Here is a 128,107-nt window from a genome sequence, read left to right on the forward strand (position 1 = left end):
GACGAAGCTCACGCAGGCGAATCAATGAGTAATGCGCTCAAGGACTGTATGGCCAAGAGGAATAACTATTCTTATTGTTCTAATCTGGCTTCTCTACCTGATGGGCCTTCATAATCTCTTGGTACTGAAGAGTTAGACCAATTTAAGTTGCCCAGAATTAGCATCTCTTCCGGAAGGAGTTCAACACAGGAAGATGCTTCATAATCTCACATCCCATATGTTTATATTAGAGTATAAGTACTTCGAAATAGAAAAGGCACTGCAGCCACATCCTCAAGTTCATATGTAAATAATATGTTTATATTAAGTTATTTCTCGCTTTTTCCTTGATGAAACTCCAAATTAACTTTTAGTCCTACTTGTTTTCGCTGTTAATGGCAATGACAATGATAATCATTAATTAGTTGCTGGAGATAACTTTAGATAATATGAATCCTGCATGAAATTAGTGGAATTAGGCTCTTTGGAAAAAATTGTTATGGAAAGTCAGAACCACAAAATCTCTCCTGCAAATGTCTCTCGGTCCTGTTCTTATCGTCAAAAAATTTAAGATAACTTTGGAAGCAAACCATTACTTAAAAAGCATTTAGTGAAACAGATTCTCAGCCCCAAATTCTGTTCTTAAAATTTGGAAATCATCTATCTTTTTATGTTTCTCAAGCTTCAAAGCAGTTCCGTTTTATATGGTGAGTCAGCTCTTACGTCGCAGCAAAAAGCAGAGCTGTGGGATGACGTAGTGACTAGCCCTCATTAAAGACAAATAATGGGTTTTGAGAGTTAAATGAGTGAGGGGAGATGGAAGGAAAACATCAATCAAAATAATGGTCAAACGGTCAAACGATGTTAGAACAACGTTTAGTATGCCACGTCAACTTTCTGTCACTTTGGTTAACGTTGAGTGATAGATTTGTTAAAAATCGATAACATTAATAACTAATTAATTATTTATCAAACTTCAAAGAGAAAAGTAAAAAAATTATCCAAGCATTAGCAACCATGGTTTTCAGAACCGGACCGGTTATACTATCGGTTCACTGGTTCAATCGGTTGAACCGGTCCGACCGGTCGAAAGAACCGGACGACGCCATAATTATTTAAAAAATTAAATAAAAATACCAAAAATATTTAATAAAAAATAATTTTGTATATCACAAGTCATATTCAAAGCAAGTCATAACATATATAAGTTAAAAACCATAAAATCAAGTGAAACAAAATGATTCAAATTAACTATAACATAATATTTAAGGTAAAACATATTAAATAATAAATATAATTATATAACTATAATTAAAAAAATAAATTTGAGACTAAAAAAATCATAACAAAATGATATTATTTGGTTTAATTTTAAAAAAAAATAATCTCACATTGCTAAAAAACATAGAAGAACATCCCAAAAGTCTAAAGAGTAAAAATATGAGAACAAAACAATCCCACATGGCTAAGAAACATAGAAGAGCATCTCAACTAACTTCTATAAATAATAGAGTAATTTGACATTAAAAATCATGAGCCTTTTGGTGAGCATAGAGTGAACTATTCTTTCACTTCAATCAATCTCAAATTTTAGGCTTCAATCGAGCTTCTAATTTTTTTTTTAGTTCAAGCCTTTTCGAGTTCAAGTTTCAATATTATATTTCGAGTTCGTGTTGAACTTGATAATTTTTAGTTCGTGAGTTTGAGTCGAGTTGAACTTACTTTTAAAGTTTGAGTCGAACTCAGCAATACTCGAGTTCGACTTGGCTCGTTTAACAAACGACGTCGTTTGGTTTAATTTTTAAAAAAAAAACAAAATTGGCGGTTTTTCCCGGTTTTTTTCCGGTTTTCAGCCAGTCCGGTTCGAACGGTTCAACGTTCTGGCCGGTTCACTAGTAGCGGTTCAACCGGTTTAGTTTGAACCGGGATAGGCAACAGTTTCCAGTTAAACCGGCCGGTCCGATCCGGTTTTCAAAACAATGTTAGCAACTATTTATGTAGTTTACCCCATATAGTAATGATTTCTTAAAATATTAAAATTCAAACTTGTTGTGTGATGTTTTTCTCTTTGCAAAATGATATGAATTCATATAAAAGAATCATGCGTAAGGAAGCATTATTATATTCTGGTTAAATATCTTCCTAATCCTAGTTAAAAAAACATAATACATATAATAATATCAAAAGAGAACAAACACAAACATATCAATCAAAAACCATTACCCAAATAATCAGAACAACATTGTATTAATCAATTAATAGATCAGATACCGATAGTTATAAAAAAATCCCTACTCATGTGTTATTCAAGATAGTTGAGTATTGCACTGTATTAGTAGTTCAATTAATTAATGTGTCGACTCATTAATTTAAAGGTAAAGTATAGTAATGGTCACTGAATATTTTTGAAGTTTGTATTTAGGTCCCAACTTTTAAAACTTACAATACAGCCCCCCAACATTTAATCCGTTTGCAATATGGTCCCGTCATTAAACCACCGTTAGAAGAAGATGACATGGCAGTTAGATACCGTTTGCAAACGGTATTGTCCTAAACCCTTTATCTTTAGCAGATGAATACGGAGATCGTTGCGACGAGCAGATGAATTTCATAAAGAATTTCAAAGGCCATGCCCAGATACTTGAAAAGGGAGGTTACACTTTGTTCACACCACATTACCTAACTTGGTATTGTCCTAAACCCTTTATCTTTAGCAGTCAGTGCAAGTCCCAGTGTATAAACCATGGAAGATACTGTGCTCCCGATCCGGAACATGATTTCAGAGAGGGTTATCAAGGAAATGATGTGGTGTTTGAGAACTTGAGACAACTTTGTGTGCACAGAGTTGCCAATGAGAGCAAAAGGCCCTGGATTTGGTGGGATTATGTGACAGATTTCCATATCAGGTGTTCGATGAAGGTGAAGAGAAATAGCAAAGAGTGTGCTGAGTGTCATGAGTTCTCTTGGTAAGTGTTCTTTTCTTCTGGATTTTTGTGTATCTTCCAGTGTTCTCGCTTGATCGGGTTCGTATGCTTAACCAGATTTGCCTATTGAGAAAATCAAAAAGTGCATGGGTGATCCCGAAGCTGACGTCGAAAACGAATTCTTGAAACAGGAGCAAAAACTTCGGGTACACCTTTTTCTTCGCCCATATTAAGAACAAATTTAATATCTTAAGATTAATGATCTTAACTAGATGCAAATGTCAACTTTCATATTTTGCTACAATCTATGGCACTTAGGTTGGCCAAGGTTCTCGTGGTGACGTTAGCATTTTGCCAACATTGGTTATCAATAATGTTCAATATCGAGGTTCGTTACATATCATGTCGGTGGACGAGACAGTAACATTCCTATTGAATTATATAAATGATGCTGAAGTTCTTGTTTTGCCTGCTATGAAGGGAAACTGGATAGAAGTGCAGTGCTGAAGGCCATCTGTGTTGGATTTAAGGAGACTACGAAACCTTCGTTTGTTTAAGTGCAGGTAGATTCGATCCGCTTACATTCTAAATTCGGTTTACACTCTTATTTAATATTGACTTCATGTTATTTTAATAGATGTTGAAACTAATGAGTGCCTTGAAAGAAATGGTGGATGTTGGCATGATAAACGAGCCAATATAACAGCATACAGGGTAAAGTATAGAAAGTTTACATGGTTCGATGTTGCAATCGAATATGCGAGAGTTTACCTCCACAAATCCTACTAATGAAAAGGGATGTTGAATTTGTTCAGGACACATTTAGGGGAAGAGTATGCGAATGCCCCATTGTGAAGGGCGTGCAGTATAGAGGAGATAGTTCCATATCTTGTGAAGGTGCAGCTTTTTTCCCTTATTTAAATTAGATTGAACATGGGCAATGTATTCATCGATTTCCACTTGTCATTTATCATCCATTTACAGCCTTTGGACCTGCGAGATGTACGATAAACAATGGAGGTTGCTGGTCCGAAACAAAAGATGGATTAATTTTCTCGGCTTGCGCATTCAGTGATTTGTTCCTCATTCTGTCATTTCTCCAATAGTTTTCTGTTATTCTGCAAATTTACCCTAATTTTCATACCTGCAAAATGTATCTAACTGCCATGTCATCTTCTTCTAACGTGGTTTAACGGCATGGATCATATTGCAAACGGATTAAATGTTAGGGGATTGTATTGCAAGTTTTAAAAGTTGGGGACCTAAATGCAAGCTTCAGAAATGTTGAGTGACCATTACTATACTTTACCCTTAATTTAATTCACTCGTTGTGATATATAAAATGTCTAAGTTTTGAATTTCTTTGCCCTAGTTACTCTTTGCAATGTTTTTTTTAATCTTTGTTAGTTAATCATAACATAATTTTAGCTTTAATCATCGGTCATCGATATTTAATCTTCCTTAATTTTTTTATATCTCATATTTGATTTTCTCTTATTTTTTTAGTTTCTAATAATTTTGTCTTTATTTTATGTTTTTTTCTATCTATATGGCATGTTTTGTCTGTCTTGTGACATATTTTTTCTTTTTTTTATCGATCGTTTAATTATTTTCATCGTTTAATTTTCTCAAGGTTAAATTTTTCGTCGTCTCGATTGATCAAGATTTGGATATCGGTAGTTTGATTGTGTGCTTGAATAAAAATATACATTACTTTTTCGGTTAAGCTGTGAGGAACAAGGATTAACGCTATCTTTATTTTCTAACAGATACAATATGAAAGCTTGGGGATAGCATGAGGGAGGTATAATTATCTTCCGGAAATTACTACTCAAAGGTATATTCTTAGTATATATATAAATATATATATATATATTTATTTATAAAATAGTTTTACACAATGTAATTTGATATATATATATATATATTAAGCATAGTTATGCAGTGACTCGAGTATTACTTGAATTCCATGTTGTGGTTGAAGGCCGATAAGGATTACTGGTTTGTGTACATAGGCAGGGGAGAGAGTGATGGTGTAGCGTTGTAGAATCATTGATAGAGCAATCTTGGCTTCCGTGTTTGCAAAGGCCATTCCGACACACGATCGAGGTCCCAATCCGAACGGAAAATATGCAGCCGCGTTATAATTGGTCGCTTTGGCGACTCCATCCGCAAATCTCTGCGGTTTAAAAAGATGCACATCGGCTCCCCACAGTTGAGGGTCACGGTGAAGTGCAATATTCTGAACCGATACATTCATATTAGGGGGTAAGACTAGGTTTCCCAACTGAACTTCTTTTCCGACTTGTCTCGGCAGACCACTCGATGGACCGTACAATCTTAGAGTTTCGTTGATGATCATGCTCATCTGTTTTCGGGATCGAAACATGTCAGATTACATTGCAGAAGTAAACTCAAATGGTTGAATAGTTTTACTTACAGTTTTGAGTTTGGGAATGCCTTCAAGATGTGGATTTTGGTCACCAAATATTTCAATAACCTCTCTTCTTGCTTTCTCTTGCCAATCTCTATGGATTGATAAAAGCAAGACAGTCCATCCAAGCAAGGAATTTACAGTCTCTTGTCCAGCAAGGTAGAATGTTTTGCACTCGCCTACCAAATCCTGCAATAGAAGTCTTTTTCCCTTGTCCGAATCATGATAAGCCTTTACAAGTAATCCTAGAAAATCGTCCCCGAAGCAGTCGGATTCTCCGGACACGACCTTGTCTTCTCTTTTCTTAACAATCTCCATCACACGAACTTGTATTCCTTTTTCAAGTTCTTCTGCCTCCACCATATCAGTAGATTTCCATAACTTGCTGCACAAGCAAACCAAGGTCAGCTATGGACAAGGAGAAAACTGAATCAGTCCGGATCGGAAGTACAAAATTTGCATTGGTTGAGCAACATATACATACCTGATGAACGGAATCCTGGTGGCGAAAATATTTCGGATCACAATTATCGACAACTTGCTCAACATGTTAAATATCTTCTCCCCTTCCAAGTAACTGCTACCAAAAGCTGTTCTTGATATCACTTCTGATGTCAATAATCTAAACTCTTGGTACACGTCCATCTCTTTACCTTCCTGCCCTTTCCACCTTGCTAGCATTGTTTCAACGCCGGCAATCATTGCTTGATTCATGTCCTGCCACAACAAAACACAAGATTAGTCCATCAGTCTCGAGCTACGTTGCTCAAACTCTTCATTTTTCACATACGAATACGGTGATACAACACGTTACCTTTAAGCTTTCGCCGTGAAAAACGCGATTCGCCAGCTTCCGTTGCTTCACCCATTTTTCGCCCTCGACCATCACAAGCCCAGTCCCCAGTAGCTTGTTGCCCAAGTCTGTAGGCTTCCTTTTCAGAAACGCTTTCCCACTATTTATCAACACCTCTTTGACCAGTTCAGGTTCTGAGATAACAAGCTCAGCTTCAGCACCGTTCCAATAAAGAAAATTCCTCCCTAATCACATAAAAACAACAAAATGAACGATCTCTACAAAAGAATTTCGAGTCAAATCGAGTTTACGAAATCACAAGCGAAAACCGAAAACGCACGTATCCATGCTCTTACCATACATCTGTAGCCATGAGTAAAGATGTGGCTGCAGCATGGGAAATATATCATCAGTCAAGCCCATAGGTTTGGTTGAAGCTTCCATCTTCATCTGGGTAATTTGCTTGTTGTTGCCATGGATGAATCTGTAAGGAGGTCCTTTGATTCCCTGTGATTTCATCATACGCTGTATACGTAGAGGTTTCCATAAGTAATCATAAAAGAACTTAATTAAACTTACGAGGAACAAACAACACGAGACAACAATTACAAGCTTCATCAAACCACTCATCTGCCTTCTCTTAATTCTGAATTCAGATATGTTTCTTTAGTATTTTTACTTGTGTTATATACATATACACACACATATATACATAGATAGAGAGAGAAAGAGAGAGAAAGAGAGAGAGAGAGAGAGAGAGAGAGACGTATAATACTTTGAAGCTTTTTATATTTTTACTTGTAATTTGAGAGGATACTCCCATTATTCAATCGTGCCGGCCATACTTTTAAGATTTTTTTGTTTGTTTTGAAATGGATATAAATATAACTACAATTATAATTTGAGATATATAAGTAGAAAAATATTCATAATCAACATAGTAAATGCAGTTAAATACAAACAGGTCATTTAATTAAAATATTACTACAAACAAATCACTTCGTCATTAAGGGTCTGTTTGTTTGACTATAATTGATTTTCTGGAAATTGAATTCTGGAAAATGAATTATTAGAATTTGAATTCTGAAAAAATGAATTATATTTCTGGAACACATTTTACGATGTTTGGAAGATGTTTAAACTTTTTTTTCTCACTATTGATGAGTTTAAAAAAAATATTTATTACAAATATTAAATGCAATAAATAATATTATTTATCATAAAACTTAATATTATTATTTTTAAAATATTAAAATAATTTATTTATTATTTATTATTTATTATTATTTTTAGAATTTTATTAATAAAAATATTAATATTGGTATATTTTATTGAAATAAAAATAATATAAATTATATTAATTATTTATTAAAGTAATAGTATTATATTATATTTTAAAAATATTAATTAGTATATTTTAAATATATTTATTTAAATATTATTAGATTATTATATTAATATTAAATATATAAATAATATTATTCATTATTAATAATTTAATAATATTATTTCTATAAAATTAATAAATAATATAAATTTTATTAATAATATATTATATTATTATAATATAATTGATTATTTTATTATAATATTAAAAATATAATATAATATTATTAGAAATATTAATAAATATATTTTAAATATTTTAATAATTAATATTTTGATTAAAATGATATTAAAATATTTTATTAATAATAAATTCATAAAATAAAATTATTTTGAGTATTTATGCTTTGAAGTGAAAAGTTCGGAAAATGACTTACAGAAAATCAGACCGTAAGTCATTTTCCAGAAAACACAAAGGAAATTCTGTTGACCACGAAAATGTTTTACGTTGACCAACCAGTTTTCCTCCAACCAAACACTGGAAAACATTTTTCGGAAAACGAATTACGTAAAACAAACACGGAAAACATTTTCCGAAAAACGAATTACGTGAAATAAACACGGGATTTTGAGGGAAAACCAATTCCGTAATTGGTTTCCCCCAAACAAACAGGCCCTAAATAACATGGCTGATATAACAACAATTTAGTCTTTAAAACTTATACAATTTATTAATTTAGTCTAAATACGAAATAATTCAATACATTTAAACCTTTATATTTAAAAATATATTATTTTAATCTTTGTTCTTCTCTCACAAATGTTACATTACTTCCTTAGTGTTATAATAATTTATCATTAACTTGTTGTTACTTTATGGTAGAATAAAGTTATCTGATTATTGTTTTGATTCGATGGATTCACTTGATTTGATAATATTATAAAAAAACTAAATTGTTGAAAATTTTGAATTCGATGATTAAATTTAGTTAAATGTTTTGAACTAGGAAAAATTGATAGAATATATAAGTTTTGAATTAAAAATGTTATTATATTGGGCAACATGGACGAGCATGATCTTATGTTAGGGGGCGAACTTTTAAATTTCACAAATGGGAGAAAATAGATTATTAATAGAAAATTGAATAAAAATCTAAAATATATGATAATTTAAATTTTACAGGGACGATTACCCCAGCCACTCCCTTCAATCCCTCCCTATCACTGTGCATTAGACGCTCATTTCAATTTTATTGACAAAATTATATGTTTATAATAATATTTTAATTAAGTGACTCGTTTATAATTTTTAAAAAAACGGGACCTATTTATTGTCAAACTCATAATTAAATGGCCTTAGGTGAAGTTTACCTTAAAATCATTAAATTTACACACACATGCTTCACCCATCAATAATTTTCTTTAATTAACCCTTATTTTCTCGGTAAACGAATCCTAACCAATGAAAGTTAGTTTCAAAGTTTAATATAAATGTATAATATGGTTTGCACACATCAATTTTAAAATTAAAAGGAATGTTATTTTTTTTAATTTAAAGTTCGAATAATGCATCATAAGATATATTTTAACAATGAATTAATTTTTTTAAACATATAGTACATCTATATATATATATATATTAGAAAATCTCTTTGATTTACACTAAAAATTATATGGTAAAATATTCATTTAATATCTAAACTATTAATTTTGGTATGTTTTGATATTTAAATTTTCAATTTTTAAAAAAAATACTGACGTTTAGTTTTTATTTCATTTTAGTACCCATTATTAAAAACTTAACGGCATAACTAATGTGTCACCACTTATTAGTTGAATAAAATTAAATTAAAAAATGTCACACCAGCTCAATCGTTAAGTTTTAACGGCGTGATACTAAAATGAAACAAAGACAGAACGTTAGGATTGATTTTAAAAGAAATTGAGAGCTAAATTACTAAAACGGATCAAAATGGATAGTTTAACTATTAAATACGTAGTTTACCCAAAATTATATTTTAATTCAATCAAGCATCAACACATTATCAATTGCCTCACATTTTCTTTATTTAATAAAATTCCCTGTTGGTTTTCGTTTGGCATTATTTATCTTTTATCCTACAAAAATGTATATATTCAATTTAAAGTTATTAATGCAAAAAAAATATTTGCCGAAAGGCAAAACAATTGTCAAGGATGATGATGCTGAACTTTGTCCATATCAATCCGTTTTCGCTTTAACATCCTTTTCATGAAAACAACTTAAAACATATATATCTCGAATATCTTTTACAAGTGGAATTATGTTACAACGAGTTTTAAATAATATACGAAACTTTTAGAAGAAAGTCTCGATAGAGTCTCCAAGTTATTAAAATCTATGATGGGGATGGGTTTAAGCGGGTGACGATAGTCTATCTTCTAAAAATTTTAAATTTTTATATATTTTTTATTTTTATTAAAAATCTATTTTCACACTCCTTAAAATTTGATAAATTTATCTCCTCTTTAAATTTTATAAGTTTACTCCCCATAACATAAAATTATATATTAATTCCTGTAAATATCATTCTTATTAGACTTTAAAAAAATATTTTGTTTGAAATGAACATTTGACAAAATATAATCTTTATCAATCGCTTTATTTATGTTTGCTAAATAAACTCTTTTAACTTCTGTTTTGAAAATCGGACCGGACCGGTCGGTTCAACCAAAAATTATTGTTTAGTCCGATTTAATCTAAATCGGTTGAACCGTTATTAGTGAACCGATCAGAACCGTTGAACCGTTCGAACCGGACCGACTGAAAACCGGGATGTTTGTTTGTTTTTTTTTTAAAAAAGTTAAACCAAACAACATCGTTTGTTAAACGAGCCAAATCGAACTCGAGTATTGCTAAGCTCGACTCGAACTTGAAAACTTTAAAAGTAAGCTCAACTCAACTCAACTCAAACTCACAAGCTAAAAATTATCAAGTTCAACTCAAACTCGAAATATAATATTGAAACTTGAACTCAAAAAGGCTTGAACTCAAAAAAAAAAATTAAAAGCTCGATTGAAGCCTAAAATTCGAGCTTGATTGAAGTGAAAGAATATATAATTTTGTTATGATTTTTTTAACCCCAAATTTATTTTTTAATTATAGTTATATAATTATATTTATTATTTAATATGTTTTACCTTAAATATTATGTTGTAGTTAATTTGAATCATTTTGTTTCACTTGATTTTATGATTTTTAACTTATATATGTTATGACTTGCTTTGAATATGACTTGTAATATAAAAAATTATTTTTTATTAAATATTTTTGGTATTTTTATTTAATTTTTTAAATAATTATAACGTCGTCCGTTCTTCCGACCGATTAAACTGATTCGACGGTTGAACCAGTGAACCGATAGTATGACCGATTCGTTAACCGATCCGATTCTGAAAACCATGCTTTTAACAGACAAAAAAACCATGTTGCGAAGACCAAACATAAACCCTCTTGAAATTACTGTTGACACCGAGTGTTTTTAAATTAAATTAACGTTATTAATATTTATTTTATTATTCTTATTTTTCAGAATACAACATATAAGCCCAGCAGGCCCAACAGCACCTAAATCGGTCCATTACAAGAAAGCCCAACAACAGGCCCACAACCTAAATCAACTTTGGCTAACCTAATTTTAAAGTTAGTCACCTGCTCCGCCGCCACTCACGGGGGAGAGCCATTCTTGTCGTCGTCGCTTTTGTTGTTTGCTCTAACCACGCCGATCTAGCCAACAACCGACAAAAATCAAGAAAACAATAAACAATCATGAAAAAAATCCAAATCCACCAAACCGAATCTAGAAAATAAAATAAACGATCTAATCTCAAAAAATCTGGGATTTCCCAATCCCCACTGTGAAATCATCATCATCTCTGTCAACCCTCACCAAAACACACACAACTTTTTTTATATAACATGCAATCAACCAAAAATGGAGGGGGATCCAGACTCGAAAAAAGAAAGGGATTAGAAGGAGCAGATAAAAAAATTAGTAAAGAAGAAACGAAAAAAAGGGAAACACAAATGGAAAAAATACAACCAGAAAAAGAAAGGAGGAGAAAGGGAGAGAAGATAGTTATCTTCGTTTGCTCGTCATCAGAAAAGAGAAAGGTCGTTGGAAACCGTAAAAGCCGAAGACTTCTTTGTATATATACGTCAATCTAACCACTTTGGAGTTAATCGGGGTTCGGATCCAAACTTAACGTGAAGAAACATGTAGATTAGTTGTCATCTTGTCCTCCTCCGTCGCCAGCGAGCGACGATCGACGTCGATCAATGACGATCGTCACGATTGATTCTCATCGGAGTCGGAAAAATAGGGGAGACATGTGAGGCTTTGGGAGAAATTCTCTCAACTTTTTTTAGTTGCCAAGAGCCAAATGAAAAGGGTATTTATTAAACACCCAAAACGACACAGTTTGAAGTCTCCTTAACCCTCGTATTTTGATGTTTCAAGGAAAATCTCACGTGTGATCCTCCCAAATTTCAATGAATGCATTTTGGTCATGTTTTTTTTATAAATTCATTCTATTTGAGCTCATAACTTTGCAATTAATTCATTCTCGTCCTATTATCATGCTTATTCAGTTCTTGCACATATATTTGTTTGCACTTAGCATTGTTATTTGTTGGTTAATTCATTTTAATCCATTAAGACATACATGTACGAATTATATAATATGTTATGTATTTTAATTTATACCATACATGTTAATATTGAATGGGTGCCTTGTTTTATTATTATTATTATTAACATATATATATTTATTAAATATTTTTTATCTATGTTTACGATTGTTCTTAGTTTTAGATTTCTATATATAATTAGTCATTATGTTTTTTATTGTTTTATTTAGTCATATATATGTATTTATGTAATATATTATACTATATATGAGCGTGTGTGGTACGCCCCATATTTTATTTACATTTTCATTTTGAATATGTATTATATTTATCCAAATTTCTTAATCTTTATTTATATTTGCATGTAAATTTTACTCTTGTTTCATTTATATATTCCTTCTATTTTAATTGTTCTTTTGTTCATTCGTTATAAGTTATAAAATGCATGCATATCAATATATTTTAAACATATTTTATTCAAAGATTTTCAAGGTCACTCGTTATAAAATGTGCGTGAAAAGTACCACTTATCAGAAGTAGTATAATTCAAGACGACATTCAAACGAAAAGTGAATTTGAAATAAATAAATAAATTTTAATATAAAGGATCATATTTTAATTTTTGAATGAACTTGCAAATTCCACTGTAACGATGACATATAAGAGATTATGTATTAATTTTGGGCATTGTGGGGGTACTTACCCTTTCTCACGTGTAATCGACTCTCGAACCCTTTAAAATAAATCTTTGAAAAACGTAGACCAATTTTTGTCTTCTTAAATGATTTTCTTAAAATTATTTTAAAAAGATGTTTTTAGATATTCGACTATTTAACCAAAAGGTTGATGACAACTTCAAATTAAATAAAAACCCGAAATTTTCAAAACAAAGTCATAATTATTTTTAAATTCATTTTTTTTAAAATGGTTATGACAACTTGGCGACTACGTTGGGGACTAGTTAGAGAGTTAGGTCATTAATCGCTTATATGTTGTCATAGTTGTGGAAATTATAAGTTCGAGTCTTTAATTAGCTTATGATCCTTTATTTAATATTGATTAATTTATTTTGGATTATTTATCAATAATTTTACTAATGTTTATCTCTTTGTTTTCAGATTCATCGAATATTATTCAAAATACTTATGTTTATCGTTTTATTAGGTCAAAGGTTTGTAAGTTCCTCCTCACAGGCATCATGTGCACTGGCATGACATAGGCTCTATACTCAAGCTTCCTAATAGGTAGGAGTGAACGCTATACTTTCGCGGTGAATTTATTCCCTGTATGAACTATAGTAATTAACCTCTAGGATACACACCTTATACCTTCGTGGGAATTTACTTTCTCTTATGGTTACAGGGAAATGGATCCTCTCGAATTGAACTCATTATGTTTGAAGCTTGTAATGGGTGAGGATCGAGGGTTTGACAGCCCAAAGGGACACTGACATCAAGGACAATCCGAGGACCCTTTCCCATAGAGCTGAAACCATGCATATAGTGAATCATAAATGCTCACCTCAAAGCCATGTCGAACCTCTGTCCGTCAATAGATACCCTAATAGGTGTACACAAAGAAGGAGCGTACCCTAACCCTTTCTCATTACTTTAAAGTGGTAGAATAAATTTATTTTTTTTCTAAAAAAAACATGTGAACTAGATATCATGCGCTTATGTTTTATTTACTCAAATAAATGCATGGGGGTAGAAAGCATGTCCAAGTAGGATTGCTATCTAATAAAGAACATGTTGTGTAATACCCCTAAATTTGACCAGTGACTAAAATGTAAGTTTTGGAAGTTTAGTGGCTAAAGTATAAACTTTAAAAAGTGTAGTACACAAAATTTGCAATTTTTAAAAGTTATATATTTTAGCCTGTAAATGAATAGTTTGGATTAAAACAGAGATTTTAGTGGGAATCATATTTTTTTTTGTACGGGAATTGTGTTAAAGCTATAAAGCAGTAAAATTCGGTATTGAAATCGAATATTTGGATCGAACCGAAATTTTACGAAAATTTGAAGATGTTAGAAAATGGTTGAAATATTATTTTCATATTTCATATCAGAGAAAATGGCTCAGAACATTGCAATTTTTCAGATTTGACTGTAAATGAATAGTTTGGATTAAAACAGAGATTTTAGTGGGAATCATATTTTTTTTTGTACGGGAATTGTGTTAAAGCTATAAAGCAGTAAAATTCGGTATTGAAATCGAATATTTGGATCGAACCGAAATTTTACGAAAATTTGAAGGATGTTAGAAAATGGTTGAAAATATTATTTTCATATTTCATATCAGAGAAAATTGGCTCAGAACATTGCAATTTTTCAGATTTGACTGAACAGTAGAATTTTAGTAACTAAAATGCAAATTTTGAAAATTGCATCGCCAAATTCGAAATTCAAAGCCAAGTTGATTCATCTTTGACCAATGAATATTTTAATGGAAGATAATACAATGACATTTGGTAATTTTCAAGATTTATTAAGGGTATTTTTTAGATTTTTCATTAATTGAATATTAAATTCAATTAATTAGAAACTGCCAAGTGTCTTATCTATTAAATACTATAAAACTCAAGAGAATCATCACATTTTCAACTTCTTCCTTCATTTGGTCGTAAGTTCAAGTCCTAAAAAGGTAAGATTTTTATTTTTGATTTTTGAAGCAATATACTTAATTTTTGGATTTAGCAATTAGATAGATAATTAATCTACATGAAATTCTCTATCATTTGGTATCAATATTTCAAGGTGAAGATGATTATGTGATGAGATTTTATGATTTGGGGTTATGAAGAGTTAAGTGGTTTTAAAGAATTGGTTGTAAGAATTGATGAAGAATCCAAGGATAAAGTTGATGAAAACAATTTAAATTTTGAATCTGGCAGTGAGTTTGAAAATTCACCAAAAATTCTATAAAACTTATTTGGAGGGAATTTTTATATATTGTGTTATTATATCAATCTAGGTTTGTTTAAAACAAACGGGGATCAATTTCAAGGTATATACAAAAAGATATGAATTTTTAACCGAGGAAATGTCAAAAAAACGGGCAGCAGATTCTGCACAAAACAGATTCTGTTGGTCAACTTTGAAAATTCACCATAAATTGTACATAATGAATTAGAATGAGTTATTTATATGGATAGATTCGTATTCGAGTATAGTTTTTAACGAAAGAAACGAAATTAAACTCCAGTGTGTATATCAATACATAATACTGATTATTTAAAGGTAGTGCAAGTTGTCTGAATATGGAAATTTTGGAATTTAAGTTGAAATGGATTAGAAGATGTAAAGTAATGTTTAAATCTTGAGTATATTTTTGGATGCTTGGAATTTAAGTTAAATGGAAAGATACCATTTTGGATAAATTGGAAATGTTGAGAAGAATTCTAAAAGAATTCATTTTAATGGTTAGATGGTGGAATTCGAAAGGTTCCAAAACTTTGGGGACTTGTTTGCAAGTTCTTAAATGAAGAAGTATTATTTGAGTAAATTATTGAATACTGGAAAATTTATTAGTATTCTAAAATTTGAATTAAATATTGAGTTGAGGTTGAATTTCAAATTTATAAAGTTAAGTGTTGAAAATCGAAAGTTTAGGAAAGTTTGGGTTAAAATTTATAATGTTTTGAATATTGAAGAATTGATTTGGGTATTTTATTCAAGTGCTGGAATTTTAGTAAGTAATGTACAATTATCATAATGGTGAAGGACCATTATGAATTAAAGGAAAAGTTGAGTTGAATTCTAGAAAGAATTTAAAATATGTGGTTTGATTTTATAATTGGTAAAAGTTGAAGAATCATGTTGGGAATAATTATTTATAGAATTGAATAAGTGTTTCGATAAGTTTGAAGTTATAATGGAGTTATGAGTTTGGTTGATATCGATTTAGTTATCGATTTTATTTTATAGATTTTCAAATGTTAAAATGAGCTTATATTAGTACGATACTAATATGTAGTTCGAACAATTTTTGTGTTATAATTTGGTATTGTCAGACTACATTAAATCTAACAATTCGAACGATTCGAAAGGAAATGACAAAGCTCGTTACTAGGATTATTATATACAAGTTCTGTAGTGAGGCAAAGGTGAGTGTAGTTATTTATTTAATTATTTTGATCGAGGACGACTTGCGATAAGTTAACCTCATTCCAATTTACAGTATGATTTATAAAGTTTATAAAGAATATTTTTATAATATTCTATATCAATTTTATGAATGATTTAGGATATGAACTACCCAAGCATGATATTTTTATGATGAATTCATTATGATACATCATCCAATTGTGTGTTATAGTGAGAACTGTTGGCACACATGACATGCCATTAGTTGAGTATTGCAGCTTTGGTACATTCGTGTATCAATGTTATCATATCAGCTTTGGTACATTCGTGTATCAATGTCCAGCACCGTTGGTGCTTATTCAGGTTATGATGGCACTTAAGTGCATCATATCTCAGTATCGGTTACGATTTGCACCGTGTTGTGCATAGTTCACACCTTACTCACGTATCTTATGTTCTCATAAATATGTATTGGGCTATGGAAATGAATATGCAAGATGAGAATGATTTCCAGTTGACAGAAAGAATGATATGTTTTATTTTATCAGATATGATTTATCAGAATTTTCATGAGTTCATGATTTCAAAAGAAATTTCAGGTCTCAGTGAAGAAATCGACTTGGAAAAGTTGGTTTGTCAGTTTAATGTTTTAATTCAAATTATTTTATTTATGTTATGATATTTTCAGATTTTTCTCACCTTAGATTATTACTGTCTCACTAAGTTATACGTAGTGCGTGATGATTTTCATGTGTAGGGTCTGATTGAGATACATACGTTTTATGAGGAGCCTTTCAAGCATCATGTGCAGATCATCTATAATACCAGTATCAGTAGGACATCATTGAAGTTTCTTTTGACTAGTAGTCGCATGTATAATTATGTCAGTAGTTTCTATTTATCGTGTTTATTTTAAATAATTTGTAATAGTAAACTAGAACTATATTAGTTATTTTACTTAGATTAATTTTATCAGTATTTATGCATGAAAAGAATATGTTATGTTATTATGTTTTTAAAAGATTTCACGAAAAGACATGTTTTAGTAAAATTTATGATTAACAAATGAATTTATTTTCATGTAACAAAGAAACAATTTTTTTATGCCAATTCAGTTCAGTAAATGTTTTTAAGTTGATGTGACATCTTTAACTCGTATATCGAGACGTATTCGAGTTAAGGGAGTTACATATTGGGTAGATACCATGATGGATTAGGTGTTTTATTTATCTTTAAATAACATTTTTATCTTCATCAATTATCTTATTTGTACCAACTTCTTTCTTCTTATTTTTTTTTACTTTTTGTTATTTTTCAACTCTTAGCATTGCATTAACAAGACATAATGTAATAATGTTGATCGATAGTTAAATATCTACGTGAAAATTTTTTGTAAGTAGAGAAAAAGTTTTCAATCAAGTAGTTGCATACACGGATATGTATCGATGGCTAAAGGAAGCCCAAAGAAAATGAATATGAAGCTTACTTGAAGATCATACATCAAATTGACTGCTAGAAAGACATCCAAAATTTGAGAGATGATCCGTTGACCAAAGCAATTGTGCAACCACAGAGTATTACCTACAATCATTTCACCTTTAATCATCAAGTTGTGACACTCGACTCCAGCACTGTAGGGGCATCAATCGAGTTAGATCATAAAATAATTAAGGGGCATAGTTTTTAAGGCCAAACTTCAAGAAGAAGCATTGACCCACTTCAGACCCCGTGTCCAAGTGAAGGCTTGTCTGCCAAATGGACTATCTTGTAGTGTGAAGACTTTTATCTCTAATGAAAATTAGTCTATGATATTCATTGGTCGGATCAACACCTTTTGCATTTACAATTGTATCTTTACATTCCACATTACATTTATTTAAGAATTTTTTACATAAATCATTATGGGACACTCAAAATGAAAGGTCCATAAAATTTATCGATTTAAGGGCATGGACATTAGACGAATGATAGGGCATTCTGATGTGAATCAAGAAGAGGATGTTGCATCTGCCATGAAGGTTTGTTGCACTTACATTAAGAGCATTGTTTTATTTGAACTTGTTTTTGTTATTTCTTTAATATCTACTTAAATATTTGTAAAAAATTTTGATGATTGAACTTATGCCATTTTCTAAGGTTATGAACAATGAAATAAGTTCTAATTTTGTAGTTCTTTCAATATCATTTGAATTAATTATTCTTTTAATTTTTCAAAAAATATATATCTTTAGAAATTGACAATATTAGACCTTTCTTGTCCCATCTTAAGCCAAAAATACAATCACACAATTCTTTAGCCTAAATAATTCATGGTCATTACCAAAAACCAAAATTTTACATTACCTCTCTTTGAGGCACCAAAATTCATACCTTTGTCTCTTTGAGGTAATAAAGTCACACCCTCATATTCTCAGACACAAAACTCCCATTTGTTTACACTACAATAAAACCTAAAGGCATTGGGTACAAGATGTTCACTTGCACGAGAATTGTTCTGCATAGGAAACAAGTTAGAGCATCCCGAAACAACTTTATGAAGATAAGCCTGAACAATTGGGGCATGCTAGAAGCAAGAATAATAAGAAATAAAGGAAATTTATTCGAAATAATTCTATCGTGCATTGTTTCCATACAAATAAATGTTAATCTTGAATTTCTATCCCCCTGGGGATACCTATTCTACAAGGACTTTCGTGTATGAAATGATGAACGGCTTTATTTCAATATCCATTCACAAAAGGAGAAAATATATATTTCCCCATTTGATCTTGGATTGTTTTTCTTCTATTCAACCCTAACCAAGGATCACCCTCCATATTGGGGGTAGAGTAAATGACATATGCTTGTATAAGTGAAGATCATCAATCCAGTTTTTTTACAGAGACAAGGCCTTATGGTATAAAGTGAGAAATAATAAGGTATTGCAAGGTGGACCAAATACAAAGTGCTTGAAGATCATATCAAGTCGAGAACAAAAAAAAGATATTTGAATATAAGAAATAATTTATGCTCAAATAGAAGTGTGGAGTTCTTCAAATAAAGAGGACAAGAAGGTGCTCAAAGCCATAAAAGTCCTAAACTCATCAAATAAAGAGGACAATAAGCGTATGTAAAGTGTCTATCAAATCAAATGACTCATCGAACCTCTAACTATAAGGTTGATCAAGTAAAAATGGTTAAAAGATCTTGAATCAATTCATAAGAAAATCATGGAACACCAAAGGTATAGAAAATGGAAATAAACACTATAGTGAAAACCTATAAATGGGCAATCTAGAGAGATCTAGAAAAATAAAAGACATATTGTATAACACCCATAGCACGTAAACATTTAAAAATATGAGCCATGGATGTTACATCAAATTGACTAACATTCACTATTCACATTTGCTTAAAAATTTATTTCTTTTGAAACATTCTTATCTTCAACTTTTAAAATTATTTATTACTACTAGACTTTCGTACCATTTACAAACATAATATTATATATATTTTTTATGCATATCAAATATTGATAAACTAAACTAGTTAAATTAAACAGTCCTAATTTACTATTACAAATCATTTAGTCATAACTGATAAAGCAAACTGATAACATAATTATACATGCCACTACTATTCAAAAGAAACATCAATGATATCTTATTGATATTGATATTATAGATGATTTGCACACAATGCTTGGGAGGCTCCTCACCAAACGTTTGTATCTCAATCAGACCCTACGAAAGAAAATCATCACGCGCTAAGTATAACTTTAGTGAATGCAGTAATACTAAATGTGAGAATAAATAAATAAAGTTTTGAAATATAAAAAATTATAATAGACAGAACTTTCAGAATGTTCAAACCAGATATCTCAAGCTGTTTCTTTATCAGAAACCTGAAAATAATCATCTTATGATTTTTTTACAAAATAATAATAAATCACACCAGAAAGAATAATCAATCAACATTCCTTTATAGTTAGACATTTTTCAGAACTTTCATATTTCATTTTTATAAGCCAAAGTGTATTTAAGAGAATATAAGGTACATGAGTCAGACGAGTGTGCGCAATATATCTCAATATTATCATTAGAATTGGAACATATAAGCACACACAGTGCTATCAGAAATCACAATATGCACACAAAGCGCAATCACATCGAAATATATATACTAGTGTACACTCTGATACACCACAATATATCATAATCAGAATATAATCACTCTACCTCATGGCATGCCAATTGTACCTTTAACTCTCAATATAACATACAGTGTGCTTTCAATTCATTTCGTAATCATTTGATAAAAATTATATCATAATCAGAAATATATTTAAATCACATTCGTAAAACATGACATGGGCAGTTCATACCCAAAGTCATTCATAAAAACTTATTAAAACATTACGGATATAATTCCATAATCAAGACATAATTCATATCTTTAAAATAAACAAAGTGAGGTTAACTTATCGTAAGTCGTCTTCGATAAAAATAATTAAATAAATAAATTGTACTCACCTTTGCCTCACTACAGAACTTGTATACAATAATCCTAGTTACGAGCTTTGTCCTTTACTTTCAGATCGTTCGGATTGCTAGATTTATTGTAGTATTACAATAGCAAATAATATCACAAAATGTTCGAACTACGTATTAGTATCGTACTAACATAAACTTATTTTAACATTCGAAAATCTATAAAATAAAAATCGAGATTAAATCGATATCAAACTAAATCATATTTCCATTATAATCTTCAACTTCTCAAAATACTCTTCTAAATCCATGAATATTTATGTTCATCCTTAACCTTTCATATTTTGCTAATTTAAACAAATAAGCCACAAATTGTAATTTCTTTTTAGAATTCACCTCAACCTTTCCATTTAATTCATAATGGTCATTCACCATTACAATCATTGCACATTAATTACTAAAATTCAAGCACTTTAATAAAATACCCAAATCAATACTTCAACATTCATAACATTATAATTTCAACCTAAACTTTCCTTAACTTTCGATTTTCAATCACCTAACTCCATAAATTTGTAATTCAACCCCAACTCAATGTTTAATTCAAAATTCAGCATACTAATAAATTTTTCATTACCAATTTTGCAATTTGGTTCCAAACAACTTTCCAACTTAATTTCCAGCATTACAAATATCAAAAATCAACATTGAACCCTTCAAATATTATATTCTTACAGTAATATCCCACAATTCCAAGAACTTGTAAACTAGCCCTTTTTCACTTTCAAGGTTCCAAATTGATCTCCAAATCACATACAATACTTCTAATATCATTTCTAATCCATAGGATTTTTTTCAACATTTCCCCATCCCCATTTTCTTCCCGATGGATGAATGCTTCATGTTACCTAGGGGGACTTTTTGTTCAATTTCAAGCATGAATTCAACCTTCTATGATCAAATTCATATATTTCCAATCATCACAACATCAAATTGAATCAAAATCCCATCATTCTTTGCAAATCCTAATATGACCAAATCTTATATATGCATGTACAATTAATTTTAATAATTGTACATGCTTTAGAAATAATACTAACACCAAAAACATAAAAATCATTCATCAATTCTTTAAAATCACTAAAATCTTCATAACCCTAATCCTCAAATCTCATCACACAATCATCTTCACCATGAAATATTTATATCAATTGATAGAGTATTTCATGTAGATTAATTCTCTATCTAATAGCTTAATCCAAAAACTAATCATATAACTTGAAAAATAAAAATAAAAATCTTACCTATTTTTGCAAGGGAGTTTCGGACAAGGTGAAGAACAAGATAAAAATGGCTTATTCTCTTGATTATAAACATGGCATTTATCTAATTAATTGAATTTAAAATTTAATTAATGAGAAATTACAAAAATATTATTAATGAATCTTGAAAATTATCAAATGTCATTGTATTATATTCCAATAAAATATTACTTGGTCAAAGATGAACCAATTTGACTTTGACTTAATAATTTGGCCATGCAATTTTTGAAAATTACATTTTAGTCACTAAAATTCTATTGTTCGGTCAAATCGAAAAAATTACATTGTTCTAAGCCAAATTTCTCTGATCTAAGATATGAAAAATAATATTTCCAACCATTTTCTAACATCCTTCAAATTTTCATAAAATTTTGATTATCCGATTTTAATACCGAACTTCATCGCTTTATAGCTTTTAACACAAATCTCATACCGAAAAGCTGATTCCCACAAAAATTCTTGTTTTAAGCCAAAATTTTCATTTACTGGCTAAAATATATAAATTTTAAAAATTAAAATTCCAATCCCTAAACTTTTCAATGTTCATACATTAGCCACTAAACTTTCAAAACTTATATTTTAGTTACTAGACAAAATTTGGGGAATTACATATTGCAATAAAATTTCTATCAAGTCTAGAATGAGTGCATTAGAATGAATTGATCCTTGTTTCCATCACCCTTAAACACTTGTTTGAGCATATTTATCTATTTCTTTCATACCCATGAACTATGTCCTACATTATGTGCCTAAAAAAGTCCCTTCTAATCATACATGGATCTCTAAGAATGAGAGACTATCTCATGATTTCATTTTGTCTCTCAAGATTAATATTTTATTTGAAAAAAGATTTTCTAAAATCTTTAACGCATGACAAGGTAAAATAACAAAAGGCGGGTTCAAGACGTAAAATTTCAAGTAACTTCTTGAAACCAAAGGAGGAATCGAGTTGAAAACCAAAAAAGGTGACTCGAATATGCAAATTGTATAGCTATTGCATATGACGCTATCTTAAATCTCTTGATAAAGCACCATACAACTCGAGTGTGCTCACAAGAGCTGAGAACCGGTGAACAACTTTAGAAGATGAGCATAATATCTACTCCAACAAATCAACGAACACCATAGAATAAAAAATGTTAGATCTTGACCAAGAAGCCAACCTAAAATAACATCACATTCCCCAAATTAACCTAAATCTCAAAGTTAGCATTAATCTTGACACTTGTCAATAAATCATAACTCTGAAAAGTTAAAAGAGTGATTGATTCTCAAAATACTCAATGAACCATTGTTTTATAATTTGTCTTAATTGTAAACTCAAATTAAGGAATATTTTCCAAAACACATCAAACTTTTTCAAAATTATTTTATCAAACATTTTTCAAAATTATTTCATCAATGTGTTTTCAAAATTAAAGCATTATTCAAAATTGTTTCATAAAACATTTTCAAAACTTTTTCATCAAACTTTTTCACCTTTTGAAAAATAGAAAGAAGGAAAAAATATTTTCAAACAAGACAATCTCTCTAGAATAGATCTTGGTAATTGCCACATTTCACCCAAACATAGAAGCTCATTCTCAGAATTGGGACAAAAAAAAGATAAAATTTCAGGGCAAAATTTGTTGGGGCAAAGAAGAACAAATTGACCCAAGTCAAGAATTACAAGAGATACCCTATGTGTGATCTAAATCAATCAAATCCGTTCAAGAAGATTCAATCTTCATAAAAAGTCCAGTTCTTCAATTAAGTCAGAAAAGATAAATCAAATGTTAAGCAGATTGGTTACCGTGGTTAAACACCAAGTAGTACAAGGACTTGGCCACCAAAGTTAAATAGTATAGAGGCCAGGGCCACCAAAGGATACAATAGAGAAAATTTCATCTACTATGACTGAAGATTGTTCACCAAAAGCGGTGAAGTCTTAGTTCCCAAATCAAATTATGCTAAACTACATCAAATATTTATCAAAATTACATTAGATCATTTTTAGGACATATCACATATAAAACATATAAAATCATAGCATATGACCTTTTCAAACATGACATGGGAATCAACCTCGGTAGTGGATCAATCATGACTAGACCTCCTCAAAGCGAAGGAGCAATGCCATCATCAAAGTAAAAGCGACCAAATATCTTCAACGCAAAGGAGAACTATCGTTTCTAAAATCAAATTATTTTCAGGCAATCAGACTTCCTCAACGCAAATGAACAATTTCATATACAATTATTCAAATACAACTAGATGTCCTCAACGTGAAGGATCAATTTTGCCCACTGACTAGACCTCCTCAACGCGAAGTAGCAATGCCATCATCAAATTTGACATCTAGAAAATCACCCAAAGTGACCAGATCTTCTTATCATGTAGGAGTAGTGTCGTTTCTAAAATCAAATTATCTTCAGGCAGTCAGACTTCCTCAAGGAGAAGGAATAATGTTGTCTTCAGATACACTGGCATTCAAATGCGACTAGATGTTCTCAACACGAAGGAACAATGTCGTCAACAAACCCGACGTCCTCAAGCGAATGATCGAACCAGCAAACAATGATTAGACTTCCTCAACACGAAGAAACAAATCGTTGGTCTCCCTTGAGATCGTTTCTCTTGCAGAAAAATTGCATCTTGCTTATCACGAGTTTCCCTTGAAACACAACAAATTTTGCCTCACTCGAGGTAGTTTTCTCTCAAAAGGAAAAACTCTATCTTACAAGAGATAATTTCTTTTCAAACCAACTTTGTCTTACTCGAGACAGTTTCCTTTGGAACTTAAAGCATCACCATCATTTCTCTTGAAATAAATTTTTCCTTGCTTAAAATTTCTTTCTCTTGATAGAACAACTTATGATATTACAAATTTCAACCCTTTTGAAATTGTTTCCCCTGAAACAAAACTTTGAAAAAAACTCTCTTGAGATATAGATCATTTTCAGTCTCCTGTGAGACAACATTAAATTTCAAAACAAAAGATGGAACCGGACAAAAACTCATTATCTTTTTATCTTTTCCCTATTCTTGTTAACACAAGAATGGGCAAAGAAAGACAGTTGTAGACACTCGTTTTTGTTCGAGTGTTTTTAAATTAAATTAACGTTATTAATATTTATTTTATTATTTATTATTCCTTTTTTTACATATTACAACATACAAGCCCAGCATACCCAATCGCATCTAAATAGGCCCATTACAAGAAAGCCCAACAATAGGCCAACAACCTAAACCAACTTTGGCTAACCTTAATTTTAAGGTAGCCACCTACGCCACCGCTACCCATCGCCACTCTCATAGTCATTTTTTCTTTTTTCTCCGGTCATGCCTATCTAGCCAACAACCAAAAAAATAAAGAAAATAGTAAAAAATCAAGAAAAGAAACCAAAACAAATCCAAATCCACCAAACTAGATCTAGAAAACCCAATAAAATAAATGATCTAATCCCAGGAAATCTAGGATTTCCCCATCCCCACTATGAAATCATCATCTCTGCCAACTCTCATCAAAACACACAACCTTTTTCTCATATAAAATGCAATCAACCAAAAAGGGAGGGGTTCCAAACTCGAAAAAGAAAGGGATTCGAAGAAGGAGATAACAAATCAACGAAAAAGAAACGAAAAAAGGGAAACACGAACAAAAAAACGAACAGAAAAAGAAATTAGGAGAAATGGAGAGAAGATACTTATCTTCGTTTTCTCTTCGCCGGAAAAGAGAAAGGTCACCGAAAACCATAGAAGTCGAAGACTTCTTTGTAGATCTACGATGATCTAGCCATTTTGGAATTAATCGGGGGCTGAACCCATACTTAGGGTGAAGAAACATGTTGATCGATTGTCATCTTATCCTCCTCCTTTGTCACCGGTGAGCGGTGATCAACGTCAATCAGTGGTGGTCGTCACTGTTGATCCTCATCGGAGTCACGACAATAGGGGAGATCATGAGGCTTTGGGAAAAATTCTCTCAACTTTTTAGTAGCCAAGAAACAATTGAATTTTTAGGGTTTCTTAAGTCATAACCAATAATTATGAAACCCAAAATGACGTCGTTTTAAGTTTATTTAACTCACGTGTTTTGATGTTTCGGGAAAAATCTCTCGTGTGATCCTCCCAAAGTTTTAATTGAATACATTTTGGTCCTTTTTTATATATAAATTCCATATTATTTCATGCTCATAACTTTGCAATTAATTCATTCTCATCCTATTATCATGCTTATTCAGTTCTTGAATATATTTGTTTGCACTTAACATTGTTATTTGTTGGTTAATTCATTTTAATCCATTAAGACATACATATACGAATTATATAATATGTTATGTATTTTAATTTATATCATACATTTTAATATTAAATGGGTACCTTATTTTATTATTATTATTTTACCCACGTGTATTAACATATATATGTTTATTAAATATTTTTTATCCTTGTTTACGATTGTTCTTAGTTTTACATTTCTATATATAATTAGTCCTTATATTTTTTATTGTTTTATTTTAATCATATATATGTATTTATGTAATATAGTATACTATATATATACCATATTTTATTTACATTTTTATTTTGAATATGTATTATATTTATCCAACATTCCTTAATCCTCATTAATTTATATTTGCATGTATATTTTTTCATTTATTTATTCCTTCTATTTTATTTGTTCTTTTGTTCATTCGTTTTAAGTTATAAAATACATGCATGTCAATATATTTTAAACATATTTTATTCAAAAAATTGTAAGAACACTAGTTGTAGAATGGACGTTAAAAGTATATGTGATTTAAGATGACATTCAAACGAAAAGTAAACTTGAAATAAATTAATCAATTTTAATATGAAGGATCATATTTTAATTTTTGATTCGAACTTGCAAATTCCAGTGTAACGACGACACATAAGTGATTAGGTACCAATTTTGGGTGTTGTGGAGGTGTTTACCCTTCCTCACGCGTAATCGAATCTCGAACCCTTTAAAGTAAATCTTTGAAAAATGTTGACTAGTTTTTGTCTTATTAAATTATTTTTCTTAAAATTGTTTTACAAATGTGTTTTTAGGTATTCGATCTACCTAATTCAAAATTCGATGGCAACTCCAAATTCAAACTAAATTTTAAAAATTAAGTAAAACCTCAAAATTTTTAAAATAAAATCATAATTATTTTTAAATGTAATTTTAAAAAAATGATTATGACAATTACTTTTTTATCCTTGTAACGAGAGAATTTGTATCTTTTGATCTCTAACTTATGATTGAACACTATTTAAGCATGATAAGAACACTTAATAGATGAAGCTGATATTACATGAAGTTTAAGGTTTTTTCAGAGATTTTTAATACTTTTGATTATCTTCTATTGGAAAATTCGAGCATCTTTAACTATCATTAACGATAAGTACCGTTAAGTACTATTAATTTAATTTATAAAAAGTTAACATTATAAAAGAATCAACTTATAATTTAAAATTAGTTAAAATTTTAAAAGTAAATTATTTAACACTATAAGAGCAGTTAGGTCTTTCCATAAGCCTCTACTCAAGCACTCGAGGAAGAAAGCTGATAGACGTCAAAAAATTGAAGCAGGTGTGCTAACCGCCACTTCTTAATTCCATACTCTCAAAGATGGAGTGAAGCTTGCATTCAAAGCTCTTTCTTTTTATTTCCATCGACCATCCCCTTCTCGTAACATGGCGAATAAACTGATTAGTAAATCTGCTTTCTTACTTCTACTCCGATAATACGAATAGTAAGAATGAAAGTCTCATCCGATTTCTTTCTATACAATTTGAATGAATGAGATTCCATGGGGTTGTAGGAAATCGATTGCCGGCTCGTGTTAGTGAACCTATAAAGAACTTTTTTTTATTGCCCTCAGGAATTACTGAAAGACTGGCCTACGACCCCTCACAAAAAAAGGGTCTCCGCTTAAAGGAAATAAGTCTTTGGGCGTACTTTGTTTGACGAGGCTCTTCAAAACCTTCTTTCTATTCTATAGAAGTGCCAATAATATAAAATCTTACTATTAAAATAGAGAGAGGAGCACGTAGTTTCAAAGAATTAAATTAAGAGAATCATCTATCTATGCCTTACGAACGTCAACCACCTCTTTAAGGTCTTCAGTAGTTAGGGGGCGCGGAACCACTGTTCTCTCCTCTTAGCGAGTCTGGCACCCACTCCTCTTATTGGCTGGGGATGTACACAGCAAAATGGACCCTTTACAGAAGCCATGACCCAATGCCCAAGGACGAAAGGGAGAATGTAAAAGAGAACCACTCAGCCCAAAGGGAAGAAGACTAAAGACAACCAAAATGGGAGCGGAGAAGATTGAAGCCAACCTCGGTAAAAAGAAGAAGAAAGCGGCGAACTCCAGAGAGAGGGTAAGGGCAGAGAAGTAAACCATCCGGAGGGAGAAAAAAGAGGAATAAATAGGATTAATTACATTATTTTTCATAATTTTTAACCAATTTATTTTATTTGTTCCAATTTTTGTTAAAAATTATAGAAAATAATATAAGTAACATTTTATTTTAAATAATTTATCTATAAATTTTTAACTAATTTATAATTATACATTGAATCTTTTAGAACTTTAAATTTTTATAAATTAAATTAATTGTGCTCAAAGGTGCTCGTCGAGCATGACAGACTCATCCGTCTTCCACCTCCATACAAATCAATATAATTTATCTTTATTTTATATTGATTGATTATTTGTTAACGTTAATAGGGTGAGCATTCGATCGAGTCGAGTAAAAAAATTCGAGTTGACGAGTCTTATTTTACAACTTGGACTTGGTTTGAAATTTTTTGAGACGAGTCGATTTGTTGAGTTCCTATTTAAATTTCATTGTAAATATTTATAATATTATAATATTATTTGATTCCAATTTAAGTTACTTTCTATAACCATATATACAATACAAATATATTGCTTCATATTTCATATGTGATATACATATATCATACAAAGTCCAAGGACTCGAGTCAAACTTGAAAATAAATCCACAAGTTACTAAAAAATTCGAGTTATTCGAGTTGCATTTTACAACTCGATTTGATTTTAAAATTTTTCGAGTCGAATTTATGAAATTGCTATTCAAACTTAATTTGAGTCGAGTTTTTCGAGAAAAAAATTCGATTTTTCGGATCGAGTCGAGTTTTGCTCACCCTAAACGTTCTATTAAAATCTATAATTATTGGTATATATTCTCAACCTATATTGTTATTATAAAATATGATACAAAATTAAATGACTAATTATGTTATACAAATTATAAAGTATTAGAAGTATTATGAAAATAAAAGTGTAAATAAAGTTATATATAAAAGTTTTGGTCCCAAGAAATATATCATCTTATATTCAACAATATATCTTCTTAGAATATCTCAACGTACGAGGCAATCTTCAAGATCTCATTATTCTAGGTAATTTTCTTGGAAGATCTTAACCTGCAAGGTAATTTTCAAGATCTCAATATTCTAGGTTATCTTCAACAATGAATTCAGATACGATTCCATAAATATAATACTTTATTCTTAATGATTCGATATGATTAAATCCTAATTTAATTAAGTTTTGATTCTGACAGCTAACTCTTGCATGAGGTATGGAACCTTTATCCATTATTAGTGATGATAAGTGGAAGTCATAGTGACGATTATATTGTGAGGTCTATAGTCTTAACCTCAGTCTTTAGTTGCTCATGATTGAAGGAAGGTTTAATTAAGATAATGAAGATCATCAATTGAACTATATCCTTATCACGACCTTAATATTGATAATCGAGAATTGAAGTCGTTCCGACCGATATAAATGTAAAAACGAATGATCGTGTCTAAGGTTAAATGATTAGTACATTGGGGGAGAAAAGTAAGGTTCACTAACCAGTGCTTTTGGAGAGGCATGCTTGGCCCAAGCCAACGGTAGTGGTGGCAATGCTCAGATTCGAACCCGAGTACGTTGTAGTAGGGTTTTTTTAGTAGTATGAGGTAGTTAAAAATATAGTATTTACATAAAATATTTTTTAATTATTGACAACGTACACACCCTATCGATGAAGTTGCTCGAATCCGTAATTATATTAGGATTTTGAATGCTAGTTATATATCCTCTTTTAAAAAGTGAATACATGAACCAAGGATTATGCGTTGAATTCTTAGTGGCTATGTATATATTAAGCATCGTTATGCAGTGACTCGAGTATTACTTGAATTCCATGTTGTGGTCGAATTGTGATAGTGAGTACTGGTTTGTGGACATAGCCAGGGGAGAGAATCATGCTGTAGCGTTGTAGTATCATGGATAGAGCAATCTTGGCTTCTGTTGTTGCAAAGGCCATACCGGCACAAGAACGAGGCCCCAATCCGAACGGAAAAAACGCAGCCGCGTTATAATTCGTTGCTTTGGCGACTCCATCCGCAAATCTCTCCGGTTTAAAAAGATGCACATCGGCTCCCCACAGTTGAGGGTCATGGTGAAGTACATTCAGAACCGATACCTTCATATTAGCAGGTAAGAGCAGATTTCCCAGCTGAACTTCTCTTGCAGCTTCTCTCGGCAGACCATTCAACGGACCGTACAATCTTAGAGTTTCGTTGATGATCATGCTCATCTGTTTGCAGAATTGAAACATGTTAAATTACATCACAAGAAACATGTCAAATGGTTAGATAGTTTACTTACAGTTTTCAGTTTGTGAATGCCTTCATGATGTGGATTTTGGTTACCGAATATCTCAATAACCTCTCTTCTTGCTTTCTCCTGCCAATCCCTATGGATTGATAAAAGCAAGACGGCCCATCCAAGCAAAGAATTAACAGTTTCTTGTCCAGCAAGGTAGAATGTTTTGCACTCATCTACCAAATCCTGCAATAGAAGTCTTTTTCCCTCGTCCGAATCATGATAAGCCTTTATAAGTAATCCCAGGAAATCGTCTCCGAAGCTTTCGGCTTCTCCGTTCACGACCTTGTCTTCTCTTTTCTTAACAATCTCCATCACACAATCTTGTATTCCTTTTTCAAGTTCTTCTGCCTCTTTCAAATCAGCAGATTTCCATAACTTGCTGCACAAGCAAACCAAGGTCAGCTATGTCCAAGGAGAAAACTGAATCAATCCGGATGAAAAGTCCAAAATTTTCATTGATTAAGCATAGAGGCAACAACCTTGAAAACATTTCGGATCACGATCATCGACAACTTGTTCAACATGTTAAATATCTTCTCCCCTTCCAAGTAACTGCTACCAAAAGCTGTTCTTGATATCACTTCTGAAGTCAATAATTTAAACTCTTGGTACATTTCCATCTCTTTACCCTCTTGTCCTTTCCACCTTGCTACCATTGTTTCAACGCTGGCGATCATTGCTTGATTCATGTTCTGCTCAAACAAAACATGAAGATTAGTCCATTAGTCCCGAGCTACGTTGCTCGAACTCTTCATTTTTCACATACGGCTACGGGGATATGATTCATTACCTTTAAGCTTTCACCATGAAAAACGTGATTCGCCAGCTTACGTTGCTTCACCCATTTTTCTCCCTCGACTGTCACAAGTCCGGTCCCCAGTAGCTTGTTGCCCAAGTCTGTAGGCTTCCTTTTCAGAAACGCTTTTCCACTATTAATCAACACCTCTTTGACCAGTTCAGGTTCTGAGATAACAAGCTCAGCTTCAGCACCGTTCCAATAAAGATAATTCTTCCCTGATCATATAAAAAAAACAAAAGCGCCGATCTTTAGGTACGAATTTCGAATCGAGTTTACGAAATCACTTCGGAAAACTGAAAATGAACGTATCCATGCTCTTACCATACGTGTTGAGCCATGTGTAAATATGTGGCTGCAGCCTGGGAAATATATCATGAGTCAATACCATAGGTTTGGTTGAAGCTTCCATCTTCATCCGGGTAATTTGCTTGTTGTTGCCATGGATGAATCTGTAAGGCGGTCCTCTGATTCCCTGAGAATTCATCATTTTCTGTATACGGAGAGGTTTCCATAAATAATCGTAAAGGATCTTTATTAAACTTATGAGGAACAAACAACACGGGACAACAATTCCAAACTTCATCAAACCATTCATCTTCCCTCTCTTAATTCTAAATTCAGATCACGAATTTAAATAGCGGACCATTATCAGAATAGCGGCTACCATATAATGATAGTGGTGTCGTCCGCAATTATTATTATACCGCAATCACGATAAAAGTAATACAACCGACCGCAACCGTTATTTAAATCCATGATTCAATTGTTTCTTTTATATTTTGACACATAAAATATAGTTTTTCTTTATTTATATGTATATGATAATCTTGCTAAAATAATATCATTTTCCAAACTTTCTTAGGATACTATTTTAGTAAATAATATTGTTTGGGTGCCAGTAAAAAAAGGGTTAGAATGTTTTAATAAAACTGTCGATAATTTTCTTTATTAAGCCTTAATTTTCTCGGTAAACGAATCCTAACCAATGAAAGTTAGTTTCAAAGTTGTAATATAATATGGTTCGAAAATCCCTTCGATTTACACTAAAAAAATGATATTTTGTTAAATCAAGTATATCACCAAATAACTAATTTACCTTTTATTTAAATTTTTTCTTTATTTAAAAAATCCTTACTTAATCAAAAAAAAAAATCCTTTGCTTGTTTTCGTTTAACGGTATATATTTTTATCCTATAAAAATGTATATATTCAATTTCAAGTTATTAATGCATATATATATATATATATTCTAAAGCAAAACTGTTCTGTAGCGGCGTTTAAAGTAAACGCCACAAAATTTAAACATCTAGTGGCGTTTACAATCTAAAAGCCACAAAATGAAACTTTAGCGGCGTTTCTTTAACAAACGCCTCAATAGAATAGAATAGTAATTTAGCGGCGTGCTTAGCACAGACGCTGCAATAGGGTTAGTTTATAGTGGTGTTTTTTTAACGAACGCCGCTATAAATACTACTTTAGCGGCATTTTTAGACAAACGTCACAATAAGGTTCATCAATAGTAGCGTTTACTATAAAAACGCCTCAAAAACATGTCATAGTGGCTTTTTTATGTAAATGCGCGATAGAGTAGCACTATAGAGGCGTTTTCATAAAACCATTGATATTAAAATCCGAAATATTAAACATTATATTCTGTATAATTTTACATAAAACCATTGATATTAAAATCCTCAGGAATTTCAAATTTAAATAAGTCATCGAAGCTTTCTATTTCTTCATCAGTAGTGTATGTGTTCGTGTACGTAGATGATGAATACAAAGATGCTGGACTTGATGTGGGTGTCGACCTCACAGAATCAAAGCTATAACTCTGATTGGCATCCATTGACTGTAAGTTTGGAGTTTATGATTGAGCGAGAACCGTTGAATTTGGTCGTCCGACAAATGCATTGGTTAAAGTCGAAGATGTCCAATTTTCTTGGAAATTTGTGTAGCCGAAGTTGGTCATGTTGGAAGAAGACCCTTCTTGCATGAATCCTGTTTGGTTTATCATCGAAGTACAAGGAACGGGAAATGTGGTCCGGAGCTGAATTTGATTGAGATATTGCAGCACTAATTCTGAGTTTTCTTGCTTCAAAGGCAGGAGCGTGTTAACTAAGATTAGCAACTGAGGATTTAGGAGAGTTTGTGCAGCTAACAAGTTGGATGCATTAACATCAGGTTGTTGAGATTCTATATTAAAAAGGAAGTTTTTAATTAAAGGAATGCAATAAAGTATAACTAAATGATTGACGATAACTAAAATGAGGATAGGAGACATATAGTTTTCCCCCCCTTAAATATACAAAATGTGTCCAATCTATGTCATTTTTTCCAATTTAGTGTCTAACGTTTTTTTCGTTCTAGTTTGGTGCCTAGTGCTTTTTCTGTTACTCAAAATTGGTCCAATCGTGACAAGCCATTAAGTTTGGTCGTTAACCCATTAAAAATGCCAGCCCACATTTTTAAGGGTAAAATATATAAATAATCCTCAAACTTTTAGGATCCTGCATTTTGGTCATCCCATTAAACTTCTTCTGTCGTCATTTCTCGGTGGTGGCATGCACCGCCACCACCAAAACGTTCCCCACCATTCCCCTACCCAAACCCCTCTGATTATTCACCGTAAACCGCCGCCGACACTTCGTGGGTTACCCTTTAAAGCTCCTTCAAAAACCTAAAAAGCCACCATTGATATTCTTTACGATTTCGGTCACCGTATGCGTATGTAGGTCACACCGTCCCCACCAATATAACTGTCGTCCGCCCGCGACCAAAACCCAACCACCCTCACACCATGAATCATCGCTGCTATCCCCAAAGAACGACTTAAATCTTCGTCGAAAAACACTAAACACTGTCACTGTTTTCGTTATTTTCGCGATGATCCCGAGCTCCATTCGCCTCACCGCCACTTGGTTCCCTGCTTTGTTCCAACCAAAACCCATCCATCCCTCTCGTCGTCGTTTCCTTCGTCCGCCATCGGGGTAAGCTCCGGTTACTTTATATTTAATTTTCAAGGTGAGCAAAATACAATGTCTTAAAAGTTTGGGGATTAATTATATATATTTACCCTAAAAAATAAGTCAGCTGACATTTTTAATTGGTTAACGGTCAAACTTAACGGCCCGTCACGACTGGACCCATTTTGAGTAACGGAATGAAACATTAGGCACTAAACTAAAAAAACAGGCATAGATTAGACACCTTTTGTATATTTAAGCCTTTTTATTTTTTAATTGTCAACTCATACTTTCGTTAATGGGTAAACAGAATTTAACGGTCAAGTGATTTAAATTGTACTAACCGATAACATAAAGGATCAAGTGTACTTAATTAAAAAAATTCGGCGATCAAAATCTTTCATACCAAATATTAAAAGGAATATTGACATAGTTTACCCTAAACAATAAATCTATTTTTATATGTATTTTAAAAGATATAAATTTTTTAGTGATAGAATGTCAAAAAAAAAACTAGATACTAGAATTTTTATAAAATAATTCTACCAATGACTTTAAAAAATTACTTAAAGTTCCATAGCAAAAATAAGAAGTGGACTTTATATACTTATAATTAGACAGATCTCTAATTATGTTATTTGTATGCAGTAAACCATGTGCCTGATTGATGATTATGGTATGTCACTTTAGGTCTCATTCGTAGTGTACCCAGTGCTTTGTTTACAGATATTTAGAAGTGATTATATGTTCTATGATTTGAAAATTATCAGAGGTATATTTTGACCTGTATAGTATAAGGTGAGTGTAACGTAAGAAAAGAGACAATGATGAATTGTATTTTAAAGTTTAAAATTTTATGAATTTTTTTTTAGTTAAGATTAAAATTTTAAAATTTGAAAAATATAAGATTAAAAATGATCAAATAAGAATACAGTAGTTAAATTCGTCAATTTATGCATCATAGAGGGACTAAAAGAATAATTTGACAAAAAAATGTTTCTTTTAGATTTGGTCCACTGGGAGTTGACATTTCTGTAAATCCCATCGGCTTCCCAAGCTCTCTTTTATCGTGTAAAAATGGCGGCTTGTCTTGTTGTGGCAAACTCATCGTTCTCCTCTCCTCGTCCAGTCAAACCCATAGCCAAAAAACATCATCTTCAACTCATCTCCAGTCTCTCCCTTTTCCACCTCAAACCCAGAAAACCCATCAATTCAACATCCCTTAAACCCCATTCAGATTCCTTTAGAATTCGATTTCTCTCCAAAGCTTCCCTTGGGGAAACCGATTCTTCCTCAGAAGATCCCCTTCCTTTGGTGGGTGAGGACTCTGCAGCCTTCGATTTGGGGACCCAAAGCATCGTTTCTTGGATTTATTTCACTCTTGTTCTGGGAATTGTTCTTTTCATCCTCGATGTTGTCTGGATTGATAACTCCACTGGCTATGGAAAAGCTTTTATTGATGCTGTTTCAACCCTCTCTGACAGCCATGAGGTTAGCTTTCGAAAATCTGTAATTTGATCATATTGTTTATGCTGATATTTGAGTTCAATTCATACTTATTGCTTGGATTTTTCTCTTAATACACCATGCCTATTAGCAATTTTAGATGCCTGCCACAATTTGGCGATGAATTAAATATAAAAAAATTAAGATGCATTGAGGGTTTATGTACAAAAATTGTTCTCTTAGACAATTGGTGCTGAATTGAAGATACAAAAATTGTTCTCCTTCAGAGGAATGTTTATAGATTTTCTTAATTTATGTACCAAAATTTAACTTTTTTTTCTAGTGATCAAATGATTTTTGACTTGCATTAAATCTTCCCTGTTGGTTTATAGGATGCATTCGACAAACTAATTTCGACTCATGAGTGATCGGCTGCATGTTCTTTAAAAATTATCGAAGCTCTGTTCCATTTTGATAACTGATGCCTTGCACTGATTTTGATATTAGCTTTTGTTGTCATGTTTTCCTTTTACAAGAGATTTACTCATTTTACTGTGGAATTAACATTTTTTACCTCAGTGTGTACTCGGAATGATGAGCTCCACAAGTGACGGAAGTTATATGCTATTAACTATTAATGGCTTCTTGCTTTGTCGGTGTTATTTGTGTTATTTTCTGTAATAGGGCTTTGATAATAAGAATTTGATTCTCAAATCCTTATTTGGCAGTCGTAATGTTGGCTCTCATTCTCATATTTGCCACTGTCCATAGTGGCTTGGCTAGCTTTCGGGACACGGGTGAGAAGCTCTTGGGAAAACGTCCATACCGTGTTCTATTTGCTGGTGTATCCCTTCCGTTGGTTGTTAGCACAGTCGTGAGTTCCAAATTTCTTATGTAAACAAAGGAACGCTTGTTTAAAGTTGATTTTCATCGTCTTGCAGCTTTGGTTTGTAATTCTTGGCCTCTTGAGGGCATAGTGGAGTTCGTTCCGACTGTTGATTTTTTTTTTTGGGATTTCATTGCAGGTGTACTTCATCAACCACAGGTATGATGGGTTGCAGTTATGGCAACTTCAAAATGCCCCTGGAGTCCATCAGCTTGTATGGCTCTTGAATTTTGTTTCCTTCATTTTCCTGTATCCTTCTACCTTTAATCTATTAGAGGTAGCAGCCGTCGACAAGCCAGAAATGCATCTGTGGGAAACCGGCATCATGAGAATCACCCGTCATCCACAGGTTCACCACTATTATCTTGGCATTATATTGTTTCTTTACAGTTTTCCGTTATCTTGGCGAACACTTTCCGTTCCTTCTCCGATGTTTTCAAATTATCCGCTTTGTAATTCCCTCTTATCTTTTCAGATGGTAGGGCAGGTAATCTGGTGCTTGGCACACACACTTTGGATTGGAAACTCTGTAGCGGTTGCAGCCTCCATTGGTTTGATCGGACATCATTTATTTGGTGCTTGGAATGGTGATAGGAGACTAGCTGTGCGACATGGGGAGGCTTTTGAAGTCGTAAAAAAGCGCACAAGCATCATCCCATTTGCGGCTATCCTCGATGGCCGCCAAAAATTGCCGAAAGATTACTACAAAGAATTCATTCGATTACCCTATTTGGCCATCACGGCATTGACACTAGGTGCATATTTTCTGCATCCAGTAATGCAGGCAGCCAGTTTCCGGCTCCATTGGTAGTTCGAACGATACCGTTGGATCATGAAAATTGTATATAAAGACAGACGGAACTCACACGGAGGTCAAGATCATAGTTACACTGGCAAAAAAAACATGTATTTTTTGTTGTATTTTACAAATCTATAAATGATCTGCAGCTGTTGTTTCATGAGCAAACCCTAAATCCTTATATTAGAACATCATCACAATATGTTTCCTGCGTGTACTTTCATATAGTTTCTCATTTTCTTTCCTAAGCTAAACCTTGCTAAAATGGCTCGTGGGAGTCAACCACCCCGCATCGCCGCTGATCGGACTGTTTTCTACACCGAAGTTCAAAATATCTTCACTTTCTCGACACAAATTTGATTTGAACCTCACTGTTGTCTTGTCTGGCAAAACCGGAAGTGCCGCTTCGCCTCTGAGAACTATGGCAGCTTCTCTCACTGTGGGTCGTTTTTCATGGTTGGGATGAACGCAACAAAGTCCTACAACGAGCACCCTCTCCATCTCCGAGACGTTATACCTCCCCGAAAGTATCCAATCAGCCGCCTCGAGTAGTTTCCTTTGCAACCATAGGTCCCAAACCCAGTACTCAAGCACCATTTTGTTATCATCCATGGGCCATTTTCCGGTGGCCACCTCGAGCGCCACCACGCCGAAGCTGTAAACATCGGTTTTCACAGTCGGAACACCGCAATAAACATACTCAGGAGCGAGATATCCGATAGTTCCGGCCGGTATTGTAGCTTCTCTCGAACCACAATTGTGTTCGTAGACTTCGGCTAAACCGAAATCCCCGAGCTTGGCATTGAATTCATCATCAAGAATTATGTGCAGGGTTTCATATCTCTATGAATAACCCGAGCTTGGCATTGAATTCATCATCAAGAATTATGTGCAGGGTTTCATATCTCTATGAATAATCTGTCTCTGACATTCCTCATGCAAAAACGAAAGAGCCGAAGCAACACCAAGAACTACCTTTAATCTTAAGCTCCATGAAAGGAAGGTTGAAGAATCTGGGTTTCTATGGAGGAGTCTGTCAAGGCTTCCATTGGCCAAAAACTCATACACCAACACCAACTCATTCCCCTCACAACACCACCCTTGAAGCTGAACCAAATTCATGTGCTTCAAGCAACCGGCCAGAGCGGCAAACTCTGTCGTAAACGGATTATTCGCGAATGATTTCTGATTCGACTGATCGAACCACTTCACCGCGATGGCTCCACCGGAAGCGACGGACCCTTTATAAACAACTGCAGAAGCACCTTCACCAACAATTCTGTTCCTATGAAACCCCAGTGTAACTGACTTGATCTCTGCAAGTGACCATCTTGTTGGAACATTATTAGTCATTTCAACTATAGCTTCTTCTCTTCTTCTTCAACACTCCTCTCCTTCCTCATCACGACGAAACAAATGACCGGAACCGCTATTATAACCACGACGGAAGCCACTAAAGATCCCAATAGAATCCACATGTTCCCAATCTTGAGACTGGTTTTATGAGTATCATTAATGGTAGAAGAATCCTCTGGAAAACACATGAAACAATAGCCTAATTCAATGGAAGTGGTGAATGTTTCGAACTGCCAATGATCGACAATGTGCATCGACGAACCGAGTCCATTCGAAGCCCAGAAACCGACGTGCATGTATTCCTTGAACTGGTTCGCAAGGTCGATTTGTGAAACAAGAAGACTGGCTGGCTTAATCGATGAATAACTAAGCCATATCTGAACCAACTTGGTCGAATCACCATACTCAATCCAAGCTGTAATCTTTTTCCCACTTTTGAGATCAAACCCTTTGGACAAAACATCAAGCACCGAGTTAACATCAACACCGACATGATTGCCATTGATGTCACCGAGTGAAGGGTTGAAACTCGTGTCGAACTCAACGGCAAAGAAAGAAAAGAAGAATCTTGGGAGTTGAAGTCATCGTCGAGCTGTGGGAGTCCCATGTAGCCATTGAAGAAGCTGAAAGAATCGTGCCTGGAGGATAGGAAGAAAACGACGCCGTCGCCGAAAGGACAGATGGGGTTAGGGATGACGGAGAAAGAGAAGACGGAAGTGAAAGAAGCGTTGTCGTGGAGGAAACGGACGGGGTAAACGTAGAGGGCTCTTCCGATGTGGGACGGTGAAGAAGAAGAGTGGCAGGTGGTTTCTTGAGTGAGACAAATGCCGTCGGTGCCGAAGAAAGCGTCGTAGTAGAAGGTGATGTTGTTATTGGGTGGCGATACGGGGAAAGAATTCAAGAGGGAAAAGAGATCGAGGCAGAAGAGGAACAAACATGGAAGTTGCTGCATTGTTTGATCTCTGGTGGTCATTTGTTGAGATAAACAGAGGATTTACTTTGGAATAAAGTAGTGAAGAAAACAGAAAATCTTGCTTGTTTCATCTTCCATGTTTTTTGTTGGATGAAACGAAGTAGTTAAATGACCCGATTGAAACGTCGACCCTCGGGTCCTCATTCGGCCAACAGTAAAATGTAAAAGGATTACTTAAAAAAGGATAAATTACACATTTAGTACCTAAACTATCATCTTTCTGTAGATTTAGTCACCTGAACCAAAGAATTATCAGAGAGAGTTCAATGAATATATATACGTGTGTGCACTGACCGATTGTCCATCTATTCGAACAGACCCTTTGAGACTCTCACAGTCAATGGACGCCTACAAAGAGAACTCTCAGGGCATTTCTTAAGAATATTGATTTTAGTCTATTTGGTTTCTATATTCGTTGATTAGATGTTAGAGATTTTGTGAAGGATCTTAGCTTTAACGCGGTGTTTCAGTTTTAGGCAAAGGGTCTACACAGTATTTCGATTTTGCTGTCATTGGAAATGGAGTTGCAGGGCTTTGTTACGCTCATGAAGTTGTGAAAAAATAAATTGTGGGGCGAAAGAAACCGAAACATAATTTCTAGAACAGTTGAGTGATTAGAAATATAATTTATCCTTATGTTTTTCTTGGGTTAAGGGTTTCAGACAAATAAGATAACATTTCAACCTTTCAAAGGACAACACATCCCATAAAATATTTTAACATGTAACTCGGTACAAAGTGTATAATTTAGGAGACAATGGTGTATTGTATTAAAAAATAAAGGTTAAAAGAGACATAATCACCAAACTAGTCCATAATGTTTGCTTAAATGATCATTTAACTCTTATTATTTTTTAAAGTATTTTAGTCTTGATATTTAATTTTTAGTCAAGTAACTCCTATTGAATGAAAATTTGATTATTATTTATTATTGATGTGAAATTTCCACATATACCTAATTAATGATGTTACGTCATTAATTTAGATGATATGATATATATTATGTCATAAATTTGAACAATATAACAACTGTTATATCATTAATTTAAGAGGCATAATGTATATCACTCCAATAATTTTGAATGATACAATATATGATATGTTATTATATTGACGTGATATACATTATCTCATCATCAGAATTTTACTAAGGTTGAGGATCAAAGGATTTTCCAATGAATTTCTCATGTTTCTTTCAACAAAATTGCAATAATGTATTTCCTAAAGCAGAAAGCCCAGAATTCTTTGAATCTTGTTTAACTAACAGGGCCTAATATGGGTAGTTTTGGTTTCATAACAGCCCAAGCTCAAATCTTTACACACACCTCTTACAGCTTTAACCAAACCCCTGCACATCATTTTCACTATTCCTTCCCCTTCTCTTTGCATTATCACCACAATCTTCGTCACCCCATTCCCTTTCACCACCGCTTTTGATGTGATCCCAATCAGCCTTAACTTTTTTTTTATCTAATTAAATCCTTGAAGTTCACCAAGACTGATTCAATTGAAGTTCACCAAGACTGATTCAAAGGAAGTTCTACCTTACTTCATCCTATACCTACTCATTTATACACTACATTTTATCATATGTTTGTATTTACCTCTTAAGATATACTTATCATATGATATCATTTATTACATGAATTTGCATGAGTTTTATTAGTTGCATTACATTCATTGCATTTAATAAGTATGTTGTTTATTAAAGCATTCATTACATTTAAGTATGTATTTCATTTAGGGAAGTAGTTCATTTATGCATCTAGTCATTTAATAAACTACTTCATTCATGCATTTAGTTCATTAATAAAGTTTGTTCATTAATCAAACTAGTGCATTAATCAAATTAACTCTTAATTGTTTCATGCATATTTTTAATTAAATATTGAATAAAGTTCACATTTGTGTTTAGGTGCATGAGAGAAGTTGAACGCTTTCATCAGATGCAAGAATATCAGTCAGAGTGTATTCCAACTTTGGATACAATACAGACGTGTTTGGGTCCATAAATCAATTGGACATTATTCCTCTATCTCTTACCTTTCCAACGCCTTTTGAATCACCTCAATTCGATATCGGGAGCTTGAGATATGATCGATTTATTGAAGACAGTGCAAGCTGGAATTTTTTAATGGGAATTTTATGCATGATGATTTGTATGAGTTTGAGCCAATAGAGAGTCTTTTCAACTTCAGCCAAGTGACAAGCCATTAAAAGACTCTTAATTCACACATTCAATGCATTCAAAACTGATTGTTATCATCTAAATTCAAGAGTTGTTCATATTTTTCAAAGAAACATGCAATGAAGGCTAATTTAATTCACTTATTAAGACAACTTTCAGCATAGAATAGCAAGAGTCTTCTATCCTTGGAAATTAAGGTCAAATTCAGCTTCAAATTGTCTAGATTCATCACGAAATAATCTAGAATATTCAGACAACCTTGAAGATAAGAAGACAAAGCATTCAAGTGCATTTTATTGTTAAATTGACAATAATGTTTTCATCTTTTGAGTCTTTTCATATGATGCTTAGAAATTCTATAAATAAGTACATTTGGTATCATTTGTAAAGACATTTGAATATATAAAACATCTTCGAGAGGTTGCTATCATTATTGTTCTCTTGTAGAATTTTATTGCTTCAAGATAATCTTGTAGTCTTCATTCATTCCATTTTGTTATAGCGTTGGTTCATAGCTCATCTATAGTTATTGGGTCACGTTCCATATCATTTTCAATCTTTAATCAAAGCACTGCGAAGTTCTTAGTAGAATCATAATCGGGCACTTATATATGACTCGGAATACATAATTGAGATCATATCAACTTCCTTCACTCTCTCCTCTTTTTGCAAGTAGCACCCGCTCCACAGCACCACCATTGCATCCTCGTCGCCTGTTTGACACCTCCAACAGCTTCTCCACCACTGTCGCCGCGCATTTCGTATTCGAGCTTATCGTCGACATGCCTTCGCTGCTACTGCTGAGCGTTGCTAACAGCTTCAATGACTTTTCGATCATCGACGAGTTCAATAGGATCTCTATGATGCCATTTTCAATGAGGCGGGACTTGATGGAACGAGTTATTGAAACGGTGGTTAGAATGGAGGTAACGGCATCGTTTAGTGACCGGTCATTGTTTGTTTGGAGGAGGTGTAGGAGGACGGGTATAAGATCTTGTGAGTAGGAGATTCTGCGTTTGGATTCTGAGTCGAGTCTAGTGAGTCAAGGACTCGGACTGATTTGACCTTGGAGTAGGGGCTTCCGTTTCGGAGAACGAAAACGATCTTCGATAAGAAATTTCTTTCCTGATTGCTTTTCAAAATTAATTTGTTTAACCGTTCTTTAACTCCGTTTTCGCTCAAATTCAAATTCAAAATCCCAACCGCCATTTCCAAAGCTTTGATTTCCACAAATTTCCTTCTCAATACTCCGGCGACCACCTCAACAAAACCGTCGAATCTAACCACAAATCTTCGGTTCTCTTCACAATGGCACGCGAATTCGACAACTTTAGACAATGATTCGACGCAGCACTGGCTCTCAATCTTCTCCTTCAATAGCTTAGCTCGAACCTCGGAGATCGCCGGAAGCAGCCGCGGAGAGTTAGCACCTGGCCGGAGAGTAGAAGATTGGATCCAGAGATTGATTATACGACGGAGAGTGAGGTTAGGGATGAAATCCTTGGATGGAAGAACCTGCATGGTGGCGGAACACGTGTCGTGACCGGATTCGAGCCATTGTTGGATGCTGGAACGGTCGTAGGTAACACCAGTACAGAGGCTAACCGGAGATTTCATCACGTCCAATGATATTGGACACCGGAAAACACTCGGTACGGTTATGTACAGTTCCTCTTTCACCACTTTTTTTTTTTTGTTAATTTAAAAATTAAAACCTTCGTTTTTGCAGAGAGAGGGAGAGAGAGAAGCTTTTGCTTGGCTCTGAATACACGAGAAGGTTTATTTTTATATGGATAGAGAGGAGTCAAAGTGTATGTGAAGTGGTTCTAAAAGAGGGTTCTAAAAGGCTTGGTTTGAGAAACCTGATCCTTGGATGCTAAATGATTGTGGACATTTTTAACGGAGAAGGAATGGATGATTTTCCATAATTTAATCTGGTTAACGACTGTTTAGAAATCATAAATGAATGATGGGTGTTTGAAATACGACATACTTTGCGAGAAGGAAATAAATGCGTTGATAAACTGGTGAACCTTGCGCTCATTCAAGAGGAAGATTCCTCCCTTTTACAATCTCCTCCAATTGAAATCAAAGCGATGTTGGGAGCTGACAAGAACGGAGCGAGCGAGTTAAGATTTTAGTTCTATATTTTCCATGTGTACCAAAAAAAAATCAAATGCTTGAGGCTTTTTTCAATTTTTTCAATTTTTTACTCAAAATATTAAATTATAATTATTTTAATTTGTTAACTTAATATAGAAATAAGTATCCAAACTATTCTTTTTAACTGTCTAAATTTATTTTAGTCAATTTAAATGTATGATGTTATAAATATTATCACTTTAAATGTCTAATCGTAATAATCATTAAAAAATTTCTTTAAATGTCATGTGTTATATTTATATAATTTTAAAATTTTATTTTTGAAAAAAAGTTAAAAATTATAATAAAAAAACTCATTTTTTAATTAAAAAAACTTAAAATCTTTAATTTCAAATTCTATTTCCTGTCGTCAATCATTTCTTATTATCTTTGATCACCGTCTCTGTTCTCACCCGCTCACTGATGGGACATCGTATTTGTTTTCACCGTGAACCCCTAAATTTTAACCTTAAAGGGCCGTTTGGTTCACGACATAAGATATTACTAGGGAATGGAATCCTCATTCCCCGTTTGGTTGGCTGGCAATCTTATTCTCGATAATCTTTTATTACCAACATTGGATTTTTTGGGTATATTATCAGGAATGTGATTACCCCATTCCTTTAGGTATTGTTGGATTACCGGCGTTTTGGACTAAATGCCATTAATTTTTTTTTTCAAAATTATCCTTCTTCTGTCGTTGAATAATAAAAATTCTACGAAGGTTAAATTACAAATTTATCCTTAAATTGTTTTAGATTTACAAAAAAAAAGTTCATAATTATAATTTTATATGAAGTTCAGGAGTTAAAATAAAATTTTACCCTTTCATTAAACATATTTATCTTTTCAATTTTGTAAAAATAATTATATAAATTTTATGAATTTAAAATTTTTAAAGAAAATATATAAATTAATTATAGTAATATTATAGTAGAATTCAACTTGTTAAAAAAAAATATATAATAAGGACAATTTGGTAAAATATATATTCTAATAATCTTTTATTCTTTTAACCAAACACGATAATCTTACATTCCTACTAAACCAACCAAACATAAAATACAATATTCACAGTAATCCTATTCCCTGGTAATCTTACATTCCCACTGGTAATCTTACATTCCGTGAACCAAACGTACCCTAAATTTAATGTTTGGAGATTTAGATTTATTCATACTACGGGAGGAAAAGGGAGTGAATTTTCTTTCACTACATCACGGGGGGAGTGAATTTTTATTCCTGCAACAGGTTTGAATGGTGAAATTAGAGCACTTGCCAGATTAATTGGTTGATGGGCTATGAGCTCTTAGACAAAAAATAAATTCATTTTTAAAATTGTATAAAAGTTTAAATCTATCTTCTAAACTATTGTTGCATTACAATTGATTTGTTTTGGAGTGAATTTCCGTTCACTGAAGAAGGGGATGGGATTTTTTTAATAATATTTTTATTTTTTAAAAAAAATTAAAAAATGTATCGTATAATGAATTTTTAACGTCCATTACGATTCAGACAACTAAAATGATAACGCTTGTAATGTCAGACATCTAGACTAACCAAAAAGTTTAGGAACTTAATTAAAGAAATAATATAAATTGAGTATTTATTTTTTATATTAAGTCTAAATTTGATAATGAAAGTAGGTAAGAGCAAAACGCTGTGACTTTTTGCTCCAAAAACAACATTTCTACCTCAACAATAATGCAAATTTGCTTCAAATAAAATGCACATTCCATTCCATTGTTTGTCTATCCAACCCTATCGACTACAATAATAATCAGGCTCATCAAATATGATACGAATTGGCTGCTCCCCTGACCGGGTAGGACACGGCACCCGGTCCGGTCAATGCTCCCTTTTGGGTGCAAGACCCAGTCAAATCCAATCACATGTCACTGTGTCTTTTCCACGTCCACTCGGCTCACCATTTTCTACCTAATAATAATAGCTTTCAACGTTTGTTTTACGTACAATGCAAGGACCAATAAATGAATTTAACCAAAGATTAGTAGTCTACTATCAACGAGCTAATTGTCCAAATCATTTCTCGTAAGATGGAATGAATTTTCAATTTTAAGTGTATTTTTTCGAGTAACCCTGCCTGAGTCTAATTCAAAAGAGAAGTGGGGCAGGAAATGTTGAAATTAGAATTCAAAGGGATGGAGAAAGCAATGAACAAAACCTTTCTCGCCAGAGGGATTTTATATATACTGCAATACACCATATCTGTGAAAGACAAGGAGAGAATTAAGTGCAATAAAAATAAATTATAGATGGGGCAGTCAAAATATGTAAACAAAAAAAGGGGGAAAAAAAGAGAGGGGGTTTCCACGCTCCTCATAGCCTAATCAGTGACACAAAATGAAGCTGAAACCTTTCGTTACACTTGAGCCGTGGGTGAGAGAGCTCCTTCCGACCTGCGGGCAGTTTGCCCAGATATGGATGCTTTGTCTGATATAACGTTGTATCGCTCGTATACCTTCTCCCGGTTTTCCGACCACCAAGTTTCTGCTTGGTGCTCTCTGAATCTTCTCCGGCTGCATATATGAACATTTCTTAACACCCTAGATCCATAAAATGATTTAAGATGACTGAGGTAAAACCTACATTTCATTCTAATGTTTAAATCAACAAATCATTAGTTTTCGCTTCATCTCTTCTTTTTAATTTCTTTAAATTTTTCTGTTGTTAATGTTGTATTTTGACACAAGTGTTGATAAAAGAAAATTCTAGAAATGCACCTGAAGCGCACTCGTTTGATATCCCTAGTTCCATCCCGCAGCGCTACAAGAGTTATGTAGACTCCAGGCTCATACTGTTCAATCCACTCAGCCTCCACTTGATTGCCACTAGCAACCAATGCAGAAGTTCTAGGTTTCATTCCATTTTCGCCATCTCCAAAAGAACTAGATTCCCTTTCATCGACAGCTGCTGTCACACTACCATTACCTCCCAGTAAACCCCCACTACCATTGAGCAGTCTTGCCACAGAATGTTCATCTCCACCGTTGGTTCCAGTTGGTTCCCTATGTAATTGGCCAGGGATCTTAGTGCCACCAATTGTGGTAGAATCAAGTGCAGTAGGGGAAGCAAGGAAAGAGCCACCGATTGAATCAGATCTTAAATGTCCCTCTCCATTTGCATTTGGATGGTGAACACCATTGGCCTCCAAGCCATTTGGCAAGTATGCTGGTTTGATGTTCTCTGTGTCATAAACTCCAGGTGGCAACCTTTCAGCCATATCCTTAAGCTGAGAAGCAGTATAGAAACAAATTGCAATAAGAATTACGATAGGCAAATTGGCAAGGCAAGAAATAGGCTAGGATCGCAAAGTAGCACCAAGTCTCATAATGAGGATGCAAAGGATTTTATAATCACTGAAATAAAATGTTTTAACACATAAGATAACAAAAAGAATCAATGAATTGTTTTGAGAAGCTAATCTTGTTGGAAAACCATTATGCGTATCATGATGATGTTAACATTGCTTTGTAAGTTAATAAAAACAGATTTCCACAAAAGAGAGTTCAATTAAACAATAGCGAGAACAATAAAGCTGAAGATAACCTGAGCTGTCAGTGACTTTATAACTTCTTTTGCAGCTCTAGATTTTGCCGACTCCTCTGCAGCCAGTGTCATAGCTTCCTGGGTTTTCTTTGTTGTTTTTTTAATCTCCATTTCCTGGAGTTCACATCTCTTTCTTAGGGTCTCAACCTGTAATAGATCCACAATCATCAGATTTACATGGATTCAGTAACCACAAGGCCCATCCACAGAATACAATATTGAAAGCACCAACGGCATTCCTACCTGTGAGCGCAACTTAAGCACTTCTTGGTTCAAAAGTTCATTTGTTTTTTTCAAACTATCAGCGATGCTTTTGGAGAACGAAAGTCCAGATGTTGTAGGAACTGGGGTCACGGAACGAGGAGGGCTAGGTCTCCTTGAGAAAGGTGAAACAGATCTGGAACTTACTCCAGATCCTGCAAGAATCGGTTTAGGCAGTGTCCTTCGCGAATCTGCAGCATTAAACAAAACAACATCTTTCAACTGTAACAAAGAAGGTGCTTGAGTGGATCGAACCAAGGAGAATGTTTCGGATTTTTTTCCTTGTTTGGCTGCTTTGCTATCTAACTGCTTAATCAAGTCCATGTTAGAAGGAGTTGCAGATTTGGATAATCTTATTTCAGCCTTATCCAACCGGTCCTTGTTCTCTCCAGAAAGGCGAGGTCCGGAATTCTTCCTGCTATTACTACCTTCTGAAACCTTGTTCAGCTTGGCAAAACAGGAATCACAAACACGATAAGGTTTCCCAGGATTAGGAGCCAAAGCTGCTCCTGGTGCTTTTTTTGAACTGCAGGAATGGCAATGCACAAGTCCGCAATTGTAGCAATTATGCCTTTTCCTGGTGAATCCAAAAGCCTGTCTGCAAGCTGAGCATTGAGATTGGTCAGCACCAGATACCCATTTATGGAGACATATTGCAGCACTGTAGTTTGAACCACAAGCAATAAATTTCACATGTCTATCCTTCAAACCTTCAACCAGAGTAGGAGTTTTTCGATCTTCAACATCTCCATGGCCCAACCTACCATTAGCTCCTTTTCCCCATGTATAGACTTCGTTCCTGGATGTTAAAACTGCTACATGATATGCACCACAGGCAATTTCTTCAGTACATTCCCCTGAAAGCTTGTCTTCTACCAAAAATGGTATTTTCCCATCAGCATAGGGATTCCCAAGTTGACCATACACAGTACTCCCCATTGTAAAAACATGTCCTGATGTGGTCAAACCAACTGTTAAGCTATGCCCACAAGCAACTTTGTGAAAATTGTAATCAATTAGTGCAGGCACGCATGTGGGCTTAAGCCGAGGTTCCTTGTCTCCATGTCCAAGACGATTTTTGTCCCCATCCCCCCACGTGAATAATTTTCCTGATGAAACACTAGCACTAGACTGGGAGACAATAACCTCAACAACGGCAGCAGTATGCCACACTCCACATGCCACAGCAATTGTTCTCAATCCTGACAAAGACTCTACTTCTCTTGGATATGGAACACTTTCTCTGTCACCATGACCCAAGACACCAAATGTACCATCCCCGAAAGTAAACAGCTGTCCTGTTGATGTTATCAAAGCTGTATGCCATGGACCACAAGTTACTGAAGCAACTTGAAGTCCCTCGAGAGGACCTGAAATTCTCTTTGGTATCCAATGGCTGACATCGGTGCCATGACCAAGAAGCCCAGCATTGTGAGTTCCATCTCCCCATGTATAAAGTTCCCCAGCCATTGTAACAGCACAAGTATGAAATTCACCACAGGCAACAAAATCAACACTAGTGACAGCCAGTGATTCAACAAGACGAGGTTGAAAAACATCCATCCCAATACCATGGCCAAGTCGTCCACCAGATTCTTCACCCCATGTTAAAACTTCACCTTGCCTTGTAACTAGGGCAGCATGTTTGACACCACAGGCTACATGATGTACATCTAAAACTACATTATACTCTAAAGGCTTGGGAAGAAGTATATCCGCTCTCATGCTCAAATAATTGGCATTCTTATCAGCTACAACCTTCACAGCATTTTCACAGATAACCTCACCCCATATATACACATCCCCTAAAGCATCATAATCATCCGGTGCAGAACCATGACTAGAGGTACTTGGGGCACTAGAAACACTAACACGAAAAGCATATGAACTAGATCCTTTTACATCCATATTTGTGCCTTCTGATGCTGCATGTGACCTTTCAGAATGAAAAGAATTTGCAGGCTGTAAACTCTTAGGTGAAGTGTTTGGATTAAAACTGACAAAAACTTCAGGGGTGTTAATATCTCGAGTAGCACTAACAGAACTATCACTTGCACTATTTGATGTCAAATCTCTGCCATCCTGAAACCAGCAGGATAAACATTTATGGTAAACACAATTGATTAACTGTAGCTATAACAGTAATAAATTAAAAAGAAAAACACTAAGCACAAATCTTTACGCCTATAAATGAAAGAATTTCCATAACTAAAGGAATAAACCAGTGAAACCTCAAATACAAAGTTAACCACCTATATTTGTCAAACAACCAAGTAATGGTGTCTACATAATTGTTCATCAAAAGCTGGAAAGATAGTTTTGGTCTTGATTCAGTAACCAATAATTCAAGGGCAAAACTTTATCACATTTTGAAAACGTACAAACAGTAGTCATTATATAAAGCACTTCATGAAACAGAAAATACACAAAAACGACTGGTGGAAAGAAGTCGAATGGAGATGGAATTACATCAAGGTAAAGGCCTCCATCATTCCAGCCATCAATTTTGGAGCGTCCACCCTGACCAGAGGATATTAATGCTTTGAGGCCTGCAATCCACACCTCTACCTCAACTTTGTCCTTGCAAATCTAGAAGCCAACCAAACATCAAATCAAAAGCAGACTAACATAAGAGGATAAAATATCAATAATAGTTGATCATCTATCTACAAACAGAATATCAAAGTCCCATTACAAACCAGATCAAGTGACCTTTTCCCGTTGTTGAATATAAGAGAAAAGGATAAATAATCTTTCTCAGGCCGGAGATATCGTTGGAAAACAGCCTGATAGAGCATTAACAACAAAATTTTAGTATAAATTCAAAAGAAAAAAGCATAACAGAAAGAAACTAGATTCTGTGACAAAAAAAGGTTAAAATTAGAGAATCTACATCTACACTAATACTAAAGTCCCTGACTGAGTTGGTCTCCTGATTTGACCAGACACCAACTCAATCATGAACACTATTTAAATACTTAATTAATACAACTTACAACAGCATCAAGTTCATTTCAGCACTTTGATATTTCAAAGAAAAACTACTCACTTCTCCTTCACAAACTACAAACTTATTTCTTTTTATAAAAGATTTCACATTTTTCGCTTCCACCCAGATAATGGATATGCACGTTTCTAATCATATAATAAATATATAATGTGACAAGAGAACCATAGAGATCTTACAGTTCTTTGCCCGGGAATGATTTTAGAGACTAAGGATAACTTTAAACTTCTTTCACCACTACTTGAAATCCAGATTAATGATGTTTCATCCTGCAATTTAAACAGAAGAAAACAGCTGGTAAGTGCAAAAAATTGATACTTAGATAAAACAAAAAGTGTTAAAAAAGGGTCTAAAAAAATTATGTAAGACAGACCATGAAAGATTGAAATCATATGAAACTTCAGTAGCATGAAAGATTGAAATCATATGAAACTTCAGTAGTTCTCTGAGTCAATGTTACTTCCACATAATGAGAGCTAATGAACTGTAATGCATGGTTTTCTAAAAAGTCCTTCCACTAGTATTCGTGTACATTTCAACTTAACACCATCTAACGAAGGCATAACAGAGTAACATTCACACAAGAAAAGAATGTAACAGAGGTTCCAAAAGTTGGAACCAATCTTACATTAGAAAGTCTAAATGGACAAAACTTAGGCTTTCCCTTGCGTCCGTATTTCAGAAGCTGAGCACCCTTCTTCAAAGCTATTAATGCCTACATAAGGTAAAAAAGATTAGCTGCAAAAGGATAAAAACATCAAGAAAGTAATTTAATGATCAAGAAACATCAGGCTGTCACTTAAAAACTATAAGCTGATAAATGTGAAACATCAGGCAGCACAATTAAACATCACTCGTTCCTCTTCTGACTAATACATGTTTAAATGTTAAATATTCATAAACATCACCCTATTTTTAGCCGGATTAATATATTAGTCAATGTATCATTTGCACAAGGTAAGCATATCGGCATGGCCATCAGATTTGGAGAACTATTGGAACTATATGCCTTCAAGTCGATTTTTAAACTTGCTGCCTGATAAAGCATGAAACTTCCTAATTCATTAACCAAAGTTGACAACCAATTTTGCTCGGAAATTTCTAATAAGAAATAACATAAAAATTCAACATTTTCAAACGGTTTTCCAGATTCTCCTAAATTTAGATACAAAAAAAAAAGCATTCTTCCAAGCTATGCGAAGTCTCCGAAAATCTAGAAAGAACCAAATCTTACACTTGGCGACTCCATAAAATAGCAGAAAAATCCAAAATTTCCACCAAATTACCCTTCGTTTCTTCCAATGATCAGAAATTTTGAGGGGAAAATCGGAAGTGAAACAAAGTTAACAACGAAATTGAGAAAAAAAAAAGTATAAACAAAATCTTAAAGTTCAACTATAAAACAAAGAAAAGTAGAAAGGAAAAAGAGGAAGACCTGGTCGATGTCACGTTGGGCATTACCGTAGCTAACAAGATCTGCCATTCCATGTGAGGAAATAACCAAAACGCCACCGCCCTCTACGATCGCTCTCCGGAGCTCCGTTCCTCATCTGCAGCTACCACCTCTCCTCCGTTCTCTTCACTTCTCTCCTCGTTCCCCCCGACGCTTACCATCCAAAAGAAAAACAAGTTTCAACTCTCCATTCCCAAACAGCTAACGAAAACCATAAACAAATTCCTTCAGCAGATCTAACGCGATCTCCACTCCCTCAAAACCGGAATCCCAGCATTCACCTCTTCAAAAAAAATCACCAACGACTGAGTCCGCCCCTCAACCTGGACTGACGGCGCCAAAAACGACTCAAAGGTCAAATCAAAGCGGTGCTGCGGCGGCGACAGGCGGTGAGTTCCGATAAAAGAAGAAGTTAACGGTGGGGAAAAAAGAAGGAAACGAAAGGAAATCGTCGGGAGGGGAAAAATCTGGGGTTTTGTGTTGTTTTCGGTTTGCTTAATAAAAAATAAATTAAAAAAACAAAAGGGGAAGAGTCAAAGAAGGAAAAAGTAAGCAGGAAATCGCCCGAGCCGCGAGAGGTTGAAAAAGAAAATTAAAAGACATTTCCAATGCACATTTGCTTCCTTTTTCTTCTCTCAATATTATTTTTTTATTTACCTTTTTTATAATCATACTTAATTATTTTCTATACTTTTACCAATCAAACTTATGCTCATTTATTGTTCATATATCTTAATAATTCCATTTATATTTTAATTTTAAAAATATGTAGTCACATGTTTTCACTCGAAAGAAAAACAGGAAACGTAGTGTTTGGAGCCACGTCGTTGGGGGTGTTTTCGGTAATTCAAATTCGATGATGCATTCAAATGACGTAAAAGACCTTACAGCCGTAAGTACGTGGCGAGCGAGGAGTGTGTAAATGAACCTTTACGGCAGGAGGTGAGCAGATTTTTTATAAAGAAAATAAAATATCTGACATAAATACTGATAAAATAATTAAATAGTTAATGCAATTTAACATATTTTTAGTTTTTTATTATTTAATTTAATTTTAAAAAATAAAAGTCAAGAGGCAAAAAAAAAACTTAAAGATGACTCTTTAAAAAGTTTTAGGTTAAAAAATGTTATTAGACAAAAAAAAATTGCATGGATGGATATGTAATGTTTTTTTTAATAATTTTTAAATATAATTTTAATCATGGTTTTTAAAATCGGACCGATCAGTGAATCGGTTGTGCTATCGGTTTACTGGTTTAATCGATTGAACCGGTCAGGCCGATCGTAAGAATCGGACGACGTCATAATTATTAAAAAAATTAAATAAAAAATCAAAAAAATTAGGTTGAACCGATTCACGGTCTGGTTCGAGCGGTTCAAAGCCGGTTCGAACAGTTTCTTACGATTCACTAGAACCGATTGAACCGGATAGAATGGACCGGACAAGGCAGCGGATCCCGATTGAACCGATCGGTCCGATCCAATTTTCAAAACAGTGATTTTAATCCTATTTGGAGAGGATGAGGAATGCGAGCCTTTATAAGAAAAAACGAAAATGCTCCTATTGAGTCTATAATTCATGACCTAAAAAATATCGGATAACTAAGATAATAGTTTGAAACCAGATATATTTTCTTATATGCAACATTATTATATGATTTCATGTATCATATTTTTAATATCACTAGGGACAAGCACAAGATAAGGGCCGATTAAAACAATCAAAATATATAAACCAAATAAATCAAAGTATTTTTTAACTAAAATCAAAATAATCGAATTAAAATGCCTCACATCAATAATCAGTTGGTATAGTAGGATGAACATTATATTTTTTAAGAAAGGTTAGAAATTCAAATCTTAACGATTATGAATGTAACATGAGTTAGAATGATCACTCAAAATAAACATCTACAAAACTCGATCTAAATTAATCGATCAATATATTAACACCAATAATTAATTAAAAAAATCCTCACTCACAAAATGAATTTCATCATTTAAAGTCCTATTCAATGCAACACTTGTCATTAAACCTTTCAAATGAAAATTATTATTGTTCAGCTTAATCACTCAAATATCTTCTATAAATTTTAGGATTAAACACATTATTCTCTCCATAATTCAATGTAATATCATTCATAAACTAATTTATTAGATCATTTATATTTATCCCTTTGAAGGATTTATATACAATTTTTGATAGAAGCACAAATAAATTGATATAAACTAAATATTAAATATAAAAATGTATTTGAATCGATCGATATGTAGAAATCTTTAAATCTTTTTTTTTTGTTTTGATCTTCCAAAAAAGATATATATTATCTTGTCGTAAAATTCTCTGATAGGAGTGGAAATAAATACAAGTTAACCTATTTTTTAAGAGCCGCTATCTCTTTATATAGATGAGCATTCAATTAGTTTTTAGATATTTATAATTATGTATCTCATCAAATTGTAAACACAACTTATGGTATTTACATTTTATTACCATCGTACTTCATACTTATGACACGTGTAACATAATTGATCACTTAATTTTTTGTCGTATTTTATAATGCCATTATACATATATGTCCACAATTATAAATTGTAACCCAATAATCTCTCACGTGTTTCTTAATAAATATACAATCCTATGAGGTTAAAATTTACTATTATATAATAAGTATTCTATAACAATATCGTCCATCAATTATATACATATAGGATAACACAAAAATTATTGAGATCAAACTTTTACCATAATTAGAGTGCAAATATATCAAAAGTTTATTTCTATGAAAATAATCATAAAAATCTTTAATTGAAATAATCGAAATTTGTGTTTATAACATACGAGTATTTTAAAATTATAAACTCCTGCTAAAACTAAATATCATTAAAATATTACACCACACAAGTAGTGTGCTAATGAAAAATATAGGGCGATAGTCCCTTAGAACACAATGAAAAATAAACTTATTTAAATTTTATTTCTTTTTTTTACGGTTGTAATTAATTTTAAATTAGTTAAATTATACTGTAAATAATATTAAAATTATAAGAACAAACAATTTTTTAGAAGATTGGATCTTATATATCTTAAGTCTTAAAGTAATATTAAACGTATCTATAATATACTCCCTCACATTTCCTTGACTCTTATGTTTCATAGACATCAATGAATTTAGCCGGTGATGGGTTCAAAAATACTTTTTAGGATGAACACACATATACTAACAACACAATTTTTTGTATAACGTGAACACAAATAAAATTTTAGGATAGACATAATAAATAAAATAAATTTCTAACTGAAGAAATTTTGAATCTCAGGGTGGACAAATAATATTGGATATTTTAAGAAAAATACAATGACTTATTATGTATTTAAACTCAAAATTTAGAAGACAAATGTATACTTTATCTAATATTTAAACTTATAATGACCTAGATTGTTTGTAGAAAAACAATTCGAGAACATATGTTATTCTTTAGTTCAACTCCTACTTGATTAAATATTTAATAAATTCTTGAATTTTTTTATCTAATTCTTACAGGAGTTAATGTTATCGAACTACACAAGAAATTAAAATGCCTAAATAAAGTCTAATTCGCAATGATAAATATCAATCTTGTCCATTTGTTTAAGGATAAATTACGCATTTAATACTTAAACTAATAATTTTGGTTCATTTTATCACTTAAACTTTCAAAATCATATCTAATGTTTAGTTTTCATTTCATTTTAGCATCCCACCATTAAAAACTTAAATCGTTTAGTACCTAAACTATCAGTGTTGGTTTGTTTTAGTATATGAACTTTTAATTTTTTTTAACTTAACGTTAAATTTTGAATGGGATACTAAAACGAAACAAAAACTAAAATTTTTAATGGCGGGTACTAAAATGAAACAAAAACTAAACTTTATGTATTATTTTGAATAAAATGAAATTTAAGTATTAAAATAGACCAAAAATTATAATTTAGGTACTAACGCATAATTTACCCTTTGTTTAATTAAGCTCATTAAAGTTACGAAACGATGCATTGTTTTGGTGATGATTAAACTTGTTAGTTAAGGGAACATATGTTGGCTTTCACATTCTCTTATTTATTCCTTTTAATTCTTTTCTTCTATTTTTTAATGTAAATATATAGTGGTTCATCTATTAAATTATTAATGCAAGCAAGATTCAACAATAAAAAGGACATAAATAACATGATAAAATAGACTTTTAATCAATAATCAAATTAAAAAATCGAATATTGAGTAATGCTAAATTATTATATGAAAAATAAATAAGATGCTAAAACTATAATATAAACATGATACAAAAATTCATATAATATGAACAAGAATAATCTATATAAATCAACTCAATAGAAGAAATAAATACTAATTATCTTATTTAATTATTTAAATAATAATAATCGGTTATTCTAATGATATGAGACATTAAATCTCTTAAATAAGATCAAAAGTTCAAAGTTTAATGTTATGAATGAAATAAATTAAATTAGAAAGATCGATTATAATTATAATAAACTTTTATAATATCTTATTTAGATTAATTAATTATTAAATTAAATATAATTAATAATTAATTAAAAATTTAAAAAATTAGGCTTTGTTGTACATCCCAAACGGAAGAGGGTGTACTAGGGGTGTATTCGGTTCGGTTCAGTTTGATTTTTTATCAAAAATTAAATCGAAACCGAAATCGAATGATTAAAAAATCGAAACCGGTTTTTTCGGTTCAGGTTTTTCGGTTCGGTTCGATTTATTGATTTTTCAATGAAAAAATCACTTGAAACTATAAGTTTTTTTAAAAAATTGCCTATTCGATTCAATGAAAACCCGAACCGAACTGAATCAAAAGAATGAAGATTTTAAACCGAACCGAAAACCGAACCGTATAATACCAAATCGAATCGAACCATTTTACTCGGTTCGTATCAATTTTTTGATTTTTTCAATTTCGTTGCTCAGCCCTAGGGTGTACTACAATACTTCCACTTCCTTAAATGAATATGAAAATAAGAGAGTGATAGGTAGTAGTAATGATTCTCGTCATAATTGTACCGAAAATCTAATTGACTCGATTCAAAACATTTTATTAAGTTTAATTTAATTAGATTTAATTGATAAAAATAAGATAATTCAATAATTTTAAAGAAATTATTCGATTTTATTTGACTTGATCGAATATTTATCCCCCAAAAAAGTGCAGCCAAAGGCTACCTTTTGGGGACAATGAACCAATATTTGGGGGGGGGGGGGGCTACTTATAATTCTTTTTATTTGACACAATGACTTCACCTACTTAGACTGGTCGGCTTCTTGCTTTGCATTTAGGGGCCATATTGTCTGCTTTTGTGTGGGTTCAAATTCTAACATTTACCTTATGAGATATTGTCACAATAATAATGTCATATGAATTAACGCTAATTGATTAGGATTAAAATATTTCTTAATAATTTAAGGTGATTGATAATAATGTCACAAATGCAGCTGCTTGAGGACCTCTAGGGAGAATAGTACTCTCTTTAATCACTGAGCTCACATGATGAGTTCGATTCTGATTAAAATATTAAATTAATAAAATTATGTTTTTCTTCAATTTAATTGTACAAGCATTCATATAAGAAAACATATGTCAAAGTTTTGCATTGGCCATCAAGGTTTAGGGTTTGAGATCCCATTATAGCATACCCTCAATAAAAAATATTTTTAATTTTGAAATTAAATTGTTTATAAAAGACCATATCTAGGTTCGATCAAGGTCGAGTCATATGAATAACTCGACTATTTTGTTTTTAAAGATGCTTTTTTTTTATTTAAAAGAAAATTAGGGAACTGATAAAGGATGCTAAACTGTCAAAATCTGGCGCATGTGCCTTTCACTTTTTCTTCTTCTTTTATCATGAAATGAAAGCAATGTTACATGAAATAATTAGGGTGATTCGCGAGTTAGACAATGTTTGATTTGTGTTTGTTAACTCGACTTGTTGCTCGTTAAAAAAATTTGTTGTTCACTCAACTCGTTGCTCGTTAAGCTCGCTAAAAAATTTACCTTATTTTTTATTAACTAAATATAAAATTTACTAATACTATATGAGGTTATTAGGGTTGGTTTTTTTGTATTAAAATAATATTAATAATTAATAATATTTTATTATTTATTAAAAATAATAGATTAGTTAACTTATTAATTTTTTATTTTTTATTAATAAATTATTATTTAGAATTATTTTTTGAATGAAATAGTTTGAAGTAATTACTAAAAATATATTTTAAAAAATTAACGAGTTGCTTGCGAATTTATCGAATCGAGTTAGATTTTGCTCGACTCAACTCGTTAAGGTATCGAGTCGAATTCGATTTTGAGTCGATCCAACTCGAGTCAAGCCAACTCGAGTCGAATATTTATCGAGTTTTGACCGAGTCTAGTTCGAACTGATCAACTCGATAGTCACCTCTAGAAATAACCCTACTAACTTACAAAATCTCAAGCTGCTGATATTCCATTCCTTATTTAGCTACAAACTTTATGGCCTTAACGTAACAAATTTCAACATGATTAATACCTAAATTTACTTTAATTTTATCCATCTAACTTTTGAATTTCAAAAATATTTGAATTAAAATTTCAACCCACCATCAAAACATCATCTAATAATACTAACTGACTTATTCATTAATCGAATTATTTTTTCACTCTGATTCTGAATTTGATAGAATTTAAGATAATAATAGTTTTAATCCACCTTGCAGTACTTGTCCACCTTTAATTTTTTTTTATACAGAAATTCACCAGTTTTATTAAAAATAGAAAATATCTGAAATTACAACGAAAATTTACAAGCATAACCATAAACCTAAAATATAATTATGACATTTTCCTATTATAATTGAGACAAAAACTAGCCACCTAGATCACATAAGGACTGAAAAAGGAAAAGGTTAAAAAACCTAACAAAAAATCTCGAACAAAATAAAGATGCGAACAAATCTAACTGCATTGACAAACGAACCACAAAAGGGAATGGAGCTACTAAAATACCACCGAAAAATTACAAATCAGAGTCGAGCGACGTGAGAAAACTATCCATGAACGCAAAACGCGTATCCAAATCAATCCGATGGTCCAAAGCAAGAAGATAATCATGATAACAAATAAGCACCATCTTAATCAGTCGTGACGATATCAAATCCAACCCTAAGAAAAAAGATAAACGAAAATAACGGCAAAAAATCGTAAGCTACCAAAAGACAGAAAAAACGTACTATAAAGACAGAGATAAACGTGTCATAAAGGCATAAATAAACTTGTCCACCTTTAAATTATTATAGCAATAATAATATTAATTGAATTAAAATTTGGTTTAATATTAAAATGAACGATTATTTTGACTTTTATTATTTTTTGAAACAATTTAACTTTTAATATTTTAATTTCTATTATCAAAATGACTCTTGTTAGATGAAATTTGTTACTTGACTAAGTGTCAAAACGTGTTGTTGACGTGATATTTTCAGATGCATTAAATTAATGATGGATTAAGATATTATAGATTTGGCACTGAGACTTAGGCAAGGACCGATCCATATGGCTCCCTAAGGGAGCACTTGTACACTCATTATTTTGAGAAAAAAATTTAAATTTAGTTTAATTTGTTAATGAGAATTAAAAAATAAGAAAATTTGCATACCCATTTTTTTTAAAATAGAGTATTATAATTTTGGACTTCACTTTTTAATTTTTAGATCCGTCACTGGACTCAAATGACTAGTTGGAATTTATACATTCATTTTGATTAAAATTAAAAAGTTGGAATTGAATTTAAAAAAAAAAATTGAAAGGAGAAGGGACCAAAACGTGAAAATACTCTAAAGGTTTAAGGACCTTTACATGAATATCTCAAAATTTTAGATATTTAATCCATTTTTGTCATTTGGAAACCGAACCCTAAAAAAGACTATCCAGCTTTTTTATTCTCTTAACTCCTCCCCTCTCCTTTCTAACGGTGCCCCACACCAGAACCAAACGGTCGTCTTTTGGCCTTCTTTTGTCCCTCCGGCCACCACTAGCGGTGGATGGGCCAATCTTGACCATTCCAAAAAGAAATAAACTCTCATTTTTTTATTCTCTATCCCCTAAAACCGGACCACCAACACACTTAACAAGACCCTTCCCCTTTCAAAACTCCCATGGTTGATCTCTAAAAGGCGAAGCCTTTTCTCCTTCAATGAGATCCCTTTCAAGCGGCCATGGATATGGAACAGTGAGACCTCACGGAAGACTCCAAACAAAGCGGTAAGCATGAATGAACTTCGTCTATTTTACATGCAAAAAAATAAATGGCTAATGGAAAAGGCAAGGTACATTGAATATTTGGTTTGTATTGCTTATCTTTTTTTAATCTGGAAAAATCCTCTATTACATATTTCTATCGTGGGTTTTTATAGAACACTTCGACATTATAGAGAAAATAAGACAAAAAAAAAAGATTCATTTTTCTGATTTTCTGTCTTTTTCTTGTTTGATTGTACGAACAGAATCTCGGATCATCAGTCGCGCGTGGATGGAATTAAATGTCCCAGATTCTTAGCGATCTGTCTCGGCTCGAATGAAGATGGCGGCTTGGACGATGGCGCGGCTGAATGAGAGTGTTGACAGCGGCGGCGCAATTTTGGTGGCTTGGGTGGATGATACAGTAGGGTTTTGGCAGCCCTAGCTGTGGTGAATCTGGGACCATCAAATCATCTCTAGATCTAACGGCTGTGAAGAGGTGGCAGTTGAGTGGCTAAAGTGTAAAAAGATGAAACCCTAATTTTTAATCGGTTTGCACATGGGCTTTGGGTTTTCTAATTGGGTTTAATTTGTAAATGGACTGAATAATTTGGGTATGTATATATGTTGGGTTTTACATATTTATTTGGGCTTATAAAAATGGTGATTACAATGCTAATATTCTAATTCTAGCTGTTAGTTCATGTAACACTCTCGGATCGATACAAATGATCCGATCTGATCATAGATGTCACATTAAGGCCAACAGAGTGACCCACATTAAAAATACCTTAAAATAAAAATTTTAATAAACCATTTAAAAATCGTAACATGATTTATAAATAAACACAAGTTCATAAAATCATCCACATAAAAAATATAGAATTTGTTCATATATCATATCATAAAAATGTTTAAATTGAGTATAAAAAACAAATGTAACATACATACCCCTAACTACATATGTACTGTACTCCATAAGCAATGTCGAAAGAATTCTCATTACTAATTTCGATATTACACGTGGTCAATTCCTTTAACGTAAAATGCTGAATAATATAGCGAGCTTTGGGAAAGCTCAATAATACAAAACTACTAAAGGACAAACATATATATGGTGCAACATGAAGATTTCCTTAGTTATCTAGACATAAACATGTCCTAGTGATGAGTTGAGACTCCACTAATTAAATTTTCAGGTAATAGTCACGAAGTTTACGGTTTAAATAAAACGTTCAGAGAGATAGATTTAGAATATAGAGTTGGGGAGTCTAGTGTGTTAAAAAAACCCAGAAATAGTAGTTTATTTAAGTAAAACAAACTTTTAAAAACACAGTAATACCTTTCACCCAAACACTCTATATGCAGTTACCCAGAACTGCATCCATAAAGACTTACCTTAGACCTATTGGCGTAGGAGTCAATCTAAGGGAGTACCTTGAGGCCTTTGAGCCTACCCAAAGGGTTACCTTGGGGCCTAAAAGCCTACCCAAGGGTCATCTTTTGTTCATAAGGAATTACTAGCTTGATTAAAGCTAAACCTCGAAACTCTCCCGATGGGGGAGAAGATGTTCCTAACGAGAAGATGTTGAGTTAATCGATTGATGGAATTGGCCAAGAGGGGGGTGAATTGGCAATTAAAATTTTGGTGGAAGCTTTTGCAGAAAATTGAAAAGATTTGCACAGCGATTTAGAGTGGTTCAACTTTCTCAACCAAAGTCTACGTCCACTACCTTAGCTATCCACACTAAGGATTTTCCAACATATTCACTAATTTGTTCTTTCTTTTGAGGCCAAAGAGATAACTTTACAACTCCCTCAAGAATATACCCCAATTCTTGAGAACACTCTTTCTCAAAGAGAAGATTACAAATTTACAAATTTGCAAACTTATAAGGAAATCCTCACAAGGTAGATTGTTTGCACAATTCTAGAACAAAGAAAAGAACACTAAAAAATGAATACAATTGAGTACAAGTAGTGTTCTTGAAAGCAAAATGAATATTGAATGAAAAATAGGCTTGAAATGCTCAAACTTGAGGTTTGATGCTTTCTTTTTGATTCTCTCTTGATTCTTGTTTCTTGTGTTTCCTTGTTGTTGATCAATGTCTTATAAGCTTGTTTAAATACACCTTCAAATGATTCTGAACGTTGGGGATGATTAGTGGAGTCAATAGAGCCGTTTTAGTGTGAAATCAATTAATAAAACATCTTGGAGCGTGGGGGGAATCGATACCCCCTCATAGGGAATCGATTCACTAAGTGTAAAATTCAAATATTTCGACCGTTGATCGGGGGGAAATTGGTACCCCCTTGGGGGGAATCGGTTCCCTCCGAGCATTCTATTTTTCTCAGAGTCAAACCATTCAGGGGGGAATCGGTACCCCCTTGGGGGGGAATCGATTCCCTCTGGACAATCTGAAATTTTTGGCTTGAAACGGTTCGAAATACTTTGTAAAATTGTTTTGAAATTATTTTAAGATTAAAACTTAATTTTACACTTGAGTAAGGATTAAAAATGACATTTGAAAGATTTGGAGTAATATTTTGATATTCGAATAATTATATCGAATATACTCGAAAAATCTTTTGGAAAATCTTAAAATTCATTTAACTTAATTTGTTATATCAAAATATCAAAATATTTTCAACAATCTCCCCTTTTTTGATAGAACAAAACATTTCAGTAATTTTAAGATTTTGAAATCAAGTTTTGAAATTACTCCCCCTTACTTGAAAACTTCTCCCCTTTAAAAACACTTTAACATTTTCTCCCCCTTTTTGTTAAATCAAAAAGACCTTTAAAAGATTTTAAACAAGGTTTGGAAATCATTTAGCCAATTGATTATAAATATATATAGCTTAAGCTGCTAAGATCATAATCAAGAGAAACGTTAGCCATTGGTTTCATAATCAAGAGAAACGTTAGCCATTGGTTTCATAATCAATATTCATAAACAATGTGATATGGCGAAATTGGTCATATATCTAACATGATATAAATGATGCAAGAATGAATAAATTTAACCAAACCAAATATATATAGAAATATAAGTTCAAACATCAATAATCCATCAAACAAATTCAAACATCCAATAATCAAAATTAAAAACAATCCAAAGTCATTCAAAATGTTGAAACAATAAACTCCATGTTCTATTTCAAAGTACTAAAGCAAGACAAAGAATCAAGCATCCGCAAGAAGATCGGGAGGAGGAAAATGAGCTCGCATAGCGGCCATCTCAAGTGAAAGTGCATCAATGCGTTCATTCATAGAAGCGTTGTGTAATACCCCAAAAATTTAGACAATGACCAAAATGAAAATTTTGAAAGTTTGATGGTCAAAGTATAAAACTTGGGAAAAGTTTAGGGAATTAAGTGATAAATTTCATAAAAAGATTTTTTTTTCCATAAATGATGGTTTACTCTTGAGAGTGGATTTTTATAAAAATCATATTTTTGGAATTTGGAATTTTAGTAAAGAAAAATTAGAAAGGGTTAAAGCCGGTAAGGAATCGGTAAATTTCGATCGAATTGGAATTTTACAAAAATTTGAAGGATGTTATAAAATGGTTGGAAATATTATTTTAATATTTTGGATCAGAGAAATTTGGTCTGGAAATGTGCAAATTTTCAGATTTAACCGAAACAGTGCAATTTAGTTACTAAAACGCAAGATTTGAAAATTCAAGGTGAATTTCGGAAGTCAAAGACAAAATAAATTATGTTTGACTTTGAAATATGGTATTGATCAGATTGCTAGGTTTGATGGTGAATAAAAATATTCATTAACGGTGTTTTGGTCTTTTTCCAAATAAATGAATATTATATTCATTTATAGTGAAATATAATTCAAACAAAGATGAAATGCACTCAAAATGTCATCTAAATATTCTATCTTCTTCTCCAACCAACGTGGGCTTCTTCAAAGGTAAGAGCAAAGCTTCAACTCAAATTTCAAGTAATTTCTTTAGGATTATGAGTATGATGAAAATAGAAAATGGTTATTTGCGAAAAACGCTATCATTTGGTACCAATATTGCATGATAATCTTGCTTGATTCAAATATCCCCAAATCTGGAAATTTGGATTTATACAATGGTTTTTGAAATTGATGATGATTATTGATGATTTTGAGGTTGTATGAATTGATGAAGAACATAAGGATGAGATTAAAGAAAAACAGTTTAGATTTTGGGAATTACACTGGGTTCGAAAATTCACCAGAAAATATATAAAAATAATTTGGAGGTTGTTTTTATATATTGTGTTCATATATGGATCTAGTTTTTTTTAAAACAAACAGGGATCAATTTCAAGTTGTATACAAATATATATGAATTTTTAACTGAGGAAAGGTCAGAAAAGTCGGACAGCAGAATTCTGTACAAAACAGATTCTGTTGGTAAACTTTGAAAATTCACCATAAATTGTACAGAATGAATTAGAAGGAGTTCTTTATATGGATAGATTCGTATTCGATTGTAGTTTTTAACAGAAGAAATGGAATTGAATTCCAGTGTTTATATCAATACATAATAATGATTCTTTAAGGGTAGTACGAGTTGTCTGAATTCTAGAAAATTGATGGGTTATTGTATAAGTGTTGTATAATTGATGTACTATGCTGGAAATTGTTGTTCATGAATTGAAATGAGTGTTAGATGTGAAATTGATTATTTTGGGAAGATTGAAATGATTGGTGATTTAAGTACAACAATTGCATAGTTGGGGTACTTAAATGTATTTATGCTTTTGTAAAAGCATTTGAATGGAAATAATTTCAATGTTGGAATTATTGGTATTAAGAATTTAAGTGGTAAAATGGTGAAGACCATTTTGGGTAAATTGGAAAAGTTGGTTCCAATGTTATAAGGAATTATTAAGAGTTAAATATTTTGATAGATGATGAATTTCAAATATAGTATGGAGGAATGTATTTATGTTAGTAAAATACTAACATATGGATTATTATGAATTTGTGATTTATGCAGATCGTGGTTGATTTGCAATTGAATCAAGTCAAGTATAAAAAGGGTATATTGTGGACAATAGTGAGGCACAAATATTTTGAAAGATATAAAGTGTCAAGGTGAGTGCAATACATGCATGAAATTATACATTGATGTTTTATACATCATAAGGAATACTTGCGATAAGTCGACCTTGTTTATATCGGCATGATTTTATATCATTTTTATAAATTGACATTGATATGTCAGAGTATGAAACTAAAATGCATTGATCATGAAAAATGTGATATTTTACCATAAATGTTTTCGGGTATGAACTGCCCAATGTTAAATATTGATGATATACTTTGCCATGGATGGATCGAATAAAATAGACTATATGCCCAAAGTAAGTCATTGAGGGACAGGGTATAGTTGGCATGCCATAGAGTATAGCAGCTGCAGGTTTATATTAGCACTATAGTGTGTAAGGAAACTAAGTGCAGGTTTATGTCCGGATTAGCACTATAGCGTAAGCTTAGTGTAGGTGGCGGGCACGACCTTATGTGTATTGTCCGGATTAGCACTATGGCGTAAGCTTAGTGTAGGTTTAGCACTACGGTGCATGTATTTTACTCGTATACCCAGGGTCCTCAAGGTTTAATATTGGGCTATTGGCTATGGATTATGTTTTATTGGTTAATAAATGGTAACCATGCAAATAAGCTTATGAGCTTACGGAATAATGGTAAAATAAGCTTACGAGCTTATGGGATAAATGGTAAGAGATTTTATATTATTTTGATCATGGTAAAATATTGAATATGTTAGTAAAATGATTTTATGGAAATTTGATATTGAAAATCATGCATGAATTGTATTGCACTGTTAAATGTTTTAAATTGCCTCACTAAGTTTATACTTAGCGTGTGATGATTTTCACGCATAGGTAAAAAGCATGTAAGGGAATAAACAGTTCAGAACGACAGCAAGCATCGAGAGGTATATTTAAATATCAGTAAGACATCCTATTGTGAAATTTGATTTTAGATAGTGGCATGTAATTTGGAAATGTTTAATTTAATTATTGAGTAAATTTTTGGGAATTTTTATAGTGATGAAATGTTAATTTTTATGAGTTTTATATGTAAATTTTCGAAAGTTACTGTAGCATGAACAGTAACCACGAATTATGAAATTTTTTCCAGATTGTTAAAGGGGTACCGATTCCCCTACTACAGGGAATCGATTCCCCCTCTATTCACTGTTACTGTTCACGGGTACTATTCACTATTCATAATTAAAAATATTTTGAATTAAATTGGTTACAACGAAACGTAATTTTTATGATATGATAATTTTATAATATCATTTACTATTTTAATAAAATAAATTTTAAATCGCTTTTGAATTTTGAAATAGTTTTAGAAAATACGGGTGACATCCGTAATCTGTATAGGTATAAATATACGGGTTACGGGTGTTAGACGTTGTTCGCGCGCATCTCCCGGAGAATCTCCAATTATTGAGCTCTCATTGTGGATAAATGAGACTGTATGGAAGTGAAGCGAGAATCCATGGATGCATACCAGAAATCAAATGTATCCATAAAAGATTGAAAGTATGAGGGAATTTGATCCTCTGGCCGTGCTTGTTCCTCTAGTGGAACTTGTTCCTCGTGTTGTTCTTGCTCATCATCGGAGTCGTCGGCTTCCGGAGGTTGTTCATGAGAACGAACCCAAATACCAGTCTCTTCATTCAACTTCCATCCCGATTTAGTTAAAGAAAATAGGTTGATTTGATTTTTGAGGGGAAATGAAGCATCAAGACCAACTCTAAGGCCAACCTTTTTAAACAGATTACTAAGAATACAACTGTAAACTAAAGAAGAACATAATTTCTTATTGGGAACAAGATTTACGGTTTCGACAAGTTTAGAAAAGATAATTTGTGGAAGGTTGATTTTAAGATTTTTTTGGTCACAATGTAGCCAAAATAAATCCATGGCTCGGAGAGTAGAGTAACGACCTCCGGATGGTCGAAACCACCAAGAGATCATGAGATAAAGAAAACGATCGTGAAGATCTAACACACTCATATTATCCCTTCGTTTATACTGAGATCCTACCGTCAGTTTTTCATTGTCTAACCCGTTATTATCTAATCCTAATGCTTTGGCTATGTATTCTGGTCACGATGAAAGAATTGTCATAGAAGATAGGATCGAATTCCTGTGGTAAAGGTTTTCTCCCGGTTTTGAATGCAAACGACATTAGAGTAGAAGATACGAACGAGTTGATGGTAGACTATTGGTTCAAGATCAAAAAGTTTGTCAAATTTCCACTCTTGAAGAGTAGGAAGATGTCGAAAATTGATGTCTAACATGGCTTGAAGAGATGGGATGCGTTCTTCTCGGATTTTGTAGGACTCAAAGTATTGACAAAACCTAAAATAGAGATTTTGTCTACGACCGGGTTCATTGAAGCAAGAATTGTGAATGGTTATGTTTGGATCATCGGGATTAGGAATATGAATTTGTTGGATAGGTGGAGGATTTGGAGGTGAGTTTGGAGGTTGGCTATAACGACTAGAAGAAGGTCTAGAACGTTTGTGAGACATGATTTAAGGTAATCAGAATAGAAAGAATAACCTGCAATTTTAAAACACATGTATGCAATATAATCAATCCCAAAACTCAATTGAGTCCTCAATATCTCAAGGTTCTCTAAACCAATCCTAATGGGCAAAGTTTTTGAAAACTATTGAAAAATAAAGTTTTGAAAATCAATATACGTATAGTTTTCATACTAACAATATAATTAAATCAAAACACAACAGTTTGAAATTAATTAAAAAATTTCATTTTTTTATTTCGAAATTTCAAGAATTAATTGAAAAATTATGAGATTTTGATGAAATTAGTTGTAAAATATAGTTTCTAAACACTAAACAATCAATGCTCGATCACTATTTCAATCTAGAACTAATTAAAACTAGTTCTATGTTCAAAAATTGATAAAATAGAAGTTTTAGAAAAATACCTTGAAGAATTTCGGATTTGAGTGATATTGAATGAAGTTGCACAATTTTGATGATTCCAACAAGTTTAGGAGTTGATATTTTAAGTAATTTCGATTAAAAATGGTGTTTTTAATGAAATATGGAGATAGGGAGAGAGTAGAGAGGAGAACAGCGGCAAAGAGAAAGAAGAGAGGTTTTAAGAGAGAGAGGGTTTTCTGGGCGTGATATAACCAGAACCCTCAGGGGGTATCGATTTCCCTACAGGGGTATCGATTTCCCTACAGGGGAATCGGTTCCCCTTCAAGGGGGTATCGATTCCCTCTGTACTAAAATTTGATTTAAACACTCAAAATGCTAAATTAATTTGCTCTAGTGGTATTGACAACTCATATTATGAAAAAATAACTATGTTCAATCAATCAAATCTATCATTTAAAAATTATTTGAACATATAATCAATTTTTCACAAAGAATCATAAACTCCCCCTAACTAATAGCAAAGAATGCAATCAAAATTAATTATAAGCATTTTTCATTTATTCTTAAAAATGCTAAAATTATTTTAAACACTAAGTGAAGATAGGCCAGTTAAACATAATTCTCTCTTAAGTGTCCAAAATCTTTCCTTGTCTAAAGGCTTTATAAAGATATCCGCTAATTGATGCAAATTATCAACAAATTCTAGAACTATATCTTTCTTAGCGACATGGTCTCTAATGAAGTGATGTTTTATTTCAATGTGCTTAGTTCTAGAGTGTTGGATGAGATTTTTAGTGAGACAAATAGCACTAGTATTGTCACACTTGATAGGAATGGTACCTACTTCAATTCCATAATAAAAAAGTTGTTGTTTCATCTATAAAACTTGTGCACAACAACTACCAGCTGAAATGTATTATGCTTCAATGGTAGATAATGCAAAACAATTTTTTTTCTTTGAAAACCAAGAAATCATCATATTTCCAAGGAATTGGCAAGTACCGGAGGTGCTTTTCCTATCTAATTTGCTTCCTCCATAATCCGCATCAGAGAAGGCATGCAAGCTAAAGCTAGAGTCTCTAGGATACCAAAGTCCTAATCTAGGAGTGTCCTTAAGGTATCTAAAGATTCTCTTAACAACTAGTAAATGTGATTCCTTAGGTCATGATTGAAATCTAGCACATAAGCAAACACTAAACATAATGTCCGATCTACTTGCAGTTAGATAGAGCAAAGAGCCAATCATTGACCTATATAATTTAACATCCACATATTTACCTCCTTCATCCAAGTCAAGCTTTGTATAAGAGCTCATTGGAGTGTCATGAGGTTTCCCATTTTCCAGTCCAAATTTCTTGAGCATATCTTTGACGTATTTAGCTTGATTGATGAAGATGCCATCTTTTCTTTGCTTGATTTGGAGTTCCAAGAAAAATGAGAGCTCCCCCATCATGTTTATCTCGAATTCACTTTGCATTAGCTTAGAAAATTCTTGGCAAAGAACATCATTAGTAGAACAAAATATTATATCATCAACATAAATTTGAACTACTAATAAATCTTTACCTTTATGCTTTAAAAACAATGTAGTGTCAACCTTCCCTTTTGAAAATCCCTTTTCAATTAAAAAGTTTGACAATCTTTCATACCAAGCCCTAGGAGCTTGTTTTAAACCATAAAGTGTTTTTGTCAATTTAAGAACATGATTTGGAAATTTTAAATCTTCAAAACCAGGAGGTTGTTCCACATATACTTATTCTTTTATAAAACCATTTAAAAATGCACTTTTAACATCCATTTGATATAATTTAAATTCATGAAAACATGCAAATGCTAATAACATTCTAATTGCTTCCATCCTAGCTACGGGAGCGTATGTTTCATCATAGTCTATGCCTTCTTCTTGAGTATAGCCTTGAGCAACAAGTCTAGCCTTGTTTCTCACTATATTACCACTTTCATCAAGCTTATTCCTAAATACCCATCTAGTACCTATAGTAGATTTATTACTAGGCCTTTCAACTAATGTCCATACTTTTCTTCTCTCAAATTGATTTAACTCTTCTTGCATAGCCATAATCCAATGTTCATCATTTAATGCTTCTTTAATATTCTTAGGCTCTATACATAAGATAAATGCAACATAATTACAAATATTTCTAAGAGAAGATCGAGTTGTTACCCCTTTGGATGGATCACCTATAATCTCAACATCCTTGGCATAGTTGTACTCTCTTGGATAAGATACTTCACTTTCTTCAATGGTTGGATTCTCGAGAGGATCATGAGTTTTCTCATCTTTCGTTTCTTCCTTTGATGATGGTTCTCCAACGTCATGTCTAACGTCATTTGCATTTATAATGACTACATCATCATTCACACAAGAATCCTTTCTTGGAAGGAGATTATCATCGAAAACAACATGTATAGACTCTTCTACAACTAAAGTTCTTTTATTAAATACTCGATAAGCTTTTGAATTTAAGGAATAATCCAGAAAAATTCCTTAATCACTTTTAGCATCAAATTTGCCAAGATTGTCTTTACCGTTGTTTAAAACAAAACATTTACATCCAAAAGGATGAAAATAACTAATGTTAGGCTTTTTATTTTTAAAAAGTTCATATGGAGTTTTCTTCAAAATAGGCCTAATCATTACTCGATTAATAATATAACAAGTAGTATTTGTAGCTTCCGCCTAAAAATATTTTGGCAACTTGTTTTCACAAAGCATAGTTCTAGCCATTTCTTCTAAAGTTTGATTTTTCCTCTCAACAACTCCATTTTGTTGAGGGGTTCTAGGTGCTGGAAAATTATAGCTAATACCATTAGAATTACAAAATTCAGTAAATCCAAGATTTTCAAATTCAGTTCCATGATCACTACTAACACTATTTATAGAGTAACCTTTTTCGTTTTGGATTAATTTTGAAAACTTAATTAATTTTTCTAATGCTTCATCTTTAGTACTTAAGAATAGAACCCCAAGTAAATCTAGAATAGTCATCTACCAATACAAATGCATATTGTTTTCAACCCAAGCTAGTAGTTCTAGATGGCCCAAAAAGATCTAAATGAATCAATTGTAATACTCTACTAATGGATACATCATTAATGGATTTAAAAGAAATACGCTTTTGTTTTTCTTTAGCACAAGCATCACAAATTTTATCATTATCAAATTTTGGTTTAGGCAGCCCTCGAACCAAATCTCCTTGAGCTAATCGTTGCAAAACACTCATACTAGCATATCCCAGTCTCCTATGCCATAACCAACTATCACGCTCATCCTTAGTAACTAGGCATAAATTAGTTATATTTATAGAGTCTAAATGCACCATGTATATGTTTCCTATTCTTTGACCAACAAGCATAATCCGATTAGATGCAATGCCAATAACTTTACAACCATTAGTTTCAAACATGACATTGAATCCTTTATCACAAAATTGACTAATGCTCAAAAGATTATTCTTTAATCCATTCACATATAAAATATTTCTAATTTGTATGGAAGAGGTATTACCTATTGTACCTATACCTTCGATGTAACCTTTTGAATTATCACCAAAAGGCACTTATCCTCCATTTTTGGCGTTAAGCTCTATGAACCGGCTTTTGTCTCCGGTCATGTGTCTTGAGCATCCACTATCAAGGTACCATGAGTTTGAATTTGTTTCCCATGCCTTGTAGCAATGCTCCTTTTCCTACAAAAATAGATTAATTTCTAATTTTTGGTACCCAAATTCTTTTGGCTCCATATTTATTAGTTTCCAAAATCCTAGTCCCCTTAGGTATCCATTTGTGTAGGATATCCTTATCTTTAGTAGTAACAAGTCCTTTAAGAACCCATATACTTTTAAAGATTTTTCCATTAGAGGTTCTTCGGGGACCTCTATCATTGTAGTTTTTAAAACTTTTTCTAACAAAGTTGGATTTTGAATTTTCTCTATTTTCAAAATGTTTTGTTCCAACTTTATCAAAAGAAGCTTTAAGATCATCAATTTTCTTTTGATGATCATCATTGACCTTTGAAAGTAAATTTTGCAAATCTGAATTTTTCTTTTCAAACTCTTCTAGTTTGATTTGCAAATCACTAATTTTACTTTCAAAATTATTGTTGGTTTTGGATATGAGCTTATTTTCATTTTCAATTTTGAAACATCATTTTTATATTTTAAAAACAATTTCTCATAATCCGAAGCCAACCCATTATATTCCTCTAATAACTCATCATAAGATAAATCATCTAATTCAAATGAGTTAGAGGTTACTTTAGAATCTTCCCCGAATGCCATCAAGCACAAGTTTGCTACTTCTTGTTCCTCTTCATCGGAACCTTATTCATCACTCCATATAGCCACATGAGCCTTGTGCTTATTCTTTGATTGACCATTTTTCTTCAATTGTGGACAATCATATTTGACATGCCCCGTTTTTTTGCACTCATAGAAAATGATAGGGTCCTTCTCTTTTGGTTCATTTTTTAGGCCTTCATTTCATTTGAATTTTCTTCCTCGGTAAGGTCTCATCATTTTTCTGAACCGTTTGACAAACAATGCCATTTCCTCGTCATCGTCATCTTTATCTGAATCACTCTCATCTTTTGTGGATTTGAGAGCAACTTCAATGTTTTTCTTCTTCTCCTTCTCCTTTGGTGTCTCGTCAATCTTATCGAGGTCCACCTCATCTTCAAGCATCATTTCATGAGTGAGGAAGGAACCGATTAACTCTTCAAGAGTTAAGGACTTTAGGTTCTTAGCCTCGATGATTGCAGTCTTCTTGGATTGCCACGATTTTGGAAGTGAGTAAACTAACTTCCTCACACGCTTTTCGTTTGGAATGATCTCTACATATGATTTGAGACCATTTACAATCGTTGAGAATCTATCCGTCATAGCTTTGATATCTTCATTTGGTTTCATCCTGAAATTTTCATAGCTATGTGTTAGAAGACTAATTTTATATTTTTTTACCTCGTCGGTGCCTTCATGAGTGACTTGTAGTTTATCCTATATTTCTTTGGCGGTTGTACAAGATGAAACTCTTCCATATTCATCTGTTCCAAGAGCACAAAATATGATATGGATGGCTTTGGAGTTGAGCTGGAACATTCTTGTCTCTCATTCACTCCACAATCTTGAATGAGTGAGAGGCTTGATATATTCATCTTATACAATATTCCATGCTCCCATGTCACTTTCTTGAATGAAATACATCATCCTATTCTTCCAATAGGCATAGTTAGCTCCATTGAAGAAATGAGGCTTGTTGATGGGCATCAAATCGAGACCGAAGTCGACATTTGAAGTAGAGGCCATTGATGACTTGATAATCGATATAACTCTTCCCGAATCGACTCAAGAGGCGATTAAACCTTCAAATGAGTGAGGCTCTGATACCAATTGTTGAGTTAATTGATCGATGGAATTGGCCAAGAGGGGGTGAATTGGCAATTAAAATTTTGGTGAAAGCTTTTGTAGAAAATTGAAAAGATTTGTACAGAGATTTAGAGTGGTTCGACTTTCTCAACCAAAGTCTACGTCCACTACCTTAGTTATCCACACTAAGGATTTTCCAACAAATTTACTAATTTGTTCTTTCTTTTGAGGCCAAAGAGACAACCTTACAACTCCCTCAAGAATATACCCCAATTCTTGAGAACACTCTTTCTCAAATAGAAGATTACAAATTTGCAAACTTACAAGGAAATCCTCACAAGGTATATTGTTTGCAAAATTCTAGAACAAAGAAAAGAACACTAAAAAATGAATACAATTGAGTACAAGTAGTGTTCTTGAAAGCAAAATGAATATTGAATGAAAAATAGGCCTGAAATGCTCAAACTTGAGGTTTGATGCTTTCTCTTTGATTATCTCTTGATTCTTATTTCTTGTGTTTCCTTGTTGTTGATCAATGGCTTCTAAGCCTTTTTAAATACACCTTCAAATGATTCTAGACGTTGGGGATGCTTAGTGGAGTCAATAGAGCCGTTTTAGTGTGAAATCAATTAATAAAACATCTTGGAGCGTGGGGGAATCGATACCCCCTCATAGGGAATCAATTCCCTAAATGTAAAATTCAAATATTTCGACTATTGATCAGGGGGAATCGATTCCCTCCGAGCATTCTGTTTTTCTCAGAGTCAAACCATTCAAGGGGAATCGGTACCCCCTTGGGGGGGGGAATCGGTTCCCTCTGGACAATCTGGAATTTTTGGCTTGAAATGGTTTGAAATACTTTGTAAAATTGTTTTGAAATTATTTTAAGATTAAAACTTAATTTTACACTTGAGTAAGGATTAAAAATGACATTTGAAAGATTTGGAGTAATATTTTGATATTCGAATAATTATATCGAATATACTCAGAAAATCTTTTGGAAAATCTTAAAATTCATTTAACTTAATTTGTTATATCGAAATATCAAAATGTTTTCAACAGAAGAACTTGTTCAAACTTGACTTATCCATCATAGAAGGAGGTGAATCAACATTTCTGACGGAAGGGTTCATAATGAGAAGGACTTGTTCAACCCTGACTCGTCCATCATAGAAGGAGGTGAATCAGCATTTGAAATGGAAGGGTTCATAATGAGAAGAACTCGTCAGATAAAGGAGAATAAATTCCTAATGAGAAAAACTTAATCAACCCTGGCTCGTCCATCACAGAAGGAGGTGTATCAACATTTTCAATGGAAGTGTTCATAATGAGAAGAGCTCATTCGATAAGGGAGAAGAAGTTCCTAATGAGAAGAACTTGTTCAACCTTGGCTTATCCATCACAGAAGGAGGTGGATCAACATTTCCAATGAAGTTCATATAAGAAGAGCTCATCCAAAGAAGAATAAGTTCATAATGACAAGAACTTGGAGATCGAGACTTGTTGACAGTCTAAAGATATAAAATTGGTGTTTTACGACTTTGCACTATTGTCGTTGCTTGCCAATAAGCAAAGATGAGCAATTCAACTATATTTTTATTATTATATAAAAAATGTTACTAAAAAACCAATGACGTCCAAATTAAAAAGTAATCCACACCTTTCACAACCCATCAACAAATAAACGAACCCATTTAACCCTAGCCTGAATTGATAGAAGCCCAGCTGCAACCCACATGTGGAGAGAAAAGAGGTTAGGGTTTCATCCTTCTACTCTTAGAGCCGCGCGACCCCTGTCGTCAGGTTAGAGAGCAATCAGATGGCTAAGATTTGCTCATTTCTAGGATTTTACCAAACCCTAGTGAAGCACCCCAGCCACCACTCCCTCGCAACCATTAGAATTGGAGAATCCAATAACTTGGATTCATCATCAGTTAGGGTTTTACCCTAAATTATCATCAGCTTGCGCCGTCGCTCAGGCCGTAACCATTGGATCATATCTGATCCAACGACCCCAGATGCAACGTTGTTTTTTTCGCGTGTAAGTCATTTATGTCAACTCCACTGAGATATCATCGGTCACCACAGAGAATGACCAAAAGGACCCGAGGTAAAAATATTTACCCGTCTTTTCACTCACGTCATCGTCGCCTGCTCAGAGCGTTGGATTACCCTCCATGGTTAAAGCACCCAAAGTCGAAAATAGAAAGAAAACAAACAAAAAATCAGATACTTTTCTCTCTTTAACTTCCAACCTAAAATATGTAAAAAAAAATGAATCAATGACGAAAAGGAGAACAAAAAAAAGAAGAAAAAGGAAATTCTCACTATCCGAGTGTTTGGTCTCTCTCACCAGAGTAAGAAAGTCGCTTTCGTCAAAGGTAAAGGCCTTGCATGTTGTAGATCTAGGGGATATGTCCTAGGGCTCACAAAAAAGGATGTTTGGGGGGTTTTATTTTGGGGATTTTGAAAGGTTTAAGAGTCATTTAGGTTTAGAATAACATGTTTTTAGGCTCTAGGGGTTATGGGGAGATGATTTAAGGAGGTTGTCGCCGTCAGAATCGTCGTTCGTGGTGGTCGACTAGGAGTCAATTCATTTCTCACGGCAAAGGGATGGAGGAAGAGTGGGGACAATTTTAGAGAAATATTTCTCTTTTTAGCAAAAGAGATGAAGTGATAAAATGAAAGAAAAATGACCATTTTTGTCCTGATTTTAGGGTTATATACCCTACATCAAATGACACCGTATAGGGGGAATAAGTGTGCGATTTAGCGCTTAGGTTAATTCACTTCTCAGTCATTCATGCTTTGTAATTTTTTAATTTAGTCACTAAATGAATGTTGTGTTAATTTTAGTTTGAACTTCAAGTTTTATTCTGTTTACATATTAGCCATTATGCATGTTTTATGTGTTTTAGGGTAAATATTGGATTCAATCCTTAAACCTTCGGCCTAATATTTAACTTGGTCCTTAAATTTTAGATTCAATAAGTTTTATCCTCAACTCGTTATGCATTAGAAAATGTAATATTCATGCTTTAGGTCCTCCTAGGTTTATTGAATATCTGTTATGGTCACAGATTAACATGATTACTATGTGAAATAAAATGAATTTATTACCTACAAGTCCCTATAGTTATGCCCTAGTTCTGATTTATTCCATTAGTTCTACCTACTTAATATAGATGCTAAATTTAATTTGTTAAGTACTCATATGACACGTATTCTAAATATTTCATTAAAAATGATAAAAAAATCCTTAGATTAGTTAATAGTAATCACTAATGTTCATATCAATTTTCAAGAACGCACTTTATAGAATGGGGTGGAAAGTGCAACCTATCGAGCTAGTAAAATTCAATACGGAATTCGAATGAAAGGAACTTGAAAATAATCGAGTATACTTTAATAAAAAATGAAATAATAATTGTTTTATTTTAATGATGACAATGTGTTTGTTTATTTGACATATTACTTTAATTTTATTTTATATTCGATTCATGCTTAATGTGAGACCCAAATATATAATAAAGGAAATATTCTTGTATATAGAAGAGGTAGATGGGAAAGTCTTCCCATTGGAGGACATGTGAATATTGTGATCTCTTCTAAAAATAGGGAATATTCCTTATAGTTAGAAACAAATTAATTGATAAAAAATAAAATAAATCATGAGATAATTTTTGAGTTAAGCATTTTTAATTTTCATAACAACAAGGAAACATAAGCGATTAGGTACCAGTATTGGACATTGTGGGGGTATTTTCCCTTCCCCACGCGTAACCAACTTCTAATCCCTTAAAAAATGAATTTTTGGTAAACGTAGATCAATTTGTCTTTAAAAATGATTCTTTATTAAATTGTTTTTAAAAGACATTTTTTAGGTATTCGACCTACCTAACCCCAAAGGTCGATGGTGAGTTTGAAATACATCTATTTCTAAATAAATAAATTTTCAAAAATAAAATTTTTATCTTAAAAATAAAATCATTTTCGTTTTGAAAAAAAAACGTTAGGACAATCCTGCAAACAATCAACAACTTCTCCTCTAATAGGCTTGAACTATAACCACCATATGCAGAAAAGAATTCTGGCCTTGACAACCTTAGCTTCGCTAAATGAATTGTCGTACCGTTTTCGGACAAAGCGAATAAAAATATGCATTTTAGATCTTTTGATGATCTTTGGTAATTCAGAATCAAATCTAAATTAACTCAGGACTTAATACAACTTATATGAACATATCTTCTTCGACAAGTGCTTCATGAGATCACTTCTATAACGAGTAATTGGGACCTTAAAATTAAATATGTTTAGATTTAGGCAATACATAAAGAAATTTGTGGAGCATTATTTATAAAAGGACTTTATTTTTAGTGCCAACAAATCCATGCATTCGTAAAATAATTGGAAAACACATCCACAGTTACATAAGGATTCATTTTTATTATTAAAACAGGTGAGCGCACTGGACAATACATTGCCGAATACAAATCTGTCTACATCATTAACTTCAGACGCGGAGACTAAGCTGGGCTCCTGATTTTCATCTCCACGTCCTCTCTATATATCTGTTCAAACCATATTTTGTTGCTTTATTTGAATCACTCTTCTCCTGCAAAAGAAAAACCCTTGTTTTCTTTATTGTGCTGTTTAAAGATCAAAACGTTGAAAACAATTTGAAATAATGCATCTTGACGAGATGGAAAACGAGATTCTAATGTATGTTACCTTAGAGTACGATCACAACCATAACTTAGTAGTGGTGAGGTGGTGGTGGTGACTTGTACTTGTATGGTTCCTTGGGAGGAGGAGGAGACTTGTACTTGTAAACCGGAGGAGGTGGGGACTTGTACTTGTATGGCTCCTTAGGAGGAGGAGGAGGAGACTTGTACTTGTAGACTGGTGGGGGTGGGGGTGGTGACTTGTATGACTCCTTGGGAGGAGGAGGAGACTTGTATGACTCCTTAGGAGGAGGAGGAGACTTGTACTTGTAAACTGGAGGAGGTGGAGGTGGAGACTTGTATGACTCCTTGGGGGGAGGAGGTGGAGACTTGTAAGGTGGTGGAGGATAATGCACCGGCGGAGGTGGTGGAGACTTATACTTGTAAACAGGGGTTGGTGGAGGAGGAGATTTGTACTTGTATGCCTCCTTGGGAGGAGGAGGTGGTGATGACTTGTAATGATAGGGTGGTGGTGGGTACTTCTCAAGAGGAGGTGGAGGTGAGGAATAAGTATGATCAGCTGAGATTTCAAAAGGCAAGCTAAAAGACACTGCTAAGATTAAGACAGAAAGAAAGAGAGAGGTCATTGAAGACCCCATTTTCCCCATGTTTACTACAAAGCTGGGCTTAGTTTTGTTATGCTCTTAGCCACCCTCTTCACTTGCTTTATATAGACTTTGTTTTGACCTTGTAAACATCATGAGGTTAATTTAAAATTGTAAAAAAGTAAAATAAAAAGGAAAAGGAAAGTTTCAACTGGTTAAGATTCATAGTTTATATTATTGGGAGAATCTTTGAAGTTGGCAACTTGAGTTGAAATTGGTAGCCAAGCAGGGAATAAAGTAATGGTGTCTCGAATAGGATATACAATTTAATTTAAATTTATTAGTCTCATAGTTGATTTTATACGTATCATATATATATCAATATGATGTGATAGATAAATTTAATTAATTTTTAATCAATTAAAAGTACAATTTTTTTTTAAAAAAATTGAGCATATATTTAATTTTTAAGAAAAAATTAAGAAAGTAAAGAATTTTAAAATATAAAAATATTTAAAATATAAATATTAGAATTATAAAATATTAAAATTTAAAATTCTTAAAAATATATAAAGTATTAGAATGTTTAAACAATTATGTCGAAAATATCTTTATTCGTCAATTTAAATATATTATTATTTCTTAAATATATTTTTGAGTATAATCAACATTATATTAATTTAATGAAGAAAATAATATGTGGGTATATTCGTACATTTACACACATCATATCATGAACCTTCTAGTTCGAACATTCAACTGGCCACTTGTTCTAACTAGCAAAATTTGAAAACTCTCAACAATTAGTATAATCCATATTCTATTTTATAATTAAAATATTTTTTTATTTTTAATATAATTATCGACATTTGACTCATTTATCCATTGATCTTATTTAATTTAACTTGATATGACCCGATAAAAACACATCTTTAATTTATAATTCAATCGGATTCGAGTTTAATGTAATTTAACTAACCCGAAATTCGACTCGTCTAAAATTCACACCCAATCCAATCATATCCAACATAAATATATTTATAATCCTTAATTTTATTTTGTAAGATAGAGATATAATTGAAAAAAATATGGAGGCGTATTTTTTTTTGCTCGGAAAAGTAATATTATATTGAAGATTAATCTAGAACGTGTGCCTTGTTAAAAACATATCTAAGCTCAATCAGAAGAAAAGAGTACAACACAATTATATATAATTATATTATTCTTAACCCTAAGCCTAGAAAAAAAGTATAACACAATCAGCAAAAAAGAGAGGTATTATTGTAATTATTTATAAATATATAAAATACAATTATATTATGTTTCTTGATCAAGTCGGATATTTTTTACTCTAGACATTAACCTAATCTGAGCTGAATTCATAATTAAAAAATACAACCCAGACTTAACTTTAAAAAAAAAAACTACCCAATAAAATTAGACCAAATCCAACCTCATTCAATTTGAAATTAATTATGATAAAAAATTTTATTACAAGGCGTAACATAATTGCATATTTCCCAATGGATTTGATTGCTTTGAAAAAGTAGTATATGTCACCTAACCTTTGCATGAAATTTGTGGCAAAGGGGCCGGGCGGCTTAGACATTATTTGCCAGCCAGGCTCCATTTATTTTAATTAAACATAAATAAATTTTATTAATTGAATGATAGTCTGGATCAAATCACCATTAATAAGTTTTATGATTTGATTAATTTAATCACCGGCAGAGGAGATAATTCAGTTCTAACAACCACAACTTGTTTTAATTCCTTTAATTTAGATTAAATCATTTTTATTTTTGAATAAAAAGAGTATTTTTCTATTTTTCATAAGATTATTAATAGATTATTAATTTATAATGGCTTGAAGGAAGGGTTATAGACTCAGTTAACAAAGTATTTAATTAACTTTAGATTAATTTATCCTAATTAAATTACCGTACTAAAAGTACAATTCCAAATACCATAAAATTTTAGTAAAAAAAAATTAACTTATTGTCTAGGCTTTCCTCCTTTGACAGCTAACGCAGTAATTCTTGACTACGTTTTGGAGACACACTTTCTATTTTTCTTGGCTAAAATACAAAAGAAACACCATGTTTTGTGTTCAAATTTTCTTGAAAACCAAACACGATTATTTTCACTATTTTTATTCAATATTTGGAGTATAATTTCCATCGATTTTCATTTTAGAATGTGTTCAAATAACAAGCTGAGAAATTATAAATATTTGATGTTGTTTATATAGTGGTTGATTTTCTTACCTTACATGAACTTGCATTAAGTTTTAACTAGTAATGAACTTTGTTTTTCTTAGAGGTATGTATTATATTTAATTAGTCACATTATACATGAGCATCATTAAATTAGTTAATATAATGTATATTTTTTATTCATAAAGAATAATATAGGTCCATTGAATCGAAAAAATCTCTTTAAATTAATAATATTAATTTATCGATTAATTAATACCTTTAAAGGGCCTCACCATGAGTACACCTCTAAAGGGTCTCTAACCTTAATAATTGTATCTGCTATGCATTATCTAAATGTGACACTGACACTCTTGTGCATTATCTGAATGCAACATTGACTTTGATGTGCATTGTTTGAATTCAACGCTACTAGTATCTGGTCTAACATAGCCATTAGACACTAGTTAACTGAGAGAATTCAGTGTCGCATAACGTTAGTGAAATTCTAACTAAGCTGCTGAATGATCTCCTGGTCTCACATAGCCATCAAGTTGATCATGAAGGGGAACCCTATGTCACATAGCATTGGTACAATTCCAGCTCAACTGAAGCATTGGTTCAGTCTCACATAGCCGTCAACCCAAGCTTTAAGGGTCTATACTGTACTAGACTGATACAACTACACATGCATATCTGAGGGTCCAAAGGCCACACAATACTAACAATTCCCTACTAGGGCAATTGAGGTAGCCTAACTACACACTAGTGTAGCTCGACATACTAAAGTCAGGACAACCCTCACTAGCTATTATCTCGTTCGTTCTCTCATCTAGAACATTATGTGAAGGTTTATTAGTATGTCAATTATTGATAATTTATTAAGTTTCTCTATTATGGTCATTAGCACATAAGGGTGTTTTAGTTATTTTTGTCTATATGTGTTTCATGATTTTACGATGATATTGATTCTACTATTCATTTACTAAATTATTTATTGGCCTGATGCTCGACTCGTGTTCAATACTGAGTAGCGACACTCTTGTAACTATCACTATGTTTTCCCCTCAATTTATCCTTGAATTTGAGTGATAACTATATGTTCACCATTCACTGGCCTCTTGTAGTATATATCAGTACTATTTCTTAATATGATATATTCATCATACCGCTTTTCGGTACATCATCTACAGCGATCCTTCATTCTTAGATACTTGCTACATGCTCGGTTGAAGGTACTTGAATGTATTACACCTCCTATGTTTACTTTAGTTGTAATCCACTCCTACGAGTGTTTTCGGCCCCTTTGTTATTTACATCCATAATGGACTAAGTTATACCATTACAGATCATCTTTAGCTCTTACGAGCCTTAAAAAGGTCAAAACTAACCATCCAAAGTATATAATATCGATATTGTACTTGCAGTATCGATACCAAAATGGCTTATGTTGCTAAAAATATGGCCTAGTATCGATACTATACACCCTGAGTATCAATATTATAGGGGTAGTATGGATATTCTCCCTAGCAGTTTTGATACTCCTTGCTTGAAACCCTAAATTTCATCCTAAATCATCCAATATCAATATTGTTGATCCAATATCGATACTCGAACTCAGATATGTCTTATTTAAGCTTGGAAAACACACAAAAATACTCTAAAGGCCCTAGATTAGTTCCTAATCATATGTTAAAGCTTGAGGAAGTTAATTAGGGTCTTAAACTATCATAAAAAACATGTGCTTTACGTCAAATTTGTCATCTATGCCATGAATCAAGTATAAAACTCTAAAATGCTCAAATACCCAAATCTCAACAAATAATCATGCTTATAAAAGCCTTAACACTCCAAAGGATTAGAAATACACTATCTTGGTCAAGGAATCCCAAAATAAAGCTCCTATAGCTAGCAATAACTCTCCACCAAGACTTAGATGATAAAACCCACATTTTTCTTGCAAACAAAGAACCTAAGGCTTTAAATCATTAAAATGATGTTGTTGGAGGGATTAGGACTGAAATTTAAGTATGAAAAGAGACTCAAGAACTTACCTTTAAGCTATGGTACTTGGGTGGAAGAATGAAGAAGAAAAGGTGGAGAAAGGAAAAAGAAGAAACGAATGGAAGAAGATGAAATGAGACAGACAAAAGCTCTCATCCTTTAAAATAGGGTAATTATGCTTTTGGTCCAATCTCATATTTATACAATTCAAAAACCTTTTTTTAATGGAAATTGAGCTCAATTCTAACCCAATTTATCTCACAGTTGGCCCAACGACTATAATTATGAATTCCATGAGGCTCACATACATCTCGGTAAACCCGAAACTACTATCCCAAAATTTAGGGTGTTACATGATGTAGTTATTGTGAGATAATGATAATGATGATAAAAATGAAGGATAAATGTCCTACTAAGAAAAGGTGAAATGAAGATAAATGAATGGAAGAAGATGAAATGAGAGTGATAAAAGCTCTCATCCTTTAAAAGGGGGTAATTTTTCTTTAGGTCCATTCTCATCTTTCTACAATTTTAAAACCTCGTTTTTATGGAAAATTGGGCTCAATTCCAACTCAATTTAGCTCACCGTTGGCCCAACGACTGTAATTATGAATTCCATGAGGTCTACTTACCTCTCAGTAAACCTAAAACTAGTAGCCCATGATTTAGGGTGTTACATGATGTAGTTATCGTGAGATAATGATAATGATGATAAAGATGAAGGATAAATGTCCTATGAGCCCTCATAGCCACAATTGACTAGGCAAACTTGTTAATTGGCTCTAGCAAGCCCTCCTAATCACAATGAGAAGGCAAACTGGATTGTAAAGATCTTCCTTACGAATAACTTAGTGATGAAGAATGCTTCGAAGGCACAAGATAATCAACACTTGCAAAAATGAACTCTCGTTGTATTTTTAATCAAATAAATCTGATTTACAATGGTGAATGGAGCCTACTTTATATAGGATGAGGGGTTTCATAAATCTAATAATAAATCTAAGTAATTACTGAATAAAATAATAAAAAACTAAAGATAATATTATGATTATATCCTAATCCCTAGTAAAATAATAATAAACTAAAATAACATTTTGACTCTATCTTAATTCCTAATAAAATAATAAATTTAATCCTAAATTATAATGCATAATCATATATTAAATTATATTATAAATAATCAATAAAAATATTGATAATTCGTAATATTTACAAAATCTCGTATCAATCAAATATATGGATTTTTGCATTCGATGTCTTCACTAAAATGGATGTATCATGAGTTCCCAACATCACATTGACACATTTCAAGTACCGTTGGAAAACTAAGAGACAACTATCTTCAGAAGACATGTCGACCAAATAGCATACTAATCCCATTCAAAAAGTCGTCACAAGTCTGATGTTGTTTTGGTATTCTTTTCCAAGGCTTGGATGTGTGGGTCAATTGGAAGAGTTTGTCCATCTTTCTTTGATGTGAGGCTTGTGCTGCATGTATCATTTATTAATATATTTCTATATATAAAATATTTTCATTCGTTTACTTTGTGAATGTAATAAATTTTAGGGTAAACTATATATTTAGTACCCAAACTAATACTTTATTCGACCCGACCCGATTTGATAGAGTCGAATTTTAAAAAAATAGGTTTGGGTCGAGTTCCGGTAGAGGGTAAAAAACTTCGACCCGACCCAAGGATAATAAAGTAATTTCTTTAAAATTATTATTATTATTATTAATTAAATATTTATTTTATACCGAGTCAGATTAATACTCTTAAAATTTGGGTTGGGTCGGAGTCGGGTGGAAGATATATATTTTTTGGGTCGAGTGGATAGAGGATATATAATTTTAGGGTCGGGTCAAGTTCAAGTGGATGATACATATTTTTGGGTCGAATCGAGTTGGTTAAAAATCCAACCCAACCCGACCAGTTGTCATCCCTAGGTGATGCTAACGTGTCATCATAAGGTAATATTATGTCATTATAAGGTAATGTTATGTTATCATTAAAAAAAATCTTTTATAAAATGTTAGGATAGGGTAGAGCTGGGTATATGGGCTAAGGCCCGCGGGCTACCCGTTTAACCCGTGACCCGTGCGGGCTTCGGGCCTCAAAAATTGAAGATCGTTTAAATTGCGGGCTTTTTAGCCCGGACCGTTAAACCCGCGGGTTTAATGGGTATAACCGCGGGCTACCCGTTAAACCCGCTAAAGCCCGCTTAATTTAAAATTTATAAAATTTTAGAGAAAATAAACTTAAAGAATTTTATAGAAAAAGAAAATAAATTACTTATAAATATGATGTTACTTATAACTATTGTAGTTCTTAAATTTATTAGGGTGTTTGTCATAATTTTACCGTTGCTTGATATTTTTTTCATTTAAATATACATCATTATCATTTTGGTATTTAAAGTTTTTTTTATTTAATTTTTACCTTTATTTTTTTTTCATGAAGTATGTTATCCATTTTGTTCTTTAATTATAAAAAGTCACGTGATATTCTAATAATATATATCACATGACACGTAATATTTGGATTAAAAATAAGAAAGAAAAGTAAAATAAAAAATTGAAAATATACTTTTCAACTTTTAAAAACTTTTACAAAATAAATATATTTTAACAAATTAATGACTTATATTTTATCAATTTTAGTATAATTGTATCTTTCAAATTTGCTCTTATACTGTAAGTATTTTATTTTATATTTTCATATTATGTTTTAGTATTTCTCTAAAGTATCCATAAAATACAATTATTAGAAACACTTGACAACTTTCTTGTTAGATTTGTATAATGTTTGACTTTGTTAAATTTTTATGTTTGAATTTCTACTTTCAGACACTTCTGTGTATTCATATTATAGCCTTGAATAATCGTGTTTTATAAAAGTATAATGTGGTTATTGTTTTATTTGTTTTTCAATTTGGTGATATAAGTGAATATTGTTTTTTTAATTTGAGTTTAAGTAATTATATCATTATATATATATATATTAATGATTAAAAAATTAAAAAAATATTATTTTATAATCATTTCCGGCTATTTAAAATAAAATTTAAATATTATTTATTATTTTGACAGTGCTACCTTCCTTTTCAAGTTGCTCGATCATTTTTAAAGGTGTAGTAAGTTAAAACATTATTTTTTATTGTATTTAAAGCATTTAAAATTATTTTTATTAAACGGGCCGCGGGTAAGCCCGTTTAGCCCGCGGGTTAAATGGACGGGCCGCGGGCCTTAAAATTCAAAACCGTTTATGAATGCGGGCTTTTTAGCCCGCACCGTTTAAGCCCGCACCGTCAAAACCCGCGGGCTAAACAGGCGGGTAGCCCGTATACCCACCTCTAGGATAGGGGTTATGTTAATCTTTTAACGTCAAGTGATCAAAATAAAATTAAAATATATTTGAAAAAACCAATAATTGAATGACCGAAACATAACGTAAGTAATAATTGGGTACTAGATATGTAGTATGCCCTACAATTTAATAAGATAATATATTAAGATTTTAACACTATTTTATAGAAATTTGGAACGACTACCCCACGTGGGATAATAATAAGTATATGTCATGCAAACGTTGATGTAACATTTAGGATAGTTAACGGGACAGCGAGATTAATGTGGACTAAACTTTGTTTCATTCATTTGTTGAGTATATATATATGTGTATATAGGGAAATCGATTAAAAAGAAATAAATTATTTTATTAATTAAAAACATAAAATATTTCTTTTTTTCCCTAAGAAATATCATATCAATAGTTTTGAATCACGCAAGCTTCCAATATCATTTAAAAGATATAGGTTGAAATGAATTAAGATTTGGTGTCCCACAAACTAAACTTTAAGATAACTCTAAGGTAATTCGTTCCTTTGATCAATAAAAAATGTTGTTAATCATGGGTTGAGCCAAATCACATGAGCGGTGTCAATTTACACCACAAAAATTTCAAAAAAAAGGCATTTTTTATATAAATTTAATATATATGATATAAAAAATGTCACTCCTTCCAAGAAAGTCTTGACACCCTTTAAAATGAGTCCCATTTTAAAAAAAATAATAATAAAATTTTAAAAAAAATCTATTTTCAAGTTTTTAATCAACTATATTCAACACTCTTTTCCATAAAATTTTCTTTTCTCTATGAACCCTAACCCACAATCTTCATCCTTTGATAGAACAATATTAAATTTTTAACAATTTTCAAGGAGAAAGACAGAATCAAATCAAATTACATTCTAGCATCAAGGTAAAATTAATTAATTTACTTATTGTTTTTTTTAGTTTTCAATGTTTCAATATTTTTAAAATTATTATTTGATATTGATAATGAGTTTGTGTTTTTAATGTTTGGAATTATTAAAGATATTGAGTTGATTTAAAATTTTTGAGATAATTGTTGTTATTGTCCAAGATATGTTAATAAGTTCATTGTTTTCATTCATTGTCTAAGATAATTTCATTCATTTTTAATAGCATCAATAAGGAAAAATAATTCAACGATTTCAAAACATGAGAAAGCGCTGTGGACAATTGTAAGAAAAAAAGTATGAGTAGTTGAACTTTTAGTTATTTTTTATTAGCCTTATGTTACTTTAGTTATATTTTACATTAATTTATCAAGTTTTAGTGTTACACATTGATTTGTATGATTCTATCTAGATATCGTTTAAAATTATGACACCACAATTTAAAATTTATAGCTCCGCCCCTGTTGTTAATTTTTATAATGTTGATGTGGTAATCTACGATATATACTTAGTTATCCATAACATTGATGTAGTAGTTCATAGTGAATGATGACCTGGTAGAGAGATTCAACTGATTCTTTTAAAAATCTCAAGGGCTTAATTGATCTTTTAAAAAGTTTGATGCCTTATTTAATTTTTTGACTTTCATATCAATTAAAAAAAATCATGTCATCAGATTATTTAAGATTTAATATTTTAATGATTAAAAAATAAATTTATAAAGTTTAATATTATAATTGAAAACTTTTATATTTAAGCGGTCTAAACAAAAATGCTCCTAAAATTAATGACTAATGTTCTAACAAATTCAAATTCATATTAATTTTTTTAAACCATCACTAAATAAACATCCAACAAGCACATGCATTTAACAAATAATGGTCAACTAAATGTTTGGTAATATTTAGATTAATTTTAGGTAAGTGTTTATTTCATTTTGACAATTGGTTTGGAATAAATTTCATGTCTCGAATTTTTCTTTCTCGTTATCCGGTTGGAAGCACTTACATGTCTGCTTGTCATTGTCACCTTCATAGCTGACTTCACATCGCAAACCAAACCCTAAATTCAAATAACAACCACTTTTTCCTTGTGTCTAAGACATCCACGTTGTTACTAATCCATATCTTGTGTAATCTTTGATCATGTAAATAGGGATGGACAGAAGAGTTGATGGAACGAGTTCTCTAACAAATTTTATTTTTTATATGATTTAAATATTTTTATTGATAATTTATTTTCGCTCCACTAAAACATTATAAGTTCATCCCTAATATAAAATCATACGTGTATCTCACTTTCAATTTATAACAAAATATATTGTATTTTGTGATTAGTTATTATCATAAACGAAAACATAATGTTAAGTTTGGTGATTGTCTAAGCTGAACATTAACATAATGGTTGAGATATGATAGTCATTGAGATTCTGGGATAAGATTTTATTATATCATAGTCAACATGTTAACTTTCAGCTCAAAATACCATCATTTTTAACAAAAAAAAATGAGTTTGAAACATAATGAATAGTTGAGTGATAATTTTGTAATTTTTAATCGTCGAGTGACTCAACAAAGCAACACTCTATAGTCATAATATCATTTTGTAACTTTTAATAGTCAAAAGACTTAATAAAACAAAATATTATAGTCGATGGATTATTTGTATACTTACCCTGTTATTATAGGTATTTATTTTGTTAAATTTAATTATTGAAAGGCAAGTGGATCCACTGAATTTTTGTGTTTGAAAACAACTGTTTATTTAACCCTTTTTTTATTTAATTTTCTCTGCCCTGGTGAAAGTGAATTCTAGTTGTTTCTAGATGGCAATAAAACAAGTACTGTACTACTAGTCTTCACCTACTCCTGATTGATCCGTACATAACTGTCTAAGAACTTGTCCACTTTGTCAATAGCACGAGAGAACCACTTTTATAAATATTTAGGATTATAAGATTGGTTAAAAATTAAATATTGAGATTAATATTAAGAAATGATATTATCGAATCATGGACCATAAGTTGGCCAGGTGTTTTATTTTCTTTTATTTTCATAATAATAAATAAATAAATGGTATCTTTCTCTTCTAGTTGAGAGTGGTAGCTCTAGAACACGATCTTTTCTATTAGTTAGGGTAAATTATAATATTTTTCTTTATTTTCGATTTAATCGATTGTGATATTCTTTATGAATTACATATTTTGGAATGAGTCTCGTTGTATGTCTGTCGGTGAATATTGGAGCATTAGAATGTTTAAGTTTTGAATATATATTTGACAATTTTGAATGGGTTCTAAGAAAAATCAATTAAAAAAAGAATAAAAGAATATTATGATACTAATTTTATGTGAACACCAACCGACGATAAACTTTAATTTTTTTTTTTTGGTAAAGAAGGGAATACTACCATAGGTCTTATTAAAAATTCCTATAATCTTAGTTGGAGAAAAAGAGTATCGATAATAGTATTACAAAAATAAAACTAAACGACAATACAATCATAAATTATGTGAAACTAAAACATGTACCATAGAGAAAGGGATTAAAACTTTCCTAAAAAATGAGAAAAGTATCGATAAGTCCCGATAGAATTAAAATTTATATAAAAAGAAAATTCAAGAAATTTAATATCATAATTGGAATTTTTATAGTTAAATGAGAAAAAAATACTTTTAAAATTTAGTAATTAATGATATAATTTATTCGTAATTTTATTTTGACTGAGATGGATCCTTAGGTAGAGTTGTTCTAAAGGTAGAATACTACTGCAGCAAATTAGTGACCATAACTGGCGGAGATGGAGTCATTAATTTCGGCTCCCATTTTCATGGTTTAACCATTTGATGATAAATGTTTATATTTTTAATTGTTTTTTATACTTAAACTCGAGATTTAAAAAACTAAAAATAATGATTTAAACAATAAAATTGTTTGATTCGTATTTTTCTTTCTTTCTTTTGATCACGAAGGAAGAAAGTTGAATTCGAATAAGCTTTACGTTATGAATTTAACTTGTGTAATTTTAGTCATAAATTAATTTATTTTAAAAAACCGATCCAATTAGTATTATGTATATTGCTACGTGTTTAAGAGAAGTGAGGTTAAAAAGAAAAAGGGAAAATTCTAGAGTTCAAAAGTGGAGATATTATAAATATTATCAGATATATATATTTTTTAAAAAAGAATTATAATTTTATGATAATATAAAATATTTAATTTTGTAGGAACTTTAGAGCAATCAACCCATGAACTATTTCGATGTCATCTTTTGGCCAAACTTTTCTCGTTGAACGAATAAATATTAAATCAAATTAGAAGAAAATTTAGAATATAAGTTCCAAAATAAAAAATCACGGTTATGAACCATGAATATATTTTTATTATCAATTAATTTATGTCACCTCCTCCGAGATATCCATCGGTCACCACAGAGAAGAACTAAAAGGACTCGGGGTGAATTTTGAAAGGTTTAGGAGTCATATAGGTTCAGAATAGCATGGTTTTTAGGCTCTAGGGGTTACGGGGAGATGATTTAAGGAGATTATCGCCGTCAAAATCGTCGCTCGTGGTGGTCAACTAGGAGTCGATTCATTTCTCATGGCAAAGGGATGGAGGAAGAGTGGAGAGAGTTTGAGAGAAACATTATTTCTCTTTTTAGCAAAAGAGAGGAAGTGATAAAATGAAAGAAAAATGGTCATTTTCGGCCTGATTTTAGGGTTATATACCATACGTTAAATGACGTCGTATATGGGGAATAGGCGTAGGGATAGACATGGAATCCGAATCCGATGGGTTTAAACCCGATCGGATCGGATTTTTTTTTTTAAAAATTAGGTTCGGGTCGAGTCAGATCAGGTTTTATATTAAATATTTAGAGTTAGGTCGAAGTCAAATTTAGGGTTAAAATAATCCTACCCGACCCGACCTAAATAATTAATGTATAAATATTATTAGTTTTTACTTTTTTACATTCCCTATTCCTACCCTAGTCGGCAACTTTCATGGTTCTCGAGAGAGGTGAAGGCCGTACAATTGGCAAGCGTGTGATTATTAGGTTCATTCATGACAATGCTCGGATCTCCAAATTCCCTTTACTATTTACTATTTTAACTCCTTTTAATGTTTTTTCACGTCCTTCCGCTTTTCCCCTCCTTTTTATTTTAGTCCAACATATGGGACCAAGCGTGATATTAGATTGTGGATTACACTTATCAATGAAATTTCTTCCAACGATTATTTTAGATATTTTTTTATATTTTAAATTAAAAAATTTGTGGGTTTTAATAAATAAAAAATTAAATCGGGTCGGGTCAGGTCGGGTTGGGTTGGGTGAAATTATAGTTTCATCGGATCGGGTCGGGTTACGGGGTGGAGTACCCTTTCTTCTCGGGTCGGGTCGGGTGATCCAAAAACCCTACTCGACCTGACCCATACCCATCCCTAAATAGACGTGCATTTTAGTGCTTAGGTTAATTCCCTTCTCAGTCATCTATACTTTGTAATTTTTCAATTTAGTCACTAAATGAATGTTGAGTTAATTTTAGTTTGAACTTTAAGTTTTATTTCGTTTACATATTAGCCATTGTACATGTTTTATGTGTTTTAGGGTAAATATTGGATTCAATCCTTAAACCTTCGGACTAATATTTAACTTGGTCCTTAAATTTTAGATTCAACACGTTTTAGTCCTCAACTTGTTATGTGTTAGAAAGTGTAATATTCATGCTTTAGGTCCTCCTAGGTTTGTTGAATATCTGTTCTAGTCACTGATTAACATGATTAGTATGTGGAACAAAATGAATTTATTACCTACAAGTCCCTATAGTTCCACCCTAGTTCTAATTTAATCTATTAATTCTACATACTTAATATACATGCTTGATTTAATTTGTTAAGTACTCCCATGACACATGTATTCTAAATATTTCATTAAAAATGATAAAATATCCTTAGATTAGTTAATAGTAATCACTAATGTTCATATCAATTTTCAAGAACACACTTTGTAGAATGGGCGTGAAAAGTGCAACTTATCGAAGTAGTAAAATTCAATACGACATTCGAATGAAAGGAACTTGAAAATAATCGAGTATACTTTAATAAAAAGAATGAAATAATAATTGTTTTATTTTAATGATGGCACTGTGTTTGTTTATTTGGCATATTGCTTTAATTTTATTTTATATTTGATTCATGCTTAATGTGAGACCCAAATATATAATAAAGGGAATATTCTTGTATAGAGAAGAGTTAGATGGGAAATTCTTTCCATTGGTGGACATGTGAATCCTGTGATCTCCTCTCAAAATAGGGAATATTCCTTATAGTTTGAAACAAATTAATTGATAAACAATAAAATAAATCGTGAGATAATTTTTGAGTTAAACATTTTTAATTTCCATTACAACGAGGAAGTATAAGCGATTAGGTACCAGTATTGGACTTGGTGGGGTGTTTTTCTTTGCCCACTCGTAACCAACTTCCGATCCCTTACAAAATGAATTTCTGGTAAACGTAGATAAATTTTTCTTTAAAAATGATTCTTTATTAACTTGTTTTAAAAGACATTTTTACATATTCAACCTACCTAACCCCAAAGGTCGATGGAGAGTTTGAAATACATCGATTTCTAAATAACTAAATTTTCAAAAATAAAATGTTTATCTAAAAAATAAAATCGTTTTGGTTTTGAAAAAAGAAACATTAGGACAATCCTGCAAACAATCAATAACTTCTCCTGTAATAGGCTTGAACTATAACCACCATGCTGAAAAGAATTCTGGCCTTGACAACCTTAGCTTCGCTAAATGAATTGTCGTACCGTTTTCGGCCAAAGCGAATCAATTCAGTATCAAATTTCATCAAAATAACTGTTTTTATGTTTCGATATACTGCAATAAAAATATGCATTTTAGATCTTTTGATGATCTTTGGAAAATTCAGAATCAAATCTAAATTAATTCAGGACTTAGTACAACTTATATGAACATATCTTCTTCGACAAGTGCTTCATGAGATCACTTCTATAACGAGTAATTGGGACCGTAAATATGTTTAGATTTAGGCAATACGTAAAGAAATTTGTGGAGCATTTATTTATAAAAGGACTATTTTTAGTGCCAACAAATCCATGCATTCGTAAAATAATTGGAAAACACATCCACAGTTACGTAAGGATTCATTTTTATTATTAAAACAAGTGGGCGCACTGGACAATACATTGCCGAATACAAATTTGTCTACATCATTAACTTCAGACGCAGAGACTAAGCTGGGCTCCTGATTTTCATCTCCACGGCCTCTCTATATATTTGTTCAAACCATATTTTGTTGCTTTATTTGAATCACTCTTCTCCTGCAAAAGAAAAGCCATAGTTTTCTTTATTGAGCTGTTTAACGATCAAAACGTGGAAAACAACTTGAAATAATGCATCTTGACGAGATGGAAAAAGAGATTCTAATGTATGTTACCTTAGAGTACGATCACAACCGTAACTTAGTAGTGGTGACGAGGTGGTGGTGGTGACTTGTACTTATATGTCTCCTTAGGAGGAGGAGGAGACTTGTACTTGTATACCAGAAGAGGTGGAGGTGGAGACTTGTACTTGTATGGCTCCTTAGGAGGAGGAGGAGGAGACTTGTACTTATAGACTGGTGGGGGTGGCGGTGGTGACTTATACTTGTATGTCTCCTTGGGAGGAGGAGGAGACTTGTAGACGGGAGGAGGTGGAGGAGGAGACTTGTACTTGTATGACTCCTTAGGAGGAGGAGGAGACTTGTACTTGTAAACTGGAGGAGGTGGAGACTTATACTTGTATGACTCCTTGGGAGGAGGAGGTGGAGACTTGTAAGGTGGTGGAGGATAATGTACCGGCGGAGGTGGTGGAGATTTATACTTGTAAACAGGGGTTGGTGGAGGAGGAGACTTGTACTTGTATGTCTCCTTGGGAGGAGGAGGAGGTGGTGACTTGTAATGATAGGGTGGTGGTGGGTACTTCTTAGGAGGAGGTGGAGGTGAGGAATAAGTATGATCAGCTGAGATTTCAAAAGGCAAACTAAAAGACACTGCTAAGATTAAGAGAGAAAGAAAGAGAGAGGTCATTGAAGACCCCATTTTCCCCATGTTTACTACAAAGCTGGGTTTAGTTTTGTTGTGCTCTTAGCCACCCTCTTCACTTGCTTTATATAGACTTTGTTTTTACCTTGTAAACATCATGAGGTTAATTTAAAATTGTAAAAAAGTCAAATAAAAATAAAAAGGAAAGTTTGAACTGATTAAGATTCATAGTTTATATTATTGGGAGAATCTTTGAAGTTGGCAGCTTGAGTTGAAATTGGTAGCCAAGCAGGGAATAAAGTAATGGTGTCTCGAATAGGATATACAATTTAATTTAAATTTATTAGTCTCATAGTTGATTTTATACGTATCATATATATATCAATATGATGTGATAAATAAATTTAATTAATTTTTAATCAATTAAAAGTACAATTTTTTTATAAAAAATTGAGCATTTATTTAATTTTTAAGAAAAAATTAAGAAAGTAAAGAATTTTAAAATATAACAATATTTAAAATAAAAATATTAGAATTATAAAATATTAAAATTTAAAATTCTTAAAAATATATAAAGTATTAGAATGTTTAAACAATTATATCGAAAATATCTTTATTGTATCTCGTCAATTTAAATATATTATTATTTCTTAAATATATTTTTTGAGTATAATCAACATTATATTAATTTAATGAAGAAAATAATATGTGGGTATATTCTTACATTTACACGGATCATATCATGAACCTTATAGTTCGAACATTCAACTTAGATTGAGGGGTGAACTCTCTGGCCACTAGTTCTAACTAGCAAATTTTGAAAACTCTCAGCAATTAGTATAATCCATGTTCTATTTTATAATTAAAATATTTTTTTATTTTTAATATAATTATCGACATTTGACTCATTTATCCATTGATCTTATTTAATTTAACCTGATATGACATAATAAAAACACATCTTCAATTTATAATTCAATCGGATCCGAGTTTAGTGTAATTTAAGTAACCCGAAATTCGACTCGTCTTTTAAGATAAAATTCACACTCGATCCAATCAGATCTAACATAAATATATTTATAATCCTTAATTTTATTTTGTAAAATAGAGATCTAATTGAAAAAAATATAGAGGGGTGTTTTGTTTTGCTAGGAAAAAGTAATATTATATTGAAGATTAATCTAGAACGTGTGCCTCGTTAAAAACATATCAAAGCTCAATCAGAGGAAAAGAGTACAACACAACTATATATAATTATATTATTCTTAACCCTAAGCCTAAATAGAGAAAAAGAGTATAACACAATCAGCAAAAAGATGAGTATTATTGTAATTATTCATAAATATATAAGGTACAATTATATTATGTTTATTGATCAAGTCGGATATTTTTTACCCTAAACATTAACCTAATCTAAGCCGAATTCATAATCTAAAAAATACGACCCGAACTTAATTTTTTTTTAAAAACCTACCCAATAAAATTAGACCAAATCCAACCTCATTCAATTTGAAATTAATTATGATAAAAATATTTATTACAAGGCGTAACATAATTGCATATTTCCCAATGGATTTGATTGCTTTGAAAAAGTAGTATATGGCACCTAACCTTTGCATGAAATTTGTGGCAAAGGGACCGGGCGCTTAGACTTTATTTGCCAACCAGGCTCCATTTATTTTAATTAAACATAAATAAATTTTATTAATTGAATGATATTCTGGATCAAATCACCCTTAATATATGCTACATCGGTATATGATTTGATTAATATATGCTACTTGTTTTAATTCCTTTAATTTAGATTAAATCATTTTTATTTTTGAATAAAAAGATTATTTTCTGTTTTTCATAAGATTATTAATATATCATTAATTTATAATGACTTGAAGGAAGGGCTATAGAATCAGTTAACAAAGTCTTGAATTAACGTTAGATTAATTTATCCTAATTAAATTACCGTACTATAAGTACAAATCCAAATACCCTAAAATTTTAGTAAAAAAAAGATTCAACTTATTGTCTAGGCTTTCCTCCTTTGACAGCTAATGCAGTAATTATTGACTACGTTTTTGGAGACACACTATCTTTCTATTTTTCTTGGCTAAAATACAAAAGAAACACCATGTTTTGTCTTCAAATTTTCTTGAAAACCAAACACGATTATTTTCTCTATTTTTATTCAATATTTGGAGTATAATTTCCATCGATTTTCATTTTAGAATGTGTTCAAATAACGAGATGAGAAATTATTATATCATTGAGATCGTTTCGTTCGTACATCAATATATTATTTTTTTCGAATTTAAGGTTGGTGTTACAAAATCAATTTAATTAAAAAATGAATTTAGATAATAACTAATATTAAGATTGCATATTTTCCAACCGCCTAGAATGACGACTTTGTAACAAAAAGCCAAATTCCATTTTTATTAAAAAAATTACAACTTAAAAATTAAATAAAAATTAAACTACCGTTGATTATGAGACTTATTATTATTTAGTAGTGAGGTTTTAAGTTCGAGCACCACAAATATAGAGGTATGAGTCTTTTTTGTCAAATGGTTTAGATTTTTTTAACAAATATTATCTTATATTCACCCATGATTTATCAAAAGAATAATAAATTAATAAAATTTTAAATAAACCATTTTCACCCTGTTTATTAGTACAATAGAACATCTATAAATTAATACTTGATAAATAATAATTTCTCTAAAATAATCATTTTTCGGTCCCGACTTGAGCTCAAGATCTAAATTAATAGTTTCCTTAAATTAAGTAGATAATATATTTTTTTGGAAAATTCTTATATAAATCTATGGTGCTTTTAATGTTATAAATTATTAATTCTATAAAATTACAAATATAATTAGGACAACTTAGTAAAATATGATTCTATTCTTGTTTGCTTCTTTTTAAAATTTAAATGTAGTTGTATTTCATCTCTAAAATTATAAATGTTTATGTTGTTTATATAGTAGTTGATTTTCTTACCATACATGAACTTGCATTCAGTTTTAACTAGTACTACCTACTACAATGAACTTTGTTTTTCTTAGAGGTATGTATTATATTTAATTAGTCACATTATACATGAACATCATTAAATTAGTTAATATAACAAATATTTTTTATTCATGAAGAATAATATAGGCATGTTGAATCGGAAACAAATTCTTTAAATTAATAATATTGATTTATCGATTAGCTAATACCTCTAAAGGGTCTCGCCATGAGTACACCTCTAAAGGTTTTCTAACCCTAATGATTGTAACTGCTACGCATTATCTAAATGTGACACTGACACTCCTCTGCATTATCTGAATACAACACTGACTCTGATGTGCATTATCTGAATGCATCACTGTTAGTATCTAGTCTAACATAGCCATTAGACACTAGTTAACTGAGGGAATTCAATGTCACAAAACATCAGTGAAATTCTAACTAAGCTACTGAATGATCTCTTGGTCTCACATAGCCATCATGTACAATTCCCGCTCAATTGAAGCATTGGCTCGATCTCACATAGCCGTCAAACCAAGCTTTAAGGATGTATATTGTACTAGACTGATAAAACTACACATGCATATATGAGGGCCCAAAGGCCACATAACACTGACAATTCCCTACTAGGGGAATTGAGGTAGCCTAACTACACACTAGTATAGTTTTACGCACTAAAGTGAGGCCAACCCCTCACTATCTATTATCTCGCTCGTTCTCTCATCTAGAACATTATACGAAGGTTTATTAGTATGTTAATTCTTGATAATTTATTAAGTTGCTCTATTTTGGTCTTTAGCACTTAAGGATGTTTTAGTTATTTTTATCTTTATGTGTTTTTTGATTTTACGATGATATTGATTATGTTATTCATTTACTACATTATTTATTGTCCCGATACCCGACTCGGGTTCAATACTGAGTAACGATACTCTAGTCGCTCTCACTACGCTTTCTCTCAATTCACCTTTAAATTGGAGGGATAACTATATATTCACCATTCGCTGACCTTCTTGTAGTACGCATCTCACTATTTCTTAATCTTATAAGTTTATCATACCGCTTTTTGGTACATCATCTACAACGATCCTTTATTCTTATATACTCGCTACATGCTTGGTTGAAGGTACTTGAACGTTGTAAATTGTTATGGTTATTTCAGTTGTAATCCACTCCTACGAGTGTTTTTGGTCCCCTTTTCTATTTATATCCCTCATGGACTAAGTTCTACCATTACGGATCATCCATAGCTCTTACGAGCCTTGAAGAGGTCAAAATTAACCATCTAAAGTGGATACTATCGATACTCTACTTGCAATATCAATACCCCTATGAGTATTGGTACCAAAATGGCTTATGTTGCTAAAAATATGACCTAGTATCGATACTCTACACCTTGAGTATTGATACTATAGGGGTAGTATGTATACTCTCCCCAACAGTTTCGATACTCCCTTTTTTAAACCTCAAATTTCATCCCAAATCATCCAATATCGATATTCAAACCTAAAAATGACTTATTTAATTTTGGGAAACACACAAAAATCACTCTAAAGTCTATAGTTTGGTTCCTAATCATGTGCTAAAGCTTTAGGAAGTTAATTAGGGTCTTAAACTATCATAAAACATGTGTTTTACATCAAATTTGTCATCTATATCATGAATCAAGTATGAAACACTAAAATGATCAAATACCCAAATCTCAACAAATCATCAAATACCCAAATCTCAACAAAACATCATGCTTATAAAATCCTTAACACTCCGAAGGATTAGAAATACACTGCCTTGGTCAAAGAATCCCGAAATAAAACTCCTTTGGCTAGCAATAACTCTCCACCAAGACTTGGATGATAAAACCCACATTTTTCTTACAAACAAAGAACCTATATAAGGCTTTAAATCATTAAAATGATGTTGTTGGAGGGATTAAGAACGAAATTGAAGTATGAAAGAGACTCAAGAATTTACCTTTAAGCTATGGTACTTGTGTGGAAGAATGAAGAATAAAATGTGGAGAAAGGAAAAAGATGAAATGAAGGGAAGAAGATGAAATGAGAGAGATAAAGCTCTTATCCTTTAAAATGGGGGTAATTATGCTTTTGGCACATTCTCATATTTATATCATTCAAAAACCTATTTTTTTATGGAAAATTGGGCTCAATTCCAACCCAATATAGCTCACCATTGGCCCAACGACTGTAATTATGAATTCCATGAGGTTCACTTACCTCTCGGTAAACCTGAAACTACTAGTCCAAAATTTAGGGTGTTACATGATTTAGTTGTCGTGAGATAATGATAATGATGATAAAGATGAAGGATAAATGTCCTACGAAGAAAAGGTAAAATGAAGAGAAATAAAGGGAAGAAGATGAAATGAGATAGATAAAAGCTCTCACCCTTTAAAATGGGGTAATTATGCTTTTTGGTGCATTCTCTTCTTTTTACCATTCAAAAACCTTCTTTTTTATGGAAAATTGGGCTCAGTTCCAACCCAATTTAGCTCATCGTTAGCCGAATGACTGTAATTATGAATTTCATAAGGTTTACTTACCTCTCGGTAAACCCGAAACTACTAGCCCATAATTTAAGGTGTTACATGAAGTAGTTGTCGCGAGATAATGATAAAGATGAAGGATAAATGTCCTACGAACACTCATAGCCACAATTGACTAGGCAAACTCAATAATTGGCTCTAATCGGCCCTCCTAATCATAATGAGAAGGCAAACTGGATTGCAAATATCTTCCTTATGAAAAACTTGAAGAAGTTAGTGATGAAGAATACTTCAAAGACACAAGGCAATCAACACTTGCAAAAATGAACTCTCGTTGTATTATTAATCAAAGAAATTTGATTTACAATGGCGAATGGAACCTACTTTATACAAGATGAGGGGTTTCATAAATCTAAGCAACTACTAAATAAAATAATAATAATAAACTAAAGATAATGTTTTGATTTTATCCTAATCCCTAATAAAATAATAATAAACTGAAATAACATGTTAACTCTGTCTTAATTCCTAATAAAATAATAAATCTAATCCTAAATTAAAATGCATAATCATATATAAACTATATTACAAATAATCAATAAAATTATTGATAATTCGTAAAATTTACAAAATCTCGTATTAATCAAATATATGAACTTTCGCATTCGATGTCTTCACTAAAATGGATGTATCATGAGTTCCCAACATCATATTGACACGTTTCAAGTACCGTTGGAAAGCTAAGAGACAACTAGTCGTATTTTCAGAAGACATGTCGACCAAATAACACCCTGATCCCATTCAGAAAGTTGTCGTAAGTCTGTTTTTGTTTTGGTCTTCTTATCCAAGGCTTGGATGTGTGGGTCAATTGAAAGAGTTTGTGATAACCGTTGTTTTGCTATCAAAATAATTCCTGGCTTCTTAATAAATAAAAATGAAAATGTAGTATAGAGAAGCAGGGTCGATCCATAAGGACTGTGGTGTTTCTGATTTAATAAAACTCTTTCTTGATTTTAGAAAAAGATAAAATTCCAGATGAAGTTGAAAAGATATATTAAAATAAAATTAAAAAAAAAAGAAAAATAATATAATAATAAATATTAATAGTAATAAATATAAAAGGGGGATTTTTTTAAAGTTGTGGTTAAAATAAAAAATAATAATTAAATAAAAATAATAATTAAATAAACAAATTAAAGAGATTAAGATAAAGATAAACTTATTGTGAAAGCAGTCTCAGACTTCAGCTTCGCCTCAAATTCCTCGGATCATCAAAACAAATTTTTACTTCAAGATTCACGTAAGCTTACAAGAACAATTCTTCGCTGCCAACTCGGATTGTGTCGTTTCAACAACAACTGATTCCGATCTCTGTTTCCTCTTAGCAAACAATTTTGCTAAGTGTGTTCTCGTGAAGTTGATTATGCTTCAATAAGCAAATCCTTCTTCAAACATTAACCATAACAATATCTAGACCAATGTAGAAATAGTTTTGATTTGAAAAGTAAGCTTCAGAAAACAAAGAGAAAATCCGAAGCGATTTAAGTACCTTACAATTCTCACGTTTGGAATTGAGCCTTCGCTTTAGTCTTCGGCTTGAAAGAAAATTAGCTAAGCATAACCAAAGTCATACTTAGCATAATAGAAAAATATGCGAAAAATAGAGAGAAAGCTAGAGCGAAAAAGAAGATTTTATTCTCAAATGAGAGATATATGAGAGATATGTTTCTAGGCTCACCTTTAGAGGGTATTTATAGCCTTCAAAATCCTAAAAACAAGCTAAAACATCTTAAATCCTAATTAAAACACTTAAAACTATTTAAACTAAAATACCTAAAAAATAATATAATATTATAAATCCTAATTAAAATACTAAAACCTATTTAAACTAAAATACAAAGATAAAGATAAAATATAAAAATAATATCCTAAAACTTAATTAAAATACTAAAAACCTATTTAAACTAAAATACAAAGATAAAATATAATGTTTAAAATGTTATCCTAAATTTGAGTTTAATCCAAATCCGAATTCCAGCCAGCTTTGATTCCGAAAATAAAAAATCTGCAGAATTGTGTCCTTTTTGTGCAATTTCCATAATCTTACATCATGTACAGAAAATAAATTAAAATGAACAAATAAACCACAAAAATCAATGATTAAAGAGTAATTTAAAAGTAAAATATTAACTAAATTAAGCACTTATCAGTTTGTTCATCTTTCTTTGACGTGAGGCTTGTGGTGCATGTATCATTTATTACTATATTTCTATATAAAAAATATTTTCATTAGTTTACTTTGTGGATGTAAAAAATTTTAGGCTAAACTATATATTTAGTACCCTAACTAACACTTTCATTCGACCCGAACCGATTTGATTGAGTCAGATTTAAAAAAAATGGGTTTGGGTCGAGTTTCGGTGGAGGGCTAAAAAACTTCGGCCCAACCCAAGGATAATAAATTAATTTATTTAAAATTATTATTATTATTATTATTAATTAAATCCTTATTTTATATCATGTCAGATTAATACTCTTAAAATTTGGGTTGGGTCGGAGTCGGGTGGAAGATATATATTTTTTGGGTCGAGTTGGGCAGAGGTTGTAATACCCCAAATTTTGACTAGTGACTAAAATGAAATTTTTGAAAGTTTAGTTACTAAAGTATAAAGTTTGAAAAGTTTAAGGACCAAAAATGTAATTTTAAAAAGTCATATATTTTAGCATGTAAATGAACTGTTTAGATTAAAACAGAGATTTTAGTATGGATTAGATTTTCGGTAGGGATTAAAGTTAAAAGCTATAAAACGATAAAGTTCGGTATTGAAAACGGATAATCGGATCAAACCAGAATTTTACGAAAATTTGAAGGATGTTAGAAAATAGTTGGAAATATTATTTCCATATTTTAGATCAAATAAATTTAGCTCAGAACACTGTAATTGTTTCATATTTGATCGAAACAGTGGAGTTTAAGTGACTAAAATGCAATTTTTGAAAATTACATAGCCAAATTAGATAGTCAAAGTCAAGTTGATTCATCTTTGACCAAGGAATATTTTAATGGAGGATATTGTAATGGCAATTGGTAAATATCAAGTTTCATTAATGGTATTTTGGAGATTTTTCATTAATTGAATTTTAAATTCAATTTAATTGGTTTAAATGTCATGTGTATCATGAAAATTGCTAGAAAAAAAACCAAGAACTCTTCTTCTCCATCAACATGTTGCCGTGAACCCCTCCAAGTGATCCAAGTAACTCAAAAAAGAAGGAAAAAGTGTGGAATTGAGAAGATTATCGAGGAGGAGATTCGACAGGAAAGCAAAGGTGAGTGTATTTAATTCGTGGTTGTGTTATCGTACAAACATTAGCTTGCGATGAGCCGATGACGGAGTTAATCCGGTAAGAAGTGGCTCCTAATGTTGTGTGAAATGTGATTCTAGCCTAAGATTCATTTATTAAGCTTATAGAATTATGAAATTAAGTTAAGGATGCTAATTAAGGAAAGTTGTTTAGAAATTAGAATTCGAGCAGTGAGTTTATAAATTCGCCATAAATTATAAAGAATTTATTAGAGGATGATCTCTATACCTTTAGATTCATATGTCAGTCTAATTCGTTTAAACAGACAGTGATTAATTTCGATGTGTACACAAAAATATATGAATTTTTAATCGGTGATAGGTCAGAAAACAGAGCAGCAGATTCTGCCAAAACAGCTTCTATCAATCAACTTTGAAAATTAGTTATAAATTGTACAAGTGGAATTAGACAGATTGCCTTATATGGTTAGACTCGTATTCGAATTTAGTTTTCATTAGTGCAAACATAATAATTTTTTAGTATATTAATTAATACAGAATAATATTTTCTGATGGTAGTGCAAACTGACAGAATATAGAATTTTGATAAGTTGTATATTGAAAGTAGTGGAAGTAAAATGATTTAAATCTAAAGCTTAGTGAGACTTATATTTTGATTTAAAATGATAGTAATAAAGGGTTAAAATGAATCCATATTGTTTATTTGATTATTATTATAATCGAGGACGACTTGCGATAAGTCAACCTTATTTTATTTTCAGTATGATTTATAAATTTTCAGTATGGAGTATTTCTATAATATTTTGGGTTTATCAAGCTTTATGAATGATTTTGAGTATGAACTGCCCAAGTATGATATTTAAGATGATGAATTCTAAATGTTTACAGTTATCAGATAATTATAAGATCATATATTTCACAGTTATCATATACATAATAATAAATGATTATATAATGATAAGTATAAGCCTATTGTATGTTGCATTGAGAGTCGTAGGTACATTTGGCATGCCATTAAGTGAGTACATATCAGTTCACCTTTGGTATATTCGTGTATCAATGTTTCAGTTATCAGTTCAGCTTTGGTACATTCATGTATCAATGTTCAGCACCGTTGGTGCTCATTCAGGTTATGATTGCACTGAAGTGCATCATATCTCAGTTTTAGTTATGATTCGGCACCGTGATGTGCCTAGTACGCACCTTAAACTCACGTACCTTATATTCTCTTACATATACATTGAGTTATAACAGTAAATGTGAAGGTTATGATAGTATGTGAAAAAAAGGAACATAGACTTGGAAAGAATGTTTTGAAATATGTTCGAATGAACAAAACAAAAGTTATTTATGATATTCGATGTTGACTTACATTATTTTTGATAAAATCATGATATGATGATTTTTCAGGTTATCAGAAGGAAAAATGACTTGACTAGCCCGGTTTGGAGTTTAATGTTTTTATTTAAATTACAATTTGTTTCTTATATTTTTATGAAATTTATGGGTTTTCATCACTTTAATTATATTTCTACCTCACAAAGTTTTACTTAGCGCATGATGATTTTTATGCGTAGGTTCAAATAAAGTAGAGGTCGTGAAGTAAGGAGCTTGTCATAATTTTATGCAAGTTCAAACTTACGACAATATCAGTAAGACATCCTAACTTTGACTTATTAGTGGCATGTACATTATATTTGTTGGGTTGCTTTATCAAATTTATTTTAAAAGGGTTTGTAATAGTAATTATGATTATTTTCTTTAGTTTTGTCTAATTTTAGTATTAATCGTATTTATGAGTGAATAATATAAATGTTATATTTTAAATGGTTTAAAATCAAGCGGTATTAGGCAGTCGTACTTGGATATGAACAATACTGAACTGCCTAACATCTGTAGCTCGTATTATGAGACATATATGGGCTATGGGTGTTACAGATGATATATAATTTTAGGGTCGGGTCGGGTCGAGTTCAGGTGAAGAATACATATTTTTAGGTCGAATCGAGTTGGTCAAAAATCTAACCTAACCCGACCAGTTGTCATCACTAGGTGATACTAACGTATCATCATAAGATAATATTATGTCATCATTAAAAAATCTTTTAGAAAATGTTAAGTTAGGGGTTATGTTAATCTTTTAATGCCGATTGATCAAAATAAAATTAAAATATATTATTAAAAGTGATTTAAAAAAATAATTGAATTAGTAAAGCATAACGTAAGTAGTAATTGGGTACCAGATATGTAGTATGCCCTACAATTTAATAAGATAATATATTAAGATTTTAACACTATTTTATAGAATTTGGAACGACTACCCCACGTGGGATAATAATAAGTATATGCCATGCAAACGTTGATGTAACATTTAGGATAGTTAACGGGACAGCGAGATTAATGTAGACTTAAAATTTTGTTTCATTCATTTGTTGGATATATATATATATGGAAATATATTAAATTTAATAAATTGTTTTATTAATTATAAACATAAAATATTTTTTTCTTTATAAGAAATATGATATCAATAGATGTGAATCACGCAAGCTTCCAAGATCATTTAAAAGATAGAGTTTGAAATGAATTAAGATTTGGTGTCCCCCAAACTAAACTTTAAGATAACTCTAAGGTAATTCGTTCCTATGATCAATAAAAATCGTTGTTAATCATGGGTTGAGCCACATGAGCGGTGTCAATTTACACCACAAAAGTTTCCAAAAAAATTATTTTTATATAAATTTAATATATATAGTATAAAAATAAAAAAAATGACAATTCTTTCAAGAAAGTTTTGACACCCTTTAAAATATAAGTCCCGTTTTTTAATTAATAATTAAAAAATTAAAATTTATTTTTTCTACACACAAAAAGTCAAGTCACTTTCTCCGTATATTTTACTTTTTAAAATTTAACTCTATCTCATTTTAACCCAACCTTTTTTATTTTATAAATATTTAATAATAAAAAAATTAAAAAAATATATTTTCAAGTTTTTAATCAAATATATTCAACCCTCTTTTCCCCAAAATTCTATTTTCTCTGTGAACCCTAACCCAAAATTTTAAACCATCACTAAATAAACATCCAACAAGCACATGCATTTATCAAATAATGGTCAACTAAATGTTTGGTATTATTTAGATTAATTTTAGGTAAGTGTTTATTTCATTTTGACAATTGGTTCGGAATAAATTTCATGCCTCGAATTTTTCTTTCTCGTTATTCGGTTGGTGGCACTTACATGTCTGCTTCAACGCCACCTCAGTGATAATCCTCTTGTCTGATCCATTTCCATGCTTCAACGCCGGGACTGGCTTCTTGATTTTACTTGGATCCCACGTGAAGCAAACTTTCCTGCTGATGCCTTGGCGAAGAATGCACCTATGCCTCACTTGAGCAGATAAGTTTCGATGCCCCTCCCAGCTTCATCAGTGATCTTCTTTTCCAATACCTTACAGGACCCCCTATTGTAAAACTAGCTTGAACTAGTCTGTTTTCTCTCCCACTTCAATTAAAAATAATAATAAATATTTTTATTAAAATGATACTAAAAATTATATATTTATATTAATTTATATAAAATAATGATGTTTTGAGTGTTTATGTGTTGAAGTGAAAATTTCGTAAAATGACTTACAAAAAATCAAAATGTAAGTTATTTTCTAAAAAATGAAAAGGAATTTCAATTGATCAGGAAAATAAATTACATTGACTATATATTTTCTGCTAACCAAACACTGAAAAATGAGGGAAATATTTTATAAAAAATAGTTACAGAAAACAAACGGACCCTAAATTTTTTTTGTTCTTATGTTGGTACAGTAGAAACTCTTTAAATTAATACTCGGTAAATTAATAAACTCACTAAAATAATAAATTTGTCCGGTCCCGACTTGGGCCAATGTAAAAAATTGAAAAACTCGATAAAATAATAAGATAATAATTTTTCGTGAGATCCCTTTATAATTTTCGGTCCCAAGAAAATCATAAATTAATAATTCATAGAAACTGAAAAAAATATATTACACTCTATTGAAATATGATTCAATAGTTGTATGTTTTCCTTTAAAGTTCAAGTCTATTTGGAGCTCATTATTAATTTAACTCATCTCTTGCAACGTAATTCTAAGAGGCATAGACTAATTTGCCTTTTTGTTTGGTATGTACAGTATAATTACTTAAAAACTCTTTAAATTAATAATTATTAATTTATCGATAAATTAATAACTCTCTAAATTAATAAATTTCTCCTATCCTGACATTATTAATTTATAGAGTTTTAACTGTAGTTGAAATGTAATTTTATGTATTATTTTGGTAAATTTATTAACGGTGTCAATTTTCAACGATGTAATAATACAAGATTAAATAATATGTCAATGATGATTTTATTATGCAAGTGTAATAAATAAAACTTAATATTGAAAAATATTAAAAGTACTAAACAATGAATAAAATTTATATTCAAACATAAAGTTAAGAATAAAATTCTTTAGATACTAATTCGTTGAAAAATGTATTATTCAAATATTAAATATAATTGATTTAAACAAAAAATGAAAATGAAAATAATGTTCTAACAAATTCAAATTATATTAAAAATTTTAAAGTCGTTACTAAATAAACATCCAACAAATACATACATTTAACAAATAATGGTCAACTAAATGTTTGGTAATATTTAGATTAATTTTAGGTAAGTGTTTATTTCATTTTGACAATTGGTTCGGAATAAATTTCATGTCTCGAATTTTTCTTTCTTGTTATCCGGTTGGTAGCACTTCGATGTCTTCTCTCAGGACATCCACATCGTTACTGTCAAGATCTTGAGTAATCTTTGATCATTCTAATCATAGATGGATCGAGAGAGTTATCTATAATTATTTTCTGAAAATTTTAAATTTATATATTTTTTATATTTTTGCCCCAATAAATAAGTTCATCTATAATATAAAATTATATGTATATTCCTGATTAATTGCGATTGTTTATTTTAGTAGGCTAGTATCTCACTTTCAAATTATAGTAAAATATATTATATTTTATGGTTAATTATTACCAACGACGGACGTAGAAATTTATGTTATAACAAATTTATAAGATTTAAAGAAAGAGAAAATTTATATAATTTTAGGAGGTAAAAACAAATATTTAATAAAAATATCTAAAACGTAAAAAAATTATAATTTTTAGAGAGTCGAATGCCCTCCTCTCAATCTCAGTCCATCATTGATTATTAGCCTACCAACTATAATGATTTGATTTAATTAACTGTGATTGTTTATGTGCAAATTACTTGAAGCAAGTTAAATAAATGTATAATATCTTTTATTAAATTCGATCACAATCAAAATAACGAGCAAACCGAATTTTAACATATGTACATAATTATAGTAAAAATAATTATTATAATTTATAAATAAATTAATTGATAATAAAAATATACTCATACTTAAATTATAATATATATATATATAAACAATATTCACTACCTCAACAATTAAGTAAATAAATGTATTATCTAAATCAAAATTCAATTAACAACTTTTTTATTAGTATATTTTAACTCGAAAATTAACAAAAATAATTATTATTGAAATCATTTAATGACTTCAATTAAACATGATTTAACTATTATTATTGAAATCTTTTAATGAGTAAATTAATGAAAATGGAAGCCGAAATTAATGACTAAATTTACGTAACTCTACCTAAGGATCCAAGAGAAATTCTACCTTTAAGAAAAACATATCAGTATTACTTTTCTTTTTTCTTTCTTTCTAAATTTATCAAACTCTACCTAAGGATCCATCTCAATCAAAATAAAATTATGGATAAATTATATCATTAATTACTAAATTTTAGATATATTTTGTTTTTCTCATTAAACTATAAAAACTTCCAATTATGATATTAAATTTCTTGAATTCTCTTTTTAGTTAAATTTTAATTCTATCGTGACTTATCGTAATACTATCATCGATACTTTTTTTCTCCAACTAAGATTATAAGAAATTTTAATAAGACCTATTGCAAAAAATTTTAGCTAAATTATTACTCTATTGCGGCGTTTATTGGAAAAATGCCGCTAAAATATCTTTTTGTGGTGTTTGGATTATAAACGCCGTTATATGCAAAAATTTTGTGGCGTTTACTCTCTAAACGTCGCTAAAAACGCCGCTACTGCTGCAAGCGCCTTCTTTACCCAAAAAAAAAATTAAAGTTTATCGTCGCTTGGTGTTCAAATAAAATTGGTATCGTAATATTCTTTTATTATTATTTTTAATTGATTTTTCTTAGAACCCATTCAAAATTGTCAAAAATATATTCAAAACTTGAACATTCTAATGCTCCAATATTCACCGACAGACATACAACGAGACTCGTTTCAAAATATGTAATTCATATTTATTCACAGGAGTAGGCGAAGACTAGTAGTACAGTACTTGTTTTATTGCCATCTAGAAACAACTAGAATTCACTTTCACCAGGGCAGAGAAAATTAAATAAAAAAAAAGGTTTAATGCAGAAGGTTTTGAATAACTTTAGTAGTCTTCTTTAAAATATTTATTCACAGAGTTATATATTTTAAGAAGTTTGTAAATATAATTAAGTTAATATATATAATAAAATATAAACACTAAATATATTAAATTCACAAGTTATAATTATATATAATAAGACTCAAACATAAATATTCAATGACTCAAAATTTTAATCTTACCAATATGATAAGATTTCTTGAAATTTTGGACAAAATATATTGATCATACATCATTTATGAAATTAAGCCTAACTGAAAAGTATATCTGTACCAAATAAGTTTTCATATATGTTCTTTGAAAAGTCTTAACCAATTAAAAATAGGGTTAAGTAAACAGTTGTTTTCAAACACAAAAATTCAATGGATCCACTTGCCTTTCGAAAATTAATTTTAACAAATTTTTTTTTTAAAAAAATAGCTATAAATAATAAGGTAAATATACAAATGGTTCATCGACTATAATATATTATTTTATTAAGTCATTTGATTAGTAAAAGTTAGAAAATGATCTTCTGATTATATAGTATTGTTTTGTTGAGTCCATCGACAATTAAAAATTACAAAATGGTCACTCAACTATTCATTATGTTTCAAACTCGTCTTTTTCTGTTAAAAATGATGGTATTATGAGCTGAAAGTTAACATGCTGGCTATGATTTGATAAAATCTTATCCCATAATCTCAATAACTATCATATCTCAGTCATCATGTTAACGTCTAACTTAGATAATCACCAAACTTAAAATTTTGTGTTCGTCTCTGATAATAATTAATCACAAAATACAATATATTTTGTTATAAACTGAAAGTGAGTTACACATATGATTTTATATTAGGATGAAGTTATAAAGTTTAAGTATAACGAAAATAAATTATCAATAAAAATATTTAAATTATATAAAAAATTAACTTTTGTAGAGAACTCGTTCCATCAACTCTTCGGTCCATCCCTAATTACATGATCAAATATTACACAAGATCTTGATAGTAACAATGTGGATGTCCTGAGACAAGACAAAAGAGGTTGTTATTTGAATTTAGGGTTTGGTTTGCAATGTAAAGGTGACAATGACAAGTAGACATCTAAGTGCTACCAACCGAATAACGAGAAAAAAAAATCGAGACATGAAATTTATTCCGAACCAATTGTCAAATGAAATAAACACTTACCTAAAATTAATCTAAATAATACCAAACATTTAGTTGACCATTATTTGTTAAATGCATGTGCTTGTTGGATGTTTATTTAGTGATGGTTTAAAATTTTGGCTTAGGGTTCATAGAGAAAATAAAATTTTGTGGAAAAGAGGGTTAAATATATTTGATTAAAAACTTGAAAAGAGATTTTTTAAATTTTATTATTATTAAATATTTTATAAAATAAAAAGGTAGGTTAAAATGAAATAAAGTTAAATTTTAAAAATTAAAATATCCGGAGAAAGTAACTATTGACTTTTTGTGTAGAAAAAATAAATTTTAATTTTTTAATTATTAATTAAAAAAATGGGACTTATATTTTAAAGGGTTTCAAAACTTTCTTGAAAGAAGTGTCATTTTTTTATTTTTATACCATATATATTAAAATTATATAAAAAATAACTTTTTTTTAAACTTTGTGGTGTAAATTGACACCGCTCATGTAATGTGGCTCAATCCATGATAAAAATTAAAATATCCGGAGAAAGTAACTATTGACTTTTTGTGTAGAAAAAATAAATTTTAATTTTTTAATTATTAATTAAAAAAATGGGACTTATATTTTAAAGGGTTTCAAAACTTTCTTGAAAGAAGTGTCATTTTTTTATTTTTATACCATATATATTAAAATTATATAAAAAATAACTTTTTTTTAAACTTTGTGGTGTAAATTGACACCGCTCATGTAATGTGGCTCAATCCATGATAAACAACAATTTTTATTGATCAAAGGAACGAATTACCTTAGAGTTATCTTAAAGTTTAGTTTGTGGGACACCAAATCTTAATTCATTTCAAACTAAATTAGCTAATCATATTCCCACATGTAATGGGGTAAAGTGGAGGTAGGGTAGTAGGTTGCCCCCAACGTCATGTTAAGAACAATTTCCGTGAAAGACCTCCGTTATATGAATTGCCCTCAGTGGAACTCGATCCTACGACCATAAGATTAAGAGCATTGTGCTCTACCAACTGAACTAGACGGACAAATCAATTCATTTCAAACTCTATCTTTTAAATGATCTTAGAAGCTTGCGTGATTCACATCTATTGATATGATATTTCTTAGAAAGCAAAAGAAATATTTATGTTTTTAATTAATAAAATAATTTATTAATTTTTAATGGATTTCCATATAGATTTATATATATGAATGAAACAAAGTTTTAAGTCTACATTAATCTCGCTGTCCCATTAACTATTCTAAATGTTACATCAACGCTTGCATGGCATATACTTATTATTATGCCACGTGGGGTAGTCGTTCAAATTTCTATAAAAAAGTGTTAAAATCTTAATATATTATCTTATTAAATTGTAGGGTACGGTACATATCTAGTACCCAATTATTACTTACGTTATGTTTTACTAATTCAATTATTTTTTTAAATCATTTTTAATATTATATTTTTATTTTATTTTAGTCAATCGACGTTAAAAGATTAACATAACCCCTAACTTAACATTTTCTAAAAGATTTTTTAATGATGACATAATATTACCTTATGATGATACATTAGCATCACCTAGGGATGACAACTGGTCAGGTTGAGTTAGATTTTTGACCAACTAGATTGGACCCAAAAATATGTATTCTTCACCTGAACTCGACCCGACCCTAAAATTATATATCCTCTACCCGACTCCGACCCAACCCAAATTTTAAGAGTATTAATCTGACTTGATATAAAATAAGGATTTAATTAATAATAATAATAATTTTTTTAAATAAATTACTTTATTATCCTTGAGTCGGGTCAAAGTTTTTTAGCTCTCCACCGAAACCCGACCCTAACCCATTTGTTTAAAAATCTGACTCTATCAAATCGGGTCAGGTCGAATAAAAGTGTTAGTTAGGGTACTAAATATATAGTGTACCCTAAAATTTATTACATTCACAAAGTAAACGAATGAAAATATTTTTTATATAGAAATATATTAATAAATGCTACATGCACCACAAGCCTCACGTCAAAGAAAGATGGACAAACTCTTCCAATTAACCCACACATCCAAGCCTTGGAAAAGAAGACCAAAACAACAATAGACTTGTGACAACTTTTTGAATGGGATCAGGGTGTTATTTGGTCGACATGTCTTCTGAAGATACGACTAGTTGTCTCTTAGCTTTCCAACGGTACTTAAAACGCATCAATATGATGTTGGGAACTCATGATAGATCTATTTTAGCTAAGACACCGAATGCAAAAATTCATATATTTGATTAATACGATATTTTGTAAATATTACGAATTATCAATATTTTTATTGATTATTTGTAATATAATTTATATATTGTTGAACTATGTTTCGATATAACAAATTTAAGGCAAAATGTTTTTGGACTTGAATTGAATTTATTCAAAGCTTTTCAAAAGATTTCAAAAATAATTAAAAGTCCATTAAATTTGGATTTGAGCAAAAATACTAAGAGGTATCGATACCCCTATGGGTATCCATACCCCGGGTATCGATACCCCTATGAATGGGTATCAATACCCCTATGAAGACTCAAATATCGAATGTAAAAAGGGTACCGATACCCCTATGGGTATCTATACCCTAGGTACCGATACCCCCTGGCTCCAACGGCTAGCAACGGCTAGTTAAATTTGAATTTAACAAAGTATTACCGATACCCTTTGAAGGGGTACCTATACCCCCTGTTATGGATAACCTTGTTTTGCATAAAATAATCCCCAAATGGCTCCAAAACATCCCCAACGGCTATATACGACTTCAAACTCATTTCAAGCTATAAATACAAGCTGAGGACACTTGAATAAGTAAGAGAACAACTATCCAAGCATTCAAACACAAGAGAATAAGTTTTTCATTCATATTTTCATTTTGTCCTGTAAATATTGTTCTAGTGAGCTTAATTCTTGTAAACACCTACCTTTGAAAGGTTTATTTGTTTACTTCTTTTATCCTTTGTAAAGGGGAAAGGTTCTAGCTAAGCCCGTGTAAAAGCTAGGGAAATGTTCTAGTTTAGCCCGTGAAAAACTAGGGAGTTTGTAAAGGCTATCTCTTTGTCCTTGAAAAAAAAAGAACAAATTAGTGAATTTGTTGGAAAATCCTTGGTGAAGAGCTAAGGTAGTGGATCTAGACTTGGTTGAGACGTTGAACCACTATAAATCGTTGTGCAATTTTCTATCTTTTAATCTCCTTACTCCCTAAACACAAAAATCATTCAGATTCCTCTTTGCAAACTGTTACGGTTGTCGATTCGAGCTTTCGTAAAATTTCAACAATTGGTATTAGAGCTTAACTCGTTAGAAGGCTTAACATCCTTGAGATGATCCTCGAATAAGCTCTACCAATTCCCGACGCAATCGACGAAAAGATAGTTTCAACCTTTGGTGCCTATTACATTGAAGAATCACCTATTGTGGATTCATAACCGATCAATAAGTCACCCTTCTTCAATGGAGCAAATTATGCATATTGGAAGAATAAAATGATGTTCTTTATTTGAGCCTACAATCTAGGAGCTTGGAACTCAATCATGAACGGTTACTCCACTCCACTCCACCCGGTGAGTTAGATGATTGGGATGATTGGAGTAATGAAGAGAAGAAAAAAAGTTCCAGCACAATGCTAAGGCTATGCACATTCTCTTTTGTGCATTAGGCCCAAATGAATATGGAAGAATATCATGTTGTTCTAGTGCCAAAGAGATTTGGGATAAGCTCCAAGTCACTCATGAAGGAACCGACGAAGTGAGGGAATCAAAGAAAAGTCTTCTCAACCATAGCTACAAGAACTTCAAGATGAAACCCGCTGAAGACATCAAACTTGAGTCGGGTATCGGGCTAATAAATAATGTAGTAAATGAATAACATAATCAATATCATCGTAAAATAATGGAAACACACAAAGATAAAAATAACTAAAACACTCTTAAGTGCTAATGACCAAAATAGAGCAACTTAATAAATTATCAATAATTAACATACTAATAAACCTTCGCATAATTTTCTAGATGAAAGAACGAATGAGATAATAGCTAGTGAGGGTTGTCCTCACTTTAGTGTGTCGAGCTACACTAGTGTGTAGTTAGGCTACCTCAATTGCCCTAGTATGGAATTATTAGTGTTGTGTGGCCTTTAGACCCTCAGATATGCATGTGTAGTTGTATCAGTCTAGTACAGTATAGATCCTTAAAGCTTGGCTTGATGGTTGTGTGAGACTGAGTCAATGCTTCAGTTGAGCGGGAATGGTACCAATGCTCTGTGACATAGGGTTCCCATTCCATGATCTACCTGATGGCTATGTGTGACCAGGAGATCATTCAGCAGCTTAGTTAGAATTTCACTAATGTTATGTGGCATCGAATTCTCTTAGTTAACTAGTGTCTAATGGCTATGTTAGACCATATACTAGTAGCGTTGCATTCAGATAATGCACATCAGAGTCAATGTTGCGTTCAGATAATGCGCAAGAGTGTCAGTGTCACATTTAGATAATGCGTAGCAGTTACAATCATTAGGGTCAGGGACCCTTTAGAGGTGTACTCATGGCGAGACCCTTTAGAGGTATTAATTAATCGATAAATTAATATTATTAATTTAAAGAGATTTTTTCTGATTCAACGGACCTATATTATTCTTCATGAATAAAAAAATATACATGATATTAACTAATTTAATGATGTTCATGTATAATGTGACTAATTAAATATAATACATACCTCTATGAAAAACAAAGTTCATTTTAGTAGTTAGTGCTAGTTAAAACTTAATGCAAGTTCATGTATGGTAAGAAAAACAACTATATAAACAACATCAAATATTTATAATTTTAGAGGTGAAATACAACTAGATTTAAATTTTAAAAAGAAGCAGACAACAATAGAATCATATTTTACTAAGATGCCCTAGTTATATTTGTAATTTTATAAAATTATTAATTTATAATATTAAAGGCACCATAAATTTATATAAGGATTTTCCAAAAAAAAGTATTATCTACTTAATTTATGGAAACTATTAATTTAGATCTTGAGCTCAAGTCGGGACTGAAAATTGATTGTTTTAGAGAAGTTTTTATTTATCAAACATTAATTTATAGAGGTTCTATTGTACTAATAAACAGAGTGAAAATGATTTATTTAAAATTTTATTAATTTATTATTTTTGATAAATCTTAGATAAATATAAGGTGATATTTGTTAAAAAATCTCAACCATTTGACAGAAAAGGCTCGCACCTCAATATATGTGGTGCTTGAATTTGAAACCTCAATAAATAGTAATAAGTCTCGTAACCATCGGTAGTTTGATTTTTAAAGATTTATTTAAAATATTATTAATTTTCATTTAATTTTTTAAGTTGAATTTTTTGAATAAAATTGGAGTTTGGCTTTTTATTATAAAGTCGTCATTCTAGGCGGTTGGAAAATATGCAGTGTTAATATTAGTTATTATCTAAATTTATTTTTTAATTAAATTGATTTCGTAACACCAACCTTAAATTCAAAAAATAATATATTGACGTACGAACGAAACGATCTTAGTGGTAAAATGATTTCTCAGCTCGTTATTTGAACACATTCTAAAATGAAAATCGATGGAAATTATACTCCAAATATTGAATAAAAATAGTGAAAATAATCGTGTTTGGTTTTCAAGAAAATTTGAAGACAAAACATGGTGTTTCTTTTGTATTTTAGCCAAGAAAAATAGAAAGATAGTGTCTCCAAAAACGTAGTCAAGAATTACTGCGTTAGCTGTCAAAGGAGGAAAGCCTAGACAATAAGTTGAATCTTTTTTTTTACTAAAATTTTAGGGTATTTGGATTTGTACTTTTAGTACGGTAATTTAATTAGGATAAATTAATCTAAAGTTAATTAATGACTTTGTTAACTGAGTCTATAACCCTTCCTTCAAGTCATTATAAATTAATAATCTATTAATAATCTTATGAAAAATAGAAAAATAAACTTTTTATTCAAAAATAAAAATGATTTAATCTAAATTAAAGGAATTAAAAACAAGTTGTGGTTGTTAGAACCGAATTATCTCCTCGGTCGGTGATTAAATTAATCAACTGATATAGCAGATATTAATGGTGATTTGATCCAGACTATCATTCAATTAATAAAATTTATCTATGTTTAATTAAAAGACGATAATTAACTGTGGATGATGAATTTGATGGAAGAAATGGAGAAAAAAATTAAAGAAATGGAGACTTAAAATTAAAATAAATGGAGTCTAGCTTGAATATAAGTCTAAGTCGTCCGGTCCCTTTGTAACACCCCCAGACCGATGCGGGTGGCCCGATCTGATCTGGGTATCACATTAGGGCTACCGAAGCGACCCACCATAAAAATTTAAGAAAAATTAATGTTTTTATTAAAACATGTAAAATCATAAAATCATTTATACATACAAAAGTAAAATTTTCAAATATTCAGAAATAAAATAGATTTCTAGACTCAAATTAAAAACAAAAATACAACCTGCATGCCCCCTAATCACATGTACCATACTCTGCAAATAACGCCAGAGGAACTCCCTTACTGATGTCAATAGTTGCATTGGTACAATTCTTTTAACCTGAAAGGTGAGTAACAGAGTGGGCTTTGGGAAGCTTAGTAATACAATATTATCAGTTGATGCTACAGGACATGCAGATAAATGGAAAGCCATATAATTTCCTTATTGAATCAGACGTATACCGGATTTCGGGATAATCTGGGGATCCACTGGTAGTTCATCGAGTAGAAGCCATGAAAATCTCAGTTCATAGGAAGCATTCATAGTATCACTTTTTCAAGAGGTCGAATATGATGTCTAGTGTGTTCCAATCAAAACCAGTGAAAATTTATAAATCTTTTAAAACCATAGCGCAACCCCAACCAAACTTCATTATGGAGTTCCCCATAACTGCGTCCGTAGGGCTTACCCTAAGCACACCGCTAAGGGAGCCAACCTAAGGATATGCCTTGGGGCCTATGGGTCTACCCAAGGGTATCCTTAGGTCCGTAAGGATTTACCAGCTGGATCAGGACTGTACCTCTATACATCATAATCCTACCCATATAAAAATCCAGTAGAAAACAGTTTTAACCGTAAATCATAATATATGGATCGTGATCCAGTAAAATGTCGGAATGTAACCATGAAATAAACCATATAATTGCCTTCCACCAGTACACCATATGTAGTCCCATGATTAACCCAAGGGGAATGCCTTGGGGCCTGAGAGCCTACCCAAGAAAGTTTCTCGGGGCCTGAGAGCCTACCCAATGATTACCTTAAGTCCGTAAGGATTTACCAGTTGTATCAAAGCTATACCTCCATACTCCAGTCTACCCAAACAATGTCCTAATAAAACAGTTCAAATAGTAACCAATAGATTTCATGATCCATAAATCAGGAACGATAATATTTTCCAGTGAAAACAGGAGACATGATAACACATTTAAGGTAACCCTAGTTCATAAACCATTAATTTTATGATTCCATAAATCAGGAACAATTCATATTTTTCGGTGAAAATCGTAATCGAAGAATACATAGCATGTTAACATAGTTAATAAACCGGTAAATCAATACTTCGTTAAAACTCATTTCAAAACATGTAAAACTGTCATGTAGTACATGTGGAACAAACTAGAGGATCCAAGTATTTCTCAGAGGCACTTGGTAGTTATCAGTATGGAAAACATCAAACTGATATAATTTGATCGGATTCCAGGAACGAGGTTCTATTCAAAAGAATCGATTACTAACCGATCTAATCAGACATTTAAGGTTGAAACTTTAGAATCACACTATGATTATAAAGTATTAGGAAATTGTTCAGATACATCAGGAAAGTGTTCAGATATGACTGGAGTGATTTGAGCTGATAAGGGAAAAACGAAGATTTAGGACATTTATAATCTATGTCAACCGATCAGATTATCTCCTCGGCCGGTGATTAAATTAATCAACTGATATAGCAGATATTAATGGTGATTTGATCCAGACTATTATTCAATTAATAAAATTTATTTCTATTTAATTAAAAGACGATAATTAACTGTGGATGATGAATTTGATGGAAGAAATGGAGAAAAATATTAAAGAAATGGAGACTCAAAATTAAAATAAATGGAGCCTGGCTTGAAAATAAAGTCTAAGTCGTCCGGTCCCTTTGTAAAACCCCCGACCGATACGGGTGGCCCGATCTGATCTGGGTATCACACTAGGGCTACCGGAGCGACCCACCATAAAAATCTAAGAAAAATTAACATTTTTATTAAAACATGTAAAATCATAAAATCATTTATACATACAAAAGTAAATTTTTCTAATATTCATAAATAAAATAGATTTCTAGACTCAAATATAAAAACAAAAATACAACATGCATGCCCCCTAATCACATGTACCATACTCTACAAATAACGCCAGAGGAACTCCCTTACTGATGTCAATAGTTGCACTGGTACAATTCTTTTAACCTGAAAGGTGAGTAACAGAGTGGGCTTTGGGAAGCTTAGTAATACAATATTATCAGTTGATGCTACAGGACATGCAGATAAATGGAAAGCCATATAATTTCCTTATTGAATCAGACGTATACCGGATTTCGGGATAATCTGGGGATCCACTGGTAGTTCATCGAGTAGAAGCCATGAAAATCTCAGTTCATAGGAAGCATTCATAGTATCACTTTTTCAAGAGGTCGAATTTGATGTCTAGTGTGTTCCAATCAAAACCAGTGAAAATTTATAAATCTTTTAAAACCATAGCGCAACCCCCAACCAAACTTCATTATAGAGTTCCCCATAACTGCGTCCGTAGGGCTTACCCTAAGCACACCGCTAAGGGAGCCAACCTAAGGATATGCCTTGGGGCCTATGGGTCTACCCAAGGGTATCCTTAGGTCCATAAGGATTTACCAGCTGGATCAGGACTGTACCTCTATACATCATAATCCTACCCATATAAAAATCCAGTAGAAAACAGTTTTAACCGTAAATCATAATATCTGGATCGTGATCCAGTAAAATGTCAGAATGTAACCATGAAATAAATCATATAATTGCCTTCCACCAGTACACCATATGTAGTCCCATGATTAACCCAAGGGGAATGCCTTGGGGCCTGAGAGCCTACCCAAGAAAGTTTCTCGGGGCCTGAGAGCCTACCCAATGATTACCTTAAGTCCGTAAGGATTTACCAGTTGTATCAAATCTATACCTCCATACTTCAGTCTACCCAAATAATGTCCTAATAAAATAGTTCAAATAGTAACCAATAGATTTCATGATCCATAAATCAGGAACGATAATATTTTCCAGTGAAAACAGGAAACATGATAACACATTTAAGGTAACCCTAGTTCATAAACCATTAAATTTCATGATTCCATAAATCAGGAACAATTCATATTTTTCGGTGAAAACCGTAATCGGAGAATACATAGCATGTTAACATAGTTAATAAACCGGTAAATCAATACTTCGTTAAAACTCATTTCAAAACATGTAAAACTGTCATGTAGTACATGTGGAACAAACTAGAGGATCCAAGTATTTCTCAGAGGCACTTGGTAGTTATCAGTATGGAAAACATCAAACTGATGTAATTTGATCGGATTCCAGGAACGAGGTTCTATTCAAAAGAATCGATTACTAACCGATCTAATCAGACGTTTAAGGTTGAAACTTTAGAATCACACTATGATTCTAAAGTATCAGGAAATTGTTCAGATACATCAGGAAAGTGTTCAGATATGACTGGAGTGATTTGAGCTGATAAGGGAAAAACGAAGATTTAGAACATTTATAATTTATGTCAATCGATCAGATTATCTCCTCGGCCGGTGATTAAATTAATCAACTGATATATCAGATATTAATGGTGATTTGATCCAGACTATCATTCAATTAATAAAATTTATTTCTGTTTAATTAAAAGACGATAATTAACTGTGGATGATGAATTTGATGGAAGAAATGGAGAAAAAAAATTAAAATAAATGGAGCCTGGCTGGCAAATAAAGTCTAAGCCGCCCGGTCCCTTTGCCACAAATTTCATGCAAAGGTTAGGTGCCCATATACTACTTTTTCAAAGCAATCAAATCCATTGGGAAATATGAAATTATGTTACGCATTGTAATAAATATTTTTATGATAATTAATTTCTATTAATTTCAAATTGAATGAGGTTGGATTTGGTCTAATTTTTATGAAATATCCGACTTGATCAAAAAATATAATATAATTGCATCTTATATATTTATGAATAATTATAATAATACATATCTTTTTGTTAATTGTGTTATACTTTTTTCTTCTATTTAGGCTTAGGGTTAAGAATAATTTAATTATGTATAGTTGTGTTGTACTCTTCTCGTGAATTTTATCTTAAAAGACGAGTCGAATTTCAGGTTAGTTAAATTACACTAAATTTGGATCCGATTAAATTATAAATTGAAGATGTGTTTTTATCAGGTCATATCAAGTTAAATTAAATAAGATCAATTGATAAATGAGCCAAATGTCTATAATTATATTAAAAATAAAAAAAAAATTTTAATTATAAAATAGAATATGGATTATACTAATTGTTGAGAGTTTTCAAAATTTGCTAGTTAGAACTAGTGGCCAGAGAGTTCACCCCTCAATCTAAGTTGAATGTTCGAACTAGGAGGTTCATGATATGATGTGTGTAAATGTACGAATATACCCACATATTATTTTCTTCATTAAATTAATATAATGTTGATTATACTCAAAAATATATTTAAGAAATAATAATATATTTAAATTGACGAGATACAATAAAGATATTTTCCATATAATTGTTTAAACATTCTAATACTTTATACATTTTTAAGAATTTTAAATTTTAATATTTTATAATTCTAATATTTTTATTTTAAATATTTTTATATTTTAAAATTCTTTACTTTCTTAATTTTTTCTTAAAAATTAAATAAATGCTCAAATTTTTTTTAAAAAATTGTACTTTTAATTGATTAAAAATTAATTAAATTTATCTATTCCATCATATTTGATATATATATATGATACGTATAAAATCAACTATGAGGCTAATAAATTTAAATTAAATTGTATATCCTATTTGAGAAACCATTACTTTATTCCCTGCTTGGCTACCAATTTCAACTCAAGTTGCCAACTTCAAAGATTCTCCCAATAATATAAACTATGAATCTTCACCAGTTGAAACTTTCCTTTTCCTTTTTATTTTACTTTTTTACAATTTTAAATTAACCTCATAATGTTTACAAGGTAAAAACAAAGTCTATATAAAGCAAGTGAAAAGGGTGGCTAAGAGCATAACAAAACTAAGCCCAGCTTTGTAGTAAACATGGGGAAAATGGGGTCTTCAATGATCTCTCTCTTTCTTTCTCTCTTAATCTTAGCTTTTAGCTTGCCTTTTGAAATCTCAGCTGATCATACTTATTCCTCACCTCCACCTCCTCCTGAGAAGTATCCACCACCACCCTATCATTACAAGTCACCACCACCTCCTCCTCCCAAGGAGGCATACAAGTACAAATCTCCTCCTCCACCAACCCCTGTTTACAAGTATAAGTCTCCACCACCTCTGCCGGTGCATTATCCTCCACCACCTTACAAGTCTCCGCCTCCTCCCCCCAAGGAGTCATACAAGTATAAGTCTCCACCTCCACCTCCTCCAGTTTACAAGTACAAGTCTCCTCCTCCTCCTAAGGAGTCATACAAGTACAAGTCTCCTCCTCCTCCCAAGGAGTCATACAAGTACAAGTCTCCTCCTCCTCCCAAGGAGTCATACAAGTACAAGTCTCCTCCTCCTCCCAAGGAGTCATACAAGTACAAGTCTCCTCCTCCACCTCCTCCAGTCTACAAGTCTCCTCCTCCTCCCAAGGAGACATACAAGTATAAGTCACCACCGCCACCCCCACCAGTCTACAAGTACAAGTCTCCTCCTCCTCCTCCTAAGGAGCCATACAAGTACAAGTCTCCTCCTCCTCCTCCTAAGGAGCCATACAAGTACAAGTCTCCACCTCCACCTCCTCCGGTTTACAAGTACAAGTCTCCTCCTCCTCCCAAGGAGACATACAAGTACAAGTCACCACCACCACCTCCTCACCACTACTAAGTTACGGTTGTGATCGTAGTCTAAGGTAACATACATTAGAATCTCTTTTTCCATCTCGTCAAGATGCACTATTTCAAGTTGTTTTCCACGTTTTGATCGTTAAACAGCTCAATAAAGAAAACAATGGATTTTCTTTTGCAGGAGAAGAGTGATTCAAATAAAGCAACAAAATATGGTTTGAACAAATATATAGAGAGGCCGTGGAGATGAAAATCAGGAGCCCAGCTTAGTCTCCGCGTCTGAAGTTAATGATGTAGACAAATTTATATTCGGCAATGTATTGTCCAGTGCGCCCACTTGTTTTAATAATAAAAATGAATCCTTATGTAACTGTGGATGTGTTTTCCAATTATTTTACGAATGCATGGATTTGTTGGCACTACAAATAGTCCTTTTATAAATAATGTTCCACAAATTTCTTTATGTATTGCCTAAATCTAAACATATTTAATTTTACGATCCCAATTACTCGTTATAGAAGTGATCTCATGAAGCACTTGTTGAAGAAGATATGTTCATATAAGTTGTATTAAGTCCTGAGTTAATTTAGATTTGATTCTGAATTTCCAAAGATCATCAAAAGATCTAAAATGCATATTTTATTGCAGCATATCGATACATAAAAACAGTTCTTTTGATGAAATGTGACTGTCAGCTGATACTGAATTGATTCGCTTTGTCCGAAAACGGTATGACAATTCATATAGAGAAGTTATTGATTGTTTGCAGGATTGTTCTAACGTTTTTTTTTTTTCAAAACGAAAATGATTTTATTTTTAAGATAAAAATTTTATTTTTGAAAATTTAGTTATTTAGAAATAGATGTATTTCACACTCACCATCGACCTTTGGGGTTAGGTAGGTCGAATAATTAAAAAATGTCTTTTAAAAATAATTTAATAAAGAATCATTTTTAAAGACAAATTGATCTTTGTTTACCAAAATTCATTTTTTAAGGGATCGGAAGTTGGTTACGCATGGGGAAGGGAAAATACCCCCACAACGTCCAATACTGGTACCTAATCGCTTATGCTTCCTTGCTGTAATGAAAATTAAAAATGCTTAACTCAAAAATTATCTCACGATTTATTTTATTGTTTATCAATTAATTCGTTTCGAACTATAAGGAATATTCCCTATTTTGAGAAGAGATCACAGTATTAACATGTCCTCCAATGGGAAGACTTTCCCATCTATTTCTTCTCTATACAAGAATATTCCCTTTATTATATATTTGAGTTTCACATTAAGCATGAATCAAATATAAAATAAAATTAAAGCAATATGCCAAATAAACAAACACATTGTCATCATTAAAAAAACAATTATTATTTCATTTTTTATTAAAGTATACTTGATTATTTTCAAGTTCCTTTCATTCGAATACCATATTGAATTTTACTACCTCGATAGGTTTCACTTTCCACGCCCATTCTACAAAGTGCGTTCTTGAAAATTGATATGAACATTAGTGATTACTATTAACTAATCTAAGGATATTTTATCATTTTTAATGAAATATTTAGAATACATGTGTCATGTGAGTACTTAACAAATTAAATTAAGCATGTATATTAAGTAGGTAGAATTAATAGATTAAATTAGAACTAGGGTGGAACTATAGGGACTTGTAGGTAATAAATTCATTTTATTCCACATAGTAATCATGTTGATCAGTGACCAGAACATATATTCAATAAACCTAGGAGGACTTAAAGAATGAATATTACATTTTCTAACGCATTACGAGTTGAGGACTAGAACGTATTGAATCTAAAATTTAAGGACCAAGTTAAATATTAGGCCGAAGGTTTAAGGATTGAATCTAATATTTACCATAAAACACATAAAACATGCATAATGGCTAATATATAAACGGAATAAAACTTGAAGTTCAAACTAAAATTAGCACAACATTCATTTAGTGACTAAATTGAAAAATTACAAAGCATGGATGACTGAGAAGGGAATTAACCTAAGCGCTAAAACGCGCGCCTATTCCCCCTATACCGTATCGTTTGACGTAGGGTATATAACCCTAAAATCAAGCCAAAAATGACCATTTTTCTTTCATTTTATCACTTCCTCTCTTTTGCTAGAGAAATAATGTTTCTCTCAAACTCTCCCCACTCTTCCCCTATCCCTTCACCGTGAGAAATGTTGATTCCTAGTCGACCACCGCGAGTGACGATTCTGACGGCAACAACCTCCTTAAATCATCTCCCTGTAACCCCTAAAGCCTAAAAACCAAGCTATTCTAAACCTAAATGACTCTTAAACCTTTCAAAATCCTTAAAATAGAACCACAAATATCCTCTTTTATGAGCCCTAGGCCATATCCCCTAGATCTACAACATGCAAAGCCTTTACCTTTGACGAAGGCGGCTTTATTGCTCTGGTGAGAGAGACCGAACACTCGAATTGTGAGAATTTCCTTTTCTTCTTTTTCGAGTTCTCCTTTTTTCATTGATTCCTTCCCTTTTCTTCTCTCCATCCCTTTTTATATATCGAAAAAACATCTCTGTTTTTTCACATATTTTGGGTTGCATGTTATAGAGAAAAAAATCTTTGATTTTTTGTTTGTCTTCTTTCTATTTTCGACTTTGGGTGCTTTAATCGAGGAGGGTAATCCGACAGGGAAAACGTTCTGAGCAGACGACGATGACATGAGAAAAAGGATGGGTAAATATTTTTACCCCGAGTTCTTTTGGTTCTTCTCTGTGGTGACCGATTGATATCTCAGCGGATGTGACATAAATAACTTACATGTGAAAACAACGACGTTACATATGGGGTCGTTGGATCAGATCTGATCCAACGGTTACGGTATGAACAACGATGTAAGCTGATGATAATTTAGGTTAAACCCTAACTAATGATAAATCCAGGTTATTGGATTCTCCAATTATAATGGCTACAAGAGATTGGTGGTTGGGGTGCTTCACTAGGATTTAGGAAAACCCTAGAAATGAGCAAATCTTAGCCATTTGATTACTCTCCAATCTGACGACATGGGTCACGCGGCTCTAGGAGCAGAAGGGTGAAACCCTAGCCTCTTTTATCTCCACATGTGGGTTACAACTGGGCTTCTATCAATTCAAGCTAGGGTTAAATGGGTTTGTTTGTTTGTTGATGGGCTGTAAAGGGTGTGGGTTACTTTGTAATTTGGACTTCATTGGTTTTTTAATAACATTTTTATATAATAAACAAAATATGGATGAAAAAATAGTGATTACAACTGCCCCTCTTTGCTTATTGGCGAGCAACAATAATATAGCAAATACGTAAAACACCAATTTTATATCTTTGGACTGTCAACAAGTCTCGAGCTCCAAGTTCTTGTCATTGTGAACTTATTCTTCTTTGGACGAGTACTTCTTATATGAACTTCATTGGAAATGTTGATCCACCTCCTTATGTTATGGACGAGCCAGGGTTTAACAAGTTCTTGTCATTAGGAACTTTTTCTCCCTTATCGAATGAGATCTTCTCATTATGAATCATTCCATTGAAAATATTGATCCACCTCCTTCTGTAATGGACAAGCCAGGGTTCTTCTCATTAGGAATTTCTTCTCCTTTGTCGGACAATCTCTTCTCATTATGAACCCTCCAATTGAAATGTTGATCCACCTAGTTCTATGATGGACAAGCCAGGGTTGAACAAATTCTTCTCATTAGGAACTTCTTCTCATAATCAATATCATCGTAAAATCATGAAACACATAGAGACAAAAATAACTAAAACACCCTTAAGTGTTAATGACTAGAATATAGAAACTTAATAAATTATCAAGAATTAACATAATAATAAATCTTCGCATAATGTTCTAGACGAGAGAACGAGCGAGATAATAGCTAGTGAGGGTTGGCCTCACTTTAGTGTGTCGAGCTACACTATTGTATAGTTAGACTACCTCAATTGCCCTAGTAGCGAATTATTAGTGTTGTGTGGCCTTTAGGCCCTCAGATATGCATGTGTAGTTGTATCGGTCTAGTACAATATAGATCCTTAAAGCTTGTCTTGACTTTTTTGTAAGACCGAGCCAATGCTTCTGTTCAGCGGGAATTGTATCAATGCTATGTGACACAGGGTTCCCCTTCCATGATCTACCTAATGGCTATGTGACACCAGGAGATCATTCAGTAACTTAGTTAGAATTTCACTGATGTTTTGTGACACTGAATTCCTTCAGTTAACTAGTGTCTAATGGTTATGTGAGACCAGATACTAGCAGTGTTGCATTCAGATAATGAACATCAGAGTCAATGTTGCATTTAGATAATGCACAGGAGTGTCAGTGTCACATTTAGATAATGCATAGCAGTTACAATCATTAGGGTTAGAGTCTTTTTAGAGGTATTACTCATGGCGAGGCCCTTTAGAGGTATTAATTAATCGATAAATTAATATTATTAATTTAAAGAGATTTTTTCCGATTCAACGGACCTATATTATTCTTCATGAATAAAAAATA

General features: G+C 31.8%; 6 protein-coding genes and 3 pseudogenes across 19 annotated transcripts; 3 read left to right on the forward strand and 6 right to left on the reverse strand.

Annotated features, from left to right (window-relative positions):
• The first annotated feature begins 2,494 nt into the window (after positions 1-2,494).
• LOC120191148 lies at positions 2,495-4,009 on the forward strand (annotated as a pseudogene).
• An 821-nt stretch (positions 4,010-4,830) lies between these two features.
• Positions 4,831-6,868, reverse strand: LOC120191185 (cytochrome P450 CYP749A22-like). Of its 2 annotated transcripts, XM_039194155.1 has the most exons (6): positions 6,710-6,868; positions 6,487-6,637; positions 6,152-6,375; positions 5,822-6,054; positions 5,344-5,722; positions 4,831-5,271 (listed from the first exon to the last, which is right to left on the reverse strand). In XM_039194155.1, the coding sequence occupies exons 1-6, from the start codon at positions 6,758-6,760 to the stop codon at positions 4,831-4,833; spliced, it is 1,479 nt and encodes a 492-aa protein (XP_039050086.1). In that variant the 5' UTR covers positions 6,761-6,868. The 2 variants fall into 2 exon arrangements, with proteins under 2 accessions (XP_039050086.1, XP_039050085.1); XM_039194154.1 differs by having other exon boundaries at positions 6,487-6,868.
• Positions 6,869-30,177: 23,309 nt separating this feature from the next.
• On the reverse strand, positions 30,178-32,084 carry LOC120191149 (cytochrome P450 CYP749A22-like). Its single transcript, XM_039194133.1, has 5 exons — positions 31,811-32,084; positions 31,481-31,704; positions 31,170-31,382; positions 30,691-31,092; positions 30,178-30,619 (listed from the first exon to the last, which is right to left on the reverse strand). The coding sequence occupies exons 1-5, from the start codon at positions 32,082-32,084 to the stop codon at positions 30,182-30,184; spliced, it is 1,551 nt and encodes a 516-aa protein (XP_039050064.1). The 3' UTR covers positions 30,178-30,181.
• Positions 32,085-35,501: 3,417 nt separating this feature from the next.
• On the forward strand, positions 35,502-37,758 carry LOC120191105 (15-cis-zeta-carotene isomerase, chloroplastic-like). Of its 2 annotated transcripts, none has more exons than XM_039194101.1 (4): positions 35,502-35,946; positions 36,629-36,772; positions 36,924-37,133; positions 37,260-37,758. In XM_039194101.1, exons 1-4 carry the CDS (start codon positions 35,530-35,532, stop codon positions 37,593-37,595), a joined length of 1,107 nt encoding a protein of 368 aa, XP_039050032.1. In that variant the 5' UTR covers positions 35,502-35,529; the 3' UTR covers positions 37,596-37,758. The 2 variants fall into 2 exon arrangements, with proteins under 2 accessions (XP_039050032.1, XP_039050033.1); XM_039194102.1 differs by having other exon boundaries at positions 36,924-37,152; positions 37,260-37,514.
• A 32-nt stretch (positions 37,759-37,790) lies between these two features.
• On the reverse strand, positions 37,791-39,912 carry LOC120191150 (annotated as a pseudogene).
• A 1,336-nt stretch (positions 39,913-41,248) lies between these two features.
• On the reverse strand, positions 41,249-70,814 carry LOC120191106 (annotated as a pseudogene).
• On the reverse strand, positions 46,418-53,051 carry LOC120191104 (PH, RCC1 and FYVE domains-containing protein 1-like). The gene is made up of 9 exons (XM_039194099.1): positions 52,516-53,051; positions 51,709-51,795; positions 51,260-51,349; positions 50,773-50,859; positions 50,543-50,662; positions 48,056-50,155; positions 47,813-47,959; positions 46,987-47,495; positions 46,418-46,782 (listed from the first exon to the last, which is right to left on the reverse strand). Exons 1-9 carry the CDS (start codon positions 52,561-52,563, stop codon positions 46,626-46,628), a joined length of 3,345 nt encoding a protein of 1,114 aa, XP_039050030.1. The 5' UTR covers positions 52,564-53,051; the 3' UTR covers positions 46,418-46,625.
• Positions 70,815-78,650: 7,836 nt separating the features above from the next.
• Positions 78,651-95,005, reverse strand: LOC120191151 (extensin-like). The gene is made up of 4 exons (XM_039194134.1): positions 94,651-95,005; positions 94,395-94,590; positions 78,881-79,074; positions 78,651-78,764 (listed from the first exon to the last, which is right to left on the reverse strand). Exons 1-3 carry the CDS (start codon positions 95,003-95,005, stop codon positions 78,906-78,908), a joined length of 720 nt encoding a protein of 239 aa, XP_039050065.1. The 3' UTR covers positions 78,651-78,764; positions 78,881-78,905.
• A 27,817-nt stretch (positions 95,006-122,822) lies between these two features.
• On the forward strand, positions 122,823-123,960 carry LOC120191246 (extensin-like). 12 transcript variants are annotated; one of them, XM_039194230.1, is made up of 5 exons: positions 122,824-123,060; positions 123,100-123,128; positions 123,234-123,377; positions 123,484-123,655; positions 123,772-123,960. In XM_039194230.1, the coding sequence occupies exons 1-4, from the start codon at positions 122,857-122,859 to the stop codon at positions 123,641-123,643; spliced, it is 537 nt and encodes a 178-aa protein (XP_039050161.1). In that variant the 5' UTR covers positions 122,824-122,856; the 3' UTR covers positions 123,644-123,655; positions 123,772-123,960. The 12 variants fall into 12 exon arrangements, 10 of the variants coding, with proteins under 10 accessions (XP_039050153.1, XP_039050161.1, XP_039050162.1 ...); XM_039194229.1 differs by having other exon boundaries at positions 122,825-123,063; positions 123,103-123,128; XM_039194227.1 differs by lacking the exon at positions 123,234-123,377 and adding exons at positions 123,157-123,211; positions 123,380-123,449 and having other exon boundaries at positions 122,826-123,123; positions 123,490-123,655.
• Positions 123,961-128,107: the final 4,147 nt, after the last annotated feature.

Source organism: Hibiscus syriacus, unplaced genomic scaffold, assembly GCF_006381635.1.
Source record: "Hibiscus syriacus cultivar Baekdansim isolate YM2019G1 unplaced genomic scaffold, ASM638163v2 tig00116965_pilon, whole genome shotgun sequence".
Lineage (NCBI taxonomy): Eukaryota > Viridiplantae > Streptophyta > Magnoliopsida > Malvales > Malvaceae > Hibiscus > Hibiscus syriacus.

Bases quoted from the DNA above. Each gene is read 5' to 3' on its own strand.
- LOC120191185 (XM_039194154.1), bottom strand. From the start codon at position 6,760: ATGAGTGGTTTGATGAAGCTTGTAATTGTTGTCTCGTGTTGTTTGTTC. The intron at 6,055-6,151 runs GTAACGTGTTGT...TTGTTGTGGCAG, and splicing joins TTCACGGCGAAAGCTTAAAG to GACATGAATCAAGCAATGAT. The intron at 5,272-5,343 runs GTAAGTAAAACT...TCCCGAAAACAG, and splicing joins GCATTCCCAAACTCAAAACT to ATGAGCATGATCATCAACGA.
- LOC120191149 (XM_039194133.1), bottom strand. From the start codon at position 32,084: ATGAATGGTTTGATGAAGTTTGGAATTGTTGTCCCGTGTTGTTTGTTC. The intron at 31,705-31,810 runs GTAAGAGCATGG...TTATATGATCAG, and splicing joins CACATGGCTCAACACGTATG to GGAAGAATTATCTTTATTGG. The intron at 30,620-30,690 runs GTAAGTAAACTA...TTCTGCAAACAG, and splicing joins GCATTCACAAACTGAAAACT to ATGAGCATGATCATCAACGA.
- LOC120191105 (XM_039194101.1), top strand. From the start codon at position 35,530: ATGGCGGCTTGTCTTGTTGTGGCAAACTCATCGTTCTCCTCTCCTCGT. The intron at 35,947-36,628 runs AGCTTTCGAAAA...TATTTGGCAGTC, and splicing joins TCTCTGACAGCCATGAGGTT to GTAATGTTGGCTCTCATTCT. The intron at 36,773-36,923 runs GTGAGTTCCAAA...ATTTCATTGCAG, and splicing joins CGTTGGTTGTTAGCACAGTC to GTGTACTTCATCAACCACAG.
- LOC120191104 (XM_039194099.1), bottom strand. From the start codon at position 52,563: ATGGCAGATCTTGTTAGCTACGGTAATGCCCAACGTGACATCGACCAG. The intron at 50,860-51,259 runs GTAAGATCTCTA...ATGCTCTATCAG, and splicing joins TCATTCCCGGGCAAAGAACT to GCTGTTTTCCAACGATATCT. The intron at 50,663-50,772 runs GTTTGTAATGGG...GTTGGCTTCTAG, and splicing joins GGAAAAGGTCACTTGATCTG to ATTTGCAAGGACAAAGTTGA.
- LOC120191151 (XM_039194134.1), bottom strand. From the start codon at position 95,005: ATGGGGAAAATGGGGTCTTCAATGACCTCTCTCTTTCTTTCTCTCTTA. The intron at 94,591-94,650 runs CTCCTCCTAAGG...CCGTCTACAAGT, and splicing joins TTACAAGTACAAGTCTCCTC to CTCCTCCTCCTCCCAAGGAG. The intron at 79,075-94,394 runs TCGTCACCACTA...GGAGTCATACAA, and splicing joins TACAAGTCACCACCACCACC to GTCACCACCCCCACCCCCAC.
- LOC120191246 (XM_039194222.1), top strand. From the start codon at position 122,857: ATGGGGAAAATGGGGTCTTCAATGATCTCTCTCTTTCTTTCTCTCTTA. The intron at 123,129-123,233 runs GTCTCCGCCTCC...GGAGTCATACAA, and splicing joins TATCCTCCACCACCTTACAA to GTACAAGTCTCCTCCTCCTC. The intron at 123,378-123,483 runs GTCTCCTCCTCC...GAGCCATACAAG, and splicing joins CCACCTCCTCCAGTCTACAA to TACAAGTCTCCTCCTCCTCC.